The 140,188-nt window shown below is 44.3% G+C and overlaps 10 protein-coding genes across 26 annotated transcripts; 6 read left to right on the top strand and 4 right to left on the bottom strand.

Annotated features, from left to right (window-relative positions):
* Positions 1-3,851: 3,851 nt before the first annotated feature.
* On the bottom strand, positions 3,852-14,191 carry slain1a (SLAIN motif family, member 1a). 3 transcript variants are annotated; one of them, XM_047047234.1, is made up of 9 exons: positions 13,538-14,191; positions 11,898-12,034; positions 9,486-9,620; positions 8,401-8,511; positions 8,149-8,307; positions 7,109-7,453; positions 6,784-6,966; positions 6,080-6,422; positions 3,852-4,720 (listed from the first exon to the last, which is right to left on the bottom strand). In XM_047047234.1, exons 1-9 carry the CDS (start codon positions 13,999-14,001, stop codon positions 4,645-4,647), a joined length of 1,953 nt encoding a protein of 650 aa, XP_046903190.1. In that variant the 5' UTR covers positions 14,002-14,191; the 3' UTR covers positions 3,852-4,644. The 3 variants fall into 3 exon arrangements, with proteins under 3 accessions (XP_046903190.1, XP_046903192.1, XP_046903191.1); XM_047047236.1 differs by lacking the exon at positions 6,784-6,966; XM_047047235.1 differs by lacking the exon at positions 9,486-9,620.
* A 142-nt stretch (positions 14,192-14,333) lies between these two features.
* Positions 14,334-21,345, bottom strand: scel (sciellin). The gene is made up of 22 exons (XM_047047238.1): positions 20,998-21,345; positions 19,922-19,983; positions 19,497-19,605; positions 19,230-19,292; positions 18,959-19,033; positions 18,760-18,795; positions 18,473-18,508; positions 18,304-18,348; positions 18,055-18,192; positions 17,847-17,915; positions 17,650-17,715; positions 17,434-17,496; positions 17,310-17,351; positions 17,116-17,184; positions 16,826-16,888; positions 16,682-16,735; positions 16,461-16,535; positions 16,195-16,251; positions 15,876-16,013; positions 15,387-15,495; positions 15,185-15,287; positions 14,334-15,062 (listed from the first exon to the last, which is right to left on the bottom strand). The coding sequence occupies exons 2-22, from the start codon at positions 19,962-19,964 to the stop codon at positions 15,046-15,048; spliced, it is 1,470 nt and encodes a 489-aa protein (XP_046903194.1). The 5' UTR covers positions 19,965-19,983; positions 20,998-21,345; the 3' UTR covers positions 14,334-15,045.
* A 6,539-nt stretch (positions 21,346-27,884) lies between these two features.
* mycbp2 (MYC binding protein 2) lies at positions 27,885-102,779 on the top strand. Of its 15 annotated transcripts, none has more exons than XM_047046628.1 (85): positions 27,885-28,597; positions 31,263-31,338; positions 34,703-34,918; positions 38,427-38,580; positions 39,414-39,610; positions 42,832-43,074; positions 43,510-43,581; positions 43,949-44,045; positions 44,376-44,449; positions 47,275-47,413; positions 47,537-47,613; positions 49,051-49,255; positions 49,754-49,918; positions 50,867-51,025; positions 51,270-51,474; positions 53,035-53,180; positions 53,725-53,811; positions 54,518-54,622; positions 57,990-58,109; positions 58,523-58,604; positions 58,695-58,812; positions 59,050-59,254; positions 59,514-59,667; positions 59,980-60,152; positions 60,613-60,738; positions 61,238-61,365; positions 61,501-61,592; positions 61,906-62,040; positions 62,224-62,307; positions 62,432-62,528; positions 62,751-62,943; positions 63,670-63,944; positions 64,310-64,531; positions 64,972-65,163; positions 68,268-68,474; positions 68,607-68,744; positions 68,849-69,027; positions 69,189-69,331; positions 69,882-69,982; positions 70,253-70,471; positions 70,655-70,877; positions 71,866-71,984; positions 72,080-72,167; positions 72,257-72,479; positions 72,614-72,758; positions 73,242-73,460; positions 74,448-74,503; positions 74,618-74,733; positions 76,626-76,723; positions 77,758-77,874; positions 78,655-78,795; positions 80,255-80,332; positions 81,605-81,829; positions 82,738-82,870; positions 82,971-83,096; positions 85,097-85,318; positions 86,594-86,701; positions 87,308-88,984; positions 89,113-89,282; positions 89,443-89,687; positions 89,900-90,067; positions 90,307-90,464; positions 90,990-91,189; positions 91,375-91,524; positions 91,703-91,863; positions 92,476-92,632; positions 92,877-93,101; positions 93,243-93,308; positions 93,804-94,043; positions 94,385-94,474; positions 94,661-94,741; positions 95,369-95,635; positions 95,788-96,071; positions 96,989-97,085; positions 97,193-97,312; positions 97,493-97,594; positions 97,716-97,844; positions 97,921-98,053; positions 98,772-98,875; positions 99,107-99,295; positions 99,589-99,696; positions 100,047-100,256; positions 100,377-100,484; positions 100,770-100,935; positions 101,436-102,779. In XM_047046628.1, the coding sequence occupies exons 1-85, from the start codon at positions 28,329-28,331 to the stop codon at positions 101,549-101,551; spliced, it is 14,427 nt and encodes a 4,808-aa protein (XP_046902584.1). In that variant the 5' UTR covers positions 27,885-28,328; the 3' UTR covers positions 101,552-102,779. The 15 variants fall into 15 exon arrangements, with proteins under 15 accessions (XP_046902584.1, XP_046902588.1, XP_046902583.1 ...); XM_047046632.1 differs by having other exon boundaries at positions 53,701-53,811; positions 81,605-81,721; XM_047046627.1 differs by having other exon boundaries at positions 53,701-53,811; positions 90,993-91,189.
* Positions 102,780-103,069: 290 nt separating this feature from the next.
* Positions 103,070-110,401, top strand: fbxl3a (F-box and leucine-rich repeat protein 3a). Its single transcript, XM_047046455.1, has 5 exons — positions 103,070-103,432; positions 105,074-105,437; positions 105,590-105,712; positions 106,082-106,253; positions 107,085-110,401. The coding sequence occupies exons 2-5, from the start codon at positions 105,075-105,077 to the stop codon at positions 107,723-107,725; spliced, it is 1,299 nt and encodes a 432-aa protein (XP_046902411.1). The 5' UTR covers positions 103,070-103,432; position 105,074; the 3' UTR covers positions 107,726-110,401.
* Positions 110,402-110,685: 284 nt separating this feature from the next.
* On the bottom strand, positions 110,686-112,614 carry cln5 (CLN5 intracellular trafficking protein). The gene is made up of 4 exons (XM_047046456.1): positions 112,164-112,614; positions 111,831-112,005; positions 111,486-111,711; positions 110,686-111,271 (listed from the first exon to the last, which is right to left on the bottom strand). Exons 1-4 carry the CDS (start codon positions 112,268-112,270, stop codon positions 110,784-110,786), a joined length of 996 nt encoding a protein of 331 aa, XP_046902412.1. The 5' UTR covers positions 112,271-112,614; the 3' UTR covers positions 110,686-110,783.
* Positions 112,615-112,762: 148 nt separating this feature from the next.
* On the top strand, positions 112,763-113,951 carry LOC124485113 (ASNSD1 upstream open reading frame protein-like). Its single transcript, XM_047046457.1, has 4 exons — positions 112,763-112,848; positions 113,183-113,236; positions 113,324-113,399; positions 113,495-113,951. Exons 1-4 carry the CDS (start codon positions 112,768-112,770, stop codon positions 113,533-113,535), a joined length of 252 nt encoding a protein of 83 aa, XP_046902413.1. The 5' UTR covers positions 112,763-112,767; the 3' UTR covers positions 113,536-113,951.
* On the top strand, positions 113,567-115,906 carry asnsd1 (asparagine synthetase domain containing 1). The gene is made up of 3 exons (XM_047046454.1): positions 113,567-114,964; positions 115,146-115,327; positions 115,452-115,906. The coding sequence occupies exons 1-3, from the start codon at positions 113,567-113,569 to the stop codon at positions 115,696-115,698; spliced, it is 1,827 nt and encodes a 608-aa protein (XP_046902410.1). The 3' UTR covers positions 115,699-115,906.
* Positions 115,907-117,465: 1,559 nt separating this feature from the next.
* Positions 117,466-120,824, top strand: zgc:162944 (uncharacterized protein LOC569993 homolog). Its single transcript, XM_047047795.1, has 4 exons — positions 117,466-117,682; positions 117,926-118,097; positions 118,702-118,900; positions 120,526-120,824. The coding sequence occupies exons 1-4, from the start codon at positions 117,575-117,577 to the stop codon at positions 120,719-120,721; spliced, it is 675 nt and encodes a 224-aa protein (XP_046903751.1). The 5' UTR covers positions 117,466-117,574; the 3' UTR covers positions 120,722-120,824.
* Positions 120,825-120,848: 24 nt separating this feature from the next.
* On the bottom strand, positions 120,849-124,675 carry acod1 (aconitate decarboxylase 1). The gene is made up of 5 exons (XM_047047794.1): positions 124,615-124,675; positions 123,880-124,041; positions 123,358-123,447; positions 123,063-123,262; positions 120,849-122,895 (listed from the first exon to the last, which is right to left on the bottom strand). The coding sequence occupies exons 1-5, from the start codon at positions 124,654-124,656 to the stop codon at positions 121,890-121,892; spliced, it is 1,500 nt and encodes a 499-aa protein (XP_046903750.1). The 5' UTR covers positions 124,657-124,675; the 3' UTR covers positions 120,849-121,889.
* A 4,746-nt stretch (positions 124,676-129,421) lies between these two features.
* On the top strand, positions 129,422-131,192 carry kctd12.1 (potassium channel tetramerisation domain containing 12.1). The gene has a single exon (XM_047047048.1). It carries the CDS (start codon positions 129,458-129,460, stop codon positions 130,334-130,336), a length of 879 nt encoding a protein of 292 aa, XP_046903004.1. The 5' UTR covers positions 129,422-129,457; the 3' UTR covers positions 130,337-131,192.
* Positions 131,193-140,188: the final 8,996 nt, after the last annotated feature.

Below are 140,188 nucleotides of genomic sequence, written 5' to 3'. Positions count from 1 at the left end.
AGTACTGAATCACAGTTGTTTAAACTTGGGCCAAATCTGACAGTTGATATAAGCAGTTGAAAAACTAAATCCAACCAAAGCCAACGAGCCTGCCATCTCACTGGTTTTCTGTTTATCGAGACAGTAAGCCACTGCAAAGGAAGCCAGGTACAACGCAGTCGCTAACTACATGTAATCTTGCTGGATATAGTCAAAGCAATCCTCACACAAATTATCAAAGTCATTTTAGATTTTCAAAACCATTTATCAGGTACAGCCAAAAAAACTTGTGAACGAAGCTGCCATAAAAGTGAGGTAATATCTCATGTTTGCTGCGTTGACATCAAACTTGGTACAGGGACTCAGGACCCTGTTCTAATCTTATTATTATTATTATACATCTTCTTCTGCCATGGGAGTCTATGGCAGCCCCTAGAACCAAATGGTCAGAAGTTGTGAATTTTGGCACACTATTTGGGACCAGTCCCCTCATCAATTTCACCAAGTTTCATGTCTCCCATTCCAGCCATCTAGCGCCACCAATGGGTCAAAGTTGAAGGTGTGTTTACACATGTTACTTTTGAACCATATGCCCCATTGTCCAAAATGAGGTATCGTTGGATTCCCTGGATCAAGACGAGTTCAACGCACTCTATGACATCATACCCAGCTCTATAGATTCTCCGCCATTTTGAATGTAAAGGAAAAGCGTTTTTTCGCTACTCCTCCTACAATTCTTGTCGAATCTTCTTCATAATTGCCACATATGATCTTCAGACCAAGCCTCACAGAAATCATCCCCTGGAGCTTTAATTTTCGCAACCGTTGCCGTTGTTAGTTACAGCCACATCAAATTTATGTGGCTGAATTGATGTGGCCGCCATTTTGAATATAACGTTTTTTCGCTACCTCTCCTGTAAGGTTTGTCCAATCTTCACCAAATTTGGCACAGATCATCTTCAGACCAAGCCACACAAAAGAAATCACATGTTTTTTAGACTTTCTACACTCGACTGGAACAGCCAATCAAAGTCATCAGCCAATCAAAATCGTCAACCAAGCCACCATAAAAGAAGTGAGGTCATATCTCAGCACCTCTTTACTGCATTGACAACAAATTTGGTATAGGGACGAGGGACCCTGTTCTAAAGAAGTCCAAAATAGGTCATGCCATTTCACCTCTAGGTGGCGCTGCAATAGGCAAACATTTTCAGACCAAGCCTCACAAAAGACATCACATGGCGTTTTGATTTCTGCAACCGTTTGTTAGTTACAGCCAATCAAATTGAGCAACTGATCCGGAAAAAGGAAGTGAGGTAATATCTTAGCCAAGCTTTGATGCATTGACTCCAAACTTGGTGTATGGACTCAAGGCCCTCTTATTAAGAGGTTTGAGACAGGTAGTGTCATTTGACCTCTAGGGGGCATTACAATAGGTAGGATTGTGTTTTGACCAATAACTGTTGATTTGTTTGGCGTATTTAAGCAATTCCTATGTCTCGTGATATCTTAGGAGATCCCGCGTCTGATGCATGTTAACGCGTGATACCAGACGAATTGATGAGGCCGCCATTTTGAATGAATGAATAAAACTTTTTTCCTTACTCCTACACAATGTATCCAATATTCACCAGATTTGGCACAGATTATCTTTAGACCACAATCACCTTGCCATGTAAAAATATGACTGAATTACAGCTGTTTAAACTCGGGCCAAATCTGACCATGCGTGCCACAGGAGAAACGGCTTCCTTTTTGTATTCAGTAACTGTACACAGTAATTCCCAGTGCTGATAATGGCTCACTGGGATAGACTGGCTCTGTTGAAGTGCAAGGTCGTAGGTTCGAATCCAGGCAAAGTCTCAGGCATGTCATGATACTGGTTTATCTGTTTAGTGAAGTCAGGTATGTGACAGTAGCTGTCGAGCAGTATAATCATAATGGCCACGATAATGTTTCATTCTCAGGGGATTTGTACTCATGAAGAATCCGATTTATTGTGCTTTGTAGATATAGTGAATCTACATCTAGCCAGTGCATCGGATTTCTTGCATCATAACTTCTGAACAGATTTGTCATAAATCACAAGATTGGTCTCTTCTGATTCTACGTGGCATACCAAGTCGAAATATATCACATTGTCCCGTGTCCACCATTTTGGGCGTCGGCCATTTGGAATTTTCATAAAAACATACTTTTTTGAACTCCTCGTTTGCCGTCGCTCCTATTTTCATGGACATGTAATCAAATCATTTTCAGACTACAATCACCTCAATTTGTCAAAATATGACTGAATTACAACTTTTTATACTTGGTTCAAATCTGACAACGCTTCCCACAGGAAAAACGGCTTACTTTTTTTTACATAGTAACTGAACACAGTAATTCCTTGCACTGAGAATAGCTCACTGGGATAAGACGGGTTCCTCTGAAGTGTAAGGTCATAGGTTCGAATCCAGCCAAAGTCATCACGCATGTCATGATACTTGTTTATCTGTTTAGTGAAGCCAGGTATGCCACAGTAGCTGTCTAACAGTATAATCATAATGGTAATGATATTGTTTCAATCTCAGGGGATCTATACTCAAGAAGAGTCAGATTTATTGTGCTTTACAGATATGTGTCCTCTAACCTCTAGGGGGGCGATCCCGTGTCTGACACATGTTAACTTGTGATACCAGCCAAATTGATGCCGCCATTTTCATTAATTAATAAAACGTTTTTGTCCTACTCAAAATGTATCAAATATTCACCAACTTTTACACAGATTATCTTCAGACCACAATCACATTGACATATCAAAATAGGACTGAATTACAGCTGTTTAAACTTGGGACAAATCTGACAACCGCTTGCCACAGGAAAAATTCTTTATATTTTTACACAGTCACTGAAATCTGATTTCCAGCACTGAGAATAGCTCACTAGGATAAATTGGTGTCCTGGCAACGTCAGAGGTTCAAATCCAGCCAAAGCTGACAAGCTTGTCATGTCTCTGATTCACTGTTTAGCGAGACTATAAGCCACTGCAAAGAAAGCCAGGTAAACCGCAGTCACTAGATGTCGAAAGTTTCTTCTGGGTCATCTGACCTGCTTGGCCACCACATTGCTGCTTGCAGCTATATTTGTTGCTTGTTTTCCTACAGGTACAGGCTTGCACTTTTTAGATTAATGTTGTTTAATTTGTCATTTTGTTTAACTACATGCTCTTGTGTTTCTTCCCATTGGCACTTATTTGATTATCACAATGTATGCTCATGTTTTGGCTACCCACAATGTTTTTGGGGCTATCTCGTTGTTTGAGATCATTGACCTATGCACTTTTTCTAAAGCTCTCCCTGGGAAGTCGCTTTGGATAAAAGTGTCTGCTAAATGTACAAATGTAAATGTAGTGGAGTATAATGTTCACAAAAACACCAGTTTGTAAACTTGCAACATGGTCCTTAGGAGCATGGCATAATTTTGTTTCTTGCCTAAATATCATTGACAACATTGTGTTCATACTAAATCAGTTTTTCTCAATCAATTCGACACAATTACAAAATATGTAACCTTCATTGACTTATAACTTCAAGAGTGTTATGGATATCATGTAACTTTTTCCAAATGTAGCAAATGTGGCAATTTGTCAGTCCGTTGGGGGCCCCAGTAGCCTGCCTTGTCAAAAAAGATGCGTCCTTAGGTCCTGCCATACACCTGCCAAATTTAAACTTCATACAGTATCCGGTTCGCAAAATAATCGAGCCACAGACAGACACACACACACTGGCATCATAGTAAGATGATGATAGTCAAGATGGGCTCAATTTGTTTCACTAGACAAATACGGTGAAACAATAAATGACAAAAGAATGTTTAGAAATGTCAATTTGCACTGAAAATGTACCATCCCTTTATTACCTTATATCTTATGTGTGCAATATTGATATGAATTTACTTTATTATGAACACTTAAAATGTTAACAAGAATCCTAAGAAAGAAACGGAAGGTGCAGATTTCCCTTTTGAGAATTTACAAAAGAAGGTTTCGAAATATTAGATTAAACGTGTTAACAACAGTATTGGTAAAGGTGTCTTAAGTTCCAAAATAATAAATATAGTTTAACACAACACTTCTACAGCCATATAATAGCACAAAAAGTTTTCTTCATTCTCAACTTGGATTAGACAGTTTCACAGTTTTAAATGTTAAACAGAAACGAATGATGGTAAACCAGTTTAATACAAAAACATTAGAAGCATTATTATAATAGAAAATCTTAATAAGCTTGGATCTCTTGATGTTCATCTCTCAGCTGGGAGTGAAAACCATTCTGTGTAGATGAAAGCGCTGCAGAGCCTACAATCCACACTGCAAATACTAGACCAATCAATATCATGAATCATTCGCACAGTGTTGCGTTCATTCTTCTCCATTTAAAGAACAGTCTGTGCTTCGGGAGGAACAACCACAGAGGGTCCAGCCCGCTGGACCCAGGGTTATGTGTTTATTGGGTCGGTCAAACGCATAGCTTCCTGTCAGTCATGTAAGGATGTAGTCAATTAATGGACCTGAAACACTGTCTTTAGGTGGGTTTCACTTTGCAAACCCACTACCCTGGACAGATTCACATTAGAGCTGGTTCTAGCCTGGTGCTGGCCTTATCCTAACCCTAGTCCAAGTGGTCAGTAACACCCATCCTTCCAGCTTCCATCCCTCAGAGCACTTAGGGCAGCCAGGCTCTTAGGAGGGGTCAGTAAACTATGGGAGAAGGATAGAGAGGATGAGAAACAGACAGAGAAAGAGACAAAGACAGAGAGAAACCAAGAGAGATAAATAACTTGTGGTTAAAGTGTAGAAGTGTAACACTCTGAAATCAAGTGCTTGCAGAGGTGATTTGTTATTATGTTATAACTGATATTTGTTAAATTATGACATTATTGTTGTAGTTACAAAGGTTAGTGAAGAGATATGATAATTAACAATAATTAAAGACTACAACTAATTATTTCTTTATAGCTTCTATACTGTTTTGAATGTTCTGAATATAATAAACAATTTTTGAGCTATACCCTGCTATATTAGCTCATGAGATCATGACCCTTGGTCATGTCCAGGACAGAAATACGCTTATCCCCTATCCCTATAGCCCTATCTAAAGACTAAACAAAAGCTATCTAGCACCATGAATGCAGCGTCTTCTTTCTGTGCTTGCAAAGCTATGTTGATTGTCAGCCTTCCTTCCTGTATTCTTTGTCCAGTCCTCTGAGATGCTCAGCTTGAGTTTATCAGACACCTGAACTTTACATATATGTAATAAATACTTCGATTTTGTCTTTGACTTGTGGCAACTGACTTCATTGTCTTGGTACTTTCACAGCAACTGGGTACAATAAGAGACTTCTTTATTAGGAAGTATGGTTGTATTTTGATGGGTGCCAACACACATTGGAGTGGCTGGAAATGAGGTAGCAGATGGGTTGCCCAAAATAGTGTTAGAGTCATTTACTGTGGATGTGGAAGTGCTGCTGGGAAGGGGTGAGGTGAAAGTTCTTATCAGAGAGAAGCTTGTAGATGAGGTGGGACAATGAGGTGACAGGTTGACACTCTCATTTAGTGCAACCATGTGTTTGGGTAGAACGAGGCTGTGGTTGGATTAGGAGAGGGGAAGTGCTGGTGTGGCTTATGAGATTTGTGCATTATGGAGTGGTGTCACAGGGCAGCATGGTGATGGTTTGTGCGATTTGGGCGGACAGTTGAGACAGAAAACGGTGAGCCATGTCTTGATTGATTGTGAGTTTTATCGCGTAGAGCGAACTGTGCTTAGGAATAAGACTGAGACATCAGGGAGAATCTGGGTGTTTTTAGGACTTTTTGGGTGAAGGGACAGGGGGATAGGGATCTCTGATCCATCGTTCGGGAGACTGGAGTGGGGGTGAGGATTTAGGTGTTGATCTTATTATTTGTTTTTATGGTTTTCTTTGTTTTCTTTGAGATAGTGTAGGCCGCCGGCCTCATAAACAAAAACCGTAGGTGGCGTTGTTGCACCTCTTAATTGTTGGTTGCAATCTACCATAACATCGACAAAGAATAAGAAGCCAGCCTGATGACTGTGTTTACCTGCGTGTGGGCTGCGCAATCTTGCTGGGCCTGGGGGTCCCATTGGTTCCTATAAAAGAGGTGGGACGAGGTAGGCCACTGCGGGAAGCAACAGTCTGGGGGGCGATGGCCTTCAGAGCCTGGGGGATCGAGGGACTGCTTTTCAGGGGCTGGGGTAGGGCAACAGAGCTGGGAAAGGAATGGAGGCTGGTGGAGGAAGAGAGGGTGGAGGGGTGGTGGGCGGGCGGCCCCTGCTGGACGGTGGGGCTGACGTAGGCAGTGGCTTTGAGGGGGTGGCGGGGGGTGGAAGAGGGAAAGCTGCCCACGCTCTGGACACGTTGGCTGAGTTGGCCCGGGGAAGGAACTGGGGAGAGGGAGAGAGAGAGAGAGAGAGAGAGAGAGAGAGAGAGAGAGAGACAGAGACAGAGACAGAGAGAGAGAGAGAGAGAGAGAGAGAGAGAGAGAGAGAGAGAGAGAGAGAGAGAGAGAGAGAGAGAGAGAGAGAGAGAAGATGGATGAGAGAGGAAGTCAGTGAAAGCGAGGGAGAGGAAAAAAGGAATGAATGGATGAGTGAATAAAGGAGATTGAGCAAAGAGAATGACAACAACAAGCATTAGTGATATTGTGAAGCATTGCCTTTCCAAATAGGCTGAAGGTCAATCCCACAATTGTCTCTGGTCTTCCCAGAGTTTCTGCATGCATAGAGTGAAGGAGGCAGGTCTTACTGGAGGACTGGAGTCGTGCAAGTCCATTGGAGGAGTCAAAACTCTGGCTGTTCCGCAAAGAGTTCATTGGCAGGGAGGTGGGGCCTTGATAGTTATTGACAGGGGAAGCCAAGGTTGGAACACTGGGGACGCAAGGCATGCTGGGAGCTCGGATCAGGTTGGGCATGCTTCTCCGCAGTTTGTCTACATAACCATAGTAATAGAACACATTACTTAAACAATCAGATTGATATACCACCAAAAATCATGCTACATTATATTATGTTAGAAAGGGCATGCTAGGCTGGAAAAAGGCAATTCCTGCCTAATTCTGAGATGTGCTCACCAGAAGTGTGTCGGTAACCCATGTGTGTGTCTGTGGTGAGGCTGGAGGGACCAGAGGACAGGTGGTGCTGGGAAAGCCCAGAGAGGGAGTACTGGTGGGTGGACGGGCTCCGTCGGACAGACTCTCTTATACTGGAGAAGGTGTGAGAGTGGGGCAAGCTGCCCCTCTGCATGGACCCGCTCCGAAACAGTTGAGGCTGAGGAGGGGGGAGCTGGTCGTAGCCTTCCTCCTCGTCCTCCTCTTCCTCTTCCAGGTCCATCTCGCTGCGTCGGAGGGAGTGGAGGGAGAAGCTGGAGCTGCGGCGGCTGATGGTGGCTGAGGTAGAGGCATATTCCTGACGTAGACCTACACACACACACACACACGCATACGCATGTAGATGTATGTAGATACACTGTCTGATTTTTTCCTTTACAAGGCTTACCCATCGACAAACAATGATCAAACATTCTTAAGGTGGCGCCCCAGTAGCTTTTCCAAAAACAACACATTGTAGGTTGGTCTTTTTATAGCATTCATGGTATTCTGGCTAAAAGGATCAAAGTCGAAGTGGTTTATTTGTCACATGCACATGACAAGCAGATCATTCTGAACAAGGACATTCTTATGACAAGCGAACAGCTAAAAAATAAAAAATAACACTCTTGCAGAAAACAAGTTATACAAATGATCAATTATTTGAAATAATCAGTTGTTTTACATATAGCCACCACCTGTGGGCCACCACCTTATGAATGTTCATTGTTTTTCCATAGGACTTCTTGTGGACTGACCCTGGCATGGTATGTCTAAAAATAGTTGAAAGCATTTGTGTAAACCAGGAACTCTCATCTTGGCATATGTTGACGATTGCTATTGTAGAGGAAATAATTTCGCCAAAACACTTTTTATAACATCTTTTCTGCATAACAGTACAGTTCAGTTAAATCCAGGTCAGTAATTTCAGTTCACTTCATATCATTTAAGTAAATCTCAACTCATTCATTCAGTTAAATTTAATTAATTTCAAACGGATTAAAATAATAGTCGGAAAGACTCACTCTCCTCCTGCAAGCGAGCCATGACTTGGACATCTGTCATGTCTTGGAGTTTATAGCCCATAGAGATAGAGTCATCCTCCAGGTCTGGTACTCCCAACTCACTGTCGAGGGAAGACTGGGGGCTTACTGCAGCATGCCTGCGATTTCCAAACGCCACACCTACACACACACAGACACACACGGGTGAGACAGTCACACCGAGTGACGGACGGACAGACAGACAGACAGATAGGAGAGTTTGATAAGTCTTACTCTGGAGGGAGGAGTGAGAGAGGAAGGTGGGGGTTCTGTCTGCTTGGCTGCAGTTGCCAATCCCTGGAAGAGTCTGCTGGAGAAAAGTATGGCTGGATGGAGAAAATGAAGCTGGGGAAAAGGGGGAGAGGGGGGTGAGATTGAGTGTGGCAGGCTAGAAATCTAGTCACAATGACACACCACCACCAAGCAAAATAATAAACCACTAAGGAAGCTTCCATCTTGGATGTTTATGTGGATGTGGATCAGAGGAAGCGACCTGCTCTTGCCCAGGGGAAGAGCTCACCCATCTTTGTGGTGCTAGCAGCATGATAACCCTGTTCTACCATACATCTTTTAGACAGGACGTTATGCTAATGTATCTGTAGATTGAAACTCTGAAACATTTTACCTTGCCGCCATGGACACGGTTTTAGCTTGTAAGTTGTACACAAGGAACATGTTCGAGGCAAATAAGCAGATGTGTCTACAGCACATGTAAGATTTAGGTTTAGGATATACACATGCAGTAACATGCTGTAAGTACCTTACAGGCCGTTACAGTACAAGCTGTTGTGATTGGATAGTAACAGAAGCTATGGGGCCTTCCTTTCGTCCCTGCTTTGTGATGCATCATCCAGACAGAGATGCAAGCGGAGCACTTTTCTGCTTAGAGCATAATAATGCATGATAAGCAGTATTCTCTGTTGACTAATGACCTCATCGAGGCATTAGGAGTCTCAAATTACTGTAGCGGCTGAAAATAAGAAAGAAAACATCACTCTAAGAAATCTGAGACGGACACTGGCCCCAAGGTCATCTACACACCAGCGTGTGGGACGTGAGTGAGTGCGAGCGAAGGGAGGGAGCTGTGCATGATGGTGTGTAAGGAAGGATGGTGTGTAAGGAAGGATATATGAATGTGTGAGCCATGTCAGCGTAGTGTGCATAGCAGGTTGATGTACAATATGTGTGCGTGTGTGACCTGTGGCCTAGGCCACTGCAGCAAGTTTAGGGTCGCTAGGATAGTGTAAGTGTGTGTTTGTTTGTGTTAGGTTTAGTGTAGGGTGAGATAGCATGTGTGTGTTAGACTGTGTGTGAGTTACCTGTAGGGGGGGTTAGTGCAGGAGGTTTAGTGTAAGGCAGGATAGGACAAGAGCTGGGCCCGCTGACAAAGTTGAGCCCCTCTATACAACTGTAGGGGCGCACCGAAGCAGAGGACGCGCCCCGCCACCGCTTGACTGGGTAGAGCACAGTAGGGGGGTCAGGATGAACATAATGTTAGACAGGAAGATGACCCAGCACAGCCATTCATCACAGGTATGTATCAACAGCTACTGGATGTATATACAGTATGTGTCCTGTCTGTCAATCTCAATGTTTTTCTCTCTCTACCACTCTCACTTTCTTACACAAGCACACACAGACACACCCACACACACCCACACACACAACCTCTCTCTGTAAATCTCTGTACCTATCTTATACTGCTGTGTGATTTCAGTGTTGTTCTCTCTCTATCTCTCTCTCTCTTTGTCTGATACACACGAGCACACACAGCCATATGCACACGCACACAGAGATTCAGCATTCCAGCCAATTGCCAAAACACCAAGGCACACTCCCATATGGCAGATCAATATGAATATTACAGATTAAGAGAAACACTTGGCATGGTTTTGCAGCTTGTACAGATTTTTGGAGTGGTGTTTGGGGGGGGGGAGGGTATGGTATTGGGGATAAACAGGGATTTGCCATGTAGGGACAGTGTACAAACCCTCCTCCCAAATTTGGAATCTCATCCTTACAGTGCCGTAGTGAGCCATGAAGCAGATTCAGATCCATTCAGATAACATGCAATGACACAGAAAACTGTCAAATGTAGCTATAGCATAGTGATTAGTAGGCAGCAAGACACACAAGCAGCGATGAGTGCATTTGGCATTCCTTACACAATTAGTCGTACCACAGTTGGATAAAGCAAAACTTTCACAGCTGCGACACAAACATCCATTGACTGAGGCTGGGGAACAAGCCTGGATTCATGACCTAAGGGAGGACAGCCAACCTTTTACTGAATACAGCCTTTGAAAGTAGAGAGCGGACCTTGTACATTCGCGTACACACTGGCACACATATATAGTACACCAAGATGCACAAACACACACACACACATACACACCATCGATTGGAAACATTTCATTTATTATTCAGCACTCATACTGAAATCATTGATCTTGTTAAATCCCCTCGAATAACAATACTGGTCTTTGACAACACTCAATGTGCACACACACATACTCGGTTGAAGCAGCACTCGGTTTTAGAGACTGCTTAATGTAAGCATGGTTTCCATGGTTACCATCTTCACTACCATGGTTCCCATACTCAAGTGGAAGGTCTGAAACTGAGCCCTGAGTGAAAGATCAGAATAACACCACTTCAGACTTCACTCCTGAAGAACAATTCAACTGGTTGCTAGCTTTGGGATTCATGCCAGCCTTCAGAGTAAACTAGGTGCAGAGGGAGAGTGAGTGGGTTTTAAACCACCGTGGATAGCCCGTTTTGATCCTTGACTAAGTTTCAGCCATGATAAAAAAGAGGACATCATTCTACAAGAGAAGTGTGGGATGAGACTCTTTGTCATCCTCTCTACTCTGATCCTCTGCCAGTGCCATCTTAGTCACAGCCTAGCACGGTGTTCTCGCTGGGGGTAATTACTCTGCCTTCTCTCCAGAAAGGAACACACTGTAATTGCTCTTAATGGCAACTTTGTAAAAGCTTTGTAAAAACCTTAAATAACAGTGCTTAAAAGTGCATCATGTTGCAGAAAGGCATACTTCTCAGAGTTTGCCTAAAGGGTAAGAGTCTAACTGTGAATACTGAATGACTCTTTGAAGACACGGTTAATGGCAGACTGATAGAAGATAATCTAGACTCTGTACCTGATAGTAGAGAAGATAAGATGTCTAATTCTCAGATTGTCTCAGATCTCTCACTACAAATGTTACCTAGACATCCAGCTGACGCAGTGGTGCAAGTCTAGTACACAGTAGGGAGCTTACTTTTTATTTAGTAAGCCTCCCTCCCTTTCCAACTGCCCCCCGCCCCTACCACATATCAAAGCTGATTTTACAATGGGTCTACATCCTTGTAGCCATGTGACGTATGCTTGCATATCACGTAAACTACACCCCTGATCTGTTATCCTTAGTGCTCCTTAAAAATAAAGTGTCTCTGTCTGGTCCAGTTTACCAGACGCTTTTATCCAAAGTGATGTACAGAAAGTGCTAATAGTAAGTGCATAGTTCTAACAATATTACAGCACTAGTTAATGCCAAGGATCTGTCTTGTTACACAAGACACAGTGCAACAACAACACCCCAAAAACAAAATACACAACAAGATTAATTACACAGAACCACAAGAAAAACTGTACAGATGAGTCCTGCATAAGATGCCCTTAATGCCCCTTGAGATGCAAGCATAGTAAGTGTTTGGATTGCAGAGGACAGTACCTTGGTCCAGTCTGTGGAAAAGGTTCTTTTTGGCCTGCTCCACCTCAGGTCCAGGGTGATCAAGTACCAGCCGGCACCACTGGAGAGGACTGAGGACAGTCTGTCCCAACAACCGGGCCTTGGGTGACACATGCAGCCTGGGACACAGTACAGCACACATTTCAAACCTGGATAACTTTGTAATTGGGGTTAGAGCTTTTCAGTGTATCTTTTCATAGTAACAAACATATGTTTGTGTGTGTTCAGTGTGTGGTGGTGTAAAGACAGACAACTACTTAACACCTTAATCACTGTGTAAAGCTGGATACAGACACATTAACAACCATGCCTTCAGTCTAGGTTCAAGCCTAAGAATGACCCCTGTTTAGTAAAGGGGTAAGTAGTGTTCTAAAGCACCACTGTGTTGAACCAAAGATAAAGCTGAACATACTTTACAGGCTAAAATAAAACAGCCTACTTCATCTCTAATTCAATGTGGTGAAGTATTTTCTCTGTGTTTTTAATTTAAGTGGTTGTCTGAGAGCTTAAGATAGTATAGCATCGTCTTTTTTTCACCTTTCAATGTGTGAGATGTGTCCAGACCGGTCTAACCTAAATCCGTGTGCCATCAGCTGACACCACAGCCCTGTGTGCCGTGTTGAGTAAACGCTAGGGGAACACCTCCACTGAATGTTATAGCCCTACATTACAGGCTGCATTAGCAATGCTTGTTAACAGTCACAAACTGCTCCATAGAATGGTCAAGGAGTGATTGTCCTAGGAGACCCTGGATAGCTTGACTGTTTAACATGTAGGATCATCTGCCGTTGAAACTACAAAATAGGCTATAACTGTCAAATCCTTTAACCTCCAATTCTCAAAGGAAGGTTTATAAAAGCAGCACAGCTGTGAAGTGTATCTAAAGGATTTGTGTTTAGTGAGAATTTACTATCGGTCGCAACTGTTCCAAACTGGGACAGGGAAGAGAGTAGCTGACCAGAATAAGAGTATCATAGCATGACAGTACACAACTAGGTCACAGAGAATGACTCGGATGGTTACACTTGCTAAATGTGGGCGAAGGAGCATCATTGCAGCAGAGCCAAATGTTGAATTTGATTAATGCTGCGTTGAGCTGCATGAAAGTGTGCTTTATTTTCCACATCACTGCATGGAGCTAACAGTGTGATGTGGAGCTACTCCAGGCTACTGCCTGGTGCCATAAGCATACAACCCTGGATATCACTCCAGTAATGTTAGGCTAGTCATCGTTTCACATCCATCACTATGCTCTGTCAAACTAAAGCTATCATGCATTTTCATGTGTCTGAATAGTCTTATATATTGTGTAGGCAACTAGGCTATTGTGTTTTTAAGATTTTGTTGTTGTGACCACAGTTAAAACATTGTCGAACATAGAATCACGCTCTTGATAAACAGGTGTTGAGTAGGCTACATCGGTTACATTTCGCCACTGTACAATTACATTATAGTTACATATTTGCGCAACATTTTTTGGGCTATGTTTTACAATCTATGCCTGCAGGCTAATATTGACACTAACAAAGAACTGCCACCATTTTTTTACGTAGAATATCCTTAACACAATATGCAAAATACATGACGGGAACTGGGTCAATATAACGGAACAGCAGCAGTACCAGCTTTCAGACTCCAAGATAGGGAGGACTGTATTGAGGTCTAGCACATCCACCTCATCCAGAACGGTGGGTCCAGCCGGGCAGTCGTCGATGTCAACGTCAGCAGAATCAGATACTGAGCTCGGATGAAAATACTCGAACGGCTCCTCCGTCGCTTTGTGCGGTCCAAAGGCAGACGAATACGATGGTGTTGTTGGACTTGAACCTCCGTAATTCTCAAGAAAATTTGTACTACACCCTAAACATACTGTATTTCCCCCATGCAGACATGGTGGCAGCGAGTTCTGGTGATGCGCGTCGTTAGTACAATTGTTTACGTTTGCTCTTGTCCGCAACTGTTCGTTCTGCCTTTCCAATTTTCGGACTAGTTCCTGAAGCTTTTTTACCTCGAGCTCCGCGTCTGCAATCTTATTGTTGCCATTGACGTCTGCCATCATTTGGGGGTTCAATACCTCTGCTTCCATTGGTCATAATTATCCTTTAGATGTGCAAATAAAACGTCTAGATAGGTTTCTTTATGAAAGGGCACCCTTTAATTTCCTCTGCCGTTTTCTAGGCAACTGATACTCACTCACTGATTACAGCAATAGCCTCGGCTACGGGGTCCAAAGCGCTGCACCGTAGCCAACCAGAGATGCCCTGCCTCTGCGCAGACACACAAGGGATGACAAGGCAAACCAGCAGACAGCGACCCCCCCAGTCTAATTCTCCTCCGCGGTCTGTAGCCCACTCAGGTTATCTATGCAGATATGCACAATAGGCACATGAAAAGGAGAACAAAGGTAAAACAACCAACTCAGTTTTGACCAGATCTTTATTGTGGAAAATATAAGGTATTGAATGATGATCAACGTTTATTGCACACACTCAAAGCCTCCGGCCCCTATGTTTTGTACACTGAATTTCACAAACAATACAGACTTATAGATAGGTTGGTAACAAGAGCAAGTACGCTATGAGAAAAAAAAATCACACACAGAAATACACAAGTACGGAAGCCCTGAGATGCCATTCATTCAATACACTTTATTTGGGCTACTCCGTTTTCTCGTGATTTTCACTGTACCCAAACACTAGCGTAAACATCTTGCTACACTCGAGACAATGACCCCGTAATCTCGGGGAAACAACATTGGTTCATTCAAGATAAATACATAAATAACTCAAGAGCTCGTGAAAACAAGTGAAATTAACTTGTTTTCACGGGAAAACGGAGTCAATAAAATACAGGAATACATGGCCGCTTATGGCTTCCGTAGGAAATGGCCTATATAACAAAAACGTATTTTCCAGAAGAATAATTTAAGTTGTAACTTACGTAAAAGGAGCTCCCCTGCCATAAGTATTAGGCTACCTCAGACCATGTACATTTGTCAGCTTACATACACCCAATCATCAACTAAACAAAAACCATGTCCCTGCCATAATATGCATTAGCCTAGGTTGATTAATATTTTCTTCATTTTCTTTTGTTTTTCTTCCATCCAATTGAGTAGTGTAAATTTGGATCAACGACACCATTTCTCTGTAGAGATAAGACATATTAGGTCTGCAGCAGGTAACACAGTAACATCAGTAGTTCACACTATTAATGTTTGAATATAGTATAACACAGTTTAATACAGTATAGGACAGTATAATATTTACCTCTGGTGACGCCAAAACACTTCTCACAGTGGACTGTGCGTCGATAGATCCACATGCTATCACCTGCCTTCAGATGACCCAGGGTGCTGCTACACACCTCACACTGAAAAACACAAACACACACGCCAATATTACAAATAGAAGGAAGGAGCAGGCTGCCTAACTGTTTTAGATGGTCAATAGTGGTACATTTGTAGTGTACCTTGAAGCAGGTGGCATGGCAGTTGATGTTCATGTCCTCCAGGACCATCTTGGGGTCAGAACTCATACCCTTCCGGCAGTAGGAGCACAGGTCTTTCTCTAGCACAGCCCTAGACAGGAAAAGCAGGTAATTGAAATAGGTAGGAGATCATTAATGTATTGATTATAAAGATATTTCAGGCAAATATTGGTATATATGCAGGACACATGTGAAATTCATTGGTATTAATATCCACTGTAAAAACACAAACACACCGTGTTGGTCTTGTGACATGAAACTAAACTTAAATATAATAGAAAATGACATGGAAAAGTCATATTTATCTCATGTGAAATCCATAGAAAATGCCCAATGACGTTATCTAAGATGACTGATATCCTTACATGAACTGTAAAATCATAAAATCCTAATTGTGTTTAGTTTACAGTTTGTTTGGTATACAGTCGGCTTACATAAAAGGCACTGAACGTTTTGTGGTAATAGTTTTACCTTTCGGGAGTTGAGTAGGAGGACTTGATAGACTTGGAGGTGAAGGAATCAGACGTTAGATTGTCAAGCCTGCTACTGTTGTCCTTGTAGGATGTTGTGGTGTAGGCAGAGGGGCTGGTAACACTGGTGTACTCATAACTAGACCAAGTTGGCGACAAGAGTCAGAAATGTATTATTTCAGTGCAACTTGCTTTGACCCATGGCCTTTGCTGACTGGAAGTGACACGTCTCTATGCCTACTTCTTATGAGCAAAGATTGGAATCCTGTAACTAGTTTAGATCAATTCAAACACAATGAGATATCTAGTTGTAGTCCTACCTGCTGTCTGGTTGGCTAGAGTAGCTTTTTATGGAGCTGGTTTTGGTGTATTCCTCTCTGTATGTTGTGGGAAGCATGCAATATGAATGTTATAGGTTATCAGACGTGGTTTACATCTCACACTTCGACCCAGACTTAACCAGATTTATAACCAGGACCAGGACAATGCACTGGAAATGTGTTATTTATTCATCTAGAGTTATCATTTTGGATATAAACGCCTGATCAATGGCATATTACAGACTAGACTGTGTCTGGGAGATTACCTGGGCTTGGAGCTGATAGTGTAGGAGGTGGTTTTGCTGGAAGGGTGATCATCTATACTGCTATATGAGCTGTAGCTGTGAAGAAGGCAAAGATCATAGTCAACGATGCTGTGTAAAACATTGTTTACATGTCGGAATAGACTGATGAAATAAAATAGCAGTGCAAATGACTATATTCTCCTACAAAATTCACCGCACAGAGTAGTTAGTATTTTTTTTACCTGGATTTAGTTCTGGTGGGAGATTTTGGTGAAGTCACAGATTTGCATTCAACACTGTGTACAGAAAAATTCTGGTCAATATGATGTTGTTACCTCTTTTTTGTGTTTTTATTGCATGTTGTTCAAGTGAGTGTGCAAACTTACCCATTGGTGCCGTCCACAACAACAATGTCCTTCTTGGTGACGGTGGTGGTGGTGGTGTTGGTGCTGGGAGAGTGGACAAACAGACTGATTTAACCTTTTTTTGTAAATATTCTTGAATTAAGATATTGAGGAATAGCCATGTTTTGGGTTTATTAATCAATAACAAACAGCAGGCAGTTTGTAATGGCTTTTACTAGCCATCGTTTAATCCATCACAATAGTTTAAATTGCTAAGCACCTTGGCATACTCATGCAGGTGGATAAATCACCTGGGTAGCACACCACCCTACCTGTCAGGAGAATTGTAGCCAGACTGGAAGGATGTGGGCAGGAGGGTGTCAAACAGCTTATCTTCAGTGCTTTAGACATGACAGGAGAAAGTCATAAACAATATTCAGTATCAGTTATATGTCAGACCTGTCTTATAATGGTCATCATAAGCAAGTACAGTACAATATATGATGGGTTTACACAGCATTCTTACGTGGCGGATGTCTTTGTGGTTGTGGTTGTCTTGGTGCTCTCTCTGGAATGAAAGATTCTCAGATCAGTTTGGTTCCCTGACTAAGATCACTGCCCTTGTTTATGTGTGGTGTATGGTCACTCACCCATCAGAGCAGTCTTTACTGGATTTGACTGTCACAGTCTCAGTTTTGGACACAGTTGTTGCTCTACAATTGAAAACAACCAATAAATGTAGGTACTAATTAGGGTTGATTTGCATTTGAAGGGTGTGGACAATAGCGTGGTCTCACAACTTACAGTACATACCAATATAAACATGAATATCTCATTATGCAACTGATAATTTCTAAGCACATTACCCGTCCGGGGTTAGCTTTGTTTTAATGGATGTGGGGATGAGAGTATCATACAGCTGATCGTCCGCCCTGCCAAGAACATAGAAGAGACACATTTACACATTAGAATGTGTTAATGGATACAATATTATAAGAATTCTAAATTCGTTCATAATTATGCAATCACTACGTAGATTTTGCCTTGTCTAGGTTCGTCTTACGTCTTGATGGTGTTTTCTGTTGTTTTGCTCACTTTCGGTTTGGCTGGTGCAGGTGGTGTGTAGGCAATGCTGTGGTAGAAAAATGGAAAAAGTCAAGTCAGCCCTACTAAAGTGTAGATGTAACTACATTTACATTTAGTCATTTAGCAGTCATAAACCATGAATATGTTTTGGCCAAAGAATTTAGGTTCAGACTGGTTAGCATTACCTTTTGCTTGGGCTCTTGTTGTCAGAGAATACCTTCTCAGTGAAGGTTTCAGTCTTAGTGGGGGTCTTCACCACATTTTGGGTGGTGGTAGTGGTTTGTTCAGTGGTTTTGCCATTCTTGGTAATGGTAGTCGTAGTGCTAGAGAAACAATGATAATGTGAATTATAGTTAGGAGTGAACGCTTTGAATAGCAGTAATATTTCAAAAGAGGTATGTCACTCTTGTGTGGTTGTAAGGTTCATCGTCTACCTTGTTTTTGGCTCCTCTTTGACTATAGTTTTGGTGACAGTGGTTCTGTAGTGACACAAATGGATGCATATTAGAACACACAATTGTCCTCCATAGCCGTTAAATATTAGTTAAATTAGATTTGTCTAGTTTTTGAACTGAAACATGATTTCGTCAGGGGTTCACATACGTCCTTGGCTCCTCTGTGGACTTCAGGGAAGATATGCTACAACATAAGAAGACTGTGTTTAGAAATGGACTACAAGAAAACTGTAATATCTATGAATGTGTATCTTTCTGAATAAGACGTGATCCATCCATAGCTTGGGGGGGGGGGGGTGCTAAAGATATCAACAGGGAATTTTACATCATAGCCCTACTCCACATAACTCTCACCCAACTATCTACTAATTGGATGTTGAAATGCTTTTATTATTGTATAGGTAATTATGGAAGTAAAGAGTGAAGCCAACTGACCTGCCTTTATTCAGTTCATCCTGGCTGGCACTGAACCTGCAATAAGAAGGACCAGGGTTAAGAAGGAAGAATCTGGAGTAGAGTCAGTCTGCTGTATAAATTAGGAGTGACTGAACATGTTCATGTGCTCCCGCTTTTGTCCACTCCTGGTGGCAAAATGTAAAAGCACAGCCTGAAGGTTGTGTTAAAAGTACGGTACCTCTTAGTGAGAGACTGAACGGAAGTTGAACCTGACGTGGTTTGAGGAGGGCTCTTGGTATCCACTGACTTGGAACTACAGATAAGAAAGCACGTTAAAGGACCATTTAAAACAGTTTACTATGACATTGAGAAAACGTCACGTTAATCATTACGGTCTGTGGTTGAATGTATGACTGTCATCTCTCAGTTATGTGAAAAGTAGTCACCACTAAGAGGCAGAATATGTATGCAATATAACATTCATCAAAAAGTATCCCAGCAGTCTCTACCTGTCCAGTGTCTCATTCGTCCTGTAGCGGCTCAGAACAGCCTTTCCAAAATTGGGATCCCGTCTGGAGGGGGGAGGACACATGGCGGTTAGGGTTAGGAGATACCTAAACGAACAAGTCTCACTATTTGCATGGCAGGTATGGGAAGAATGTTTATCTGACAAGAAAATGCCACACCTAAGATTTCTGACACACCCTGGGTGTGTTTGAGTTTGATTGGGCCTTTGTGTGTGTTTTTGGGTGTGTATGGATGGCCCAGTGACTTACTCGACTGGTTCATCCTCCTCAGCATCCTTCCTGATCCAGCTGTTGTCCTTCAGCAGGGAGGTCTTCTTCTTGGCGTCCTCGATGGCCTGGCTGTGACTGGAGGTCTTGGCTGAAACACACACATCACAAATAACACCACACATTCGTTACGTATGTGGTTAAGACCAGGGTAAAAGAGCAGGTAACTCAAGGTTAATGTTAGAGGTATTATAGACAGGTCATTCCAATTACCTAATAATATGATATGTAAGTTTATGAATGAATACATTGTCACTGTCATGACATTAACAATCATCCAATATTTTTGGCTCAATTTATTACAATCGCTCAATACTAGGACAGGTATTTTGTCCTATTATTTTGTTAGTCAAAGACACTGACCAATTGTTCATTTCCTGTATTCTCACTACAGTATTGATACTTACTAGATTGGGTGGAATATGTCTTTTTGGTGAAAGAATACGACATCTTCACTTTGAATTAATAGCTGGAAAAGATAAGAAGATAAAAATAAATTCTCATTAACATGCACATTTTCTTTCCATCGGATGGCACCAACGAGCAGGTGAACTAACTGACGCTGAGTATGTGTAGGGTCAAAAAGAAGTTAAAGAAACGTATTTGACACAGTTGATGTATATCCCATTTCATGAAGTGTATAGTATTTAATTTAGTGTATAGTTAGAGTTATTCTTTCATTATGGACACCGCACAGATAGACATATTTACATGCCTGTAGAGAAGTGCATTTCTTGCATAGACTTGACATAGTGGGCCTATTTGGCTACTAAGCCCTCTATTATGCTACAGTGCCAGGCTTAACCCCTGACTCATCCTTTAAGAATAAAAACCAGTTTGGTTGGATCCTTCCCCACATGGAGGCACACCCTGCCCCCCTCTCACCCAGACACACCTTCCTTAAACACACCTTCAGCATTAGAACACAGATAAACGGCAGATCAGCCACATTCCACAGTCCACTCATGATAAAGCTTAGAAATTGCTTATGCACCAAAACCCCCACCTTCCCCCCGAACTGACCACTACCACCCCTACTGATGTTACATATATCCTTTCAATACAAGCACTGGGTCTACAAAACATTAGAATGGCATATTCACACACATACATATATTTGTATTGAGACTAGTTCTAGTTGCCACTAAGAGGGGTAATCCATTCAAATATTAAATCAAATGTTTAGGTTGACAGACACTGACTTGAGTTGACAGCCTGGTATATATTTCACGCAATTTGGCTTGTAGGATGATGGAGGAGTACAGAAAGTTTGCTCTTAGACACCAAATTAATGTGAGGTAACAACAGTTGGCTGTGTCATATTTGAAAGGTCTCAATCTCCAATAGCATACATAAATATAAATGTTATCCGACATTCAATTGCTTAATGTCAACAAGCTAAACATGAATACAAATACAAAAAGGGATAGAAGTGAATGACAGTGATATAATGTTTGAAAAGAGAGAGTTACGGGCTACGTACCTTTGCTGACGACACAGACTACTCCAATCAAGCGACCAGTGGTTCTCTCACGTCTATACCTCCCTTTTTGACCTAAAGGGAGGGAACCCCAAGGCCACCTGAGGGTGTGGTCTCATACCTTTCTCTCCACCTCTCTCTGTTTTCCTCTCCCCCTCCTTTCTCCTTCACACACCACCTCGCCTGCTCTCTTTACCTCACTACTATGGCCTTACACTCAATACTCTATATCATTATTCCTTTATAAATACACTTTTTTGTATATATATATATATACATACATACAATTTTTGTATAAGCACAGAAGCAGGTGGATAGCATTAGGCAAGACGGAGACAGCAGGAAGACTCGTCCTTCAACAGAAGTGTAAAAGAAAAACATTAGAACACACCCAAGCTTAAGGTGTGGATCCTGAGGCGTACTTTAACCATAATCATGGCAAGACAGGTATTTGAACTCTGGTAGTGATCTTAATCACCTGTCAGTAACAGCAACTGATCTGTAGTTGTCACTCACTGTAGTAGTAGATTACTGAAGGGTTTAGTTGAGAGACGAGTAAAGGAAAGCCCCCCCCCCCCCCCCCCCCCCCCCCCCCCCCCCCCCCGACAGTATAGTTTGTTTAGCAGGTCTGCAGGTATATAGATACGGTAAGTAATTTGTTCAATCTGAGTTGGCACTGACGTCAAATTCTTCTTTCACCTTATCTTGAACATTCTTGGTCATCTCCAGCAGCCTTTGCACTTAAGCAAAAGAGTGTTAGTTTGAGCGCTGCACTTTACAACTCTATTACTGTCTAAAAATCTAATATAATTTGAAAGTAAAGTTTAAAAATACATTTGAAATAACTAACTACAACTTAAATGCTCATGGAAAGTTTTGTTCCGTGTGATGAAAACACATTTTTGTGTCATGATGATGTTCAATGTAGTTTGACTTTGAATCTGCTAAAGTGGTTGCGGCAAGTGCAACGAAGGGTTGGGTGCAGAGCTATCAATTGTCACAAGCCTAGTTTCTAGGAGTGTCCTCTCTAACAGACAGAAGGTATGAAAGTACATAGCACAGGAAGGTGTGACAGGTGAAGGGACCTGATTTATGATGATGACTCCTCCTTTGTGGAGTCAGGGAGGCTGCCAAGGAAATATTCTCCTTACCAACAAATGCTAACTGTCCACAAATTGTCCATGTTGTTGCTGTTATACTGTTTACATAATGCAGTATGTATATAATTTGTCAACCTTTTCTAAGATCAATGTCATAAATGAGAGATCATGTAAGTTGCAATTGTTATGTATACATTATCTAATTTAGTCTCCCGAATACTAATTATTATATTACTATTATTTCAATGTCTCAGCTCAAAGCTAACTACAAGTCTCGTTGGGTTGTTCTCGGGGGAGTAAGACTTTCGGGAAGCAAACAGGGCAAGTAATTGAACGATTTTAAGGAAGACTATTCCAGAGAATGTTTAAAGGGGTGATTGACTGTTTTTTGGGGGGTATTTCAAACTGTTCCTTAAGGTGTCCAAATAGGGTATGTAACATTGGTTGGGCTGAAAATGGCCCGGGTGCTGTTCTATGAGCCATGATGCATTCTGTGAAATAGCCCCATAATGAAACTAGAGGTTTTCTCCCTTTTATGGTATGCTCATTGGTTGGTTTACAATGAGTGAAGCTTCAGAGCAAAGACGCAACATGGCCAACGGCACTCACTAAACATCAAAGGTGGAGACTTAAAAAAGACTTATAAAAACGTACAAATAAATATATTGTGTCTACACAACACTGTTTTCAACAGATTGACTAGATATCATTTGAAATGATAAGGTTAGTTGTTTCCACTTCTGTTGTCGAAGCAAACGGGATTGACTTAGGTGGGTAATGTTAGCACTACAGCTTAGCAAACAAACTATCGTGATTCAAGTCAGCTTCAGTCAGCTCTAGCTATCTTGCTGAATTATAGATCTGGACAAACATGCATCTGGAATTGTAGATTTACATGACAACATGGGTTATTTATTTTTATGAACCACAGTCAGGGACATGAAATAACGTTAGCCCTAAATAAACTAAATCATCACACATTCTACCGATGCTAAATACAGGCAAGATTTGTTAGCATCTGACATTTACATTTAGTCATTTAGCAGACGCCCTTATCCAGAGCGACTTACAGTAAGTACAAGGACATTCCCCCGAGGCAAGTAGGGTGAAGTGCCTTGCCCAAGGACACAACGTAATTTGGCTCGGCTGGGAATTGAACTGACGACCTTCAGATTACTAGCTCGATTCCCTAACCGCTCAGCCACCTGACTCCCACCTGATTGTTAATAACTGTTGGCGACAACATCATACTACAGATTGCGGTTGTGATGAACATACGGTCGGAACAGCACTTCTTTCAAGCAACAGCTTCATAGCAAATCATGCTTTACATTGTCCCAAGTTTTCAAAACTGACCTCTGTGAAATGGTTAGAGCAAATGTGTAATTGAGGGTCGAACTGCACAGGGATCTTCTCATAGACAAACATCACAGCCCGTCGATTGTTTGGTTCCTTAGGAAGACTCTGAAAAGTGTCAACATTGCCTATACAGCCTGGAACACTGCATTTACCGTAGTCCATTTTCAATATGCTAGAAAACATTTTTGGGGGTAATTCTGTGGAAGTACACGGAGCAGCAAATTTTGGGGCGTGACAAAGTTACAGACCAGAGCCAAAAAAGGTGGAGCCCTCTTTGTGATGTCACAACAGGGGATTTTTCAAAACTGACCATTTGACAGGTACATTTTATTGTGAGATTTGCATAGGAAAGAGGTGTCAATGGACTTTGAGGTTCACTGTATGTCAATTTTACCCACTGAACTGTCTTTATTCAATTGTAACAAGGTCAACTGGGTTTTGCAATCAATGACCCCTTTAACAGGGGAGAACTGCCACTCTCGGGAAACTTCTGGGTTCTGAACTGGTTGCAGTTCCACGCTAGTTCCATATGAAGGCGCTAACGGGCCAGTGCAGAATTAGTGGAGGTCTTTGAAGCTACACCCCTCAAAATCCACTTTTCTCAGGATATGATTTTTTGACTAGTAATTTGAATGTTGAATTCGAAAGGGGACGCAAAAAAAATGGTAGCGTGTTATGGGCAACAACGTCTCACCCTGTAAGAAATCTAAATGACATGATTACTCGTTCATTCAACTATCGACCAATAATCCATGTTGAACATGCACAAACTACAATCACATTTTAAATTTAGCTGCATATAGACTCCCATTCATTTTGCACTCGACTGTGATCACCCCCAGTGGAACTCTGGTGCAACTGCAACATAATTCGGTACAAATATGGAGTGGACAGGCTCTCCTTAGACAGGCTCTGACTAGTCCCACTTGTAGCATGCAGCTAACGAGGTGTTTTGTTTGTCTGCTTAACATAACATTTAATTACACATGCTGTGCATGCCATTGTTTAATGTTAAGCTAACATGGTCTACATTTTCTCACGTGTTTTTCAATAGTGTGTGTTTAGTTTTCACGGTGGATTTGAAAGGTGGGTGAGGAGAGAAGCCTTCAGATAAACCAGTAGCAAGAAATCAATTTCTGTCTGCCTGTGCTTCCATGGATTTATAGTAAAACTTAAATAATCATAAACTGTTGGTTCAGAACTAGGAAAGCATATTAAATGACCGCTAGAGGGAGCCAATAGTCCTCATAAAATACACCCTCACTTCACGTCTGTCTTCTGAAGCAACCCAGTCTCATCCCAACTCGTCAAATATTGATGCTTGGGCAGAGCCCTTTGGCGTCACTATACCGTCGCCGGAGGAGGACGCCTTTTCCGTCGTTTTTTGACGCCTAGGGAAGCACATTGACTTCCACGTTGACGAGTTGGGATGAGACTGTGTTGGTCAGGTCATCCAAATCTCCCTTGCCTTCTGAGATGTGAGGCAAAGAAAATTCATGACTTCACTTTACATACTGTAGCTAAAACTTGACCTTGTCAAGTCACTCACACAATAGGAAAACTAACCTGGCAACGCAAATGCATATTAGCCTGGAACCTCTCAATACATTTCCGATATTAGTCAAAACAGCAAAGCTTAGCATATAAAGAGTAAATGCCGCCTTTGACATGAGCAAAATACATGGGGTGCTGGTAATCCCTTTCTGATTGGTTAAAAACTGAGCAAAATACAGTAAAATAGCTATTATGAATTATTTTCATAACAGACAAAATAAACTATTCAGGAAGATAGTTTGGGATATTTTGATTTGGAATCTGTGTGTGTGTGTGTGCAAATGAGAAAGGGTTTAGTTTCCCATTCACATTAATACAAATAAAAATACTGATTTCATTTTGTGCGCGGTCTGAATAATCTAGTGCGCAGGTCCTTCACAAGCCCCCACCCCTCGCCCCTCGGCTTGAAGCAACGGCCCCGGTGGATGTAGGTGGTATTGCATGTACGGTTAGGTTTCCGACTCTTCCGGTCGTTTTTATTCTAATAACTCCATTCAACATTAACAAAACTATCTCCCCCAATAATTTTTGTTTGATTCTCGAACCTGGCTCATACTACTAGCTTTTTCATAAAATAATTTTTCCCGATTTTTGCTATGTTTGAAACCAATCCGAAATAGGTAAACTATGTATTTGCCTAGTCAATGAAAGTTGCCTGCAAATGTGCTGGCGGATACTAACAGGGCACGAGCACAAAAGTTCACTTTGGCTGATAGCCGATTTACATGAGCTCTCGGAGCTAGGGAAAAAAAAAGCCACTGTTTAAAGCTAGACAGGAAGACACGGAAGTGGAAAGATGGCCGCGTGCGGTCTCGCTATCTCGCTTGCCTCACTGCGCCACTGAGCACTTTTCATAGAAATGAATGGGGACGCCATCTTGGAAGACAAAGGTAGCTTACTCTAGTTATATTAACTCTATGGTCCTTCAACTGGTCTGCGCGGCCGTTTACCATGACAAACAGTTGCTACGTTACAAGAAACAAGAAACCAACCCAATTGGCCATCGCTGGAGTTTTCACGCTCATCATTTACATAAAGTTGAGAAAATCCAACATTCTCCGCCCTGCTCGCCTTCCCACAATGCCCTACGCGAGCGTCGACGCCCCGCTCACCTTCCCACAATGCCCTACGCGGGCATCAACGCCTGGTTTCATTGAAAATGAATTGGAAGCCGACGCCCGCTCTGCACGCCCCGTGGCAGTGTCAACGCACCATGATGGTCGAACTGTACAGGGATCTTCTCATAGACAAACATCACAGCCCGTCGAGTGTTTGGTTCTTTTGGAAGACTCTGAAAAGTGTCAGCATATCCTGTACAGCCTGGAACACTGTATTTGCGACCGTAGTCCATTTTCAATATCCTTGAAAAATGTTCTTCTTTGTAATTCTGTGGAAGTACACAGAGCAGCGTGCAGCAAATTTTGGGGCGTGACAAAGTTACAGACCAGAGCCAAAAAAGGAGGAGCCACCAAACTGATGTAAAGGTAAATAGGGTTTTGCAATCAATGACCCCTTTAATATGAGTTCCCTTAGCCTTCCTTTGGTCCCCCAGTGGCTAGAATTTTTGATAGGTGTAAACGAAGCCCTGGGTATTCTTCTCTGCCTTTGAGAAAATGAAAGCTCAAACGCTCTGAATTGAAAATGTTCCTCTTATGTCGTCATAAGAGGAAAGATAACCTCCCCTTTCTCTGCTTTGCCCGCCCAAAGAATTTGGCCCACCAATGAGATAATAAGCTACGCGATATTGTTTTTTTCTCGACAGACATCATGGCGTGCAAACGACTGAAGCATGGCAGTTAGCCCCACCTCTCTCCTCCTCATATCATTTAAAGCTACAGACACAGAAATGTCACGTCCTAAGGAAGGCTCATTGTGGGACTAGTCGTAGTGTCTGTAATTCTGCATCAAGGCTGAATTTCGGGAAAGAGACTTCAGACACAGTACATGGGGACCACTAAGGCCTATATAAAAGCATCCAAAAATAGCATGCCATGGGATCTTTAATGTAAATGTCCACCATTTAGTTTAAATAGCCTATGTAATTTCAAAACTTCACTTGCAGATTGCTAAAGACACTGTGATACTGTTGTTCCTGTGTGTGTGAGACGGTCCGTGTTGTTCAGCATATGAACCTGTTCTTGCATCTCTGGCTTGTTTCCTTGGTATCAGATGAGCATCCTGCTCCCCTCCCCAATCCTGCTACGTAGCGCACCCATTTTACCGCCTGACATCACCCCTACGCCCATCAATTTGGGTTTTAAGCTTCCTGATTGGATTGATGGACACGGAAGGCTCAATGTATAGATGGATGCGACATATGACTGAATGATTTAGGTTTGTTTATGTGTTCCTATGGGATCCATCTTGTATTCCTAAATAAAATATTCCTAAAAAAAGCATTTTTTGTCCTCCCCATAGATCATTATTGTTTTCAGGCCTGTTGACACAAACCAATAATTTTGTATCTGTGTTTAAATTAAGTAAACATCAACGGCGGGTGTGATAAATAGTCTATGTTAGGACTTTCCACTGGTGTTCGGTTGTCTTTGGATATAATTTCAAAGCATGTGTTCTATTGTAGGCCTACTCGAAACAGTGGTAATGCTACAAGGCTACTTAATTATGTGCTACGGGAAGTGGAGAATATTGTCCTTGAGTGATAATATTAATGGAATTGTCCCCCTGATCTTTATATATTTTGCAACGCAATTATACGGCAATTATTTGTGGTAGGCTAAATTTCACTCAAATAATTCACTATTAAAACACGAAATGAAAATATGTAAATGAACATTTGATTTTCAGTGGCTGGTACTGCGCCGTGCTTCCAAGTAATACCACTACTACGTTACTATGTCCATGGTATGGAAATATCCCGGCATGCTAAACAGTAAACGCACAGGGAGGGATGATGAAGCTAAGATGGCAGCACAACTGACGCTGCGGCTACCTATCCGGGGTCAAGAAACATTGAAACAACAGACAAATACAAAGCCCTTTAAAACACATTTTTGAACGCGATTCTTTAGTTGTATCTGAAGTGGAAAATAAGTATGGCTTGATATTCAAAATTCTCGGGATCTAAAGGACTGTTTTCACATTCGAGGATCGGAAGCCTAGCTGTCTTCACGCAGTTTCACCACATCGGCTTTTATGCCGTTTTAAATTGGAGAGAAGACTGGACACAATCTTCTTAGCTGTCTTTAATTCTTATCGGAATGACCAAATAACATGATATTTAGGATTTTTTTCCACTGACAGTCAGCTAGTTAGTTTGCTAGCTATTGTATTTTTGATGTATATGCATTGTTCTCCAAAACGATGATGTGTGCTGCTGCGGCAGCGGCAGCCGGTGGAGGGATTCTGCCCTCCTCATCATCGCAGTCGATGGGGCTGGGTGTCAGGGTGATTTCTGGAGCCGATTTCTCCACTATTGGTTCGGGTATGGGGTCGTGTCCAATCCCCGGGGCTCAGTCGGATTGCCGGAGTCGGTACCAGCTTTTACTCTCAGGACGAGCTTTGGCGGAAAGATATAGGAGGATTTACACCACAGCTATCAATGACAAAGAGCAAGGAATAAACCAAGGAAGGTAGGTTTGGTATTGTAGTCAGACGGGGAATTTGTTGAGTGTTATGAGGCTCACTTGACACTTAGCTTGCTAGCATTGTTAGCTATAGATGTTAGCTAGAAAGAAACGGAGCTAGCTCGCTAACGTTAGCTATCTGTCAAGCCAACAAGCAAGCCAGCTAATCTGATGGTTTCCACACAATGTTCTTTCACTCACATTGCTATACGCAATTGTGTGTGGCAATGTAACGTTAGCATCTTTTAGCTTCACAACTAGGCTATGTTGTTAGCTTTTTGACTTCCTGAGCATATTTTTTTGCTTGCTTGGTGGCAATACTAGTTCCTTATTCATTCAGTGTGCTTCCCCGCGGTGCACAGTTAGAAAGAAGGCGGATTGCATTGCGTTTCAAAGAAGTGACTGACAGTTCTCCGAAATTGCCTAATTTATTATTGTACAGTACTCATTGATAATATAAAGTCAAGAGTCATAAAACATTTTTATTTTCAATGGTAAGAAGGCAAGGTCAATAACGGCGTTAGGTCTCAGTCTATAACTGTTATTCACCATCCTTGGGCAAACCATTAGCGTAGTCAGTTTTATGGGATAGGTTCCATTCAAGAGAACAGTTAAATGGCTACGGTGTAACACCTCAATTAGTCAACATTCTAGAGATATGCAATGTGTAGCGTGTTAAAGATGCATCACAGTGCAACCTGCCCCGCCCCTACTGTCCCACATGATGTGCCTTCATTATTGTGTACCAAAACGAGGAGTCCTTATGACGGAGTAGAGACAAATGTATTTTGTGCACCTCCCTAGCTGGTTATCTAGGTACCACCTGTCTGCCGAATGTTACAATAACAATGTAATTAATAAATCATTTTAGTACTACATCAAAATGCAATATAAGTGTATTAGATATTCACTTTCAAAGGCGGGCAAGCTATGTGTTGCTATGTGGTTTGAGCAGAACGAGGGCCCAGTGCAGCGTCACTACCCTGTGAGGTTTGCCATCAGCCCTTCCCTGTCAAACGAAACGATGCAAGTGCCTTATCCACTTGAAAATGGTGGCTGTAATACCACGGAATTTTTACTGAATGGGCATTTATCCATTAACATATCTTCAATATATTTTGCTTAGTGCGTGTTCTGGGTAGACAGAGATAGAGATTGAGCTAGCTTGTTTATACCGAGCTCTAGTTGGCTAGCAATCCCTGGCTGTCCTGCTCCCTGGCGCAACCTCTAGGTTACACTTACGTCATCTAGATAATGACTGGATAAAATAACCCTTTTCCACCAAATTAGCACAGATTCTTGCACCAGTTCTGTTCAGTATTCTTGCAACCATAATGCTATTTAGCTAACTTGTCCGCGTTTTCACCACTTTTGAGCGTAACCATTAGGGTTCGTCATCAACAGTGGGCGTTTTTATTATTATTTATTATTTGTACTCGCTTTCAAGTGAACCCAGCCCTGGCCAACACTTCGACTACCTCTGTATAGAGCTTACTTTATTTCGTGCTACTTTTTTGTTGTTCCTGAAACTCAGGAGATTACCGAATTGTCACAGCATTGGGTGGTTTGTTTGACCGAAGTATTTATTTTTGACAGCTTTGGGTCTAACATCATATATTTTCCACAACACTGCAGATCAAAGCAATTATTTGTACGTTCTCGTAGCACGTTAAAATATAACAAACCAAATAGAATGACTAAAAAAGGTGTCTCACTAGTTAATTCTGTGTCGGCTCACAGAATTTCATAATATGTTCTTTGTATGTCACATACACTAATTATCCTTTCACCTATGAACTAGGACACACAGTCTGAAAATTCCTATCTGGGCACTGTGTTGACAAAGAACAAAGCTGCTTTGAGGATGTAACCTGGGCAGGTCAGGCATAATGGTGTCCCTCACATGTCAACCAGCATTCAGCCTTTCATCAAGATGCTGTTTTGAGGCGTTTGTTTACGTTAGGAGTCAATGGTGCAGCCATTCCTGTTGCTGTGACTTTGCACATCAATTAGGAGATTGATTTTGGCTTGGATGCTAGTGGGGACTATGCACACACTCCCTTTGAGGATGTCAGAAGTTGGCTCAGTGGATCTGAGAGAGAAACCCAAGACAGTGTTTTGGCTGATAAACTCTTGTAGGAATTCAAAAAGAGAGGTCTATAAGCAGTTTAAACCTGGGGAAACGACCTTCATAGGTTTACATTCAGGATGTCTACATTTGGTCTGTCTTCTCACCATCAACCTATGTCTATTTAGCATAATTTCCCTATGATGATGAGTCTGGTATTAAGGCTGTAGTTATGTGTGTCTTGTCATATCACAATTAATCTCTGAATAGCAGGTTCTGCCAGTCTTGTCAGACATCTTGCAGGAAGGGTTTGTTTTTAGACACTTTTGGAATACTGAAATATGTTTGAGATAGAGGCAGCATAGAATCTAAATGTGTCCATGTGTGCAATACTAAGAAGTGGGTGTTGGGATGTTGTGCTCAGAGTTCAGTCAGAGTTTATGTAAACTCTTGACATTATTCGCCCTACCAGCTCCAAAATGTCCTGACATAGGACTTGACCTTTTTTGATAAGATGTTACCAATTATTCATCATGTTGTTATCTTGTGTGTGGCTTATAGCATATGTCTAATACAAAAAATGCTGACCAATGTTTTTTTCAGGGGCAAGAAAGTTTTGAGTAAGAAGAAACTAAAGAGGCGACAAAAAGTGAAATCAAAAGTCAAGTCAAGAACAAAGGTAAGGAAAGACATTTTATTTTCCCTTATTGCATACACGCTTTCATCTTTACCAACGCAGGCAGGATATAAAAATGTTCATGGCATTAACATAACTATACAGCCTTGGCTCTAGGCATGCACAAGCAGGCTCAATGCTTGTTTCCCCTATATTAAGTAATCTCCACAGATTGATGATAACGATATGTTTTTAATGGATTAGATTCCACGGCACAATCTTTAAAGACTATGCCAAGAACATGGTTTTAATTAAACACGATTTGATCAGGAGCCAGCAGCCCTCACACAAGGTGATCTGGGGGGGGGGGGAGGAGGGGGCAGTTTTGGGAGTGGCGCCGTCTTGAGCTCAGTGCACTTCTGTTGCTGAGCGACCTGTGTTCCATGTTTGAACAACAACAGTCGCCCTGCCTCCAGCTCTGCTTGTGTCAGACAACATCTCTGCGTGCCCTTGTATCAAGGCTTATCTGCAACTGTTGAGAGAATGTACAGCTAACAAGATAGGCCCAAAACAAAGCACTTCCTCCTCCCCAGTCAAACTGTCTGCATATCCCCCATCTGTCTGTTGGTGTCTGTTTTATGGTGGTCTGTGAATCTTTTGACTTTCTTGAGCATTTTTCCCCTTGAGCATTGCGAGAGAGAAGTTCAGACGAAGACGGCTGGAGAGATTAATGTTTGAGAGTAGGGAAAACATAGCTAATCCTCCACTCGTTCATTCTCATCCTCCACCCCAATACCTTACCAGACTTCCAGGGAGAAAAAACATGGTCAGACTGAGGGACAGATGAGCAGGGAAAGGCAGGAAGGGAAGAGTGTGACAAAGAGACTGGAGGGTAGGAAAACAAACAAACATAAGGGGGGGTGGGGGACTGGGAGGCGGAGAAACAGACAGGCAGACAGAGGTAGATAAACTGTCAGTTGGGTTTAATCAGTTGTTTTGTGAATCATTCATACGTTGGGATGCATGGCAATGTCATTTATTGGGATTGAAATGGGCAAATGTTCTCATCAGAGTGCTGTGAAGCCTATAGTATGTGTACTAGTATGAGTATGTAGCTGAATTCTTATTTGGCACTCTGCTGTGTAGCTCAGGGTTGGGCTCTGGTATTTAAAATATGTTCTGATACGCTCACTGTCAGTGAAGAAAGGCACGCTTCCTTCGCAATTTCAAATGTTTCCTTTAAGGAGAGGCTTGCTGGTTCTGCAAGGTACCAAGTGAGAAAGCAGGAGAGCATGTGGCCAATCAGACCAGCCAGTGAGCAAGCGGGGACACCAGTCAGACGCTCTTACAACCTCTTTCTGACTCGATCGCAGTCTGCTAATACTGTCATCCCATTCTAATGTAGAGTGGAGATGTTTTGTTTTTTCCATCTTTATGAAGCTATTCTTTTGTCCCCTTTTGTATGATTCATATACTGAAAGAAGAACATTTCATTTATTTAGGCCCCATAGTAAGCAGGTGCCACTTCTCCCCACATTGACTGGAACGAATGGAGGTTTTGCATATTAGGTCATAAAGGGGGGAGGGGGGGGAACCACACCACACCACATAGGTTGAACTGCCAGTTTTGCCTTATATGGAAATGCCTTCACGTGCTTGGTTTTGGTATGACTAAGACAATGAAATTATTAATGAGCGCGACTGCCTTACTACAGGCACAGTCGCTCTACACGACATCATCTTGCGTAAGGCCCAATAGAAGAGCAGGGTCAGCGTTACTATGGTGATGTTGTACAACCTGACGCTTATACTGACTAGTACCACATTGAATGCTTTCAGCTCAGATCAAATATCAAATCCACATTAAATGACTGGGTGGACCAGAACGCTCCATTTCCTCCCCATTCCATTCTGTTTCTCATTGGCTATGCTTTTGGGGTTCATTCGTTGTACACCAGTCTCCCTCACTCAGTCTACACCCCACTGTTCCTTCTGTGGCTAGCGTTTTCCTCTCTGACAGGAAGGTTTCAAAGATCAGACTAGAAAAAAGGACCTGTTTACAGTTTGACTGCTATTATTTTAGCAGTTTTTGGAAATATTTATAAATATTTTTTTACTATTTTGAAATAGTTTTTGGTATTTTTTTGTTAACAGTTAAGACATCCCAAAATAACTAATGGTTAAACATTTTTTTTAACATATATTTCAGGCCCCATTTAAATGAGATCCAGCCTTCTGCCCCAGGAACCGTTTGATGATAAATGCTAAATGCTTTTTTTGCAGGCATACTGTATCCCTATACAGACTGCTGTAGTGGCATTAGGAGAGATGGGGCAGGGGGGCCGGAAGAGAGTGGAATGAATGAACAGGAGGGAAGGATGGAAAGGGGTGGGGAAAGAATGAATGACCTTTCATCCTAAATGGACGACCTGTCGTCCTAAAAGGATGACATCACCCTCTGTCATTTCTTTGCCAAGAATGCAATTCTGCGGGTGGGGCAAAGCAAGCAGTCAATCAATACCCATTTCTCCTGAGGTAGCCTGAGGACTGTGAGTTAGTCTGCGAGCCCTGTTTACTGTGCTCAGAGAAAGCAGATCCTGCCAAAGCTAAACTGCATTTTCCCTTAAATTGCATGATTGGCTCCACTTATGACATCAGAGCTGTTTCTGCTCATCAACTCCCCATCCCGCACACAAGACTTATTGACAAGATCCGTGTTTTAAAAACCCGGGTGTCTGAAAGACAGAAAGAAAGGGAGAAAGGCTGAAAGAACGTATGTCTTCACGATAATACGACAGGATCTGTCTCCTACAGTGCTTGGTAGGCCTGTGGGTAGATTGGTTTGCGTATTGAGCCAATGATGTGTGTCCTCACATTCGTGTCCTTGTCTGTATATGAGCGCCCTGCATATTGACCTACAAATGGCGTTGTCCATCCTGCCTCTATTATGAAATCCTTCAAATGTCCCTCACTCCTGTAAATGGGTATTGGATTGGCGCCTGCTTTCAGATCACTCTGTACTTTTTTTTGTCCCATCCTGTGTTCATGTACTTGAACTTCATCTACCAGTTTTCTACTTTTTTATTGTTAAGATTCTTATGTGTTTATCGTTTGCACCTTGCTGTCACAGTAAATTCCTTGTTGCCACAGTAAATTCCTTGTATGCTTAAACTCACTTGGAGAATGAATCTCATTCTGATAATCTGATCCCTCTTTTTCTTTCCGTATCTATTTCTTCTTTCTGTCCATGTTCTTGTTTCCCTTCCACCCCTTTGCGTTCTTCTTTTTCTCTTCTTTCTTTGACTTTTGAGCTATGTTGACCCAGCCCTCAGCCCACCGGCACACAACTTCAGTTCCAAATGTTTCTTTAGGTCTACAGGTTTCTGACACTGTTCCCCCCCCCCCCCCCCACACTCCTTGTCCCCAGACCGAGAGTCTCGATGGGGCCTTCTGTGTGCCGGACATCAAGTTGCACAGCAACCCATCGGCATTCAATGTGTACTGCAACGTGCGTCACTGTGTGCTGGACTGGCAGCAGCGGGAGGCGTCTCTGGCCCTGGCGTCCCGGAGCTCCGTCCAGAGCGGAGATTCGGACAGCGAAGAGGAGGAGGAGTACCGCGAGGCCACCGTCAAGCTGCCTAAGGTAGGCTGCGTGCGTCTGGATGCCTGGCTGACGGATGTTTCTGGGTCTGCCTGTCTTCATCGCTGGTGTTGATTTGTAATGTGCTTGGGTGAAATTGGGTGCAAGCATTTGGGTGTGCTTGCCTTTGACAAGGCCCAACATATATTCTCTTTCATAATATTATTATGTTCCCACCCTTAACTCAACAAATGAAATATTTGCAGTATTATTTTACATTATTTTACAGTAAATATTTACATAGACGATGTCAGTGTCAAAATGTTCATTTTGGTCCCGATTTCATTACTTTTATCTCCGCGAACGTTCCGTTTGACGGTTTAGGTGTAATTGTATGTTTTTTACCCCGTTCTTCAGACTGGGACGTTGTTACTGACACATGATCACTTCTACATCGCACATATTTTCGTCCTTTTTCCCTGAATGCAATAAGGTTAGGCTACTTAAAGACACCTTCCACTCATAAAGTATTTTCTAAATGGCATAAATGCTGCCAATTAATAAATGACGTAAAACTGTCAGTAGACTAGCCTATCGATTAAGGTAGGCCACTCGAAAGCATGTACACTGTCTGCTTCATTTGATCTTGATAAGCTAAGCATCCTGTAGCAAATAATAACAATAAACCCTCTATTTATTAAACAAAACTACTTCAGCACAACAATGCACCTAAAATACAAACATGAGCAAGGGCAGCAATCGCTATCGAATCAACAAACATGAACAATTTAGCTAGCTGGGGAAAAATACAAACAACGAAAATCACCAGTTAACTTAATAAAAATTTGCAAGAACTATAGACTAATACAATAACAGGCTTAAGTGCTTAAGTGAACTGACAACATAAGTTATACGATTTACAGTTCTCAAGGATGCACACACGCAATCTCAACTGTGGTGTGAAGCGCGTGTCCCTGCTATTCTCCGACATGCACACTAATAATCACGGCTGATAGACGGCCTTTTGTACAGGCCCATTTGTGGCGGCAGAAATGTCAACATCAACATAGAAGAAACACTGTTTATGTTAGCCATTTTTCCAGAAATACATTTCCATCTTATTTACGTTTTTATCAATCACCTTATACTGCTTGGTTTTTTCCACCATCCCCATCCTGAATCTGTGTGGTTGATGGTTGGTTGGCTAATGGGGCAACTTAGCTGTCTGTTTTTTTTCTTCCTATATGTGTTTTGTGTGTGTCTGAACGGTGGCAAGTGTGTCTGTCTGTCTATGGTCTTGTTTAGGTAGTGTTAGTTGTTGTAACCTGTTACCTGATCAGTGATGTGCGGGCAAGGGAGGCAGTGCCTCCCCTGTGTCATCATGAAATGTAAAAAACTAATAATATAAAATAATAATATTTGTCCACTGATCTGTGATAGAAATATAATTATTGGATGATTCCAATTATTTTTATAGCCAATATCGCTGAATTTGTGTATTTTCCTGTTCAAATACGGGGAAAGAAGCGGAAGGAGGCAGCGACTAGCTGTGCCTCCTCTAGGATTGCGCAATCCCACACAAACTGGGCTGAGCTGCTTTAAAAAAAAAAAAAAATTATATTATGTTATCTAACATTTTTACTATGTCCTCTACTTTCATAGTCTTGGTCATGCAATTTACGTTTTTGGTATATGAAACATAACCATTAGTCAATGTGCAAGGAGCCAGTTGAATGGTGAATTGATACTGCTCTGTTGAATTCATATATTTGTAAATCTGACTTTGAAAGAGTCAGTGCCTCCCCAGCCACGAACCTCACCGCACGTCACTGTACCTGATAGTAGTATAGAAGTCTTTCTTTTCCACCCACTGTCCCCAGACTGTGTGGGTGGGTGTTCACGTAGCTGCCATGATAATGAGAGCCAGGCTATCAGAGGCTTTAACCTCTGCCTAGAAGGATTTCTGACCTCTCCTGATCTCTTGCTCTTCCTGCCTCTATGTAACTCTCCCTTTCTCTACTGTTCTCTATCTATGTAACTCTCCCTTTCTCTGCTGTTCTCTATCTCTATGTAACTCTCCCTTTCTCTACTGTTCTCTATCTCTATGTAACTCCCTTTCTCTGCTGTATCTCTGTGACCATGTCTGTCTGTCTTCACTCGGCTGCTTACCATATTTTTCGGAAATAAAACCGCAGTTTATAACCCGATTTAAAAATGTTCTTGTGGTTGTGCGGTTTATATTTAGAAGCAAATGACTTCTACGAGTATTATGGTAGCTAATTTAGCCCGGAAGCTAACTAAAGCTAGCTAGCTACCGTTTCGGAAAAATAACTTACGCTTTGGGGACCGTTGGAAATATTTAGGACGCATCTAAAGGTAAATATTAGTTAATTCCCGGGCAATAAAAAACATACATTACGCACTTACTTACTTTAGTTTTCGAAGTGTGTTACACACCGGCATGCTGTACTGCCTATACTCCTGCATTGCTTGGTATCGTTCCCGTATCAAGTGCGGCATATATTCCAGTGCGGTTTATATTCAGATTTACAAACAGCTCCCATACTGGTGGGTCCTAGTAAATGCGTCTTATTTTCCGAAAAATACGTCACTCTGTAATTTGCTGGCTGCTTCTTTATCTCCATTGCTTTTTCTTCTGTTGCTCCTACTCTTATTTTATGTGTCTTTTTCTCTCTCTCTCTCTCTCTCTCTCTCTCTCTCTCTCTCTCTCTCTCTCTCTCTCTCTCTCTCTCTCGCCCTGTCACTCCTGCGCTCTCTCTCTCTCCCCCCCCACCCTTTTTATTGTCAATAGACACAGGGCATATGTGTGAGTGTACAGTACACACTACTCAAACCAAAAGTTCTGATTAACATGCCATTTTGTTGTCCCAAGTGTATATTCTGAAACACTCCCAGAGCACAGATGAGAGCTAATACAGCTACATACTAACCCCAGCTCACAAACCAAAACGGTGTACTGCAAAACAGCCAATAAGCAGGGATAAAACCAGGCCCCCGACTCTAATGGGGAAAGACAGAAAGGCGGCCCTTAGTTTTCTAGGCCAGACTCTTCTGTAATCTATGATCTCACCAAGCAGAGATAGAGGAAGGCTATTGTTAAAGAACATCCCACAATGATATTGGCCACTGTGTTAAACAGGTATCCAATGACAGACACAGTAGCTCTACTCTGAAGTGGAGGGGTGTGTTTAGGATATTGTAGGGTCTTACAAAGCACTGATTACACACATTAGGAAACCAACAAGAAGTTCTTCTAAACCTCCATTTAAACTTAATTTTGTATAGATTTTTTTACATGTAAGGTCACAAAGGGCTTCACAAATGGCCGACAACCCAGTAACCTGAAGCCTCAAAGAGAACAAACAAAAACCTTCAATTTATCATTGAGAGGAGCAATTCACTGATTGATCCCTTCCTCCCAAGTCAAGGGGTATAGAGGTGTACACTGGAAACCATTACTGTGTGCCGTGCAATGTGTGTGTGTCTCTCTCTCTGTAGATCATTTATATTCGACAATAACTGTATCATAACTCCTCGTCCTCCCCCCCAGATCATCGGCATCGGGCTGTGTGGCGTCTTCGAGCTGATCAAGGAGACTCGTTTCTCCCACCCCTCGCTGTGCCTGCGCAGCTTGCAGGCCCTGCTGGACATGCTGCAGGGCCAACAGCCTGAGGGCTTCCAGACAGAGCCCCCCGACGTACTGGGTGAGGGTCGCTTCCACCTTACACACGCACACTCACTCACACTGGGGCTGCAACTAACGATTACTTTGATAATCGACTAACGATTGCAGGGTTTCCCGCAGAAAATGTGTTAGTTAAGGTGGTACGGTGTGGTTTGCCGTCAGACCGGGGGGCGGGCTAGTTTGTGCAATAGACTAATGCTTTCTGCAGAGAAGGGAGACTGGCATTGGTCACGGTTTGGAATGGAAGGGAGAAAACAGGACAAAGGCGGATATCGCTATAAAAAAAAAAACAACAAAAAAAACAATGTAGTTAAGGCGGCAGGGGTGTGTTGCTTAGGCGGCCGTCTTAACTGAAAAGTGCTGCGGGAAACCCTGGATTAATTGACCAATCTTCGAGAGACATTCACCATTTAACTAACTGTATGTCCCGCGCTGGCGGGAGTCAGTCAAGCAGCCACTGCTGCACAAAAAGACGTTATTAAAAATGTGGTTCTCCTCCGCGTCCTCCGTATTACCTGCTCACACATTCGCTGGCCTCCAGAGACCATGACTTGAGGGATTTTTTTTGTTGAAAACTTACTTCACTGACCTCCATGTTGTTACAAGTGTGAGAGCGTCACACTGTGACAAGTAATGTCTGAAAAAAAAAAAAAATTGCTGATCATTTTTTGTTGTCGATAATGTAGACCAATTGTTCCAGCCCTAACTATCACTCACACACAAACACGGTCCAACACGTGCATACATACCTACCATCCTAGTCCTACACAAGCAAACACCGCAACATCTTTTCCTACTACTCTAACCGTTACACCTACCTTATCTCTAACTCTCCCTCTCCCTCTCCTCCAGAGTCTCTGTTCCAGCTGCTGCTGGAGAGCACAGTGCGCAGCACGGGCCCTAACGACCCCACGGGCCAGACCCTGACTGCCCTGGCCTGCGCCTGCCTCTTCAGCCTGGTGGTGTCCTGGGGAGACACAGGCAAAACGCTGCAGGCCGTCTCGGCCATCCTCACCAACAACGGCAGCCACGCCTGCCAGACCATCCAGGTAAGAGACAAGATATTACTAGTTAGATCTCCAAACATGATGCTTTATTGGCCTTACTTTGGCCTAATGCAGGCCCTGCCTAAAATAGGCCACCATACAGGACAAGACATTAGCTTGTGGATCATAACTTCACGATGGGGTCAGAGGGCTGAGCGGTTAGGGACTTGGGCTATTAATCAGAAGGTTGCCGGTTCAATTCCTGGCCGTGCAAAATGACATTGTGTCCTTGGGCAAGGCACTTCACCCTACTTGCCTCGGGAGAATGTCCCTGTAATTAGTGTAAGTCGCTCTGGATAAGAGCGTCTGCTAAATGACTAAAATGTAAAATGTAACTTTAAAGCCTCATACCAAATATTGGCCATATGTCACACAGGTCACAATTACAGAATGAAATTGGATTTCAGAATGGATGGAAGTTTGAGGGAAGTATAGGAGACTCCTGCACTCTTCGGCTAAGGTTGATGCTAATGCAGGCTAACAATGTGCTCTTCCATCCCTGCATCTATTCCTGCTCTCGCTGTCTTTTGCGCTGGCGCTCTCTCTCTCTCTCTCTCTCTCTCTCTCTCTCTCTCTCTCTCTCTCTCTCTCTCTCTCTCTCTCTCTCTCTCTCTCTGTGTATCTCTCTCTCTGTGTATCTCCCTCTCTGTGTATCTCCCTCTCTGTGTATCTCCCTCTCTGTATCTACCTCTCTCTCTCTCTGTCTCACGGCAGATTCAGGGTAACGTCTGGGAAGTACAAAATGTAGTTGGGGAAATGCCAAGCCTCAGTGATTCTCCTGATTGTATTACCCTGTCTGCATTATTCCGGCAATTAACCCAACCTTCTGTCTGTTGTGTTTTGAGTCAACTAGACATTTGAGAGTGTATTGCATATGCAGCATAAAAGTGTGTATTATTTTTGTTGTACATGCAGTGTGTGTATTGTGTATGTAGAACATGTATGCATGTATTTACATGTATTATTTAAAATAAGTGTATTTTAAATATGTAGGGATGAGTGTGTATTGTATTTGTCTTTTTGGATGCAGTGAACACTGTATTATTATTATTATTATTATTATCATTTGTGTTGTTAAGCCATATTGTCTGCATGAAACTGATATTCTCCTTTAAGTATTTAAAACAAATGTTCCCCAAGCGAAGAGACCCTAGCTGACAGTAACATCAGTGAGATACAGCTGTCAGACTGTACTGACCATGAATACACACACATGGATATGCACGTACATGCACATACACACATACCACTTAGGATAATTGTGTTCAGCCTGTAGCCCTGATGACTTGTTAATCCTGTACAGATTCACAGTCACACACACACACACACACACACACACACACACACACACACACACACACACACACACATGCACACATGCACACATGCACACACACACACACACAAACCCTGGTTTGATCCCAGAGAAGGGTATCTACAGGGGAATTAATGAGGCGGTAAGGAAGAGAGATACATGCCAGTAGTCTCTCCTTCGTATATGAGAAAAGAGAGCCCTATCTGTATCGTAAATATCCCAGTTTAGTTACATGGTCTGGCTGTGACGGCTCTGGGCTTGGACCCAGCCTTCAGTATGTATGCGTGCGTGCGCGTGTGTGCGTTCATCGTCGTCAGTGGTGGGTCTATGTGGTCCTTGAGCTTGTGTGTGTGTGTGTTCATATCTGTGTGTGTGTTTTTTGTGCTGTGGATGAGACTGTGTGCCAAGCTAGTTGATTAGAGGGGCCAAGGAAGGCGAGCCTCTGTGTTGTTTTAGATCGTCAGCGGTCAGACACTGAAGGGTGAGTCGTCATTCTGGCAGTTTGGTAGGCAGTGAAGCTGATGAAAAGTGTGTGTCAGATGTGTGAGGGAGAGAGGCAGAGGCAGAGGCAGGAGAGGGATAAAGATAAAGAAAGAGAGAGGGTAGGGGAAATAACGAGTCTGTTTTGTGAGATCAGCAGAGTGTGTAATAGCCCCTGCCAGTGAGTGATGGATTGTTTGAGAAATACTTTTGTCACAAAAAACGGTTCTTCGCTACCAAGTCGGTACTCAAAAAAAAAAGAGAAAAAGAACCGGGTCTACCCGGTACCCAGCAGAGTAGGATGCTGACAAGCACAGTGTTGTTGCCAAAACATCACACCAGAAGTCACCAGTGGCTCTCTGAAAAGTCGCTAAAAGTCAATAGATTTGTCACTAGATTAGATTTCTGGTCTCTGGGGAAGGTTGAAATGTCGCTAAGTCTAGCGACACTGAATTGGCTACACTGGACAAGCAGCTCATGCTGCAGGGGCTCCACTAAAAGTTGTCGACAAGAAAAATGGAAGAACCACATATGGAAATACTTTGGGTGTGAGGCAAATGACAGTAAGAACATCAATCACCAGAAAACAATTTGCAAACCTTGCCATTCATGTCCTTAATGGTTTGCAGCATACTGCAGATTCAATAGCTTAACACGGGGGCATACGAAAGGAGAGGGCACAACAGGATGAAAACACATTTCAGAGGCTTTTAGATGACATCGTTTGCCGAAGTTTGTGTTTTGGAGTTTGGAACATTTACGTTTTGTGCTTATAGCACCACAAACAATGTAAGAGCCCCTTGAAGCGTGTTGAATCCACTCTTTCTACTTCTTATAAATGATGTTCAAGTCAGGATATATATTTTGGAACTCTACAAATGATCTCTGAGTCATCTGCTGAGTTTGCTTTATGTCTACACTCAGTTCACGCAAATGTTTTGCCTTTTGGCCGACGTGCATTGTGATTGTATGTTCTGTTGTAGGTGTAGTAGGTTACAGCTTTAGATATTGTAAGTTACTGTCAACAAATGAGTTGTTCAGTAACCTGTTTTTGGTATCGAAAATGGTATAGAGTACTGTGAAATTTCCCTGGTATTGGTACCGACTGCTGAAATGTTGTTACCGCGACAACACTAGTGAGAATGTAGTCAATAAGAGGCCAGCGGTTTAACCAACCCAGTCTCTGCTGCAGACCGAGCTCTACTCTGTGAAAACTCACTCAACTCTTACCTGACACTAACGTGTGTGTGTGTCAGGTGGCTGAGCGGTTAGGGAATCGGGCACCTCACCCTACTTGCCTCGGGCGAATGTCCCTGTACTTTCGATAAGAGCGTCTGCGAAATGACTAAATGTGTGTGTGTGCGGCCTTGCGCCTTCATTGACTGTTCCAATTTGGTCCCCCGATTTCCCCCCTCCCACCCATCCCCAGGTGCCCACCATCCTCAACGCCCTCCAGAGAAGTGTGCAGGCAGTGCTGGTGGGGAAGGTCCAGATCCAGGACTGGTTCGGGAACGGCATCAAGCGGGCGGCGCTGATGAACAAGTGGGTCTTGAAGGAGGTGTCCATGGAGGAGGACGAGCGCTGCCTGCTGCAGACGGACGGCTCCTTCCTCTACGTGCTCTGCAAGGACGGCCTCTACAAAGTGGGGTCCGGATACAGCGGCACCGTTAGGGTACGGGGGCATGGGCGGAGAGGGTGGTGTGGGCGTGCGTGTGTTAGGGAGAGTGTAGTGTGTGTGTGCGTGTTAGGGAGAGTGTAGTGTGTGTGTGTGTGTTAGGGAGAGTGTAGTGTGTGTGTGTGTGCGTGTTAGGGAGAGTGTAGTGTGTGTGTGTGTGTTAGGGAGAGTGTAGTGTGTGTGTGTGTGCGTGTTAGGGAGAGTGTAGTGTGTGTGTGTGTGTTAGGGAGAGTGTAGTGTGTGTGTGCGTGCGTGTGTGTGAGAGAGAGGTGTGTGTGATTGAGAGAGAGCTGTGTGTTTATGTTTGTGTGTGCATGCTTGTTTGTGAAAATATCACATGGTAGAGAATGCATCTGTGAGGTACCAACGTGTGCATCTGAGAGGCATGCGTTGCTTTTCTGCGTGCTCTAATATTGTACCCACACCATACAGGGCCATGTGTATAATTCCACGTCGCGCATCAGAAATCGGAAGGAGAAGAGATCCTGGTTGGGCTTCGCTCAGGTAAACGGATTATAATCTATAATTTGGATAATTTAATATGATTTCATGTGTGGCTATGCTGAAGGCTGATATGTCTACAGTGGATGGTTTTGTTGGTCAGCGTGATGCTGGGCTAAAATCATATAGGTTTTAGCCCAGGTACAGTATAGGATTTAAAATCAAGTTTATTTACAATCATTTATTTCTGGTGCAGTACTTTATTTTGTGCGGCCATTTGCCTGTATGTGATCAATTAATCTGTTGTTAATATAATATATTAATGACATGATCAAAAGCGTCTTGACCTAAATTAAATGTGTTTTCTAGGAAATGTATGTTCAAATAATTAATTGACGAACACTGTATGTTTGTGTGTGTGCTTGTGCAGGGCTTCCTATTGTACAGAGACATGAGCAACCACAGTACGACAGCCCTCAAGATCAACCCAGAAACCCTGGAACACGAGGGGACCATTACAATGCCAGGTAAATGTGTGTGTGTGTGTGTGTGTAAATGCGGGCATGCCTTTCTGTGTTAGTGTCTTGAGACACCAAACCAATAAAGAAGTCAGACTACACAGGGTCAGACTGTCACAAAATAGCGCTCTCTTCGGTACACTTTAGAAACAAGCGGCTCCCAGACACAAACAAAATACAAAGTGTATCCCTATACACTGTAGTAAACACCAGCTACGAGCTATTCAACGCTTTTCTCCAAAGCGACTTCCAAGAGAGCGCTTTACAAAAGTGCATAGGTTACTGATCATAACAACGAGATGGCCCGTAAACATGTTGCTCTTTCCTCATCTTCCACAGGTCAGCAGACTGACGTTCAGAACATCGTCTTCACCGACGGAGAGTACATCAACCAGATTGCTGCCTGCAAAGATGTAAGCCGCCTCTTAATCACTGTTGTCGTCATCTTCGGAATCATCCGCACTATCGTCCTCTTCAGCATACTCAAGAGTTCTCATCGTTATTGCGTGTTTTATTATCGCAAAAGTTCTCTTTTCCTGTTTATCGTCCAAAATGGCTCGGTTTAAAGCCTGACACAAACACCTGACTTTTCTATTTTGTTGTTGAACGACTTCAATGTGGCTAAATCTAGAAAGTTGTCACATCTGTCTTATTGTGAACAAGCAAGTTTTATATTTATTTATGGATATGGCAAAATTCATACATATAATCAATTAAATGTGCCTTGCATAGATGAGAGCAAATTAATGTACATACAATTAAATATATAAAAAGAAACTGACTTAAAAGAAAGGAATGTGGACTATGAGCTCCTCTTATCTAAACAGAACAGCCCTGTGTGGAATCACTCCTCTTTGTAAGGCTGCAGGACAACGCCTAAAGCTCTCACCCAGTTGTGTGTGTGTGAGAGAGAGTAAGTGTGTGTGTTTGGGGGTGGGTCATTTTGCTAGGCCATGTGCTTGGTTATCTGGCTAATCTGATCAGCTCGAAAGACACTCCCTCAGCCACAAGCTCTCTCTTTCACTTTTTCTGAACACGCTTTCCCTCTGTTTCGGTCTCTCTCTATTTCTGTCTCTCTTTAGATTTTTGTGCTGCTATATCACTATTATAATTATTGTCATTGTTTTCAATCCCTGAAGGACCTCTCGGAAACACTAAGTTAGGGGAAGTCTGTCATTTGCTGAGCTTTTGATGTCTTGTTGATGAGAGAGGGAGAGTCAGAAGGTGCTGTTACACAGGTTTTAGGCTGTGAGGATTCACTTTGAGCCACTCGCAAGCCCCATAAATCATACGTACACAAACACGAACACCGGCTCTAGATCATCAACCGACCAATGAATTGCAAGTCCTTTGTTGAAGGAAATTTAATGAGTGGTTCCCCTCCAGTTGTCTGCTGATGAATGTGTCTGTCTCAGTCTGCTATGCCATGCACTTGGTTGTCTGGGAGGGGGGTTATAGAAAAAAAAAAAAGGCACCTGGTCTTTGTCCGGAGGGTTCCTCTCCCAAGTAGTGTGTGTGCTAGGCCGAGGGAAGAGGGCCTCTAAAAGAGCCTCTTCTGCTGTCCACATGGGCACCAGCCCCTGGGTCGGGGGTGGGTTGAAGGGAAATGATTGAGGGAGAAGAAAAGGGGATGGAGGAGATGGTAGTGTCCTCACTACCACTGCTGACAAGCATTTGCTGACCTCTCACAACAGACCCCCTGCTGTGGATGGGGGGGGGGGGGGGGAAGTGTGGTGGGTTGGAGAGACAATTGAGAGACTGGGGGGATGGAGAGGTGGAGTGAGGAGGTAAGAGGAGGGGAGCGTGTGCTCAGCGGGATTCAGAGAGCCCATCATCGCACAGCAGCTGCAGCCTCCCTCCCTTTCTGTCTCTCGCCTCCGATCTTGTATTCTCTCTTGTCTTCTTCACTACATTATTCCTTATTACTAGGGGTGTAACTATACACTCAGCTCACGATTCGATACGTATCATAATACTGGGTGTACAATACAATACGCATCTCGATATTTTGACCAACATTTTAGATGAAACTGATATTCATAGGTGTGGGAATCTTTTGGTACCTCACAATTCGATTCAAACCGATTCTTGGGGTCACGAATAGATAAAAAATCGAAAGCGATTTTTTAATCGAAATAAATGTTTTAATAAAAAATAAGCTGATTTTTTTTACATTTGTGAATCGCTAGAAGACTGAATCGCGATTCAAATGTGAATTGATTTTTTCCCCCACCCCTAGAAATCCAATTAACAGATTTGTTACACAAACATTACGCATTTTCAATAATTGTATTTGTTGTACATACAATTTAGTTAACTGAGTTCTGTGTTCTTTAGTTAAGATTTCTTTGAATGCAGTGAATGCATGCATGATGCAGGTGCAGAGTAGGTCGTGTGCTGGTCGCTCAACCAATAGGATCAAACGGACGTCATATTGTAAAAATATTGCCATAACTCTACGATACATATTGTAAACATTGTGTATTGCGATATATTGCATTGTGTATTGCGATATATTGTTCCACGATATATTGTTCCACGATATATTGTTACACCCCTACTTATTACTATTGTTTGATACTCACTGCGTCAAGTAATGACACACTTTCACACTTTTCCCAGACCCATTACCAGGTATAGCACCAGACCAGTCCCATTACCAGGTATAACACCAGACCAGTCCCATTACCAGGTATAACACCAGACCAGACCCACGACCAGGTAGAACACCAGACCAGACCCAGTATGAGCCAGACTCTCTCCCCTGCCTCCTCCTACCCGTACCGTGCCTTTAATCATTCAAGCACTGCCTAGGCCTGGCTTGTGTGGGTCTGTGCATGGGCGTGCTAGGGAAAGAACAGACTGGGGGAGTGAAAAAGAGAGGCAGTTTGGTATGCTCTGGCTTGTTGCCACAGCTAGGGGTGTGCCCCCAGCTACACACACACAACCAGTTCAGCATGGGGCTGCTTGTTCAAATGCTACAGTCTAGTCTAGACTAGACTCTGCTGTAGGGTGGTAGTGTGATCTTTAGTCAGATGTGTAAGACTCCACACTGTTGGCCTGGCTCCTTTGGAGAAACCAAAGAGGATGTTTGTCAACGCCCCCAGCCCAATTAGAACTGCCATTCCACAATATCCCTCAAGCACCTGTCAACAGAAAAACACATCTGCAGACACGAGCATTTCATAAAAAGGTGAAATATTAATTTCAAAGACGCGCGTTCCCATGTGTCCGGCAGGATGGCTTTGTCGTGCGCATCTATGCTACCAGCAGTGACCCGGCGCTGCAGCAGGAACTGCAGCTCAAGCTGGCCAGGAAGTGTCTACACGCCTGCGGCATCTCACTCTTCGACCTGGAGAAGGACCTGCACATCATCAGTGAGTCACTACACTGGGCCAGCAGGGGATGTGGATTTGTGGGGATATAGGTGTGTGTTGGAGGGGGATTCTTGGTAGCAATAGTGTAATAACTGTGTCTCTGTGTGTGTGTGTGGTCCTCAGGCACAGGGTTTGATGAAGAGGCTGCGTTACTGGGAGCAGGCAGGGAGTTTGCTCTGATGAAGACGGCCTCAGGAAAGGTAAGGGTTTGCACATTCGGAAACTTTGCCCACCCACGCCACTGTCCTTTAATTCTCCTCCTTTTTCGGAATGTGTCCGACAGCTGAACTGCCCTTTAACAATGCCCTAACTGTAGTCTTAGCTCCAGCTCTGCACTGGCACCAGGTTAGGCTAGGCAAGGCTGCTAATCCACCGCTTCTGTGACTCAGGTGGTAGTGGTCAGGTTTGATCGATGTTGTGTCATTTTTGTAATATGATTTTGTGTCACAGATCGAACAATTTTTTAAGAAAAATGTTTACTTTAACTTTTTTACGTTAAGAAACGAGATTGAGATGGACATAATTCACGAGGCTCATATGGATATTCACTGACAAGTAGCGTCTGGTGACTTTGGGGCCAGGGGACAAACCAATGGAAGAGTGTGTGTGTGTACTATTGTATCTATACTGTGCAGTGGTATGAAGTACCTCTGTGGGTGGAGTAGGTCTGATAGTGTAAACAGTTTGTGTGAGAGTGAGAATCTTAGGAGATCATTGATGGGTGAACAGGCCAGTACTGGTGGTGTGGTATCAGGGAGTGCAGCTTAATCTGAGCACAAATCTTACCTCCAGATTAGCCCCACCTCCCGCTGTCTCCGCCCCGGGCGGCATAAATAGGATCAGATGGCCCATGACTCGGCACAGTTCACCACCAACCACCTGCGAGTCGAAGCCCTGTCCAGCACCTGTGTCATGTGACCATCCTTAACCTGTCAGTTAAGGATCCTGTCAGTACAGCCCCGTAACGCTCGTCCCATGGGTTATGTCACTATAGCGAAGAAAAAAAACGCAAACAAGGAATTATCTATTGTTGCTAGGCTACTGTTCCCTTAACACACAGATTAATTGTTGTATAGTAACTATTTTGAACAGATAGTTCAGGCCTGGCCTGAGTTTCTGTAACCCGGCCTGTAGCTGTGTTCCAGTCAAACAGAGGTCTAGTGGATGTGGTTAGGGTTAGTGATTGGGGTTAGTTGCTTAGTCGCAGCACTTTATCCTCCCAGTGAAGCTGTCCGTCTGTTATTGGGCTCGTTCCAGCATGCTGGCAAAGGTGACCCGTGTTGCAGTTGGACAGCTAGGATATACAGCGTTTACGCAAGCTCTGATGCCATTATGAATGTACATAATAGCACTTCAGTTTTTCAATGAGCAATGGCCTCATTGGTCTTTTGTTCAGTCTGTTTGTCGAACACACCAAACATTTCTCACCAACACAGTTTGGGCTCCCCTTCATTGGCCTTCTAGGGCCTGCCAACAGTGCGCCAGCGCCTGACTGGTGCGTGTAAACAGACGTCTACGTTTTTGACCTGGTTGGCAAAACTTAAATAAGTTACCACAGCAAGCGCAGACATCAGAAATGATCTCTTAAATCGTATTCTCTTTCTCTCACTCTCTCTCTCTTATTGTCACCTCCCCAGATCTACTACACTGGGAAGTACCAAAGTCTTGGAATCAAGCAGGGCGGACCCTCGGCAGGAAAGTGGGTGGAGCTGCCGGTCACCAAGTCCCCCAAGATGGTCCAGTTCTCCGTGGGCCATGACGGCTCGCACGCTCTCCTGGTGGCCGAAGATGGCAGCGTGTTTTTCACGGGCTCTGCCAGCAAGGGCGAGGACGGCGAGTCCAGTAAGAGAGGCGTCATGCTCCCATAACCAAACATGCATGCATGAACACACACTACAAAGACAGGCACACACATTCCCAATCTTCGGAGAGGCAGGGGGTGGCAATTTATTTTCCACATGGGCTCCACCAGCTAAGAGGAAGGAGCGATAATAATTTGAGGGAGACCTACATAGACATGGGAAAGCACACACAGTAGTCACCTCTCCCCTTGCCCAAGCAGATGGACAGACGCACGTCATTTACACACAAGGCTGTGTGAGACACAGAGGCGCACAAACACCTGGAAATAAACTCCTCCATCCAAGTGCGTAGCCTTTAACAAAGCAGAGGATGACATCCTACACTGTCTCCGATGGCGTCATCCACGCTTCAGTCGCTGTCGTCCCTGCCGTCATGTCACCCCCCCACTGTGTAACCCCGACCTTCACCCCCCCACTGTGTAACCCTGACCCTCACCCCCCACTGTGTAACCCCCAACCCTCACTCCCTCCTCTGCAGCCAAAAGTCGCAGACAGCCAAAGCCGTACAAGCCGAAGAAGATGCTGAAGCTGGAGAGCAAGACTGCCGTCCACACCGCCTGCAACAACGGCAGCAGCAGCATCGTCACCAAGGACGGCGAGCTGTACATGTTCGGCAAAGACGCTATTTACAGCGATAGCACCTGTGAGTGAGGGAGGGAGGCCACACACACACACACCCCTGACTGTCTCATATTATCCACCTCTTCTATGTATTGTAGGAGTTTACCACCCACCATAGAATGCTTTTAACACTAGAAATGCAAAGCACCAGTCATTTGACTGCAGTAAATTGCAAAATCACACTGAGACAAGATGGTTTAAAACCATTTTGCTCCTTTTTCTGTGAAATTGTTTCCAGCCTTGCGTGGGTCATGTTGTTTTCTAGCTGTGTTTTCATTCTTATCAGTAGATTATGGATCCCCTTCGTAAAAGTTTTCTCAGTCAGACGTGAATAGATGTATATTTCTTGTAAAAAATATATAGTTTTAATAAGAAACTCATAAAAGACAAAAAAAACTGTGGTCTGGGTTTTTATTAATCCCAGTTGGAAACATGTTTACCACAAAAAAATATAATCAAAACTTTTTGCTGAAGGATTGAAGGGCTAGACGTCAAACGTAATTAAATAATCACATACTATCAACACGGAAATTAATGACGAATAAGCCTTGCACAAATTATTTTATGATCAAACCATTGGCTCCTTATAAGAAGCGTAATCTAGCGATGATTAAACAGCATCCTTGTCTGATGACTATGGTAATTATGACCCTCTAGCCTTGCTAGATGTATATAAAAGCAGCACAGCACTTCCAGTGTTATGATTTGATTATATCCATTATAATGGATTGGATCCATTATATAATGTTGTTGAAGTAAGAGTTAGACTCATGTAATTTGAGGGAGCTTTTTTTATGACAGTGCCTTGCACACTTGTGTGCGAACCAGTGAGAACCACTGGCCTAACAGCATATCGTATGTTTTGTTTGGGGTGGGGAGCTATAAAAGGCATAATTTTTTCTCAACATTTATTAAGCAGGTTCGAAAGCAGTTTGCTAAAGCTTACACATCTCTCCTCTGGTTCCTGTAGGTCAGGTGACCGACTTAAAGGGTCACTTTGTGACCCAAGTTGCTATGGGGAAGGCCCACACATGTGTGCTGACCAAAACCGGTGAGGTGTGGACATTTGGGGTCAACAACAAGGGCCAGTGCGGCCGAGACACTGGGGCCATGAGCCAGGCGGGGAAAGGTGAGGATATGCAGAGACGCACACCACCCAATGCAGCCCATGCACTCACTGGTGCACACAAGGAGACATGCTGGCATCCACACACAAACACCCCCCTCAAACCCCCCCCCCCCTCTTCATAGCGATACATTCTGCTATCCCATCCTCACTCGTGCACCCACACACTACCGAACAATGACACGCGCGCAAACGCACACACTCTGGTGTCCCGCACACTCAGCCCCCGGCTTGTCCCCTCCTGTAGCATTTGGTGCGGAGAGCATGGCGACGGCCATGGACGAGGACCTGGAGGACGACCTGGAGGAGAAGGAGGAGAAGAGCATGATGTGCCAGCCCGGCATGCACAAGTGGAAGCTGGACCAGTGCATGGTGTGCACCGTCTGCGGGGACTGTACCGGCTACGGAGCCAGCTGTGTGAGCAGCGGACGGCCCGACAGGGTGCCGGGAGGGTAAGGGCACATGCACGCAAACACACACGTATACACGGGGGGTGGGTTTGACACACACTCCCTGAACAACACCCAAAACACACTTAACTAGGGTTAGGTTGCTCCGTTGGTGTATTTCCCGTATCGAGTGGTTGAAGCTCTCTATTAATTCCGGGAATCTGTGCGTGTGTGTGTCTGCGTTTAGTTTCTAACGATTATCTGGAGAACTGGGCATACTGCTAAATTCAAACATTGCAAGCACCAAAATTAGGTCTACAAATATGCATGTCATTTCTTCTGTTATGAACTAAATGTCTAGATGTTTGTGGTGGTAAGACAATTTAACAGAGAACCCATATAGTACATTTTGATACATAAAATACAAATACATACCGTATTTTTCGGAAAATAAGCCACATTTTCTATAAACTGCACCCCACCAGAATGGGAGCTTTGTGTTTGTAAATCTGAGTATAAACTGCACTGGAATATGTGCCGCACGTGATACAGGAACAATGATACCAAGCAATGCACAAGTATAGCCGATCTTACAGCATACCGTTGTGTTACACACTTTGAAAACGAAAGTAAGTGCATAATGTATGTTTTCTATAGCATTCACGAACAGTGTTTCTACAGTTGTTTTGTTATAAAAACGTGCTATAAGCCGCTTCTAAATATAAACCGCATCACCACAAGAAAAATGTTAAATCGGGGTATAAACCGTGGTTTTATTTCCGAAATATACGGTAAGCTATTTTTTCTGTAGGATACATCAGACGAATAACAGCTACATAATCATTTGCATGAATATAGGCTACCACAGCATTGGCAATTTGACTAGAATAGATGTGGAGGTTGAACAAGTACTTCAGAGATGACAGAGAATTTCAATTGTGATCTGAGAGATATAGGTACCAAAACCACTGAAAAGAACTTTCATCACCAGCTGCATCACAGGCACTGCACTATCTATAATTCTTGAAATCTGTGTGTGTGCACACCACCAATTTTCTACTATATACACTATATATACCATCTATAGATCAAGTCATCTGTATTTGTTTGTTTCACTGACATCTTAATCACTGACTGCATCATGGGGACTGTGCACTAGTTTTCCAAAATCAAACACTCATTATGTATTTCCCTGTGTGGTGCGTGCTTGTTTGCGTGTGTGGTGTGTGCTTGTTTGCGTGTGTGGTGTGTGCTTGTTTGCGTGTGTGGTGTGTGCTTGTTTGCCTGTGTGGCGTGTGCTTGTTTCCCTGTGTGGTGCGTGCTTGTTTCCCTGTGTGGTGCGTGCTTGTTTCCCTGTGTGGCGCGTGCTTGTTTCCCTGTGTGGCGTGTGCTTGTTTCCCTGTGTGGTGCGTGCTTGTTTGCCTGTGTGGTGCGTGCTTGTTTCCCTGTGTGGTGCGTGCTTGTTTCCCTGTGTGGTGCGTGCTTGTTTCCCTGTGTGGCGCGTGCTTGTTTCCCTGTGTGGCGCGTGCTTGTTTCCCTGTGTGGTGCGTGCTTGTTTGCCTGTGTGGTGCGTGCTTGTTTGCCTGTGTGGTGTGTGCTTGTTTGCGTGCGCCCGTGTCCCAGGATCTGTGGCTGTGGCTCTGGCGAGTCGGGCTGCTCTGCGTGCGGCTGCTGCAAGGCGTGCGCCCGGGAGCTGGACGGCCAGGAGGCCCGTCAGAGAGGCATCTTTGACGCCGTCAAGGAGATGATCCCGCTGGACCTGCTGTTAGGTAAACATACACCCCTCCTCAGTCGCTTGCTCCTTCACACACTCCCTCCCTCCCTCACACACACTCTCGCACGCACCGTTTCACTGTCGCTTTGCCGTTTTAAACCGTCACGCCGTTTTGTCATTCGCACATTTTCCCACGCCGATTAACGCCTGGTCCAACCGTGCCAAACTCTTCCGGTGTGACATCTTTTTAACAAGGCTTGGTCTCTGGTGAGGAATCTGGAGTGGATCCGGCTATATGTGCGTCTGGCTTTTGGCGCTGTTGTGACCCGTCAGCCCGCTGTCTAATCGAGCTGCTGGCTGCTTGCTGGTCGTTCTAGTCGCGGCATGTCTGTTCATCATCAATATCAAAAACAGACACGGCATCGCTTCTCCATCATCCACCCCACTCCCAATCATTCATGCTTGTCTGTCTTGTTGTGTCTCTCTTCCTTCTCCTGCTCCTTCTCCTCCCTCCTCTTCCTCCACCCGTCTGGGCTGCGTTCTCCTGCGGTTGGGGGGCCGTGTGTGTGTTTCAGCTGTGCCTGTCCCTCCCCCTCCAGGAGTGAACATTGAGGAGCACATCCAGATCCGCCAGGAGGAGAAACGGCAGAGGATCAACCGCCGCCACCGGCTGGAGGAGGGACGAGGTATGGACCGGGGGAGAGAGAGAGAGGGGAGAGAGAGAGGGGAGAGAGAGAGGAGAGAGAGAGGAGAGAGAGAGAGAGAGAGAGAGAGAGAGAGAGGGAGGAGAGAGAGGGAGAGCGGGGGGAGAGAGAGAGAAAGAGAGGGGGGAGAGAGAGAGAGAGTGGGGGGAGAGAGAGGGAGGAGAGAGAGGGAGAGTGAGAGCAAAGACGAGGGAGAGCTATACGTTTCAGAGCATCAAGACACAGGAAAGAGAGGGTGGTGGTCTGGGAGAGCAGTACAGGAGGGAGACAGGAGTGGCACGGGGAAGACATGGCGTAGTCTAAAGGAACGACAATCTGTTACTCCCATCTCTAGGTGCCTAGCCTGCACTGCCTGTCTCCGGTCCTTACTGTAAATAATGTAGACCCCTGATCTAAGTGTAGAGATTTGGAGACCACAAATCTCACGCATCCAGACTGCGTTCTTCGTATACCATGGGGTTTTACTCTGGAACATAATGTTAGGTTTCTGTCACAGTTAGGAGCGTGGGTGTAATGCCTTGATGCCCTCCTCCTCCTACCCTTTATTATTTTGCAGTGTGGTGTGTGTATATTTTTATACCTGTATATGTGTGTGACTTGTTGTTGTTTCAGTGTTTTTTTACCATGTGTTTTCTCCCACATGTGCGCCTGTGTCCATGCATGGTAAAGTTTCTTTCTCCCCCCCCAGGCCCCCTTGTTTTTCCCGGTCCCATATTTATGAGCCAGAGAGAGCAGGCCCTAGCCAGAGTAAGACCCCTTCAGGCCCTCAGACATAAACGGGACAAGCACAAAGGTACTACGGTCTTGCCTACCTTACCTCCACGGGTGTGGCGACACCCCCATACCCCCCAATCTCCTTGACACCCCCTACCCCTCCAAACCAAATGGTTTGCCCCTTTTCTCACACTATCTGAACTCCAGACTCCCCCATGTCTCACCCAGGGAGGGGGAGGGGGTGACGTGATCCGTGTCCCATACAGGATGTGCGACTGACGATATCATGTTTTAGCGAGTGACGGGTTTTTGCCGAGATGATTCCGGGTTTTTGCTGATTGATGCTCCCTTCCTTAAAATATCTCGTTGGGGTTTCGTTGCTAAGGGGAAAAGAAAACCGTGTTTTACACAGTCACAGAGAAAGAGATTCCCAGCTCCCTGGCCATGACCAATCAGGGCAGAGGGAGATCATAGGTACAGCTCTCCCCGTCGTCATCACATAGGACGTTTACACAGTACTTTCTCCTGACCTCGAACATCTATTCAACCTGACAAATAGACCTGACAAATATCTAGTCTTATCAATAGCAAACTCGAATGAGACACACTAACTAGATGCTCTTTTTTACTCATAACGAGGACCAAACATTAGACCACTGCACCTGCAATTGTCCTTACCAACTTTATTACAAAGGAAAGAAAAAGGTGCAGTGGTCTCTTATTTTTTGTGGATCCTATTGATACATCGAATATAGGTAGACATACTTAACAATCCAACAAATTCTAAACCAACGTGTTCAACATGAACAGTATCGTAGTCCTCAGCTGTAGCTCCGGGGGTAGAGAGGGTTGCCCATTAATCGCATGGTCAGTGGTTCGATCCCTGACTCCTCCAGGCCATGAGTGTCCTTGAGCAAGACTAATAACCCTTGCATGGCAGCTCCGCTGCTGTTGGTGTGTGAGTGTGAGTGGGTGAATGAGGCAAAAAAGTGGAAAGCGCGTTAAGTGCGGCCAAGGTAGAAAAGCACTATATAAATGCAGTCCCTTTACCAGAACTAGTATCCAAGGATGAGTTCTGTTGATTAGTGAATAAAACAGTGAATCCCATTTTCCCTCCACGCAACGCTTAAAAAAAGCAACCCCTACTGACCCAATTCATTCTCTTGGAAAATTGCATCATCGTTTCTAGAAGATTCTGTAAACCTCTGTGTGCAAATAGTGAGAGGGTCTCATAGGAAGGCAAAACCTTTTAGAGACCGCAAAAACCCTTTGGCTGTCCCTGACGAATCTGTGTATACCATCCTTATACCATATCATCCTAAAACAGAGACTGATTAAAGCACTAAAGCCTTGTACCTGTTGACCTGACAATATTTTCAGGTAAGACTACTTACTGGTTAGAATTAATATTTGTTCTTTATTTGCTCCCAATACTGTTTAACACTGATGGGGTTGCTGCTGAAAGAATAAAGCAATAATGTTCTTTCACGCCATAACAATACATCTAAGCAACACAGTAATTTAGTTGAAGACAGTATTGTAATTATAGTCAGATCTAGTCATTCCTTAATTATGATGCAGTGATATTGATAAACCTATTAACTTCCGCGTTCACACAGTCTGCAGTTTTTTGGCCAGCTATCCTTTCTGCCCTTGGCAGCAGCAACTGTTGGTTTTGGCCCATATTATATTTGTTATTCTTCATATTTGTTTAGTGCTATAGTTTGCTCATCTAGTGTAAAATATTTGGCTCTGGTAGACTTACCCATGTTTGTTATTGTCATATGATGCAAACGTTGCCCCATTGACATGAACCCACTCATAGCTAGATTGGTGAAACCTGGGTTGACCCAACGAGTTGTGACATCGCTAATGTGTGATTACAGTTGTTTGGCTTAGTGAAGCTGGCTAACAAAATGATGTCCTGGGGATGCTGAACTTGCTTCATATTAGGCCTCCGTTTCCGTTCCGTTCTCTAATCACAATGATCCCGTTTTGTCCACAGTGCTTTGGCTTGGCAGAAATCTTGTAGCTAAGTCGAACTGGATAGAGCAGCACTCCGTAAACACCCTGCTTTGCACAGCAGAATTAGAAACAGATCAAACCACAGGCAGGCGCTGGGATGAGGTTGGGGGGGTGACAGGCGGAGTCTATTATTGGACTGATCAGTGAGTAGAGAACCAGAGATACATCTTAAGGGCCTAATATTTTTAGAAATGTATTGATGTTATATATTTTACCAGAGCGGGGCTCATTTTGAACAGCCCACTGTGTATAATTGTCAGAAATGGGTTGTATAAATAGTGTTCATTTGTGGTCTGTGGTTATATAAGGACATCAGGAAGAAGGATGATTTGAGACCTGGCAGACTCTGTTCGCTGCCATCGCTGGAATATTCTTCAACTTGGGCTTTACAGAAAATGGAGAGGGAGCGCTGAGGACAGGCAAGAGGGAAGGAGCTGACCCAGGTTCTAGACCTCAGCCTTTATGGGAGTTGATGTGTCTTTCACAGGCTGAGCTACAGTCTCACACTTCTCTTAGGAGTGATGCCAGGCTTGCTTCTCCAAATCTACAGGAGATTACAGATCTTGGGCGTATGAGAAACCAACGCCCTGTAGACCATCAATGACTGAGGGGGGGTTGAGGTCAATTGAGGGTCATATTGAGTTTTAGCAAGCTGTTTTACGTAGTTCTTTTCCCCCTGTCGAGGAGAGTTTCATTCACAACTTGTGTACAGCCATGACTGAACAACATCTATCTTTATTTATGTGGGTTAATCTTATTGAGATAACAACATTTACCTCCTAACCAGACAGAGAGTTAGCGTGTTGACTCGCAGCCATCAGTCTTTCCTTAAGGGGAACAGAACCATAGGTTTGCCCATCCCTGGTCCAAGATGGGGCCCCTGGAGGCACTGGTCTGTCATTGTGTTCACTGTTCTGCATGGGCCATCTTTTACCCAGCCACCCTCCCACCCCCACCTCCCCACTATGACCTCTGAAACAAGACAATTGGGCAATTTGGGATTCCATTTGAATCCCCTGACAGCATACGGAATTTCGGTTTACTGAAGACTTGAATCCTTCTACTTGGCCTTTAAGACGCTTGAGTGGGTTAAAATCTTGAGATTGAAAGTCACAAAGTGACAGGAGTCCCATAAACGTGTCAAAGTAAACTAACCCTGTTTCAGATGTTGCAATACCGTACATAGATGTGTATGTATGCATATGTGGCTGAGCCATTCTGCCTCCCTTGATTTCTCTTCTCATCCTTGGTGTTCTCTGGCTCCTCGTTTTCTAGGATTGTCCCGACTCTTGACTCAAAGCTCTAAAGCTGCCGCTAACCTCTTTACCTCCTACCACCCTCTTTTTCTCCTGTCTCTGCCTGTCTCTGTCCCTGTCTCTCTGTCTCTTGATCTCCTGTCTCATGTTCCCTGTGCTTTGCAGATGGCAGTAGCGAGCGAGGGGAAAAGGATGCCAGTAAGATCACCACCTACCCTCCAGGGGCGGTGCGCTTCGACTGCGAGATGCGAGCCGCGCAGGTCAGCTGCGGCTTCCATCACTCCGGTATGTCTGCCCAACCCCCCGTGCTCCCCCCCGCGGACACTTCCTGTCACTCACCACCTGCGTCCTTTCAATCGCTTCTTCTGTGGTGTTTGATCTCCGGAAAGGCTTTTATTTGTCGATGAACCGCCTCTTCTACTTGTCAAACGAGGAGTGTGTGATGTGTGAACAGTACTGCTCCCATTTGCAGTTCCACCTAGGTGCCTACATTTACATGATTGCTTTCGGCCTTGAACCTTAGTTTTAATCAAATCCAATCTGTCGATGGATTCTGTATCTGGAGAGGTCACAGATCTGAGGACCATGCCTTGACTGAATGAAAATGAATTATACATGACCCTTCCATGTGCTGGCACACCGTCGTTGCTAAAGCAACATTGATGCAATCTAAAGAGTGGTCCTTTCTGCTCCCACAGTGGTTCTCATGGAGAACGGCGATGTTTACACTTTTGGCTACGGCCAGCATGGCCAACTTGGACACGGAGACGTCAACTCAAGGTAGCTAAATATTGACGTATATTATTAATGTTCGTCAATGGTGCCAGTCACAGCCCTGCTGTAGCAAATGCCTCCCTTCTCTGTCTCTAGGGGCTCCCCCACACTCGTGCAGGCTCTGCCATGTCCCAGTGTCCAGGTGACAGCGGGCAGCAACCACACGGCCGTGCTGCTGGTGGACGGACAGGTCTTCACCTTCGGAAGCTTCTCGGTACGAAATGGAACGTTTGTCTTGGAACGAGCGATGTTCTTTCCGAACCTCGAATTGTGTAATGGTAGCTTGATTTCGAGAGCTGCTCTCTTCGCCAATATTACGCACGCAATACTCAGTTTTCCCTCCCATGGTTTCCCCTTTTTAGAATTTCTGTCAGCGTCATATAAGACATGTGGTCAACAACCAAGTGCAGTGCAGAACAGTGGATATTTCTGATTCCTTCCTCCGTTTTAGAAAGGGCAGCTGGGTCGGCCAATCCTTGACATGCCCTACTGGAATGCAAAGCCTTCCCCCATGCCCAACATCGGCGCCAAATACGGACGCAAGGCCACCTGGATCGGCGCCAGTGGCGACCAGACCTTCCTGCGCATCGACGAGGCGCTCATCAACTCCCACGTCCTCGCCACCTCCGAGATCTTCGCCAGCAAGCACATCATCGGTGCGTAAAGACGGCTCGAGTCACGGAACAACGTCGAGGACGTTACGGTAGCTTCGAGAGATGACGTTGGAAGAAGGGTTGTTGTCACGGAGAGCCCTTCCTTTTTGAGTTTCCCTGAGAGTTTTTCCCCTTGTCTTCCTCGAGGGTTTAGGTGCAGTTCTGTGGGTGTATGTGAAGCCCCACTGACATTGCTGGTAAAAAGGGCTGTACAAATGCGTTGAATTGATTTAGTCAAGCCTGTTCCTGTGTGCTCCTCCAGGCCTGGTCCCCAGCTCCGTGTCGGAGCCCCCTCCCTTCAAATGTCTGCTCATCAACAAGTTGGACGGCAGCTGCCGCACCTTCAACGACTCGGAACAGGAAGACCTGCAGGGCTTCGGCCTCTGCCTGGACCCTGTCTACGACGTCATCTGGAGGTCTGTACACAGACCCCCCTAGGGGAGGGGCAGAACGGGGGGGGGGGGGAGGGAGACGTGGGGGGGAGAGAGAGACCGCTGACCTGATGTTCTCAGAACATCTTCATGTTTATTGTAGTTTATGAGCATCTAAGGGAAGTTTTCAGATGACTGTTCACAGGTAGTTTTGCGCTGCGACACAACCACGGCAACGTTAAGAGGAACTTGACCCGAGACTAAAAAAATGATGTTCAATCAGACACCAATACAGAAGGGGACCCTCATACCTACGACCCCTCAGTATAACTCTTCCCCCCCCACCCCACCCTCCAGGTTCCTGCCAGCCTCCAGGGAGATGTGGTGCTACAATGCCGTGGTAGCGGACGCCCGCGTGCCCTCGGCCTCTGACCTCCAGGCCCGCTGCTCCATCCTGAGCCCAGAGCTGGCGCTGCCCTCGGGCTCCCATGCCAACACCACACGCTCCCACGGGGCGCTACACATCCTGGGTAACCACGGCAACCATCTCCTTAGCAGGCTGGTTAACATTAAGTAGGCTCCTTCAGTTATGGGTGTGCGCACGGTGGATTTTTCACACACCGCGTCGGATCTGTGTGTGTAGTGACACCTTTGCCGTTGGTCTAGTGGAGTTGACTTGGTCTGACATAAATGCAGGGTTTTCCTTTGTTGTCTAAACCACTGTACCTAGAACTGGGAGTCAGGGGTCCCTGACTTGTCACCCTGCTGTCAATCCCCCTGCATTTAACTCAAACACCCTTCCCTCACATTTGTTCAACATTTACCCTACTCAGCTTTGCCCTCGGTTTCCCTCACTGACCCTGAAACGCCATCCCATCACAGCCTCAGAGAGATTTCAAGAGTGCTGGTTTTCTGTGCAAAGCTACTCGTCACAGACGTCCCATCACAAGAACGTGCATAACCGTACTCTGCGTCTGTGTTCCCGATAAGGTTGCCTGGACACGCTGGCGGCCATGCAGGAGCTGAAGATGGGTGTGGCCAGTACGGAGGAGGAGACCCAAGCCGTGATGAAGGTCTACTCTAAAGAGGACTACAGCGTTGTCAACCGCTTTGAGAGTGAGAGGACATTCCCGTAGTGTACGCTATAGATTGATACAGGTTTAGTACTGACCTGTATGAAGACTGCAGGCTTAGTACACACTCGCACACGTGAAAATGAAGTAGGTCGATGCCTCGTGTATCCAACTGTAGTGACAAACAAGCAGTTATAATTAGTGTCAGAACTGTTTATCAGGGCCAGACTCTAAGCTCCTGTAAGATACTAATCATCTGCATGGTCATTGAATTTAATTGAAATACTTAGTCATTGTATAGCTCTGCATACAACGAAATTACGAGCGCTATTATAGTTGGTGCTTTATGCAAAAAAATGACTTAAAACTAAAACCAAGGTCCTACTTAATAATAAATGATGTTCAACACACAAGACAGTGTCAATACAAACAGATAAATAGACATCTAAAAGTAAGTCATCACACACAGTGAGCCACATGTAAGAAATCAGACAAAGGGGGAAAAAAAACAGAAACTGAACTCCTCCCTTGTGATGTCACAGGTCACGGTGGCGGCTGGGGTTACTCCGCCCACTCGGTGGAGGCCATTCGGTTCTGTGCCGACGCTGACATCCTCCTAGGGGGCCTGGGCCTGTTTGGGGGGCGCGGGGAGTACACCGCCAAGATCAAGGTGGGTGTGGGCAAGTGAGCGGGGCTTGAGGAAACGAACAAATGTGACGTCGTTGCTTTCTTGCTCATCACAAAGCATGTGTATTTACACGTCGGCTGGTTTAACAACTTTCTGACTTGTGTGCTGGCATGCAAGCTGTTTGAGCTAGGTCCTGACGGGGGCGACCATGAGACAGATGGAGACCTGCTGGCTGAGACTGATGTGTTGGCCTACGACTGTGCTGCCAGGTAGGCCTTTTTACTAAATCACCCTGCATACCTTGGTGCGTGGCAGAGCAATAGGCTTCGTAGGATCAACAGCAGGAATTACAGTACCACCTAGATCCTTCTGTCTCCCCTCGGTTTAACGGCTAATTTTACCGTGTGGCCTCTCGCAAGGAGGTTGATGTGGTCTGGTCTCTCCCGAGTCGAAAGATCGACCTTCAGACCGTAACTAGCATAACGATCATACCATTGACCATCATACAGTAACTAGCATCATTGAAATCAAACAGGGTTTACAGTCCTTAACTGTGTCTCCTGTGCTTCCCCTTCTTCGCAGGGAGAAGTATGCCATGATGTTTGACGAGCCGGTGCTGCTGCAGCTGGGCTGGTGGTATGTGGCCTGGGCCAGGGTGTCGGGGCCCAGCTCTGACTGTGGCTCCCACGGCCAGGCCACCATCACCACCGACGACAGGTAACCCTGGAGCTCGCGTACAAGGGTGTGACTGGACCTAGCTAGCCTTAGTGGAACAAGCTCGAAGAGAGAGCTAAAGCTAAATTTCCCTATTGGGATCATTTAAGAAGCTACTACTACCTAACACCTTAAGCAGCAATGACGCGGGCGCTGTTATGTGACGTGGCGGTCTTGTGTTTCAAGTGTGGTGTTTCAGTTCAAGAGCTCCAAGAAGTCCAACAACGGCACCGATGTCAACGCTGGTCAGATCCCCCAGCTCTTATACAGGCAAGTGTCCCAGCCTGTCACGCCAAACAACCCTCAAATACCACTGCTGTACTCACCCCATAAGATCTGCCACCACACGCCTTTTCAAAAGAAAAGCCCAAAACGTCCTCCTTCTGCTCGACAGGCTTCCGTCTAACGACGGCAACGCGGCCAAGGGCAAGCAGCAGACCAGCGAGCCGGTCCACATCCTTAAACGCTCCTTCGCGCGCACCGTCTCCGTGGTGAGTACAGGAAGCGGGGCGGCGCTGTTGCCGTTCACGGCGACGGTCTCTCAGTCTGTGAGATCGCTTGCGGTCTGGAGGGTCAGGGTTGTTTGTAAAGGGGTCCTTTTTCCCCCCTGTTGAAGAAGGGATGACTGCTGGGACCCATCATCACCTATCACCTATGGTTTTCATCTTGTCTTCTCGCTCGGCTAAAACAGACACCTCTTTTTCCTCTTGCAGGAGTGTTTTGAGTCTCTGCTGAGTATCCTGCACTGGAGCTGGACCACGCTGGTTCTGGGGGTGGAGGAGCTGAGGGGCCTAAAGGGGTTCCAGTTCACCGCCACCCTGCTGGACCTGGAGAGGCTGCGCTTCGTAGGGACCTGCTGTCTGAGGCTGCTGCGGGTCTACATCTGTGAAATCTTCCCCATCTCCGGTAGGCTTCACGCACGCAGCACCTGCGTTTATTACCGTTCGCATACAGCGCAGGGCTTGGCGATATATATAAAAAAAAATCGATCTCCATATTGTACAAGAATAAATACGATATTCTATATATTTCTTGATGTGTTTGCATTTGCATTTAAATAATATAAAAATAGGATTTTTTGGCCCCCATTAGAAAACAACTAAAACAAAAAAAGTTAATAGAACAGCTATTGTTACAAAGTATAACACGTGTAGTGCAAATTTATGGCAGTTGCCATAACATGGTACTTGCAACTTGACAAAATGGACAAAACATGAAACAATTCATGCAGAGTTCCTTGTGACAGGACAAACATGTGCCTGTGTGCATTACATTTTCAGTTTGTGACACGGTGTCTGTTTGTGTGTGTCTGTGTCTGTGAACACAGAGAACCCAGACGGTGATCTTAAAACACAAGCAACACAAGGACCAGCAAAAAAACCAAAATTGAAATATTCAATATCGACAATATTTTCTAATCTTACATTGACGTCAAAATGATTGCGATATTATCGCTAATATTCGATATATCGCCCAGCCCTTGGGTGCACGTATTTAACCCTGCAGCAAGGCTTTACCCTGCAGCAAGGCTTTACTCTGGTGCGATAAATCCAATGGACCCTGTCACAACCACTTGAACACACTTGAGTTTGTTTCAGGTCAATTCTAACCCTTCCCCCATCTGATGTCTAGCCAGCACCAAGGCGGTGGTGGAGGAGTCCAGCAAGCTGGCGGAGTGTGTGGGCAAGACCCGCAGCCTGCTGAAGAAGGTCCTGTCGGAGGGCATGGACAACTGTGCCACTCGGCTGGACAACGACCCCCAGGGCTACCTGTCCCAGCCCCTCACCCTGCTGGAGGCTGTGCTGCAGGAGTGCCACAACACCTTCACCGCCTGCTTCCACTCCTTCTACCCCACACCGGCCCTGCAGTGGGCCTGCCTCTGCGACCTGCTCAACTGCCTGGACCAGGTGAGGGGGGATGGGGGGAAAGGGAGGGAGAGGGAGAGAGGGAGTTACAATTGGTGTTTGTTCCTTTCTCCCCTGCTTCTGCCTGATCTGGATGTGAGAGGGGAAGGGAGGGAGGGGGTAGAGGGACATGGAGGGAGAGAGAGAGTATTATTATTCCGCACCTTGAGCTTTACCCCTGCCTCAGTACCTGCTCAGCTCTCTGGATGAGGTCAGGGACAGACAGGGACAGGTTGGGGGGGAGAGAGGATCAGAGAGATGGGGAGGTCAGGAAGAAAGGAGGGAGGGGAAATTATGTATGCATTATAAAACATTCTCATTGTGCTCTAGCAACAACTCTTTTCTCTCTCCTTCTCTCCTCCCCGAAGGACATAGCGGAGGCCAACTTCCGCACGTCCAGCAGCCGTCTGCTGGCGGCCGTCATGTCGGCGCTGTGCAACACCTCAGTCAAGCTCACCTCCATCCTGCCCATCGCCTACGACGGCGAGGTGTTGCTGCGCTCGCTGGTCAAACAGGTCAGCACCGAGAACGACTCTGCCCTCGCTCACCGCTTCCCCCTGCTGGTGGCTCACATGGAGAAGCTCAGCCATGTGAGTAAAGAAAACGCCAGCTTCATCACACAGCTTTAGATACAGATACACACACATGCAGATATATACACACGTCTGTAAATGCATACAGTACTGTGCAAAAGTCTTAGGCACGAATACAACATTCTAAGAGTGAAGCAGAAATGCATTAGGAATTTATGACATAAGAGGACTTAACAATTTTTTTTTCAAAACATTGCACTTTCTTTAATAAGAACACATCAACTGCTTGGATTTGATCAAATTCAGGCTTGGCAGTTATGTTTAAGCTCAAGTTAGTTTAATTTCAAAGTAACTGGAATAAATATATACACAGAACAATTCAATTATTCAAAACTTTACTGACCAAGTTAGTCAAATGCTGTATAAACAAACAAACAACAACAACAACAAAAAATCTTTACGGTACTAACATAACTACCGTGAATGTCCTGCTCCAGACTGAGGAGAACCTTATGGGGATGACCAGTTTCCGGGAGGTTCTGGAGAAGATGTTGGTGATCGTGGTTCTGCCGGTGAGGAAGAGTCTGAGGAAGGAAGTGGAGCTCTTCTCTCCCCACCTGGTGTCCAACACCTGCGGCCTACTGGCCTCCATCGTGTCCGAGCTCACTGCCTCCGCACTGGGCTCTGAGGTATGGGACGCACACACAGCATGTATTACAACTCTCTTCATCTTTGTACCACTAACTCTCTCTCTCTCTCCCTATGTCTTCTCTTTGCTCTTCCTCTCATATGGCTGTCGAAGCCGTTCCAAGATCAAGAATACTTTGGCCCATCCAGTTCCTAGTTACTCTATGTGATGTGGAATTTACATTTATTCATTTAGCAGACGCTTTTATCCAAAGCGACTTCCAAGAGAGAGCTTTACAAAGTGCATAGGTCACTGATGATAACAACAAGATAGCCCCAAAAACATTACGGGTAGCCAAAACATGAAGCACATATTGTGAACAACCAAAAATAAGTGCCAAAGGGAAGAACCATAAGAGCATGTAGTTAAGCAAGTTACAAATAAACAACATGAATCGCTATAAGTGCAAGTGTACCTGTAGAATTACAAGCAACAGTAAAAAATAAATACATAATTCACAGCGATTACAACAATTTCTTCAAAGTGGTCTTTATTGATCCTTGTAAATGTTTATTTTAGCCTGCCAGTGGCTCGATGACCTTCCTTCAGCTGGGAGTATGGGATCTGTCTGGGAGACGTGTTGGATATGAGACAGTGGCCTATCCATCGGCTGCATTATTGTGGTGGTGATGCAGCAGGGGCTGTAGACCAGGGGCTGTAGACCAGGGGCTGTAGACCAGGGGCTGTAGACCAGGGGCTGTAGACCAGGGGCTGTAGACCAGGGGCTGTAGACCAGGGGCTGTAGACCAGGGGCTGTAGACCAGGGGCTGTAGACCAGGGGCTGTAGACCAGGGGCTTCAGTCATTTACATTCAGTCATTTAGCAAACGCTCTTATCCAGAGCGACTTTGTGAGTACAGGGACATTCCCCCGAGGCAAGTAGGGTGAAGTGCCTTGCCCAAGGACACAACGTCATTTTGCATGGCCGGGAATCAAACCGGCAAACTTCTGATTAATAGCCCGATTCCATAACCGCTCAGCCAGTCATAAATGTTGCGCAGGCACAAAAAAAGGCGTACGCCACTTTTGAAGCAGACTTGGCATTCGTTCACGGACAGTCAGATCCATACATACGCACATAAACTTCAGAAATGAGAAACTGCAGAAGGATGAAACTAGACCCTTTTTGAAATTGATAGCCTAGGCCCTAGGCTTACAGATGTGTAACATTAATTGAGGATATTATAATCTGAATGAGGAGTTCCCTTATTCAGTGGCTGTGAGAGTGCACACACAAAAAAAAAACATTTAGCATAGTAAATAGAAATGGAGATATTTGTTTTTTTTTAAATATTTCATATGCACATTTACTTTACATTTACATTTAGTCATTTAGCAGACTAAATGTAGCTTTTGAAGAAAGATGTGTGCTGAGGTATGGGAAGTAGTCAATGTTCTCCATAGTGGTGTTGTTCACTTTGATGGTGGACTGAGTAGATGATGGGTGATGTAGAACCTGTGTCCTCTTGATGTTAAGGTTGAAGATGCTAGCGTCAGCTCTGCGGAGGATAGGGATGTTGAGGTGGGGTGTGACAGCAATGAAGATGGCAAATAAGGGGGATGCGATGATAGATGCGTGTTTGAACTCTGTTTCCACAATACAGGTGGAGCAGAGCTCCTGTATCCCCACGACCTACTCCTCAATTTCTGGAAACAAGACAAACCTCCCTCTAATAGTGACCGTATTCATAAAGGGGGACAACTTGGTCTCTTCCCCCTCTCTTGTCTTACTTCTCTTTGTTCTTTCTCTCTCTCACTCTTTCACACACACACATGTACACACACATTACCCATGGACGTTTACACTGTAAGCAAATTCTCAATCAAATCTGGTTCTATTCCTGGAATAATGGAAGTTAAAATTGAATCAAACCCTCCAATCATATGGGAATGCAGTCAGGTATTATCCAGATCTATGATGAGGGCTGTGTGGTAAAATTACATAATAGGGGATACATCTCAGTCTAAAGTCATCTTTTTACATTACATTTAGTCATTTAGCAGACGCTCTTATCCAGGACAGGAAGTACAGGAACATTCTCCCCGAGGCAAGTAGGGTGAAGTGCCTTGCCCAAGGACACAACGTTTTACAAAAGTCAGACTTGACATCTACCTTCTTTCCCCAAGTTCACGCCCTGAATTAGTATTTTTCACATTATATTTTTGTCTGTTGCCTTGACATCTGCCAACAGATCACCATGGCAACGGGCCCCGGCCCTCCACACTTTTTTTTTGTCCCCCATTTTACTTGTCACACACATCGTCAAGGAAGCGTTTGTTCCTTTCTGAAGGATCTGGATAGCCTGCCCTGTAGCGGTCACTTGGCTCTATCTGCTGGCTAGCTCTATATGGCAGATGTGCTCCACACATCCTGGTGAAACACACACACACACACGTGCACACACACACACCTACTGAGCAATGCCCTCCCTGGGCTGTTCTTGTCTTGATGTGGTGAGTAAGGTGCATGATAGATGCTCTCATCCGTTGTCTGGATATAATGATGATAGAAGACTGGCCAGCTGATGTTGATCATTATGTTCAACTTGTGGTGTTGGCGTTATCTAACTATGAAGGCAGGGATATGTGTGGGTCTGTAGCTTACAAAAAAAACTCAAGACGCAAGGATGTGCAGTTTCACTTGATGTTGTTTTGATGAGCGGTTTGAGACTGATAAATATAAAAAATTGTTTATACCTTGTTGAGCTGCACTAAGCGATGGAGCTTTGGTTCTCATGAGAAATGAATATATACGTGTTTGCCGCTAATGGGCCCTGCGCTAGTCTCTTTAGTTCCAAGATGTCCACTGCGGTCACACATCCATCCAGTTTCTCCTAACAGGCTTTTGGCCTGGATCATATTTCTCATGTATCACCTCTTCTACTATTCAAAATCCCTCAGCTAGGAGCATGACGTTAGCTGATTCAAGCTACTTTGTACTGTATGTCCCCCCCCTCCCTCAGGTAGATGGGATGACCTCGCTCCTCACGGTCGAGGAAAAAAAAGAAAAATGTCTGCGTACAAGACTGAATCCAAGCTCACCTATTCACAAATGTTTATTTGTACACTGCTCCCCCACATGACAATCTCTCCATTACTTCCCCAGGTGGATGGTCTGAACTCACTCCACTCGGTCAAGTCCACCCCCAACCGCTTCACCAAAACAAGCCAGGGGCGGAGCTGGAACACGGGCAACGGCTCGCCGGACGCCATCTGCATGACGGTGGACAAGCCCGGCGTGGTGCTGGTGGGCTTCTGCGTCTACGGGGGCGGGGGCATCCACGAGTACGAGCTGGAGGTGCTCGCCGATGACGTAAGGGCCATCAGAGTCGGGCTGGTTTTGTGGTGGGGTTGTTGCGCCGAGTATCTCGCGGAATTGTTTTATGGCTAAATTGTTTGTTTTTCCCCCATCTTAACCCTCCACATATCTGTCTCTGCTCCCCAGGCGCAGACAGAGCACCCAGGGGACTCGACCCACTCCCACAGGTGGACCTCTCTGGAGCTGGTGAAGGGCACCTACAGCACAGACGATTCCCCCAGCGACATCGCCGAGATCCGCCTGGACAAGGCTGTGCCTCTCAAGGTGCCCGCCGCGACCGCACCTGTCACCTTACTCTCTCATCTTACATCTCCACGCAATTCGGTCCGGTTTTGTGGTGTCTGACTGTTGCGTTCACTGCCTTGCAGGAGGGCGTGAAGTATGCCGTCCGTCTGCGTAACTACGGCAGCCGCACAGCCAATGGGGACGGAGGGATTAGCACGGTGCTGTGTTCCGACGGGGTGTCCATCACCTTCAGCACCTGCAGCCTGAGCAGCAACGGAACCAACCAGACCAGGGGACAGATACCACAGATACTCTACTATAGGTACACACACACACCCGAACACAGTAACACACACACAAACACCTTAAGTAGTCCTCTAAAGCCAGTTGGCACACACTCCCTCTTCAACACACAAATGCAAAAAGGTGGAGGCAGTTTGTATCTCTGTCCGTCCATCTTACTGACTGACTGTGTGTCTTTAGGAGTGAGTACGATGGGGATCTCCAGTCCCAACTGCTCAGCAAGGCTAACGAGGAAGACAAGAACTGCAGCCGCTCCTTGTCAGTGGTCAGTGCCGTCGTCAGGGCAGCCAAGGACCTCCTGCACCGCGCCTTCGCTGTGGACGGTAACCACCACAACACAGACAGTGTGTTTGTGTGTGTGGATTTGTTTTGCTGTTCTTGTGGGGACCAGAAGTCAACTCAAGAAAAGGGGGAAACATTTTTTTCAAGTATTTCCAACTAGTATTTTCTTGGTCTTTATTTAGTTATTATAATTGCTATTTCTAGTTTTAATTTTTTTTAAGGGGGTCTATGTTTACAATTAAATAAAGTATTGGGGTGAGGAGTTAAGGATAGGTTTAGTATTTGTTGCGGTTTTAGGCTTGTTAGGTAAACAGTCCCCACAAGAATAGCAATTCAAACTAGTGCAGGTGCCTCCAACCCTGTTCCTGGAGAGTTACCTTCTTGCAGGCTTTTGCTCCAACACTAAACTAGCACAGCTAATTTGAATAATCAGCTGGTTGATCGGGTACCTAGTAGCTCTCCAAGGACAGGTTGGGAGACCCTAATGTGTGAGCGAGAGAGTGAGAGAGCGAGAGAGCGAGAGAGATTGGAACACTGAGAGGATCCATATTCAATATGTGTGTGGTTTTGTATGAATGTGTGTGTCTCCAGCCGAGGACATCCCAGAGTTGCTTAGCTCCTCCAGCCTGTTCTCCATGCTACTGCCCCTGATCCTGGCCTACATCGGCCCCGTGGCTGCCTCAGTCCCCAAGGTGAGAGACCCCCATGTAACCTCTGACTAGCTCAGCCTGCGCGGCCTCTGCACTGTTACAGGGTGTTAGTCTAACAGACTAAGCCCTTCACCTGAGTGATGTCATTTTTAAGTTTACCTTTCTAAGATTTGGTTCTTGTAAAACCAGCCTTTAGGGGTCATGTGGCCTTGATTTGTATATTTTAGGACTGTAAATAACATTTAGTTGCTTCTAATTAAGTAGGACTTTCAACTGCAATATGAAAGATTCTGAATTTTCCGTCTTCATCAGGCTGCAGTGGAAGTGTTTGGTTTGGTCCAGGAGTTGCTTCCGGCTGTCTCCGCCCTCAACCAGAAATATGCCCCGCCCGCTTTCAACCCCAACCAATCTACGGACAGCACCACCGGCAACCAGCCAGAGCAGGGCCTATCCGCTTGCACTACCTCCAGCCACTATTCCTTGATAGAGAGCGACCACCCATACAAGCAGGCTGGAGTCACTCAGTACAGGGTAAGGCATCCACACACTGTCTGGTGCACCTTGTATGTCTGTGGGGTAGGTCTGTTCAGGCAGGCTGATACCATTTCTGGTTTTCATGAGTTTTTTCTGGTTTTCCCTATCCCTCTTCCTCTCACTTCCCTCCATTTTCCCCACATATCCTCCCCCCCCCCCCCCCCCCCCCCCCCCTCCCAGGTGTGCTTCCCAGACTGCGTGCGCTGGACCACCATCGAGTTCGACGCCCAGTGCGGCACCGCCCAGCCCGAGGATGTCCTCCGCCTCCTCATCCCCAGTCGCTCGCTGCAACTGTCCAGCCTGAGTTCCAAGCCCCTGGTCCACGACACCATCAACACCTGGACCGAGCTCAAGAAGTTCTCTGGGGCGACCGGCTGGCCTACCAGCGTCCTGGTACTGCCTGGTGAGTGTTGATATATAGTTTGGTCTGTTGATGCCTTTACTCGTGCAGTGCCCGTTTGAATTAAATACTTTTGTGATCCGGCAAACTGAGTGAGTCTGACAGAGTATCCTACCGAGCAGAAAGAGGCCGTTTTGGAGTGAATGATTGCTCCATCGCTTAGTGCAGCTCGACATGGTGTCAAACGGGTTCTTATTCATATCTCAAGAAAAGCTTCTCCAAACAACTTCACTTCCTCTGTGTCCCGAGCAAAACACCTGCCGAGCTTCATACGACGCTCTGTGACGATGACACTTGTGGAAGAAACTCCTGTTTGTCAACCAGAACGGTGTGACAGTCAGTTTGGTTCCTGGGTTCATAAGTATTAGACAACGCGCTGATTGGAGAGAGAGTTTAACAAACACCTCAACATGGTGAACAGTTCAGGCACAGCGGTACGAGCAAAGTCTCTCTGAGGCATGAAAGTCTGTCAGTTGTTTGTAGAAAGGAAAAACTAAGAAAACATGCAGTCAACACTTGTCTGTGTTTCAATCAGGCGGATTCTACATCATAGGCCCCTGACTGTCATCAGAACACAATAGGTTAAAGTAAAAACACATATATGAGTAATAAGACATGAACAAATTGTAAGGCAACAGCTGGTTAACTGATTGTGATGAACATAATCACATAAGAAATCCCAGAATTCCTCCACAACTGGATGTTGAGATAAAAGACCCACAGACACACACTGACACACAAAGATTCCTGCCTTTATACATATCAACATCAGAACATGTTTGGGTATATAGACAACATGTGACCCAAATCTACTGAAGTTTGTTACACTCCAGTAATACTCTTGAAGAATGAGATTTTAAACCCCAGAGACATTTATTATTCATAGAAGAAGCCAGACTGGGGTCTCCCATAATGACTGGCTGTTGTTTCTCTGTCGATCCTTTCTCCTGTTAATATCACCGGCTCCCATGTTTCCTCTTTGTGTCTCTAGGCAACGAGGCTCTGTTCTCCTTGGAAACCGCCTCTGATTACGTGAAAGACGAAAAAGCCTGTTTCTACGGCTTTAAGTGCGTCGCCGTGGGATACGAGTTCAATCCAGGACAAGATGAGGTAAAGGAAGAATAGGCTTAAAGTCTAACCTTGTGCACATTTTTGATTTTATATCAATAAAGCGTTATTCAATATTCACTAATGGCGTGTTTCAGGGTATAATTCAGCTGGAGAAGGAGCTGGCCTACCTGGGCAGTGTGTGTGCTGCTGCTCTAATGAAGAAAGACCTGGCTCTGCCCATAGGTAAGAAGGGTCTCCGGAGAAGAACCTAGGTCTTCCACCGAAACAACATTCCTTCACGTTAATGCATCTGATTTGCGGGTTTTCTACAGGAAATGAACTGGAGGAGGACCTTGAGATCCTGGAGGAGGCTTCCCTGCAGGTGTGCAAGTCCCACTCGGGGATTCTTGGGAAGGGTCTGGCCCTGTCCCATTCCCCCACCATCCTAGAGGCCCTGGAGGGGAATCTGCCCCTGCACCTGCAGACTAACGAGCACTCCTTCCTCGAGGACTTCATCACCTGTGTTCAGAACTCCAGCGGGGGGCGCCTCGCCAGGTAGGGGGACACACAAACACACCTACACAAACACACACACAGGAAAACACACACTCACAAACAACTGCTTGGGTATGTCGGGGCCCATAAATGTATCCACCACAGTCAATACAGCTTGGCTCTTCTCCCATCAGGTGGCTCCAGCCAGACTCGTACGCCGACCCCCAGAAAACGTCGTTGATACTGAACAAGGATGACATCCGCTGTGGCTGGCCCGCCACTGTGGCTGTCCAGACCAAGGACCAGTACGGAGATGTGGTCCACGTACCCAACATGAAGGTCAGTCAGAGGTCACACAGCTCTGCCAGCTGGCGATCTTTCATTGTGACTGGATTGATAAGCATGTGGTCCTCCACAGCCAATCCACTATCATCTTATGGATGGACATCTCATCAGCCTTATAGTATGTCTTGAGACATACAGTACTGTGCAAACGTCTTAGGCACAATGAAGCATTCTAAAAAAAAAACCCCAAAAAAAAAAAAAAACTTAAATAAAAATAATAATACAAAAAAATGCTATATTTTACTTTTAGAATGCCGCACAAATACAGTACAATAGTAATACAAAAATAATGATAATATATATATATATATATATATATATAAGATTATTCATGGTAAAAATTGTGAGTGCCTAAGACTTCTGCACAGTACTGTAGTTGTATGTTTCGGGGCCAATATCACAAATCTATGGATAGGACTTTGTTTCAAATCTCGGGTTAAGACCATACTCTCATAACAATGTTCTATCCAATCTAAGGTGGAGGTGAAGGCGGTGCCAGTGTCCCAGAAGAAGTCCCTGCAGCAGGACAACATGAGGAAGCTGCAGCGGTTCCCAGGAGGCCCCTCCTCTTCCTCCACCTCCTCTTCCTCAGGAACGGACTTGACGTTTGGTGGCCTGCCCATGCCCAAGCTAGAGGCCACCTATGAGCCCATGATCGTCAAGGAGGCCCGCTACATTGCCATTACCATGATGAAGGTGACTGGCACACTTTATGTATATATAATTAGGGGTGTAACAGTACATGTATTTGAGGTGCATGCAGCCAGACAAAGAATACATCTTCAGTCAGTCAAGGGATCATGAGTTAAATCGGATGAAATGAGCAAAAACGTAGCACAATTTTCCCTCATCTTTCCGCATTTTAGTGCCTCGGCAAGCTAGATAGAACAAAAACATATATTCCCCCTTAAAATATTTTAAACTGGTTAGCTATCTGATTCAGTTTATTTTCCCACTGCACAAACAGCATTTAAACAGCCTAGTTCTGAAAGATGGCATTGTTGTATCGGACCACCTGGACACCGAAATGTGTTGTGGATTGTCAAGAGATTGAATGTAAGCATGTTAATTCATTAACATGTAGATCAAATTCACTGCATCTTTGCTGAAGTACCACTTTATATTGTGTTGCTGCTAGTTAGCTAGCCAGCATTTTATCCATAAGTAAACCTGCAAGCAGATTCAACTACTGTGTCAGCGTTATCACTCAACATTGCTCAAATTGGCCGTATCGGCGTTGGAATAGTTATTGTAATAATGTAAATGAGCTGAAGTGAAACTATTTAAAACCAAATGTGTCATGTAGATGAGACTTTCATGAACAGATTGACAGTTTAGACTGTCGCATTGAAGTAATATGAAAGGAAACCTAGCATTTTAGATTTGTTGCTTATTCCTGTTCCAAACTTGTATCAAACTATATATATGTGGAAGTAGTTTTTCTACAAATGTGTTGTTGAGATGAAAAGAGAGCATAATTCCTAATAAATTAGGAATTGGGAAAGAATTTAAGTCTGGAAACATTCTTTAGTCAAATGGAGGTGTGCATTTGCAGTGGTTGTGTTATGATTGCGTAACAATTATTGACTATTTGTCATATGCAATATGTCACCATATCGTAATCAAGAGTCATCTGTTCCTGTCTGAAGGATGTTTTTAACCATGTGCTTCCTCTCTCATTAGGCCTATGAAAACTACTCCTTTGAGGAGCTCCGCTTTGCTTCTCCCACACCAAAGAGGTACGAACACGTGTTTCACACCCCTTGAAACAGTTTAGCAAGGAAAGAATCCATGGATAGATAGCAGAGCAGTGATAGAGTCATAATTGCTGGTTACCCCTGCCTCTTCCCCAGGCCCAGTGAGAACATGCTGATCCGGGCTAACACAGATGGGACTTACAGTGCCAACTGGACCCCTGGGGCCGTGGGCCTCTACACTATCCACGTCACCATAGACGGCATTGAGATAGGTAACTGCTCATAAGGAACGGGGTAATGAAACACGAGCAACACCCGTAACGAGCCAATAGGACACTGCGAATGTTACTTCTGTCTCTGAACGGACTGGTTGTGGGTTCAACTGAGAATATACAGTGCCCTCCAAAAGTATTGGAACAGTGAGGCGAATTCCTTTATTTTTGCTGTAGACTGAAAACATTTGGGCTTGACATCAAATAATGAACGTGAGACCAGAGATCAACGTTTCAGCTTTTATTTCCAGGTATTTACATCAGGATCTGATGCACAACTAAGAAAATATCACATTTTGTTTGAATCCACCCATTTGTCATGTGATCAAAAGTATTGGAACAGATATACTTAAAACATATTTAAGTGAATAAGACTTAATATTTAGTTGCAAATCCTTTGCTTTCAATAACTGCAGCAAGTCTGTGACCCATTGACGTCACCAAACTTTTGCATTCTTCCTTTTTGATGCTTTCCCAGGCTTTCACTGCAGCCTCTTTCAGTTGTTGTTTGTTTTGTGGGGTTCCTCCCTTCAGTCTCCTCTTAAGCAGGTAAAATGCATGCTCTATAGGGTTTAAGTCTGGAGATTGACTTGGCCAGTCTAATACCTTCCATTTCTTGCCCCTGATGAACTCCTTTGTTGTTTTGGCAGTGTGTTTTGGGTCGTTATCTTGCTGCATGATGAAGGCTCTGCCAATCAGTTTGGTTGCATCTTTCCTTAAATTGGCAGACAAAATGTTTCTGTAGACTTCCGAGTTCATTTTGCTGCTGCCATCATGTGTTACATCCTCAATGAAGATTAATGAGCCCGTCCCAGAAGAAGCCATGCAAGCCCAAGCCATGACATTACCTCCACCGTGTTTCACAGATGAGCTTGTGTGTTTGGGATCATGAGCAGTTCCTTTCTTTCTCCAAACTTTAGCCTTTCCATCACTTTGGTAAAAGTTAATCTTTGTCTCATCAGTCCATAAAACTTTGTCCCAGAATTTTTGAGGTTCATCTCTGTACTTTTTGGCAAATTCCAGCCTGGCCTTCCTATTCTTCTTGCTAATGAGTGGTTTGCATCTTCTGGTGTAGCCCTTGTACTTTTGTTCATGAAGTCTTCTGCGAACAGTAGATAGTGATACCTTCACTCCTGCCATCTGGAGGTTGTTGCTGATCTCACTAACAGTTGTTTTAGGGTCTTTCTTTACAGCTCTCACAATGTTTCTGTCATCAACTGCTGATGTTTTCCTTGGTCTACCTGTTCGACGTCTGTTACTTAGTACACCAGTAGTTTTCTTCTTCTTCAGGACATTCCAAATGGTTGTACTGGCTATGGCCAATGTTTCTGCAATGGCTCTGATTGATTTTCCATCTTCTCTAAGACTCACAATTGCTTGTTTTTCACCCAAAGACAGCGCTCTGGTTTTCATGTTGTTTTCACCTCTGAATACAGTCTGCATAGACAAAACCTATCTTACCCAATCTGAACCTGAGTGTAGACATTCAGTGGTATTTATTGATTGAATAATGTATGTAATAGGACACACCTGGGCAACAAAACACACCTGTCAGTCACATGTTCCAATACTTTTGCTCACGTGACAAATGGGTGGGTTCGAACAAAAAGGTGATATTTTCTAATTTGTGCATCAGATCCTGATGTAAATACCTGGAAATAAAAGCTGAAACGTTGATCTCTGGTTTCACATTCATCGTTTGATGTCAAGCCCAAATGTTTTCAGTCTACAGCAAAAATAAAGGAATTGGCCTCACTGTTCCAATACTTTTGGAGGGCACTGTATATAAGGCAGTTCCCTATGATCCATTGCTAATTTAGATTACGTGTTGACCACGTTTGGAAATATGCAGATCTGTTTGCTTTATTTGCTAATCTTTTGTTAACTTCTAGATGCTGGTCTGGAAGTTGAGGTGAAAGACCCTCCCAAAGGCATGATACCCCCTGGGACTCAGATGGTCAAACCTAAGGCAGAACCCCAACCAAACAAGGTGTCTTTGTTCATCCTATCTCTCTCTCCCTCTCTCACCACACACACACACACACAACATGGGAAAATATCTGAGATACTGTTGTACTAACCCAACACAAGCTGTTAAAAACACACACACAAAATATTGGGCTAACTAAATGATTTACAAGGTCATTTTCTTAGAAACAATCTCAGGAATGTCCGAAACACTGTACACATTCTCATGCTAACCCTTCATGCTTTGCAAAAACTGAATATAGATAAAGTGAGTGCCAGAAGTCCTTGGACAGTAATACCATAGTACTCTATCAACACCACCTATCGTATCCTCATTGGTGTGTGTGTGAATATTGTAACTGTTGGTACTGTACCTTGTCTTCTGTCATGAATGTCCACCACATACCCGAGCCGGTCTTGAATATTTGACGTGTAATGTCCAAGCATTTTATTTTCTGAGATTACATTTTTCAGAAGGAACAGAGTAGCGTAAGGAGTGTTGTGTATTTAATGCAGCCAATGCTTCACGCTGACATTAAATAACTTCTGCAGTGTAGCCGTTGTGTTTTGGTGATTTCTCTGTTTGTTAGTTTTTTTGGAGTGACTGAAACTGACCGTGGGGAAACAAGCAACAAAGTGCGCTCATGGAATCAGCAGGCTTGTGTGTCTTCTTTTTGAGCGTGTGTCTCTGTATATCCATCCTCATTACAGTCTGGCATGGGAGAGACAAGAGTGGGAGACTGGATATGCACCTGTTCAGACACTGTTCAAAATGAAGCACCCCTGCACTTTCTTTGAATTATTTGCTGTATGTATACGTTTGCTTGTGAGTCCCTTGTATGAGTGGGTAGGCGAGTGAGTTTTTGTCCACGTGTGATGGTGTGGTGTGTGTGTGTGTGTTGCGCTTTGCCACTAGGGGTATGTATACAAATGAACGCGTGAGTGCGTGTGTGTGTCCCGCAACTCCCTCATTGCTTATCTTTCTCTTTTTTCATTTCTCCCTTCCTCCCGGCTCCTGCGGCTCACTGTCTCCCTGTCTCCCTCTGCTTCTCGTAGGTACGCAAATTTGTGTCCAAGGACAGCGCAGGTCTGCGAGTGCGTACGCACCCCTCCCTGCAGAGCGAACAGATAGGCATAGTGCAAGTCAATGGCACCATCATTTTCATTGATGAGGTAAACGATCACCCTAGAATAGCCCGTGTAAAGCACATTTTCGTTGTTGTTTTGGTAGACATTTAGTAAAAACCCCACTCTGTCTTCTTTTTCCTCATTTTCTTTTTCATTCGCGACCACAAACAACTGAGACCCATCTAACTTTAAATCCGTGCATGTGCAACTCTTATTATGTACAACTTGTTTGTTGCCATTGGTGAGATCAGGGCAGTTACACAGCTTCTTACTGTACATCCACGGATCTAAAGCGGATCTAGAATTGATATCAATCTACACAGCACTGTCTGTATAATTCTCTGGATACCAACCCTGTTACCTATCTAGACTCATTCTGGAGTGATTTTGCTGCTTCTACTTCTTAACCCTCTTGTAGTTTTCTTTGCCTGTCGTCGTTTGCAAGACACTCCGAGGCTGCAGAGAGCACGTGCTTAAAAACACACGGATGCATGTGGGAGATTGTCTACCACTTTTGATCCTGTTACGAGTCTAATCCATTTATAAATGGCAACATGCCACTGTGCTCCTATTAGCCCCCCTCTCTTATGTCAACCCAGTTTTCTCCTAACTGGCACAAGTCACATGTCCTCTCTCCCAGATGTGTAACATCGGCCACACACACACACACACACACACACACTAGATTCCCTCCCTGCAGCCTCGAGACGTGCTCTCATGCCAGTTTTTTTTGTTTTTGTTTTTTTTACCCTCCTCTTTGCCTTGGTTTCCATAGTGACGGGAGGGCGTGGCTGTGCTCTCGCCCTGTTGCTTGTTTTCCCATAGATCCACAATGATGATGGTGTGTGGCTCAGGCTGAATGATGAGACTGTTAAGAAGTACGTGCCCAGCATGAACGGGTACACTGAAGCCTGGTGCCTGTCTTTTAACCAGCACCTGGGCCGGAGCCTGCTTGTCCCAGCCGACGTAAGTAGCACCAGGTCCCGACCCTGGTCTGGGAAGGTTATTATGGGCTGTCTGGAAAGAGGAGCGAACGGCTCCTCTGCTGCTCGTGTGGGGGAAATGGGACTGAACGGAACACCAGACCTGGGGGTCAAATATGATTTTGCTTCACAGCCCTGCGGACAGAGGCCCTCCTGTTTTTGCTGCGTTTGATTTGTGTTACCCAGAGCGATGTGTTTGACTCTAGTCAGGCAGGACACCACCTTGTTTCATTCCCAGTGAGACGTGTTTTCAGGAACGAGGCGTATCTCACTGCATGAAGTGTGTACACGTCCAGCACGGCTACGTTGGAAGCCTTCGCTAACAGACTGTTCCACTAAAAGGCACCAGAACACTTATTCACGGCATGCCACCATGTCTGAGAGGGGCGGAAAAAACAGTACAGAACAACACCACCACATGAGCCTAGGAACCCCACCTTGACTTGTAATTACACGTTGAAAGTCATTGAAGTCAACAACCACAAATGCAAGAGATTGACGTACAGCGGTTGAATGTTTTGGGTCTGGGTCAGTGGAGGCAGTAGTTGTACGTCTCCCCTCATTGCTGGTCATGGCTTCTCACTCATGGCTACACTAACACACAGACACCGAAAGCATGACACAGACTAAAGTCTCTTTCCACTCTATTCACATTTGCTCCATGGCATTTAAACCTCTGTTCAGTCATCTGATACAGCAGACTGACAAACAAGAAGCTAGTGCAGACTTGGGAGATGTGAACGTTAATTTCAAAGTGGAGTAAAAAAAAAAATGAATTGAGCGAACAGTCAGCATATGGACAGTCAGTCAGTCTACAGTCACTCAAGGGTGGATGTTTTTCTGTCATGAAGCAACAGTGGGTCCTTCTGACACTATTTCATCTGGACATTGTGCTTGTGACGCTTCACGATTCCTGTGCATGGAGATGCTCTCAGGTTCTCAGAGGCTTCTGTGTGTGACGGTCCTGGTCAGAACAGCATGACACACCACATCCCTCGAGGAACATTTTTTTGGGAAGGTTTCCCCCCCTTTGAGGTCCCCCCCTCCCCCCAAATGGTAAAATTGTTGTTGTTTATTTTTTCTTTTTCTCTCAAACGTCTTCCTTTATATATGGTTAAAGTTTTCCGTTTACAGCTACTTCAGAGTAATTCAAATAAAATTAATCAAGATTTGCTAGCTTTGTTCAATTCTCTAAAATCAAACGCACTTTTCAAATGCCCTCACTGCAACTCGACACAACCTGTCTGACAGCCGGCAAATTCCCTCACCTCGGTCTCTGCTCAGCAAGTAATATCTTACTTTAAGGTAAACGAAGACACAAAGCAAACCAGGAAAATAAAACCTTCCAAAAAAATACATCAACGCTTCCTCCCCCCTCCCCGTTTTTCTCTGTTCAAATGAACACCGGCTTTCTTGACTTGTCTTCCGATTCTGTCGTTCAGAGTGTCTTTAACGCTAGCCAAGGAGTCAGGGACATGGGCTTTTTATCGTGGACCCCCTTATCTATATTCCCAACACAGGTGAGTGTGTCTGCTGCAGAGCTGTGTACCACTTGGCTGCTCCATCCGTCTGTAACTTCCCAGTTCTTGTATGAAAGTCTGCGATCTTGACATGTACTAGTCAGAGGCCGGGAGTTTACGTGAAACCACTGCTGCATGATTGTTTGTGTTTTCGTTTGTCTCTCCTTTGAAGTTTGGACAGAGTTGAAAACTAACCAACTACCATGTATTTGAGCTTAACTAGATGTCTAGATCTGTGGTTCTCAACCCTGGTTCTCAAGTACCCCCTGTCCTGCACGTTTGAGATGTTTCCCTGCTCCAACACACCTGATTCAAATGAATGTCTCGTTATCCAGCTTTGCAGAAGCCTGCTTATGACCATTCATTTGAATCAGGTGTGTTGGAGCAGAGAAACATCTCAAACGTGCAGGACAGGGGGGTACTTGTGGACCAGGGTTGAGAACCCCTGATCTAGATGATCCCAGATGGCCGCCCGTGTTGCCTCCAGTCTGTCTTCTAATGATATTGCTCGCCTGAGGAGCCTTGTGCCAAGAAGATGGAACCTAGGCAGAGTTTATGTGTTGCATGGGGTCTATATGTTGAAGCAGTCAGTTGCTTGAGGTATTGTACGATAAGGTAGACATGGCCCCTCGTGTGTCGTACTGCAGTAACAGCATGCCTCCCTGTCGACCCGCTAGCCGTCCCACTTGCTCCTCTGCATCAATGTCACTTCCCCATTCTCCATTCTCTACTGGGTACTCACCGGTCAAGATGTGTTGTAGCATGATGTATGGGCGACCATAAACCCTCAGGATCGTTTCCCAGATACAGATAAAGCATTGTCTAGAAACAGTGTGCAGCTAATATGGAATGTAGTCTAGGACTAAGCTTCATCTTTGTCTAGGAAACGTGGTAAAATGTGTGTTTCAGTGTAAGTTTCATAGAAAGAGTAATTATTTGGCTGTGCTACTGCACTTACATCACTTTGTGCAAAACATATACAATGAAGGTTACAGTACACCATTAACAAATGGGAGTGGTATCTGTAGTCTAAATATGTTAGGATATTTGAGAAATGGCAATTCGCAGCACTAAAGATGTGCTCATTGGTAGATGACGACTTTCCAACCAATCTGTCCTTTCATCATTTTCGACCAATCCCTACTTGCACAAAATGACCATTCATGGCTGACCCAAAACACAAGATCTGCCTTTACCTCAGTGCTGCTTGATTTAGTTGAAGTGTATGCTTTCTTGCTCCCTCACCTAACCTGATGTGATTTCCTGTTGCAGGAGGCCAGGGGCCAATCGGAAGTGAGCGCTAAGGAGGTGAGCAGCGGCCTCTCCCACGAGTCTCCTGTGCGGGAGCAGAGCAGGGCGAGGCAGGGTGGGGGCCCTGGCCTTTATAAGGTAGTGAAGACCGGCCCGTCAGGCCACAACATCAGAAGCTGCCCAAACCTTAGGGGTATCCCCATTGGAATGTTAGTACTTGGCAACAAGGTCAAGGCCATAGGCGAGGTACGCACTTCACCCCAAAACTGCCTGACAATACTGTTCGTTCTATCTATGTGGCTGTTGCAAACTTCTTGAATAAACCTAAGCTTTTCTAGATCACTTTGAACAGTGCTGTAGTTCTTGTTTGGCAGATTTTCCCGCCTTTTTTTTAATCTTGGGGAACAGACTGGGGCAAAATGATGTTTCCCTGACCTATCTTGCTGTTTAAAGTGATTGAGTTGTGTTTGATGATTTAACTTCCCTTGGAGGGGGGGGAGGGGATTTTGGTTGTGGTCGTGTGTCCTCTATCTTTGCCTGCTGACAACCTCTTTTTAACAAACTCCAATGGCTACAGCATTTGCTGTCTTGAGGTATATCACGTCAATTTTAGCTTCCATCTGTTTTTATCGATTATTCGTTTGTTGCAAGGAAATAAATACTGACGTTTGGATTGATGAAGTGCTGAAGCCATGATACTGTAAATAACACAATCTTTTCACCTTTATTTCTGGGATCTGCCTTGTCTCTGAGCCTATTTTCAATCCTCTAAACTCTCAAATCTCTGATTGGTGCCGCCTCCTCTGGACCTGGCCTTCTATTGGGTGATGTGGTGTGTCATGCTATTCTAGAACCTTCTCTGAACCTTCTCTGAAATGTCCTGTCTGACTCTGAGCTGTCCAACCTCCCTTATCCACTAACATACCTTCTCCTATGTCTGCCCTTCCTCTCCAAACTTATAACTCGACAAAGCTCGAGAAACAAAACCGACCCATGTGTGTATATATATATATATATATGAAATAAGGTACATTTGAGATTTTCTTTTTCTTTCCAATGAGCGTGACGGGATGTTTGCGTGTGCGTGGATTTGTGTCGGACTGCTTGTGAAGATAAATGTTGTCTACTTTGTCGTGTGTCGTCGTTTACTCCAGGTGGTGAATTCTGAGGGCACCTGGGTCCAGCTGGACAAGAACAGTGTAGTTGAGTTCTGTGAGAGTGATGAAGGGGAGGCCTGGTCTCTGGCCCGAGACCGAGGAGGGAATCAGTACCTGCGCCATGACGACGGTAAAAACAAGCACATACAATTTCAAAATTAAAAATGTCAAAATACAAAAGTTTTATTTTATTTGTACAGAATCCACTAACATGATCTGTCTCCTTCCAGAACAAGCCCTGCTGGATCCAGGGTCTCAGACCCCCCCTCCCAGCCCTTTCTCTGTGCAGGCCTTTAACAGGGCCACGGGGGCCAATGGGGCCCAGGGCTTTGACTATGGCCTCTCTAACAACAAAGGTAATGCCAGCGAGGAAAGGAACATGGGCTGGTGTAGCCTGATGTTCCTAAACTTGAGGGAGGAACATGCAGTATGTATGAGGATAGAGTGGAGTATTGAGAGTTGATAGATGACCTTTGCAAACAAATCCAAGGTTTCAGCCATTTTGTTTTCACTTGTTCATCAGTTTCAGGAGACCGTAATGGGCTGGAACTGGTGTCTTTCTTTTTCCATCTTCTATTAATGAGAGGCTGAGTCAAGTAGTGGTTGTTAATTCATCACTAACTAGTTGCATGACCAGTTGTCCTATGACTATTATTATTATTAGATAATAATAATTAATTAATAAAAATCAAATAATTAATATTTGATTCAAATATTAATGATGGAAGCATCCTGAATCCTGATTAAATCATCATCAGCACTTTATTTAATACACACGCTTGTACTTGCTTTGTCAGAATGATTTGAACGGGACATCATCTGGACACGACTGTCTTTTGATGGAACCTCCATGTTTTGTGCTCCTGTTTCTCCCTCCCTCTGCATCCATCACTTTTGTGTTTCTGACTTACCTGACTGCGTAATGTGGTTTGGTCGGACAGGCTCCTTCTTGTGTGCAGTCTATCCAGTGGGAATGCCTGCCTCAAATATTTTTATGTTGGTATACTTACAAAACAAAACGTTTGCACTGTATTGTGGATGGTACTGTTAACGTAGAGGTCCATTCACATAATAGTTGGATCTTCAGCTATCTTAAACATGGTAAGAGACTTCTGCTCCAAGGATTCTAGAAGACAATGGCATCCTCTTCCACTGATGGCGGTTGCTTAAGTGGAACATATTTTTCTGCATGAGCTCTGTAGCTGCATGTCTGAAGGCCATGATCCACTGGCACCTAGTTTTTCCCATAGTGAGTGTGGAGGTAGACGCAGCACATTTGTCCTTGTTATGCTAGCTGTGTTATGCTAGCTGTGTTATGCTAGCTGTGTTATGCTAGCTGTGTAATGCTAGTTGTGTTATGCTAGCTGTGTTATGCTAGCTGTGTTATGTTAACTGTGTTATGCTAGCTAGTTTAGTTTGACCAGCCCATACTGATGTTGCTTATCCACTGATGCCCCTAGTAAACGGAGTGACAAATTTGTGCTTTGTTGGTGAATTGTTTTAGTTTTGGAACTGGGAATGTCATGCTGTCATTATACAAACATAGCAATAGTTATTTAACTAGCTAGCTATGCAGCTTTGATAGCTAGTATGGGTGGTGACACATGAATATAGATGCCAGTTGGTTGTCGCTCAATGACACAGTGGCGAAACGCAACATTTGCATAGAATTGGATTTGCTTCCAGCTATTTCACAATGCCACAAAGGGGTCTGTCAAGTGATTCCCATTGAAAATGAGTGATGGTAAAATTTCACCAGGCAAATTTTGCCTCTGAACGCTGCCAGTGGATCAGGCCATTTATCACCCTGGAGTGGACTGCCACACCAACAAAGTTGCAGCGCGAGGGTTCTAGCCTAACCCTCCAGAAGCCTCAGGCGGGGTCAGGTGGTCAGTCACTAACTTCTCCTCTGTTTCAAGTTCTGCATGCGTCTTCTCGTCACTGTCATTTACCGCTCCATGCCTTCAAATCACTGCTGTTTGTGTGCATGGGGCCAGCCATTGATGCGTCTGCCAGTCTACATCTGGACTGGGGGAGGGAGGGGGGGATCTGCACCTTGTCCATGTGACACAACTTGGCCAGCCAATCACAGACAACCCCCACCCACCCTGTGACATCACCCATAACCCCATGTCTCTATAGTTTGCCCTCTTTCTTCCCCACCAATCCCCTCCTAACCTTTCCACACTCCTCAACCCCCTCCCTCCCTCTCGGACATTGCCTGTGTGGGAGATGATTGATTGATTGACTGATTGATCAATAGACGGTCTTAATGGTTAATGCTTACTGTTCTGTTCTCCCCGCCCTCAGACCATAGTTTAAGCTCGAGCCTCTCCCTTGTCTTCCGTATTCGCAGGTGACCGGTTGAGCGCCATACTGAATACCATTCAGCCCGGGCCCTTCCTCCCGGCTGTTCCCTCCTCCTCCTCCTCTTCCTCCTCCTCCTCCGTACATGAGCAAGCCACCCAACCTCCCTCCTCCTCCTCCTCCTCCTCCTCCTCCTCCTCCCTTGTCCACAGCCCATTTGTGTTTGGGCAGTCCCCCTCCCAACTGTGTCAGCCGCAACCACAGCTTCCGAGTAAGTCTGTCCGTCGGTCTGACAGTGTCGGCACAAGCTTGCACACTTACTTGGTGCTGGTCCTCTGCCTCCCCACAGCTTATCTAACCTCCTTGTCATTTGGTTTGCCTTTGCTCTCGAGCAGTTTTCTTTCTTTTGGGGGCAGGGGGCTGATGATGACGCATAACATTGCTGTTATGTTTTGTTTACGTTTTCCGGCTTTTGTGCCTTGCTACCGCTGCTTTACATCACTGTATCTCACTCTCTCTCTCCCTCTCACTCACTCTCTCTGTCTCTCTCTCTTTCCTTTTCCTCCCTCTGCTCTCTGTTGATGTCCCAATTCTTCTCCACAGCACATCCTGCTTACTTAAAATACATAATGCTTACTCCATGCTGTTTTGCATGTGCTATTTAGTAAGTGTGGATGGTTTATAAGAATTCACTCTACTGTTTACCCTCTTTCCTCTTCATTTCTTTTGATTGGCTATTTAAAACGGTGCCTCGCGGTTCCGTCTTCTCCGATCCATGTTTCTCAGTGGTCAAAACACAACATCATGAATTGTGGGAATGAAGCCGCCTTATAGTCAACAAGCCAACAAAAATCTTAAGCAAATTGTGTGTACATGCTATAAAACGTTCCAAATGTAAGTGCCAGCTACTCGGGTTGCGATAAAAAGGGCCTTGACACCACCAGAGAAAATGCTTTCTCTGTCTTTCTCAACTAACCCTCTTAAAATATAGATAGTTTGATAGCTAAGGAGTAAACTTTAAACCATGATTTCATTTCAAAAGGGAATAGGTCTAAAATATAAGTATGGAGTTTTAGTGTATTCTAACCAGACAGCTAGCTCTCTAGAACACCAGACCCTGTCTCCCTTTCCAGTTCATGCATCAGCTTATCGACTGCCTTCTTTCTCTGTTCCACTACAGTTGTCACCTCTCTGTCTCTATGTTCCTCTCTCTCTCCGCTCTCTCCTGGACCTCTCAACCCTTCTGACCGTCTGTCCTCGGTCTTCAGTCGGTCTCCTTTCCTTTCTGCTTCCTCTGTCTTTCTGTGGCTTGTGTATTCTTTCCCTGCTGTTTTTACCTACTCCATTTCATCCTCCTCTACTCCCCTCGTCCTGATCTCTCTCATCCCCTTTTCACAATCTTCCTCCACTCCCTTCATCCCTCTCTTCTTTCGGGCTCTCTCCTCTCCCACCTCCCTCGCCTCCTCCGTCATCCCACTCTGACCCCCCCCCCCCCCCGTGTGACGGTGTGCCTGTCTGCTCACCCTGCCACTGTTTTCCGCTGTAGACGCTTCACCACGCAGCCTCGCTTCTCGTGAGCGCGTGCTCAAAGGCGGTGCGCCCGCCACGGCCGGCCACAGCTTGGCTCTCTCGTCTCTGGCCGTCAGGCACAAGGGTGGGTAAACGCTCCACGTACTCCTCCTTCAGACTCAACACGGCCTGGCTTTGGAACAGCTCTCTTGAGCAAATCCATAAAACCCTATTAAAAGAAGAAACGTTTCCTTCTCATGTCTGACAGCGCATCTGTTATATCATGGCGATATCATGAATAGGCTGTAGAGTTAAATAAACCGTTTTAAAAACGAAAGGAAATGGCTTGTACCAAAATAAGGTTAAGAGTTGGGTTAGGCCTGGCTTATCCATGATGGTTCATGCCAGCAGGATGGCTGTCATGACACAGGAGTTAAGGAGCATCTGTCTATAATCATAAACTACTAAATGACTAACTAAGCAACTAACGTTGAAACGGGCAATGTTTTTGTGACTATTTAAAAATTGTCATTCCAAACACATTTTCCATTGTTTTTCATGTTTTAACATCGGTTTCTGTGGTGTCATTTTTTTCCGCATTTTATTTATTATAATTTTCTCCATTAAACCTTTTCTTTTCTCCCTCAGAAATTGTGTTGTGACTAAGCTGACTGACTAAGCCGTCTGGGCTACTGCTGTCTGTTGCACCTGGGTGGTTGGGACTAACTGTCTAACTATGTCAACCCTCTAGGCGACAGAGGGAACCTGGTGTCAGGGGCGTACCCCATGTCCCCTGCCTCCAAACACCGCCAGGAGAGCCACTCCCCGAAGCAGGAGGGCCGCGGCGGGCGCTCCTCGGACCAGACCCGGAGCAAGACCAGCGACGGGGGCCGCTCGGCCAGCGAAGCCCTGATCCTGAGGTCCGACACGGCCAAGCTGAGGTCGGACTCCCACAGCCGCTCCCACTCCCCCAACCACAACACCCTTCAGGCCCTGAAAGCCGACAGCCACGGACGGACTTCCGGCCTCCGTGCCGAGTCCCCCAACCCTGGTTCCCGCTCCACGTCTCCCAAGCAGAAGGGTCTGTCCTCCTCGCCAGGAAGATCCAGCCCCTCCAGCACCTCCCAGAATTCGTCCACGGCGCACGCAGACAAGAACCTCCCCCCTAAGGTCAGCCCGTCTTCCAAGGCCCGGCTGGACCCGCCAAGGGAGAGGTCCAAGTCGGATTCGTACACCCTGGATCCAGACACCTTGAGAAAGAAGAAGGTTCCGCTCACCGAGCCCCTTAGGGGCAGGTCCACCTCCCCCAAGCCCAAGCTTTCCCCTAAAGACGTCTCCCCTAGAGGGGAGAGCAGCAACACGGAGATCAGCAACACGGAGAGCAGCAACGCGGAGAACCGCGCCCCGTCTCCCCACGTGACCCAGGAGGATCTCCATAGCGAAGTGGTGGAGGTGTGCTCGTCCTCCGCGCTCCTCTCCAACGACGAGAGCAACGAGGAGAACCTGGAGGGGCGCAGCGCCGACGAGGGCTCCTCGAAGGTCCACTTCAGCATCGGGAAGGCCCCCGTCAAGGAGGAGCAGGAGAGTCGCTCCTCCCCTAAGGTCAGCCGCAAGACCTCTAGCCGCCACGTCCGGCCCAAGAAGGACAAGTCGGGTCCCCTGTTCAAAGGTGAGAGCTCCACACGCCTGGTGGAGCCGGCCAAGCAGGCCATGTCGCCCTCGGTGGCGGAGTGCGCCCGGGCCGTTTTCGCCGCGTTCCTGTGGCACGAGGGCATCGTGCACGACGCCATGGCCTGCTCCTCCTTCCTGAAGTTCAACCCGGAGCTGACCAAGGAGCACGCGCCCATCCGGAGCTCGCTGGGGGGCCAGGGCGCAGAGGAGAAGGAGAACAAGCTGAAGAACAGGCACTCCCTGGAGATCTCCTCCGCCCTCAACATGTTCAACATCGCCCCCCACGGGCCCGACATCTCCAAGATGGGCAGCATCAACAAGAACAAGGTCCTTTCCATGCTGAAGGAGCCGCCGTTGCCCGAGAAGTGCGAGGACGGCAAAGGCGAGGCCGCGCCCTACGAGATGACCTCCCACCCCACCATGCGGGCCAAGTCCATCCTCCCGCTCACCCTCCAGCACCTGGTGGCCTTCTGGGAAGACATCTCCATGGCCACCATCAAAGCCGCCACCCAGAACATGATCTTCCCCAGCCCGGGCTCCAGCGCCATCTTGAAAAAGAAGGAGCACGAAAAGGACGGCAAGAAGTCGAAGAAGGAGAAGAAGAAGCGGGAGAAGGCGGAGGTGCGTCCCCGCGGGAACCTGTTTGGGGAGATGGCTCAGCTGGCTATGGGCGGGCCTGAGAAGGACACCATATGCGAGCTCTGTGGGGAGTCTCACCCTTACCCCGTCACCTACCACATGAGACAAGCTCACCCAGGTTAAGACCCTGCTCATACATTTTGCGGTTCCGGGGGGACGTTCATATCACAATTGGGCTTTTGAGAGTGTAGTCTACCTGGCCATAACCTCTTCCCTCCTTTGTGCGTTTGTGTGTGTGTGCATCAGGCTGTGGGCGCTATGCCGGGGGCCAGGGTTACAACAGTATCGGCCACTTCTGTGGAGGTTGGGCGGGGAACTGTGGAGATGGGGGCATCGGAGGCAGCACCTGGTACCTGGTGTGTGACCGCTGCAGGGAGAAGTACCTGAGGGAGAAGCAGACAGCTGCCAGAGAGAAGGTCCGACTGCAGTCCCCGCACCTGTTATGCAACTATCAATCTCTCTCTTTGTTTGTTTCGTTCCATGTATCTCTCTTTGTCTCCTTGTATGCTAAGTATTGGCGTTTTCCTCTCACCCCCTTGCCACAACCTGTTCTTGCCACCTCCTCTTCCCCTCCAGGTGAAGCAGTCGAGGAGGAAGCCCCTGCAGGTGAAGACCCCGCGGGCTCTGCCCACCATGGAGGCCCACCAGGTCATCCGGGCCAACGCCCTGTTCCTGCTGTCCCTGAGCAGCGCGGCCCAGCCCAGCCTGCTGTGCCACCACCCGACCAGGCCCCTGCACTCTCAGCTGCCCTGCCTCAAGGAGGGCGTCTCCGACGAGCTGCCCAACAAGATTGGCTGCCTCTACCTCCAGACGCTGGCCAGGTAACAGAGATGAAGTTTCACACAGCATTAGTTTACAGAAAGACAAGGAGAAGGCTGAGTTTTAGCAAAAGAGGTGAACTACTGTATAAAGTTGAGGATTATTATTTAAAAATGTCAAATTTAATAGGTATCACAATACATTTGATTGAATTTAAGAAACAGTCGAATGTTCGTTCCTCACCGAGTCACCGTCCTCCCCGTGGTTTCCCCAGGCAACACACGGAGAACTTCGGGAGCTACCAGGACGATAATCTGTTCCAGGACGAGATGAGGTACCTGCGCTCCACCTCCGTCCCCGCCCCCTACATCTCTGTCACGCCGGACGCCTGCCCCAACGTGTTTGAGGAGCCAGAGAGCAACATGAAATCCATGCCCCCCAGGTGCTTCCTGGTTTCTTTGCGAATGTCTTCCCAATGTCCCGAATCCATATTGACGAGCCAAACAGCTAATGTGCTGGTTGACAATGCCATACCTGACTCGTCAAACGTGCTCAAAATCGAGTCCTTTTTCACAATCAGTGTCACAAAAGGCCACACAATCAATCTGAATCTCAGAGAAAACAATAACAATGTGCCATGTCTGTACTAACTTATCATTTGGGGGATGTGTATCTCCCCAGTCTGGAGACCAGTCCCATCACAGACAGCGACACGGCCAAGCGTACCGTGTTCCAGAGGTCGTACTCTGTGGTGGCCTCAGAGTACGACAAGCAGCACTCGGCCTCCCCGGCCAGGGTGAAGGCCGTGCCCCGGCGCAGAGTCCACAGTGGGGACGCAGGTAGGATTAGGGTTATCCTCTCGCACGGTACATCTTACAACCTATTGTCATGGCATTTTGCTGGCTGAATTTCCACCTCATTTCACACCACTAATGCAGCATAAATGACGTACGCAGTCAAATGAAAGTTCATATTTTGAACAGATTCCGTTTTTGGGGGGAGGAGGTTGAATCCATTGATACAACAAAGAACATAGTTAGTCTGTGTGTGACTGTGCCCCCTCTGGCTTCTCTTGCTCTGAAAAATATTTCTGTAGTGTATATCTCCTAGTCAGCTTTCCCTTACCACAATTACCTGCCTCAAATATACTACCTGAGTGAGGTGTGCCCCTTGTGCCCAAAAACCATATAACAAAACCCCAAAACAACTGATAATAACAATCAAATTGTAAAATGCCTACCTATAGCACCCGGGTGTCCCACTGGTTTACAAGGTGACATTGTAAGCTGAAGTACGTAATGTTGTCCCCCTCGTCTCTCGTCCGTTACTCCTCCCCCCCCCCCCCCCCCCCCCCCCCCCCCCAGAAGTGGGCTCCTCTCTGCTGCGTCACCCGTCCCCCGAGCTGTCCCGTCTCATCTCGGCCCACGGCTCGCTCAGCAAGGGGGAGAGGAACTTCCAGTGGCCCGTCCTCGCCTTCGTCATCCAGCACCACGACCTGGAGGGCCTGGAAGTGGCCATGAGGCATGCCCTCAGGAAATCAGCTTGCCGGGTATTTGCCATGGAGGTGAGTCCCTTTTGCCTCTCTCTGACTTCCCCTGGTCTACAGTTATAGACAGTCCACTTTCCTTTCAGTGTCTCCTGTTTTACTCATCGTAGGTTTTGTTTTCCCGGTCAACCATGCGACTATAATGTCAAGTTGTTGAACCCAAGACATTGTGTTTAAATGGGAACTTTTTTCTTCCCGTTCAGGCGTTCAACTGGCTTCTGTGCAACGTGATCCAGACAACCTCCCTACACGACATCCTGTGGCACTTTGTGGCTTCGCTCACACCCTCGCCCTTTGAGCCGGAGGAAGAGGAGGAGGAGGAGAACAAAGGGAATAAGGAGAATGTGGAACAGGTGAGGAACGAGTTCACTTGGTTCGACACTCGAGACACCCGAAGTCTTTCTTAGTGGGGGCACAGGTCCCGATTAAGGATTTTGTTTTTTATACAGTCTGTCATTGATGATTAACTCTTTGAGGCCTCATAGCTTGAATTTTTTTTTAAATGTAACACCCCCTCTTCCCCCCCCCCAGGAGAGAGACCTGGGTGTGTGCGAGCACCCTTTGTCAGATATCGTGATCGCTGGGGAGGCCGCCCACCCCCTCCCCCACACCTTCCACCGCCTCCTCCAGACCATCTCTGACCTCATGATGTCACTTCCTAGCGGCAGCTCCCTGCAGCAGATGGCCCTCAGGTACGGTCTTCCTGTCTCCCAAACTGGCTCCAGATCTTGTTCCTTTGAAAACCAGAAACCGAGCGTATGTGTTTAACACTCGGGCCGTTTTGTGTTTTCAAAAGCAAATTACTCATCGGCCCAGAGATTTACTTAATATGTGTCATCATTTTCCTGAGGTCTAGAAGGTACTAAAACAAGTTTTGCGAGCCATTATACCTTTCTATCTCCACCACTACATTTTAGAATTGTAAAGCGTTGCATGGTGGATGTTATGTGCCAGCGGTTAGCCTCATCTACCTCTGGCTGCCCCACCTGTGCCTTTTATATTTGAGGTATTTTGGTTATTTTTTATGCAAACAGTGCAGTTATATTCAGCGGTCTGGCAGTACCGGCAGGTACTCGATTCCTGCCGGTCTCAGTGTAAAGTATTGTTTGAACGTGATACAGTAGTATTATCGTTTGCTTATTGTACTGGGATTTCACCATGTTGAATATCTTAGGCATGTCAGGAATAAATGTGTTCATGTTAGAGGAAAAAGTGCATTGCCCAACGCCTGATACAGTTTTGCCTCTGGTTCCTCCTTTGGGAGATTGATTAACCCCTCACTACCCCCCTCCCCACTCTACCAGGTGCTGGAGTCTGAAATTTAAGCAGTCAGACCACCAGTTCCTGCACCAGAGCAACGTGTTCCACCACATCAACAACATCCTGTCCAAATCGGACGACGGAGACAGTGAGGAGAGCTTCAACATCAGCGTGCAGTCAGGTTACGAGGCCATGAGTCAGGTGGGGACCTGAAGGGAAACACGGGGTTTCACTAGACTTTAAAAACAGGATTTATCCGAATGACTAACATCCAATTACATAAACATAGCGTAGGCTTGCTACTTATTTTGTGGAAGCATGATGTCATAACTAATTATAGTTTGATGTTGTTGTCGACATAGCTGTTCTTTGTTTTTAGTGTTCTGTGGTTTCATCCTTACTGTAAAGTGTCTTTCCTGTCCTCTGTGTGTGTGTGTGTGAACAGGAGCTGTGCCTGGTAACCTGTCTGAAGGACCTGACCAGCGTGGCGGACATCAAGACGTCTAGCCGTCCAGCCATGATCGGCAGCCTGACAGACGGCTCCACCGAGACCTTCTGGGAGTCCGGAGACGAGGACAAGAACAAGACCAAGAGCATCACCATCAGCTGCGTGAAAGGCATCAATGCCTCCTACGTGTCTGTCCACGTGGACAACTCCAGAGACATCGGGGTGAGGGCTTCCTTCGTAATACCGATTCCTTAAAACCATGTTTGAACAGCCCCTTGACTTCCGTCGGTTATTTTATAGTTGTGCAGGAAAGCTATTCTCATGTTCTGGTTCTCATATGCCGCTCTCACGTTGAACCCACAGAACAAAGTGACGTCCATGACGTTCCTTTGTGGCAAAGCCGTGGAGGACCTCTGCAGAATCAAACAGGTTTGGCACCTCACTTTCTCGCTATCTCACTGAATATCTCTCTCTGTTTTACTAACACTCCAAGAGATCAGAATCCGTCTGGAGCCAGTCAGAAAAGAACCCAGCTGTTGAGGTTGAGCCAAAGCCAGTTGATCCAAGCTCATTTATTTATTTTAAAAAAAACTTGCATCACTATTTTTGGTGCCTTTTTAAACGTATTTTTTTGTTATGGAGACAGTTGGAGAGAGAGACAGGAAAGTAGGGAGAGAGAGCGAGGAGAAGCAAATGCAGCAAATGACCCCTGGCTGGAATCAAACCCCTGGGCCTCTGCTTTAAGGCGGTAAACACTCTTGCCTGGTGAGCCACCTGGGCACCCTGATCCAAGCTGCTTTCTGAGCAGGACAATGACCCATCTCTATCCCTCTCTGTCGCTCTCGTTCTCTCTTGGTTTGATCAACGTTTTGTTGGAATGACTTTGTCTCCCCCTCTCTCTCTCTCTCTCTCTCTCTGGCGCAGGTGGACCTCGACTCGCGTCACATGGGCTGGGTGACCAGCGAGCTTCCGGGCGGGGACCATCATGTGATCAAGGTGGAGCTGAAAGGCCCGGAGAACACCCTGCGTGTGCGCCAGGTGAAGCTCCTGGGCTGGAAGGAGGGCGAGAGCATAAAGATCGCCGGCCAGATCTCCGCCAGCATGGCCCAGCAGAAGAACTGCGAGGCCGAGACGCTCAGAGTGTTCCGCCTCATCACCTCACAGGTCAGTTGGCCTGTCAATCACGTTACCTCAATAGCTACGACGACAGCTTTTGGGGTTTCCGACTTGACTGAAACTTCCGCTCGACAGTAATAACGACAGCATCAATTTTGACTTACTTAGACAAAAAAAAAGTTTCAGACGTGCAGAGTAACATGGCACTTAAAAACTACAGTGATTTGACAGAAACCTCCTGTAAAGGCTATGTTGTATCTTAAATTGTACAGTGTAATCTATTGATTGGAAATATATATACACAATATTGGCATGTGACAGTTGGTGGCCATTTTGTTTTTAGAGCTGAACTTTTGTTTGTTTGTGTGTGTGTGTGTGTGTGTGTGCAGGTGTTTGGGAAGCTGATCTGTGGAGACGCTGAGCCCACGCCAGAACAGGAGGAGAAGAACCTGCTCTCTTCCCCAGAGGGAGAGGACAAGGTCAGCTCTCATCTTTCTTAACTTCCACCTTGACTTGAACTAAAACATATACCTTTAATGCTCCCTTTCACTGACTGGACTTTATACGGCACTTAGCCCTGCACCTCATGGTTTAACCCCAATCTAAGAGTGGTTTCCTAGTGATGTTGCCTTTTTTCTGCCGTTTACACATTTCTTTGTCCTCAGGCGCCGTCGGACGCAGACTTGAAGGAACACATGGTGGGGATCATCTTCAGCCGGAGCAAGCTCACCAACCTGCAGAAACAGGTGATTCAACTGATGCACAGGTTTATGCTCCAGGTGCTCTGTAATGTCTGCTGTTTGAAGCACTACGATAGACCATCATAGCTACAGTGCTGTAACAGGTTAATAGTGCTGTGTTTTTCTTGAATATCTTCCAAAAAACAGACCAACATCAATAGCCAAATCCTGTGATGTGATATTGTTAAATTCAGTGAATGACCATATTCCCACTGTTGCATATTTTTGCTGATGGTTCATTTCATTGTCATTCGTAAGCTCGAGTGCATTTCAAGTCAGTCGTTGGCTACCACTCGATTTTTTCATCAGTAATACTATTGTAACAATGCTTAAGAACAATCATCTTTTACTTCTCATGGACTGTAGCCTATAGTTCTGTTCTGAGCCAGATGTAAACATCAATTTTTAATTGTGGCGTGCCGCCACAAATAAATCAATGTATGGGAAACACTGGTCTTACACCATTACACTTATTAATGTTAAGTATCATGTGATTCATTCATATACACAGTGTACATAACCGTACATAACAGTGTAGTAACTGTACTCACTGTCATCTTTGTACATTGTTGAACTGACTGTGTCGGGTACAAAACCCTATCCCAATGTGACATATGCCACCTCCTTCCCAAGGTGTGTGCACACATCGTCCAGGCCATCCGCATGGAGGCCACGCGTGTCCGGGAGGAGTGGGAGCATGCCATCTCCAGCAAGGAGAACGCCAACTCCCAGCCCAGCGACGACGACGCCTCCTCGGACGCCTACTGCTTCGAGCTGCTGTCCATGGTCCTGGCGCTGAGCGGCTCCAACGTGGGCCGCCAGTACCTGGCCCAACAGCTCACCCTGATGCAGGATCTGTTCTCCTTGCTGCACACGGCCTCGCCACGTGTACAGAGACAGGTGGGGGTGGACACGTGCACGCACGTGTGTGTCCGTACATGTTACACAGTACAGAACTAGGGGGTCCTAAATGTGTCAGTCAAGTTAATAGCAGTGAAAAGGAGTCTTAACCTTCCAAACGGACCTTTGACCCCTTTATCTCCACCCCCTAGGTGACGTCTCTCCTCAGGCGCGTCCTCCCGGAGGTCACCCCTGTGCGCTTGGCCAGCATCATCGGCGTGAAGGCCCTGCCGCCGGCCGACATCAGCGACATCATCCACTCCACGGAGAAGGGAGACTGGAACAAGCTGTGCATCCTGGACATGTTCCTGGGCTGCATCGCCAAGGCGCTCACCGTGCAGCTGAAGGCCAAGGGCACCACCATCGCAGGCACGGCAGGCATGGCAGCAGGCAAGGGGGTCACCACCGTTACCCTGCCCATGATCTTTAACTCCAGGTGGGTTTAAAGAAGGATTCCCTCGACTTCAGCCATGCTGGACTGACTTATAAGGGAAACTACTGCGCTCACTGAAATATGATATATATATATATTTATATATATAAAATGGGTAATTTATTTCACAAATCACAGGGCCATCCATCATTCATGGGGCACTATGCCATGTAAATCGTAAGGACTGCTATTGCGTAAACGTTTAGGTTGTTCGTGAGAGATTGAGTCTTGGCCCAGCACAAGATTACCAAATCAAAGCTCTATAGAGGTTGCTGATAGAAGACTGTGATTACTCATTAAAGACCAGGGTCATTCCGACATACTGTGTAGTTCCCCTGTGAGACAGTACACCGTCAATCAATGCAGTCAGCGTCCAAGTTGTAATAGAAAGAATATTCGGCTACATGAAAATGCGATCGGGGATCTCAACATTGGCGAACTTCCATCTCAACCTCTACCATTTACTTACCATTCTCAACCATTTAGGTTGTCTTAAATCTCTGAGTAGTTTTGAGTAACCTTTTCAGGCAACCCCAAACCACGCCACTTTCTCTATTATGCTATTATTCGACCCCCTTGATGGAGCCGGACTCACTGATTTCCAGATTAATTGTGAAACCAAATTGTTGTAATTTTTATACGTTACACCAGTGCCTTAGCTGGTTCCTTGTTCGCGCCCTAAAAGTTTGTACAAGTGTCTTCTCCATAGGACAGAACCCTAAAGCAAGCAGAAATTGAATTTGTGTGCTTGCTACCAGCAAGGCATTCTACTGTTGTCTCACATATAGCCAGTGCTTCTCAAAATGTGTGTCTTCCCGTGAAGTCTTTAGAGCTGTCACCTCTGTTGTGAGGCAACAGTGCTGTGCTAAGAACCTATGAATGGATATCTAATAAGCTCATTCCTGTCCACTCATGTGCAGCTACATCCGGAGAGGGGAGAGCCATTGGTGGATGAAAGGCTCCACCCCTCCTCAGATCGCTGAGATCATCATCAAGCTGGTCAAGGACATGGCTGCTGTGAGTACTCTGGGGGATATGCTCTTTTGAGAAAAAGAACAAGAAGATAAAAAACGTTCTAGCCCTAAAAGAAACTTTGCTCACCGACGCGTGTGGTGCTTTTCCAGGGCCATCTGTCTGACGCATGGTCGAGAGTGACGAAGAACGCCATCGCAGAGACCATCATTGCCCTGACCAAGATGGAGGAGGAGCATCGCTCCCCCGTTCGCTGCATCGCCACCACGAGGGTACGTGCTTCCCTTGTCAGTGTCGTGTGTGTGTGTGTGTGTGTCAGTTCCAACTGTGCACACGGTGTGCGTACACGATGATATTGCTAAGCCGTCATTAGCAGTTGCTCTTCATCAAGGGGATGAGAACTCCCCAGACTCTGATCTCTACCCCTCTCTCCTCCTTCCTCCGTCCCTCAGCTGTGGCTTGCCCTGGCCTCCCTGTGTGTCCTGGACCAGGACCACGTAGACAGGCTGTCCTCTGGACGCTGGATGGGCAAAGACGGACAACAGAAACAGATGGTAAGGCCCTCCACTATCAAGTAAAGGTGGTACATTCCCCTACAGATTGCATGCGGGTCAACTCAAGGGGGCCGACCTTGTAAGCGAAAATCTGCGGTCTCGCTCGTTCTCTTCTCCGTAGCCCATGTGCGATAACCACGACGACGGCGAGACGGCCGCCATCATCCTGTGTAACATGTGCGGGAACCTGTGTACCGACTGCGACCGTTTCCTCCATCTGCACCGACGCACGCGTTCTCACCAAAGACAGGTGAGATATTAGCCCGGGGTGTGGTCTGAAGTTCCCATGAGCCGAGTCTCACTGTATGTTCCCTGCCCTGTCCCAGGTCTTCAAAGAGGAAGAGGAGGCCATCAAGGTTGACCTCCACGAGGGCTGCGGCAGGACCAAGTTGTTCTGGCTCATGGCTCTGGCTGACTCAAAGACCATGAAGGCCATGGTGGAGTTCAGAGAGCACACGGGTATAAACACCTGTGACACTGTCACACCAACACCGCACATGGAATGGCACTAGATTAACCGACTTTTTGCGTTGATTAAACAACATAAACCCCTGTGACACAACAGCATTTACAGAAATAAAACATTTAAGAATTATGGCATTACCAAAAAGATGTATTACATGTACAACACCGCAACATTAAGTGACAACACAAAAGCATTTATCCAACCCACCGTGTAAAAGGATTAACAGAAACAAACAGAAGAAAAATATTTGCCCAAAACGCATTAGAAGTTATTCACAGGGCTCACAACCACCAAGCAAATCTGTGTGAAATCTTTGAATTTTGTTTTAAACAAAGTCACAAGTGGACATTGAGCACCAATAATAAGAAATGGCAGTGTTCAGGTCTCAAAAGCAGCGTTCATGTTATAAGAATTTTACCTTTCCAAACATTTGTAGCTACGCCCGTCACGCATCACATTGCATCATCTCTCTCAAATGAGGACCTCCAAATGAAGTAGCTCACATCTGTAGGGAAATGTTCATTATCATTGGCAAACTGATTCTAACACTTGGAAAATTGTGGTTAAGTTGGAGAAATAACAACTGTTATCCAACTAACCCTTTGAACCCTCATAGTCTAGTCGTTTAGAGTTTCTGGCCTTCAGGTAGACCGCCCCTACCATTGGGTCGTAGCTGTCACCTGCTCTTTACACCTTTTGTCTCTGCTGTAGGTAAACCAGCCTCCAGTAGCTCTGATGCCTGCAGGTTCTGCGGCACCAGGAACGGAACCGAGCTCTCTGCTGTGGGCAGTGTCTGCTCAGACCCAGACTGCCAGGTACGGAACCACTTCTGTTCCTTCTCAACCACACTTCCTCAGCTGTTCCCGATCCGGTTCAACCACTCCACTCCCTGTTATATACCTTCAACCTCGTCAGTATATGACTGATGTCCAAGAAGGACCTAAGCTTGCTAAGTATATACAGATGTATACAACTGGCCTGTACACAACCTGCTTTAAAAGTCTGACTCACATTTTGCTGCGCTGTGGTATCCGCGGCACCCACAGGAGTATTCCAAGATGGCGTGCTGCAAGACGCACCCGTGTGGCCACCCGTGTGGCGGGGTGAAGAACGAGGAGTCGTGTCTCCCGTGTCTACACGGCTGTGACAAGAGCATGGGCTGTCTCAAGCAGGACGCGGACGACATGTGTATGATCTGCTTCACCGAGGCGGTCTCTGCTGCTCCCGCTGTCCAGGTAGGAGCGCTTCAGTTGGCTGGAAGGATTGGTCATTTGGTTGGTTGGCTGCGTAACGGAGAACAGCTCAAAGTTGTATTCCTGTCTTGACTGTAGTGACAGATGGTTGATTAGACGCAAAGAGACTAAACGAGAAGTTCTAAACGCGCGAATGGAACTCCAGTCTCTGGGGGTTTACATATTGCACACACCTATACCAGCTGCCCTTTGGTGCTGCTGGTATGTTTTTTGTTTTCAGTGTGGAGCTATTGATGTCTAAAGAAAGGGTTCTTCTTGCTTTGGTTTGTTCCCAGCTGGACTGCGGCCATGTGTTCCACCTCCAGTGTACCCGCCGGGTTCTGGAGAGCCGCTGGCTCGGGCCCAGGATCACCTTTGGCTTCATGTCCTGTCCCATCTGCAAGGTAGATGTGTAACCTGATACATAAAGGATGAGGATATTGACTACAGAACAAGGGCATGAAAACGATCCGATCCCTGCTTTCAAACCTTTTCCTTGACAGTGTGACTTTTCAGATGGTTGACTGTTCAGATTTGAATGGCCTCTCGCTACTTCGTTTTTTACATTTGAATTTGAATAAACAACTGTTCTAAAATAAACTCCAACCTTCTTTCTTATCCATGCTGTGCTGAAGTCCCCTTACATTTGGGACTAGGTCCCTACTTGGCTAGCCGGTTCCTCTTGCCTTTTACTGATGACCTACCACTAGGCTAACAAGGTTCCACACATCTCGTGTGTTGCGTTTTCGCACAGAACAAGATCAACCATGCTGTGATCAAAGACCTGCTAGACCCCATCAAGGAGCTTTTTGAGGACGTGAGGAGGAAGGCCCTGATGAGGCTGGAGTACGAGGGGCTCCACAAGAGCGAAGCCATCACCACTCCCGGAGCGCGCTTCCACAACGACCCTGCAGGCTTCGCCATCAACAGATATGCCTACTACGTCTGCTTCAAGTGCAAGAAGGTAGGCAGAAAATACAATGGAGATTATGTTGGATTGACCCCTAAGGGTAGACATAGGCTCATATAATGGTCTAAAGGGATTGGACTGGATATAATGCCTCCCATTGACACTTGTTGTCAGGCTTATTTCGGTGGCGAGGCCCGCTGTGATGCCGAAGCAGGGCAAGGAGATGACTACGACCCCAGCGAACTCATTTGTGGCGCGTGCTCGGATGTGTCCAGGGCTCAGGTGGGTGGAAGAGGCACAGCCTCAGGGAGAGCTGTTGAACACACTATCCACACCTGTGTACCACAAATACACAAGTTTTTTATTAATTCTGCCTAATGTGTTTTATAATAGTACAGTTGTTCAGACTTCCTGTCTTTATTGCTACTTCGCATTGTTAAAGGATCATACCCAATCATATTATGCACATGTTACACACCACTGGTATGGTTTTAGTCATGCTGCCAATACAGGAAAACAACAAAATGTTCACATCTGTGTGCTTGTGTGTGTGCCCGCGTGTCCCAGATGTGCTCCAAGCACGGGACAGACTTTCTGGAATACAAGTGTCGCTACTGCTGCTCAGTGGCTGTCTTCTTCTGCTTCGGCACCACCCACTTCTGTAACGCCTGTCACGATGACTTCCAGAGGATGACCAGTGTGCCCAAAGAGGAGCTGCCTCACTGTCCTGCAGGTACACAGTCATCCCAGCCACCACTTCACCTCACCCGGAGGGTCAGCCCGTGCTGTAGTCTACACACATGCACGTACATGCGCTACACATACCATGTGCCCACCAAATGCCACACAGGTATACTGAAAGCCCAGAAGATTTTCCTCAAAGGTCACTTTGAAATAGGCAGTGATACACGAGTAGGGTACAGCACAGGTAGAAGCGGAGCTTTGTATGTTGACAGTATATCCACGACTTCGTACTAGACTACACCACTGGGGTTAGCTGACTGTCTGGGCCGGTCGAAAATACCCTCAGATGTTTTTCACCACAGCACACACTCACTTTCTTGCAGACACACATACACAACACACAGCTCTTGGTTTCCACTTGGTTTTTCATGTAAAGAAATGGTCTTTGGCCGTCTTAAGGAGGTCTAGTGGAAAATCCAAGCTTTGTACTGACAATGTGGGAGGCAGATAACGTCAAGCCACAGTCCTCATTTTTTCTCCCTTCCTCAGGTCCCAAAGGCAAGCAGTTAGAGGGCACAGAGTGTCCCTTGCACGTGGTGCATCCACCCACCGGTGAGGAGTTTGCCTTGGGCTGTGGCGTGTGCCGGAATGCCCATACCTTCTAAACTACCAGGGACCGGGACCGGTACCAGAACACCAGCCTACTGTGACCGCAGGCTGATTGCTGATCGTTGAAAGCTTAGTCTTCAGCCTTCTCAGTTCTCGTTGTGTTGTCAGATTGCCCTTGGACCAGGCTTCATAGCAAAGTACCCCTGCTCTGCTATACCGAGGATGCCCTGTCTGCCACAGATATACTAAAGAGCCTAAGGCTTTAGTGGACTCAAAGCAAAGTCCTCCTCGACGAAAAAAGAAAACGATTTAAAAAGAATTTTAACTTGTGACGTGTTTGCATGCGGCCGTTGTATCTTCTCGGCTTCCATAGACACACCTGATCACTGAAGTGTAACAATGTATTGAAGATAAAAAAAAAATATTGAATATGAAATGAATTTGCTTAAAGGCAACTGTGGATGACCTTGGATATAATAGAAAAAAAAATGACAGGCCGTATTTCCAGCTTCCTAACTATGAATTCAAAAATATTGTTGTACGTAAAATGACTTTTTTTCGTAATCCTGTACAGTATTCTCAACTGTCAAGTGCATCATGGGTTGACGGACAAAAATAGAGATAAGAATGTCATGTTGGGAGGAAAATAGTGTACGATTTATCTAATCTTGTATATAATGATAGTATCCAAAATAGCTGTATTCCGAAGTTGCTACTCAACACTTCAGTCTCGTTTGATATTCTGGGTTATGTTTTGAGCCAGAACTTTTAATGAAGTGCAATACTGGGTGTGCCTCCTATTTTGCAGCTGTTTAACCTATGGAATGTATGTCAATAAAAGCCACTGTACATTTTTATACAGTAATAGACAGCCCCCCCAAAATCTGAAAACTAAGGGTAGCGTTGGCTGTGTATGAAGGTCGATGTGAACCCCACTTTTTCCAATTCGTCAATCAGAAGTAAATGTGGAACATAGAATACCCTTTTCTGTCATTTATAAAAACAACTTGATGGTTGAGTAGGTACAGAGGCAAGCATTGAATGGAGTGATAACTGAACGTTTTAGAAGGGCCAGCCTTCACACCAAATATTAAAAGAATTGTGAATCTGTAAGGCTATTCCATGTGTAGGAGGCAAACGGGTGGGTGGGGTTTGAGAATGGGAGTGTGATATAAAAAAAACAGCTGCTGTTATAAAAAGCTTAATACTTGTGAATCTGCTGTGTAATATCTGTGGTGGATGGAGTTGAATGGTAATAAACCAGGTTCTCTGTTTCGCAAGGTACATAAGAGTGTTGTTTTTATTTCACGGGCCATTTGTTCATTATAATACACGTTTTTACGTAATTCCATGCGTTTGAGAATGCGTTTCGATAACGTTTTTGGAGTTGTGCGAGCAGTTGTGCACAGCCCATAGTCAGTGTTGCCCAAAATATTCTCACCAGAAGTTGATAGACTCTGAACAGTGAAGGGCGGGGCGCAACCTTCAATGACAACACGGAAGTACAAATACATTTTTGCCCCTGCTCAACACCCAAAACAGTTTTTTTTCCAAAATAGCAAAGAGTCAAGATTTGTTGCTAGTCGCAAAAGGTCAAGAGTTGCTCAATTGGCAACACTGCCCATAGTTGGGCACAGCCATTTCACTCAGATGTTAGTACCCACAATGCACCGGGTCTGTTACAACAACAATACGCCATTTCAGGAACCAAAGACGCAGAGATTTTCTTGGAATTAGGTCAATTTAGAAACAGTAACAGAAGACTTGACATCCACATTTGTGGATTTTATGAGTGGGTCTTTTTGCGTAGTCCCCAATGCGTGTAATTGGACGTGCGTGAATACAATTTTCTGCTGAAGTGTCAGCAATCATATTTTCACTGGGAACAGCGAGTTTTTTAGCCCTACTGTACTGTAGCAGTTCAAGCAGTGTAAAAGGTAGGAGGGGTGGGTCTGGTAGGCTACTGTGCAGAACCTAGCAAACTGCTAATCTGGTTAGATGTTATGTTTATTTTGTGTAGCGGAATTCCGTGTTTGATTGGTTAATATGACGCAAAACATCAAACGAAGATTTTGGTTGAACGTCCAGAAGCTCTCCAAGACGCTAGTATCTTAATACTTTCAACGAATTAGAAAGTTTGTAGTCTGTAAATTAGCTTGCTATATTAGCGGTTATGTACGTATTTGGATAGACTGACCCTACTGTGTTTTGTAGTCTTAAATAGTTCTCATTAGTTAATATAAATAAATAGATGCAACTGTCTGAGATTTACACCTGTAAATATTACAGACAACAAATTACTGCAGTGATGGTGACAGCCACAGGACACATTTCTAAGGTGCAAAGATTGGTACTTCTTATCAGACACAAGACAGGTGTCAACATCTTCAACATAGTGCTGGAAGCTTTTGGTTACTGTACTAATAGGCTGTGTAAAAGAGATTGCTTAAAGAAAAAATATAACTTGAATCAATCAAAGTGAAGCGTGACTGGGAAGCAGGGAGGTTGATTTAATTTAGGCTCAGTACAGAGCCATTAATCTGCCTGACATAAGAGTAGCCGAGTTGATAATTTATAGTGCAGTAAGACAAATATAATTGTTTTATTGTCACTGTGGGATATCAGTGCTGTTTACATACAGGGACACCACCATTTCATGGTTTTCAGATGAACCGTTGAGAGTTCATGTATTTGAACAGTTTGCCTCAGCAAGATGAATGTCAACAGTGCATGCCACTTTTAGCAGGCAGCAGACTGGAGGGTTTGATGTTTTATAAGCAGGACCAGTCATGTTTATGGCCATCAAAACTAGATACTCATTGGAAAGCTTAGGTAGTCTTCTAGCCATAGCTAGAGCACATTTGTGGCAGAGACATTTGTCATTGCCTCCTATTTAACTCAACCTAATTAATGAACATGGTCATCAAGTTCTGATCTGGGAATCCAGCTTCCAGTCATCAGCTTCCACTAACCTTTGCAATGAGTCTGGATCTCTAGTATTCATACTTATGACAATGGACGTATAGACATTTTCCCATGGAGAGGGAGCATTGACTTTTTCACAGTTTTGAAGAATTTCACGTTAATTACCTCGCACATCAAACAAATGGAATAAGCATTCAGCTTCTCTTAGACTTAGCTCAAAAATATCTGGCAAAATTCGATGTGATGCAAGGAAGAAAATATATTTTTCCTCTGAAATAATAGAGGACACAAGTGACACAAAAACGAACTAGCAACCTTGTCAGCTGAACTTTAATATAGGTCCTATTATTAATTAAAAAAAAACTTGATTAAAATTAAATTCGCCTAGTAAATCCAAATAAATTCAAGTGTTCAGCTCCTTGTGCACAGTTACACAATATGTAAAAGTAAAAAAAGAAATACTAAAAGAAAGTGGCATAGTAATGGAATATGATAATTGAAATGCTTTGGCAGCAGCCAGTTGGCTTGCATTCACAGACTTCCAGATATTGTCTGCTTAGCCACCTTAGTTGTCACGCTTGCTGTTCCAGCTTGACAAGGAATAACATTATTAATTTTAAGCTTACACAATTATTTTGCTCTTCCCGTGATAGAATGAAGAGGGTGAAGGTCGAAGAGAATGACAGTGGTGGCCCCTCCAGCAATGGCCCAGCGAAGACACGCAAAAAGGCATGGCAGCAGCTGAGAGAGGAAGAGGATGTCTTCATCTGTGACTGGACACGTCTTCCTCAGGAGATGTTACTCCACATCTTTCAGTATCTGCCCCTCTTGGACCGGGCATTCGCCTCGCAGGTGTGCCGTGACTGGAACCATGCATTTCACATGCCAGAACTGTGGAGGTGCTTCGAGTTTGAGCTCAACCAACCGGCCAGCTCATATCTGAAGGCCACGCATCCAGACCTCATCAAACAGATCATGAAGAGGCACTCCAACCATCTTCAGTATGTCAGTTTCAAGGTAAGAGAAATGGGGAATTATACACACACACACACACACACGTATGGAGGATTAAAGATTTAAATAAAAATAAGGCGTTATGGAACCATTGAGGGAAATGTATTAAAACCATTGATCATCTCAATTGTTGTCCATTATGTGTCTGGTTTCAGGTGGACAGCAGTACAGAGTCAGCAGAGGCAGCCTGTGACATCCTGTCCCAGCTTGTGAACTGTTCTTTGAAGACTCTGGGTCTCATCTCCACAGCCAGACCTAGCTTCATGGAACTGCCTAAGGTACACTCCATTATCTGTTACACACAATGTTTCTGTGACTGGCTGGCCAATGGTGGTGTTGGAAAAACAAACACATCTTTGACAAATGACAAATCTTATTCTGGTAACCAGGGCTAGCCAAGTGGCGGTGGCGGGGCACTGGTTTCCCAATTGATTTCACAAATGGATATTTATTTCTACGGTCTTGCACTGGCATGTGTTGATTATGTCTCTCAGTGCCACTTATCTACCAAAAGTGTAATTTTAAGGTATAATACATTTTGTCATATATGAATACTGTTAAAGTACTATTCATATGAGGCAAAGCATTTATATGGTAGTGTTCAATGTTTAACTCTAAATATTAACCTGTTTCTTTCCCTTCCCCAGTCTCATTTCATCTCAGCTCTGACTGTGGTGTTTGTCAACTCCAAGTCCCTGTCCTCCCTGAAGATTGATGACACGCCAGTGGATGACCCGTCTCTGAAGGTGCTGGTGGCCAATAACAGTGACACTCTGAAGCTGCTGAAGATGAGCAGCTGTCCCCATGTCTCACCTGCAGGTACGGCTTTTCAAAAAACATTTAAGATTGATGGCTGGGTAACTTGGCCTCTTGCAATTGAGTTGGTTGCTGCAAAATAGGTTTTCTGAATAATACATTTTATTTAAAGGTGCCTTTCTCTGCACTCAAGGACACCATACAGAGGTACAAAAAACATTGAAAGCAGCAGAAAAATAAAGAATACAACAACATTAAAAACAACAGAAGGAGGCAGGGCAATTCACACTGAGTGGAATAAGCAGTTTTAAACAGATGTGTTTTGAGTTGTGATTTGAGATGGGGAAATGAATTGATATTTCTAAATTGGGGTGGTAATGAATTCCAGAGACGGGGAGCAGAGCGGCTGAATGCTCTACTCCCCATGGTGGTGAGACGGGTAGAGGGGACAGACAGGTGTATGGAGAAATTAATGAATGTTAAATTACAGACATTTGCCATTACCTCATGCTGGCATTCCTCAAATTCAAGAGTTATTTGAAAGTTGGTTGGTCTTGACTAAAACGTATGCATAGTAATAAACAGGATTATGACTTTTAATGATTATTGATGACAGATTTGAGTCATCCATATCCTTCAAATTGTTATGTTGTTATTTTTTGCCTGAAACCTAGAGTGTTATCTAAAAAGCTAAATGTCTTAGATTTTGGGCACCCAACTGTTTCCTACTTTTTTTAAACATTCCTTGTCTTCGCTGTGAAAAAAATACTGCCTTTGCGGCTGAGAAAAAAAATGGTGTGACTCCGTCTTACACTACTTAAAACGTATGTTGTGTTTCAAGTCTAATAAAGAACCTGAGACCCAGTCCCATGTTGATTTGTGTGTGTCTTCCAGGGATCCTGTGTGTGGCCGACCAGTGCCACGGCCTGAGAGAGCTTGCGCTCAACTACCACCTGCTGAGTGACGAGCTGCTACTGGCCCTGTCTTCAGAGAAGCACGTGCACCTGGAGCACCTGCGCATCGACGTGGTGAGTGAGAACCCGGGACAGCAATTCCACACCATCAAGAAGAGCAGCTGGGACGCCCTGGTGCGCCACTCGCCCAAGGTCAACCTGGTCATGTACTTCTTCCTCTACGAGGATGAGTTCGGACCCTTCTTCTGCAATGAGACCCCCGTAACCCACCTCTACTTCGGCCGTTCCGTCAGCAAGGACGTCCTGGGCCGGGTGGGGCTGCACTGCCCCCGCCTGGTGGAGCTGGTGGTGTGCGCCAACGGGCTGCGGCCCCTGGACGAGGAGTTGATCCGCATCGCCAAGCGCTGCACCCAGCTATCGGCCATCGGGCTGGGCGAGTGCGAGGTAACCTGCAGTGCCTTTGTGGAGTTTGTAAAGATGTGTGGCCGGAGGCTGTTGCAGTTGTCCATCATGGAGGAGGTCCTTATCCCGGATCACAAGTACAACCTGGACGATATCCACTGGGAGGTTTCCAAGCACCTGGGACGCGTCTGGTTCCCCGACATGATGCCCACCTGGTAGAGGCCTGGCAGCCATTGAACACACAAATGAGGCCACAGCCATCATGTTGGTACCAGACATTAGAAGGGCTGTCACTGTTTACTAAGGCTTCTCCCTAGTTGGAATGTTAAAAAGTATGGAAAGTGCCAACAAGGAAAGCGTTTTGCTCATTTCCTGAACTCTGCGTATGGCTCTGTGTTAGAGCTAAAGCATCCTCCTTCAAAGATGAACTGGGCAAATAGCCTATGTAATGCAGGTCGTCAAATTTTACAGACAGATACTTTACTAGATGGTGAAACATTTTAAAACGGCATCCAGCAACCCTGCCTTGGAGGGCAACATAACTACAAGTACAACATCAACTTGACATGGCATTGCACTTTTCTGAGAAAATCACCAGCTGGCTCCATCCACAATCAGTCACTACTACAGGAGGCAACTGGGGCCTTCAGCAGTGGGGTTTTTCATTACTGTGTTGAATATTTACGGTTGTTAATGTTAATTCTTGATGTTTGTTTTTTGGTTGTTTTAAAAGTCTATGGTAGGGTTATGTACCAAAACCCGGTGCTAATATGACACCGGTACCTATATGACCGGTACTGGACCGAATCAGAACGGTGTTTTCGGTGCCTCATTTTGGTGCCACTTAGGATATATACTTGAGCTGTCAATTGAAATATTTGCCCTCTGGTGCTCCAAAACAGACATAAGAAGCATCATCACAGCACATGATCGCTGGTTGAATTATACTGCATCCATGTGGTGTCAGAAATCTTTTTTGTTGGCTGAGAACGGAAAGTCAAAGAACATGGCAGACAACAGTGATTCATTTTTTTTATATATAAAAAAGGCGCTCTTTAATGTAATTTACGTCGTTTTGTGGCATTTTTAACTATTGGTTCAGACACCGTTTAGGCAACAGAACCGGTTTGGCACCGGCATTGGCCGGGTTTCCCAGATTCGTTAAGAAGCTCTTAATGCCAAGAGCGTCTTAAGAACGTTCTAAGGGCGCTCTAGAACGCTCTTAGAACGTCCTTAAGAAGATCTTAGCGTTAAGAGCTTCTTAACGAATCTGGGAAACCCGGGCATTGTAAAAACCCAAACGATACCCAACCTTAACGGACACTGCCGCATAGTCCTGGACAATGGACAACCTGGAATGTAATGTGTATAGCTTCTGTAAAGGACATTTATCTATTATGTAAACTTAAACAAAAGTTTGATTAAGTTGGGATATTCTATCAATCAGGCTAAACTTGCCGAACAATGGTTTTCTATACACACATGCACACACAGTACAATGCAGTACAAAGTCTTTAGCACAAAAAATATACATTTTACAAAGAAATTAGGAAAAGAAGAAGGTAAACAAATATTTTTTCAACATTGCACTTTTATACTGCAGCACAAATACTAAAGTCAAGAAAATACATTTTTAAGAGAATATTCATGTAAACCAGGAATTTTTGCACAATACTGTTAATATCTATTTTTTTTTTACAAAATTTAAACTATATACAATACAGATACTTTTATTTTGCATTTATTTTGTTTCAAACGTAATACTAATGTTTTAATTACAAACTGTATCTGCTTGATAATTTGAGTAAAAAGTTGTCATTGAAAAATTCTATGTATTTGGTATGTCCCCCTTTTTTGCTTTAATGATAGCGTACATGGACTCCAAGTTTATGCCAAAAACTGATGACCCATGTTATCCTAGCATGATTCTCATGATTCTCATGTCATGTTGGCTCTCGCATACTTCAATTCCCCCATGAAATGTTCTATGTAATCTCTTGTACATAAAGTACTACTACTGTAGTAATGGTAAAAGTTAATGCTGTGATTTTATATGATGTCCTTGTTTTATGTTTATTTTATGTTTATTTTAACCATGTACAGCGACTTTGAGAACTTTGAAAAGCGCTATATGAACAAAATGTATTATTATTACTGTATATGTATGGTGAAACTGGTAGATTATTATGGTGTTTTATTTTTAACTATGGTTAATCAGTAGCCAGTGTTCTGAAGATTAGTAGAGGTGTCTCTTTCTGATTGCTTTGATGGCTTTTGTTTAGCTTGTTTGGTCCTCGACCTTGTTTCTACCCCTCATACTCCAGTGCCGTAGTAATTTGATAAAATACCATTACAAAATGAAAAATATATGTACATATGAAACTTGTATAAATAAACATGCCTTGTTAGACGTCATGAGTGATGCAATTTTAGATTGACCTTCCTTTGTTTCCTCAAGACTAGGAATTAATTGACCATGTAATCCATGATAAATTGCGATGAGATCTGCTTGTATAAATATCTTACCAATATCTTACCAATGGTATTATGTCTACCGTTAGCAGAGGTCTAGTGTAATGTTAATGTAGTTGCCTTTACCTCCTACAGTCAGACGGCTGTGATAACACAAGTTAAGATCTTTAATATTCCCTTATTTTGTAAGGACCAGAAGAAGCCCTTTGTAAGATTTCTGTTTGTATTCTAGATGCATTTCAAATCTGTCCATTGTCTGCATTGGTATAAATAGTCTGTAACACATAATATCCAAGAACAGGTATTATTTACTTTAAGTGTACTTAGAAAATTGAGAATAATCCAACTGAAACTTTACATGCATTGGACATTGGATCTTGTAATAAATATGGATGGATGTACCAGGATTCATCTTGGATATAGTTTATTGATTCTTATTTATAATTCTCATTTTCTTTTGCATATCAGTATAAGATTTATTTCCATTAAATTAATTACTAGTCATTTTAAAAAGCATGCTGGTTAAATGTTGGTATGTTGGTTAAAAAGTACAGTAGAGATAAAAGATGCCCACAAAAGGATGTTGTGTATATTTTTAAACACTTTCAATTGTACAAAAACAGTCATATGAGTAGATCAGAGAGGAACTGATACTGTGGGCACATCTGTTTAGTCAGAACTGGTATTTCAGTGCAGTTTTAGGCTCCACATTAAAACATGGCTCAGCCATAATTCTTTCACCAACAAAACAATGGAGGCCATGAAACACTGCTTCTACCCTAGTCATGCCTGTCCTATACCTCAGCTAGGGCAAAGGCACTTCTTCATAAGTTACTTGAATATAGGGATATTTCATGGGTAAGTGCCAGTACTCAAAGTTATAGTAAAGATAGAAACTCTTGTCAATCACAACTTTCTTATAGGCCTCCATGAGACTAAGGGTAAAGTCCACATAGGACTGATGCGGCCTGAACGGATGGTAGAACTGTCGGATATCAGCTGCAAGTTTCTTCATAGAGGCCTGTCCAAAGATGGTGCTGTCATTCCCCAGGTAGGTGGGCTCTCCACTGTAAAGGTAGATCTTGGTGTAATTGGTTTGAGACCGGCTGGCCAGCTTGGCCCCCAGCTCATTTAATTTACGGTAGGTGCGGTGGACAAACTGGGAGCAGTCATAGGACTCGAACCACACTGTGCTGTTGGAGTCAGGACTGGAACGCACCGTCCACGTCTCGTAGTAAATCCCTGTCTGGTTGTCATCTTGGACCCACTGGGCCATTTCATTGAACTGGCTGCCTGTGGGAGTGTCCCAAAGATACACAGTAACACCCTTCTATTACACGTTTATATGGAGATATAGGCAATAAATCAAGTCAAACAAATAGTCTGTTGAAACCATAAATTGAATGATAGAATAGCTTTTTTGTTACATCTGTCTATATCACAGTGTGAGAATGTGAGTATCAACATGCCGTTCAGCCCATAAAGTTATAGTGTAGCTGAACTTTACCTGTTATCTCCCCTACTTTCTCCAAGGTGCCATTCTGTGACCAGTGGATGTCGTCAATTCCCTCAAAGAAGCATGCCGCCCCTTGGTTACACCAAAATGGGGCGGCTACATCTGGCAAAAGGTGAGGGAAGGTACAGTTGCCCAACTGGAAGAGCTCATACCACTCCATGGTGTAGTTCCTCTCAGTCTCTGCACTGCTGAAGCCAATGGCATCATGCATGATGTGCTGGGAATTTGAGAGATTAAAAAACAGAACTGTGTATTTGAGATTGTGCTTAAAAATGTGTTTTGACAGAGACAGGGATGCAGACAGAGTGAGACAATGTGTCTCTAAAAAATACAAACCATTTTCCCCAACACGTCTCCATATTTGAACTCCCACACTGGAGCTTGAAGTCTAAACACAGAGATCACATCCCAGTCCCTGAAGTAAGCTATGCGTCCATCTCTATCGCCAGTGGGACAGAAGGGGTACAGGGCCTCGCAATAAGAATCTGCTTCGGGGCGTTGATCGACCCGCCTGCCGAATCAAAAGACAAGCTGAACACTTCAAACGAGTATATGGCAATACGTCGACAAGATACGTAATTTTGTTTTCTGAGCAGACTATTAGCGGCAGTAAAGTCACATGATTTTCTGAACTTGGCTAAACAGAGTTAAATATATTGCACAATATACCTGTACGGAACCGGCCATTCTTGCTTTCTGTAAATATTCAGGGAATGTACGATGTCCTGGAAACATACAATAAGAATTGAGCACAAAATATTCACCGCGAGGCTCATATCAGGACACTTCTTGAACGCATTTGTACCGAACGGTCAGGCAACAGAACACTTCCTTGTTAAAGGCAGTGACGTACCTCACGTGGTTTTGTTGTTAAATGTAATCATCGGTTGTTACAGTGTTACCTAATCAGACTGGTAAGTAAGTACATCTAGCTCGGCAGAAGGCGCCCTTCAATTTTTTATTGCGTTCAGAAGACATCCGATTTGGTGGAACCAGACCCCCACCCATAGACTTATATAGAGTTGGACTTGGACCCTTCTCCCTTATTTTCGAGGTGCAAGAGTTGGGTGAATCGTTTGAGCTGTAGGCCACCAGTCTCACACTCCCGAACAGTAGGTGGCGGTGATACATCATCATACACATCGGTGCAATATGCCATAACCTAAACAGAAAGAAGGAGAACACCACGCCAGACAAGACGACACGAGAATGGTTATTTGCATGGCCACGCCAGTTTTTCTCTGACCACCTAACCCTCATTGACACGTCCAAAATGTCTTCTAAATGTCAATTTGATTCAGAAAACATTTTTGCAGGGCGAGAGTCCATGGTAAAAGAAGTACTAAACAAAAAGGTAAATCCGCGGGGCTGTCAACAGCTACTACTGTATAGAATCAAAGTAGCTTGCATATGCTATTATTTCGTACCTAGTTCTAGTTATGATAGGCCTACAGCCTACTTGAAACAAGTATTTGAAGAGTCAAGACCATTGGATGGCGTGTTAAAATTAGACTTTAATAATAATTTAATAATATGATATCAATAAGACCTCTGCTTGTAAACTACACTTGTAAACTACACTTTTCTAAAAAGGGCAATTATGGAGGGATGAATGGTTGGTATCATGATTGGTCATGAAACATAAAAATTCTCCATACGTGACTGAACAATGTTTTGTATTTTTCTAGATTAACGAACAGAAAATTGTTGTTGATGAGCTGTACAATCTAAAGAAAAACAGGGTAAATCCTATTTAATACTTGATATCCATGAGAGTAAACTAATGTATTTGAATGTATAATAAATGTCTGTCAACGTGTTTCTTATAGAAGGTATACAGTCAACAACCTAATAGCAACATATTCTTCTTGGCGGACAGACGGCAATGTCTTTGTTCATGCAAACGTAAGTATTGAATGTAACTCTTGGTCCATATGTACTTTCAAGGTTTCCTAGCCATTATGATAAACTTGCTCATGTTGAAAATTCTCCTCCCTCAGATGAACTGGACAACATGAAGAAGGAACTATTGGATATATAGTCAACTCTAGGAAGGAATTTCACAGGACATCATGTGTGGAATTTGTTGTGTGGTTAGCTTGTCCCCTACCCAGATTATTCTTGAGAAGGATATTGATGAAAAATTAAGGAGACGAGGCCCAAACTCAAATTGTGAGGTTACTAAAACCTCAACAAATCCAAACTTTAATTGTTTGTTCTCTGCTCATGTTCTTCACATGAGGGGTAGACTCACACCTCAGCCTGCACAAGACGGTAAAGGGAATATTCTACTATGGAATGGGGAAGTTTTTGGAGGACTTCCAGTGAAACCACAAGAAAATGATACAGATGTTTTATGTCATCATCTTTCAACTTGCAACAGTGCCAATGAAATTCTGTCTGTTATATGCAATGTTCAAGGACCATGGGCTTTTGTATATTACCAACAAGCTGGAGACTATCTTTGGTTTGGGAGAGACTTCTTTGGCAGACGAAGCTTGCTTTGGCAATTTGATGCAGCCAAAAGCCACTTTACCTTAACATCTGTTGGCTCTTATCCTACTAATTTTGAGAGGCCACAATGGCAGGAAGTTCCAGCTGCTGGTTTGTATAGGATTGATGTGAAGGCATTTGCTGAGTCTGGCTCATTGATTTTTGAGGTTTATCCATGGGTTCCCCAAGGAATGCATCTATTGTCTGCTAGTCAAGAACTTAAGGAGGGGTTTCCTAGCCATACTGCTGTAGTGATAAGCCAATCAGGTCACATGATCAAATCACCAGTAGTTCCACTTAATGTGTCAATACCTCAGTGCTCGGATGTAGTGGAATCTAGTTCCTTTTCCCAGGCATCTGTTAAGGATTTGGAAGTGATGTTAGCCTGTGAAGGGAAGAGGTTGCATGTGAACAGTCTTATTGATGTGCTAAGTGAAGCAGTCCGAAAAAGGGTGCAGTGTCTGCCCTCTGAACATCAATTGAGTGCATCACCCGATAGTGACCAAGCAGCAATTGCTGTCCTTTTTTCTGGGGGGATTGATTCAATGATTCTGGCAACCCTGGCTCACCGCCATATTCCAGCTCAACAACCAATTGATCTCCTTAATGTAGCATTCAAAATGCAGAAGCCAAACATGTTGGAATCTACCAAGAAAACCAATACACATCATTTGAAGCCTAGAGATGGAACTGCTTCCTGTACCCAAGATGAATTTGATGTCCCAGACAGGATCACTGGAAGATTAGGCCTAATAGAGCTTCAGGAACTTGCCCCAGATAGAAAATGGAATTTTGTTGAAATCAACGTAACTCAAGAGGAGCTGAAAAAAACCCGTCAGGAGCGCATTTGTCATTTGGTGCACCCACTTGATACAGTCCTTGATGACAGTATTGGATGTGCAGTGTGGTTTGCAGCCAGAGGAACAGGCTTGATAACCGAAGGCATCGATGAGAGGTGTTTTACGTCATCTGCAAAGGTTAACTAGAATCTTGTATATCTGAATAACACCCAAAACATTTTCAACCATAACTATATATCTCCAATAGGAAAAAAATTGATGACCCAACTCTGAGAGTGAACTGACGAAGGATATAAAAGGAATGTACAGACACTGTCCATAACTAATGATGTCCTTTTCCACTGCGTTGTGACTGTAGGTTGTTTTGACGGGTATTGGAGCAGATGAGCAGCTCGCTGGTTACTCCAGACACAGAGCGTGTTTTAAGAATAATGGCCATGCAGGTCTTATTCAGGAGCTTGCTATGGACCTGGACAGAATTTCGTCGAGGAATCTGGGACGTGATGACAGAATCATAGGTGACCATGGGAAAGAGGCTCGGTGAGTGCAGGGAATTTCATCGATTTACACATTTGGTTAATTATTGTGAACTATCTTCTTTCCCTTCCTGCTGCTTTCTGTTTTGAGCCTATTCTGTCTTGTAAATGTATGACTTGTATCCTAGGTTTCCCTACTTGGATGAGGATGTGGTGAGTTACTTGAATGCCTTGCCTGTATGGGAGAAGGCTGATTTGTCCAAGCCTCGAGGTTTAGGAGAAAAATTGCTACTGAGATTGACTGGCAAAGTGCTGGGCCTTGGGGACTCTGCAGTACTGCCAAAGAGAGCCATGCAGTTTGGGTCCCGCATCGCAAAGATGGAGAACAAGCATGAGAAAGCTTCAGATAAGTGCAAGAGACTCCAGACATCATAAATCTGGAACTTGGAAATCTCATCCCGGACCAGGTTTCCATAAACTGGCAACATCCAGATGCCCACATATATTGTCCCAATACCTGCATTGCAAATATTCTAGTAATCTGATCAGTAGAATACTCCGTTTCAGATCACAAATGTTTGTTTTATTAGGATAATACCATTACATCTTTTTTTAAAGCAATAAATGCTATGTTTGCATGCTATTTCTTGGATATTTATTACTGTCGAACAAAATGCAAAACTTCATAAGTTTCCTCTTAAATGAAGATGACCAGATGTCTGATTGGCATACACAGCCAGTGCATCCAATAAGACCACAATCACACTAAGCAGTAGTTTTGTATAAGCATCTATTAATGTGCAACACCCATGGTAGTTTTTAAGTGGTTGTTTTGTCAGACAGACATGTATGAATTACAAAACACATTTTGGAATCAAATTTTTATCTCTAGAATGTACAAAGTTTTCAAAGTTTTTTCAAGGTAATACGACCAAAAGACCAATAGTCGGAATATAGGCAGGACATTAATCACATTTCTTGGAAATGTTGATTATAAAGCTATAGAAAAAAGTTATGTCGTACTGACCAAGTCGCAAGGTATCTTGCAGTTTACTATATAATGTCTGACTTAACATTAAGTTCTCAAGTACAGATCACGTTCAATATAGGATTGCAGGTTTCTGATATCAAAACGACCATATATCTCATAAGGTGTACACAGGTACAAAGGGACATTTAGTTTATTGGATCATGCATTGCAATAAGTTAGACATTTTAGCCATCATTAGATATTCAAAAGTTACCTTGGAATGAACCAAGACAAGAAATGTCTATGCGCGTCCTTCTCTTCAATGACAGATTCCTCTGCAGCTAGTTGCAAGCGTGCACGAGTCTCGGAGCTAGGAGCAATTCGAGCCACTGTCCAGCGCAAGACTCGACGAGCCGGCGCAATCCGTTTTGCTCTCTGTCTTGCCTCACTGCGCCACTGAGCACTCTCCATAGAAATGAATGGGGAGGCCATCTTTAAAGAGCAGGCTCGCTGTGTCTACGGTATATAAGTCTATGGGTGGGTGGAACTAACTCTATGGGTGGAACAGTGAAACCGGCATCGATAGCATGTCCAGCTTTGCCAATTCGTCTTTAGAACAAGAGCATGGTATGAGACGTGCTAAAAGATGTTCATTAAGTTATTTACGAGGCAACTAGTGATGGGCGTTTTGATTCCTTTCAGAGACTTGAATCTTTAGAAACCGTTCATCAAAAAGTTAAGGTCACTGGTTGGTTCACCGATTCGCGAACGAGATCCGTTATCAATCACAAGAGAATGTCAGACATCCCAACCTGCAAAAAACAAATTTCAAGGTTACTGCGCACTGCAGCTTTCTGATTAATCAAAATGTGGTTTGCACTCTGATTCGTTTTTTGAATGAAATATATACTGCATTTCATTTGATACAATTTAATATTTTTAATAATTAATGTGGCCCATTACATTGTTGGTGAAATGGATTCAGGTAGGTGAAAGCTATCAGAATATGTACGAATATTGGTACGAATGTAGGCCTACGTGGGTATGTGTTGCACACTTGAATAAATACGGACAAAGCAAAAGCTTTGAAAAAGCGATCGACATGCAGATTAACCACGTCTTTTTTGGACTTCTCCGTTGCACTACAGTTACTGTTTTATGTTGTGGAGTATATATTAAATATTTTAAAAATAAGTTCCTCTCTTGACTTTTATTTTGAATTTAGCCCCCGCCCCTCCCCCACGCCTCAACAGGAAATCACATTGCATTGACCCTCACCTGTGCAACGATATAAAAAGTAGGAAGGTTCTTTCTTGAGTCCTGGTCAAGCTAACAGAAAAGATGGGGAAACGCGTTGCTGTAGTGCTGGCCGGCTGCGGAGTTTATGACGGCACTGAAATACACGAAGCGTCTGCGGTTTTGGTCCACCTCAGTAGATTTGGTGCAAGTGTAAGTTCTACTTTCGCCTAAGCACCATATATTATACCCTATTATACGTTCCTGGTTGAAGCAAAAATGGTTTGATGTAATGTGAAATTATTTGGTAATTTCTATTAAGAGAGCATATTTCTTTTTAAATGTTATTATTTGGCCAATAACCGTAGGCTACTGTAGGACACTAAAGAATGACAATGTGTAAGGAAGTTGCTGTACCATTATTTTCTTTTGGAACTTATGTTTTTGTGACTTCAGGTGAAGATGTTCGCTCCAAATGTGGATCAGATGCACGTTGTGGACCACTTGAAGGGTGCGCCCACTGAGGAGAAACGAAATGTGTTGGTAGAGAGCGCGAGGCTGGCACGCGGAGAGATAAAAGACCTTTCGGAACTCGGTGTGAAGGAGCACGATGCCATCATATTCCCAGGTTCGTTCTTACACATCTCAGAGAGTACTCTTTTGCAGATCAGGTTTGTGAAATGTGTCAGCATTGACAGTTTTAGCTTTAGACTAATATAAACATTACATTAGACTTGTTATCATCACTGTAGGTGCCAAATCCGCTTATATCGTAGATCAACTGGCAATTTAAACACTTTTTATAAGCTATATTCTTAACTTAACTCCTGTTTTGGAAAAGTAAAAAAATACCCAATTGTTTTTGCCTACCTTCTGCCATTTCTCCACTAGTCTCTTCCCGCTGACTCACGCCACAAAAATACCTAACCATGGCTTAAATGTCTAACTGGGTTCACCTGCACTTCTCACCCTTCTCATCAAAAAACCTCTGCAACACAGAGGTTTATTCTAAAAACAATTGTTACAAGTAGGTCTTTGTTGGACTGTTTTTGTTGGGTTCCCATGCAGAAGGGCAGTAGACCAATGCCTACAACCCACCAACTGTTTGCTTTCACCCACCAACTGTTTGCTTTCACCCACCAACTGTTTGCTTTCCTACTTTTGTTGGGGTCTCCCCTGCACATCATTTATAACACTATGCATTAATCATAATGATGTACCCTTGTGTGCAGGTGGCTTTGGAGCAGCTAAGAACCTGTGCAGCTGGGCCGTGCAGGGGAAGGACTGCACTGTGAACGACCAGGTGAAGGCCACCATGCAGGCGTTCCATGCTGAGGGAAAACCCATCGGCCTGTGCTGTATCTCACCAGTGCTGGCCGCCAAGGTCTTCCCAGGCTGTGAGGTCACTGTCGGCCATGAGAAGGACGAGAGGTGTGTTATCACTACATAAACCGAGGATCGCTGTCCGTCATTCGTTGATGGCAAGGATATATATGCCGTAGTGTAGTATTAAGTAGTGGATGTCCAATTTATCAAATCAAACTTTATTTCTATAGTGTATTTCATACCATGAGGCAAGACGATGTGCTTCACAGTGGGAGAAAAGGGGTTGCCGGATACAAACACTTATGTTTGACACTAATACCAAGCACCCTCTCCCCCTGTGCTCATGTTACCGTGGACATACAGGAAGTCCTCGTGGGCGTCCAGCGCGTGGCTGTGTCTCACACAGACTAAACACCTGCATACAGACTCTTGATTAGAAAGTTCATAAGTACAATCTTGCTTATGCCTGGATTAAACAAATCTTGGAAATTGTCTGTACAGAGCAATATAGGCACATTTTATTTTGAATTGAATGGGAAAATGTGTCCAAACTTGACTGGTACTGTACATCCCTGTTAAATAGATAAACATATGGTTAGATAGAAGATATACTGTAGATCCAGACCCTGTTTATCAATGCACTACATGCATCGTACGATCATCATTGGTGCCATGTTAGCTTAAATATGCGGTTCCCGATAGCACCATTAATTACCTGGCACGGGAAAATCCATCGTAAAATAGCGACCGCTTCAGACCAGTCTTTAGTTCATCCTTACATGCTCGTTGCTGATTTTGCATTCTACCGCCCAAGCAGTTGAAAAAATAATGCAAACTTTACATTTTTTCTCAATTGGTTGGCTTTGGTTCATTTCTTGAAACAGTGATTCTCAAAGCTCTAGATGCATTTGTCAGAATAGCTGATATGGTACTGCTCAACACCATAGCTCACCTGCAAAAGTTCATAACTCACCCAAAACATTTGACTCATGCTTCAAAACAAAGTTATTGTCTCATGTGAATTCCCTGTGAACAATGGTGATCCACATGTTTAGATGTTTTATTAGTATGGTAGTTGACCATGGAAAGGTTTCTTATTTCCACATTTCAGTCTTATCCCATTTTTCATTGACATGTTTACCTTACTAGAATGTTATATTTGTCTAGCTAACTGAATGCTAATGTGAACCAAACTTCTTTGTGCTTTGTCTCCCATTTAATTTTATTCTCAATGTTCTTTTTGTACAAGACCTTGTAAACCTGGTTTGAAAGGCGCTAAGTAAAATGTACTTACTCACTCATTAGGACAGATGCACTAAAACATTAGCGATTTGTTTAAAATTAGATATTAAAATCTGTTGTGAGAGATGAAGGATTGTTTCTAGTTGATATCATATTAGCAAGCTTACTCTGATAGACAAACCTTCAGCTATGTATAACATATGCAAATACAGTACTATGGATGGTGGAATAACGTTCCACTAAGCACTTTGGACAGCACCTCTAACAATGGACTCATGATGCACTTTCTAGCAATGGCTGTATGCTCTGGTTTGGAAGACAGACATACCTCCAACGTGAAAAAGTAATGTGTGTGCATGCAGCCTTGCGTGCATTGTATGACCATCGTTATTGGGGAACCGGGCCCCTAAATGCATCGTTTCTCGTGTTCCTTGTGCGTTAAATTATGTCCGAAGTATTATTCACAATGTTGCATTTGCACTTCGCAGGTCCCCAGATGTCCCAGGCACTGCAGAGGCAATCACTCAGCTGGGCTGTAAGCATGTGAATAAGAGTGTCAGTGAGACCCACGTGGACGAGAAAAACAAGCTGGTCACCACCTCTGCCTTCATGTGCAAGGCCCCCCTCCATGAGATCTTTGATGGTATTGGAGCTATGGTGCAGGATGTGCTGAAGCTTGCCTGAGAGCCCTGACAGATGTCAGTATGACCTAATCATGAGTCCCCAAGCCTGTAGAAGATGTAACTTCTATGTGTGTGCCTATAACAATAAATGCTTTCTATTTATGGATGGTTGTCTTTGCTTCGTTCGTACCAAAGAATTGGAAAACCCCTGCTAACTTTGCCATGAATCAAATCCTCGTACACAGAAGTATGAGAAGTACTCTCTACAACCACAGACTTGTTGTTAAACGTTGTTTCACTGCACTGAGGACTTGAAATCAAAGTGATTTTATTAACATTTTTATTGCTGTGCATTGTCATATTTTTTATGATTAAATTATTTTACACAGAATACGCTTGAATTGCATGGGGGTGCGGTTTCCTTTCTAGATTATCCCTTTTTTAATTATTGGTATGAAGCACGTAAAATTAAATAAAAAATAATTGTCTTTGTGGTGAAGTGTTTATCATAAACACAAGAAAAAGAAACAAGTAGAATGACAATACATCTTTTGCTGTATAATAGCATGTGCATAGTCAGCAAGATGAAAGAAACCATACATTTGTAGAATAAAAGTCAAAATTGGTTCCCTAATTTCCATGTGTGGCATATAAACATTGTTTGCAGAGAAGACTGGATTTTGTTTTGTACATTACACTGTTTTGTATTATCCATTTGCCCCACCCTTAAAACCTTTGAGTTAAGGTTGTGAACCCTTACAGGATAGCAAGACCGGCAGGATGTGGGTTCAAGTATGGTGTAGAATGAGAAGTCACAGTCAAACAGATTTCTTCAAAGCTCTTCCTCTTTACTCATGCACATCCACCATCTCACAAACAAGTTTCCAACCACCAAACATATAGAAGGCTTGCAGCTAAGGCAATCTTGCAGGTACAGCCGATCCCAACAGCAGGGGTTTCAACCAACCTGACTCATTCTCCTTACCCCCCACCATTTAACATTAAATAGTCACACACACAGATTAACTAAATACAAAACGAAAGAAACTAACAACATAAAGAAAACCATTTTCCCACTCCCCTCTCTTTCTGGATCACTAGGTTCAACCAAATTAGAGTACTTTGGCCGAATGTTCACATGTGCACATCCGTGACAACGCTCCCAGGAAGCAGATCTCAAAGAGAGAGATTAGTAAGGTAATTCAAAATAAAAGCCTAAACAGTCAATATTATTGTCTGTGTCTGTTCACCTTAGTGAGGGGGATGCTCTCCAGCTCCCTCACAATACTGTTACTGCTGCTTACCTGCATGTAGGACCCCAGCACTGAGCAGTCAGGCTGGCTCTCTATATTCCCTATCAGATCCAGCACCCCCTCAACTCCTTCCTGAGGCAGCACAGATGAGGCATTGGCTCTGAATTTACTCTCCAAGTCCTTCTGATCGAGCGGCTTTCTCCAGTGGCCGTAAAAGGTATTGCACCTGGCGCCATAACTCTCCCTCTGCTCCGTCTCTATAACAACCTCACAGTACATCCTGTCAAAGCTGGGGTGGTTGTCCTGGGGGTTCTCTACCCTGACCCTGGCCAACAGCTCCTTGAGGAGGGGCCTCTCTATCTGGGCCGTGCTGAAAGAGTCCACCGTCACCTGATTGTCTAGCAGGGCTGAGCAAGCGTTGAACTGGAAGGAGTGCCTGGCCTGGTGTTCCGTGGTTGGGAAGGCCCGGTCCACGTACCTTGAGGGAGGCACTCTTAGAGTCACCCTCCTGATCTTGCTGGGCTCCAGTCCTTCTCCTCGTCCGCTTTGCCCACCAGCAGCATTCAGCTTAGCCAGGGCAGCCAGCGCGGCATCTACCACCCAGTGCATCCCCAGGTGAGCTGGGAATCGCTTGATGGCCACATCCTGGTCCTCTAGAAGCCATCTGAATCCACCTACGGTAGCCCCGACCAGCTCTTTGGGGCTGTAGTCTGCATAGAATACACCAAAACCGGACTCAAGGTCCAGGATGGCTGGGTTTCCCTCCAGCCCCAGCCGGGCCATCTGGGCAGCCTCCAGGCCTCTCCGGGCAGTGTTGCCAATGTGGAGGGGTTTGGTCTGTGTGGCTGCGTTGGCCATGGGGGCCCCAGCATAAGAGGCAGCTATAGCCAGGGCGTGAACACACTGGGCTGGGGACAGGCTCAGGAGCTTGGCAGCAGCTGCAGCACTGCCCAGTACACCCACCACAGCTGGAGGGTGGAACCTGTGTTGGGGGGGGATAGGGGCTCTTAAGTTATAAGTTCCAGTTTAGGTTTTATCTGTGTCCAATACAATAAAACAAGTGAAAATGTATTCATTAGAGAAAGATTGATAAGAGATAAAATATCACAGATGTTTCCATTGTAAATACATCCCAAATGAACCCTTCACCTGCTGGGGATGTCACTGGCTTCCCTGGAGAACCTCATCAAACGTCCCTGCACCTCAATGCCCACATTGAAGGCCAGGAGAAGGTCCAGGCCGGAGGGTGGGGTGGGCATGGTCTCCGCTAGGGCCAGGATGGCAGGGAGCACGGCCCCTGAGGGGTGGGTGGCAGGGTGCCATGTGTCATCAAAGTCCATAGAGTGCACCTGGGTGTAGAGAGAATTTTGAGGTCCAACCACAGTTGTGTTTGTTGGAAAACTAAGCCCACTTTTGCTAGCACTATTTGAGTCTCCCAACCTACCGCTATACCGTTGACAAAGGCAGCATACTGTGATGGGAGAGCCAAGCCCGATCTTCCCCAGACACTGCTTCTCTCCGTTGACTTGTACCACTACAGACAGATACCACAAAGAGCATTGAACAACAAACAAACAAACAATGTATGAGTAATTTGAGTGAGTGTATACAGTTACATAACAAACCTTGTTTGTAAAATGGTTTTAAATACGATAGGAACACATCACATAAACAATTTTAAATTGCCTGACACGCTAAATGTTGTCTTTTGTCAAGCGTCCCTCAGATTCCGAGTCAGAGATCCATGAAGCTGATTCATTGCAGCGGATAGGTGCGGCCGGGCACTCACACAGATAGCTACAAAACTCTTGCCCTCAATTTCTTCTAAAACTCAACATTGATGAACTTTTGGGACACATCGTCACGTACATTTATCGCTTGAGTTAAAAATTGTCAAAAGAACACGCGTTCATGGTGTGAACGCTTATACCACACAGCTGCTTAATGCATCAAGAACTTAACTTACCTGGCTGAACTGGAGGGCCTTGTTGAAGACATCTGTTCTTGTTCCCAACAGTCCTACCCCAAGAGTGTCCAGCATCATCCTCTTACTCCTCCTAACCACCCTGTCAGTCAGATGGGCCGCGCTCAGCCCAAAGATAGCCGCTCCAAAACTCTCTGTCACTTTCTAGAAGGGCAAGATAACATTCATTTATTTCCATTCGGATTTGCATTTATTCATCTCCAAGACTATTTTATATCAACAAAATGTAATTCACTTGTCTTAGGTTAGTATAGGTTTATAAGGTTAGTATAGGTATTATGTGTATTTAGAGGTTTAGTATACTGTGTCGAATATTGTATATTATTTGTGTATTCGGAGGTTTGCTATATTTTAGCTTATCGTAGATGTAATCTATGTTCTGTGTCCTTATGTTATGTTATGCCAGGTTGCTTTGCATTGTTTTGTCCTAAGAATTTCAGTGCCCAGTCTGACCCAGTGTTGTTCTGTGCAACTGACAATAATGAACTTGAACTAATTTAAGTAGATTTAAATAACCAAGTAAGACTAGAATTGCACAATTCTAGCAGTGGTACAGTGGTTGATCCCAAGGCCAACAATAGCATCCTGTCTCATTAGAGCATTACAAAAATTTACATTTTAAAGATACAAGAAGTAATTTACTTCATCAATTCATGTAGATCTAAAACATAAAATTGGCAATGTTTTTTTTCAGGATACTTAAAAAAAAAAACCTACCTTACAAAGCATGGTGCTGTAGCTCCTTTGCATGCAGTTCATTTAAGACTGTCATTTCCATCCCATTTATACCGGCAATAAGCCGGTTGGGGTGGTTTAACAACAAACCAGAATGATGAAACAAGGGCAAGATCTCTTTGGGAACTGGTGACTCTCACTTCCCAAATCAGGTAATTGTAAGGTTTCATTTTCCAGATGAGTCGGAAAACCTAAATAATCCATAAGTGTAGTATTGTGGAAGGTGACACCCAATAAATTAAACTGGCGTTTAGTTAGTTTAATTCTGGATATTTTGGGAAGCTGTATATTATTGGGGCCCTTTTGTGCTTTGTTTTGATAAGACATTTGGAGAGAGACATAAAAGCAGGGACAGAGGTGCAGGATATGCCATATTTGATCCCAATGTGTCAGCCTTATCAATATGTGCTCTTACCCAGTGAGCCACTGGGACACTGAGAAGATAGCCTTTTAAAAAATATTGACATTTTCATTTAAGATAGCCATTAAGATGTCCAGTTATGTGTATATGTTATGGATATACACATATGAAAGGACTGCCAAAATGTCCATCTTGGCAGGCAAAGTTAATCTATTCTTGTGAACTCTACAATTTGAATGAGGTCATGTCAAGTTTACAGCCTTAGGGAAGTAGTGCATCTACTACACTGTAGACTAGAGACTTCTTTGCTGTAAAACGTTAACACTTCCAAGGCTTTGAGACATCCGAATCAGCTGTGAGTCTGATGAACAGTCATGGGGATAATCCAACACATCAGTGTCTGACTTGCACAACTTTGCTCATAAGACTTCACACACCACAGAGCTTATGGCTCCTGAATAGGGAAACAACTAAATGTCACAACTCTGGTTTTCCTGCTTTGAATTGGATATCCATACAAAACGTATTTATTGGTCATTCTGAACGTATTTATTGGTCAGTCTGAACATGTTGACACTAGAACCAAGTGTGTACTCAGGATCAGCAACATACTACAGAGAAAATAAATACACAAAGAGAAAATAAATACACAAAACATACATTTACAGGCAACTAACCCAAAACCACCTTATAAATAACCACAAAAAAACAGGCTATTAAACTTAAACAGAAAGCAGGATGAAAGGAACACAGGACTTTACTTTCGTTGAACAAGAACACAGCAGAGATACTCACATAGGCCTACAGCCAGACCTAGAAACATAGAAACGATGACTGAGTGGACATGAAACAGGGACTTGAATACAGAACCAAACAAGACACAGGTGACAACCAATAACACTAATGAGAACTGAAGCCACTCAACAAGACACAGGTGAAGACAATTGACAGAACAGGGGTACACTGAAGATAAATCTGCCATGGCCACGGCATGACAACCAGAGCATATTATTTTTTATTTTTTTATTTATTTAAATAAAAATAAATATTAAACCAGCAGAATGAGATTAATGTAAATATTAATATATAACTATCAATATATATATGGGAGAGATCAGTCACTAAGGCAGGGGGTTCATGATTCTTACAGCCTCTTTTAGACGTGTGAAGCATCAGCTTAATTAATTTGATATCACAAAATACCATATAGTCATACATTTAAAGTAGGCTAAGTAGGTTTGTATCATTCTGAAATCATTGTTCATCATTGTGTAATGTTTATTTATATTTTTAAGTCGATTTTCTATAAATGTACATATTGAACTGATAGTGGTAAAAAAAAAGGCATCGTGCTAGAAAGTATGTGGTGAATCATCGTTTTCTCATAGGGTCAGTGTTACAGGAAGGTCTGCTCTAGCAACAACACGTGCTAAGCCTCACAGTGAACCTGCCCCAGACCAGGTTAGTTTTGCAGAATAAATTGCCATAGTTACTAAGTTCGAACTACATTGAGCTGGCTTTATGGAACCGAATAAACTTGAAATCAGTCTGAATAACTGACATAAGCCTAGCCAATTCGATAAACTCGCTTTATGGAACAGGGCCCATGGGTCAGTGTTCTAACAGCTTACTATAGGAAATGTTCAAGCCCTAATCCTTACCCCAACCCTAAACCTAACATTTTCTGAACAGTATGGCAAGCCGTTAGAACAGTGACCCCAAGTCACAGTTTTTGATAGGTCACCAGTGTTGGCACAAAACTGACTCCACCTTGTGGCTGGAATAATTGCAGAAGTAATTTGTCTGGTCCCTATAACCATCACCCATTGGACGCCTGCATGAGTTAGGCTACCCGCAGGAGCTTCGTTGCTCGCTCACTTTGACACTGCAGACATCCCAACCTGCAAAAACTCATTTCAGAGTTTATACAGAAGGGACATATACTGTCATAAAAACTTGAAGGCAACCAAAGGAGTCAGGTGGGTGAACGGTGAGGGAATCGGGCTAGTAATCTGAAGGTTGCCTGATCGATTCCTGGCCGGTGCACATGATGTTGTGTCTTTGCGCAAGGCACTTCACCCTACTTGCCTCGGGGAGAATGTCCTGTACTTACTGTAAGTCGCTGTGGATAAGAGTGTCTGCTAAATATGTAAATGTAACCAAATTGTAATAATTTTATTTAAAATGTAAAAGGTTATTTCGCTGCCAGTAAGTAATGTAGTGTCAATATTCTAATTGCAACTCGTTACTCTAATTGACCTTGTAATGATTTATTGGTGGCACTCTTTCTTTGTTGATGTTGCGTAAAAGGAGAAGATATACTAAAAGGCTTAGGTGCTACAAACAACACCCCTTCATCTAATAGGAAGTAGGAGCCAAGGATATGTATGTTACAAACAAAATGTGTTGTTTAGGGCTACCAACTTCCCAAAAGGCTAGAATAATTACACAGTAATTAATTGTAACATTGAACATTTTTGTAAAGTGAAGGAAGACTGCACCGCCCAATTTCTATGTAGTCAGATTATTTTGGGATTGAGATTTATTTGTAAACTCATCACACTATTCAGTGTGTAAAAAGTATTTTCCCGCCCTTCTTTCTCCCCAGGGCCCAGACCTTGACCCTGAACCTGTCAAAGGTCTTGCTCTGTTTCTATTTTTCCTCATCTCTAAAACTGGAACCACTGCATCTCTCTGCATCAACTTGGACCCTGCATCAAGGAACCAACCACAGCTGATTTGCATTGGCAATCTGAAGAGCACAACACGGCAGTACATCTTCATCGCGAGTGACAGAGTGTAGATGATGGCCTGACATGCACTGTGGAAAAGATGTTCAAGCTCTACTGGGTGTGCAACGTGGCTTATACACCACAGCTCAGCAGTGTGTTCACCTTCTTTGAGTACATCTATTATGTGACCATCTCAACCGATGGGGGACGGGGGACGGGACTCCTTCCATGACTCTGTCATTGATGCAGAGGGTTTGTATGGAATCAGATGGCTGAGCGGTTAGGGAATTGGGCTATTAATCAGAAGGTTGATGGTTCGATTCCTGGCTGTGCAAAATGATGCTGTGTCCTTAGGCAAGGCACTTCACCCTACTTGCCTCGGGGGAATGTCCACTGTACTTACTGTAAGTCGCTCTGGATAAGAGCGTCTGCTAAATGACTAACTGTAAATATATGTCTACAGTGGCTGTATTTCCATCATAATTCCGTTAGATGTCAGTGTTGGCCTACTTTCTGCCTTGGGACAGTCAATTGAAATTGATTAAGAGCAAGCAGTTATTTTTCCCTGGCAGCGCACCTCAGCACGACAGTATGTATGGGTGAACGGTCTGATGGAGGGGATCCCTCACTGAATTGCTCCTCCCAAGGTTTCTTCCATTTTTTCTCCTCTTGTGAGTTTTTCTGGGAGTTTTTCCTTGTCTTCCTTGAGGGTTTAGGTTGGTTGAGGGGCAATTCAATGAGCGTATGTGAAGCCCTCTGTGACATTGCTTGTAAAAAGGGCTATACCATTTTTTTTTCTGGATTTGTGATGATTCTTCCCTCGTTACAGAAGCCAGTGGCCAACTAAGGCTATATGAGAGGCAGGGGCGAAAAAAATAAAAAGGGCACCAGCTGCATATGGTGGGGAGAGTGGTGTTGCTAGATATAAAGCTCTACTGGGGCACAGGCCCCTCATTAGAGTTACTCATCACTTTTTTTTTCCTGCCAAGTTTGCACACAGGAAGTGTGTAATACAATACACTATACTCACCCTTGTAACCCTTGTATATAGTGTATACCCTTGCTTAACTCATTATATGTACAGTTCATTGACATAAGTTTGATATCATCTTAGGTAAATACGAGCGTGCACAAGCCATTTTTTTCCGCAATAATTTGTGCCTCCAGAAAAGCTTTATGGAATTGAATAAGTTGGACTCATGTTATTATGCTTGAGTCAAAATAAAATGCATCTTTTCTCCACTGGTAGGTTACCCAGAGGGCACTGCATCAAGGTTTCTTCCACAGGTAGGGCATCCTAGAAGGGACATTATGTTTTCTTGCACGCTAGGCCACTGTACAGGACCGTTTATCATGTTTAAACTACCATAAGGGCATCAAAGACGGCACTTGGGGGGGGGGGGGGGGGGGGGGGGGGGGGGGGGGGTGCAGATAGAAGAAAACATGCAGGCTTACAAAAGATTTTTCCAATATTTGTCTAAACTGTAATACCATTTAAATAGTGTACGCTACTGCCTATACAGATTTAAATGAACAGCAAGAATGAATGACATTAGGTCTACTTTAATAGCCTACTTTTTGGTTTGTCGGTAAAGAGTTAACCATGACCTCGGATCCCTGGATCAGCTGTCGAGTCGACCCCTCCTACCAGCGCAGGAGATAAATAAACAAACCGCCACGTTTACCCCTTCATCTCTCTAGTTTCACCTCAGTCATCCTCTGCTGCTCAAAAATGGCACTAGTGGACACGGAACGGGGAATATCAAACGGCGCCGAGAGTGGGTCCCCATTTTCTGAGATTATTGAACTCAATGTTGGCGGACAGGTGTATGTCACAAGGCACTCAACTTTAGTCGCCGTCCCAGACTCGCTTCTCTGGACAATGTTCAGCAAAAAGACCCCCAAAGAGCTCGCCAGGGACAGCAAAGGGCGTTATTTTTTGGACAGGGATGGGTTCTTGTTCCGTTACATTCTAGATTACCTACGGGATCTCAATCTGGTTCTGCCAGATTATTTCCCCGAGAAAAGCCGACTGCAAAGAGAAGCTGAGTTTTTCCAGTTGAAGGATCTTTCTAAGCGCCTAAGCCCCAAAATGAGTAAGGAGGACTCCCTCAGCGAGGAGATCTGTCAAAGTGACACGGAGGAGGGGACTCTTCAGTGCAGCGTTGGCTCATCCAGTGTTGGCATGGAGACTTTAAGGATGATGTCCGCAGTGAGTAGCAGTGCCCGCTCTCCATCTCTGGAGTCCCGAAAGTCTGGCTACATCACTATTGGATACCGAGGGTCGTACACTATCGGGAGAGATATCCAAACCGACGCCAAATTTAGGAGAGTTGCGCGCATCACCGTGTGTGGAAAGACATCCTTAGCCAAAGAAGTGTTCGGTGACACACTCAATGAGAGCAGGGACCCAGACCGACCACCAGAGAGATACACTTCACGGTACTATCTGAAGTTTAATTTTCTTGAGCAAGCTTTCGACAGGCTGAACGAGGTAGGCTTCCACATGGTGGCTTGTAGCTCCACCGGCACCTGCGCCTACACCAGCAATGACCCAAATGAGGATAAAATCTGGACCAGTTACACCGAATACGTGTTCTGTCGGGACTGACTGTGCAATCTGCGCACAGCAACTTCCGAAGACAACGTTGTCCTTGTACCGGTGTCGACAGAACTAACATAAACATTTTGGCCTTCTGCACATAGAGAGGAGAGTTTGTCTTTATTGACTCCCTTTTTCATTCTGGTTTGTCTATCTTGAGAATAAACATTTGTCACATGAAATGACAACAAATATTGTAGTTTTTAGAGGCATAATAGCCTACTAAGATAATGCAGTGTTGCGACAAATATTATTTGATCGATCCTGGTGACACAATACTAAACTATGTGCGCCACTATGAATAGTTGGGTAGGCTAACTAGTTTTGGGTGTCAAGAACGCCACTTGCATAGTTCTCTAAATACATCCCTCCTTATGTTGATTATGCAACAGATCATCATGAATGTTGAAGAAGAAAATTACAGGTAAATGTGTATCTTTACTTATGAATTTAAACATCTGTATTTTCAATGATATATAAATATATTCAAAAAATGAATTTAGACCTACACCTTTCTCTGGAGGACTGACAAATAGTAACAGTTAGTGTTGAAATTGAGTTGCATGGGTGAGAATACATTGCGTGAGAAAGAAAACAATTTTAGTATTTCTCTCATCACTGCCTTTACTTGCATGACAATGTTGCAGCCATACTCCTCTTTGTGCAATGTGAAGTAAATATTAAGACAGCAGTTTATCAATATCATGCCATGTTTTTACAGAATATTACTTGATTTATTTGAAAAGTATTAACATTCTTTGTTTAGACTTTTAACGTATTTGAAATTAGTCTGGTTGTAAGTTGTGCATTTTATTGGTTATGTTGTCTTTAAGCAGGTATTTAAAATAAAGTCTTCTATCTTCAAAACAATTGTTTACAGACCAATTAGAACTCCAATGTCTAGTTGTTTGCTCCATTAAACTATAATTCCAAAGACTAAAAGTCCAACTACTGAACTATAAAGTTTAATTTAATTTCTGCTCTGTGATATGAGCCGACCCAGTTCCTATATTCATGTCTTCAGTTTGTGTTGACTGTGGAGGTCTGGGATCTTCCAGTCTCGCAGGACATTACCAAGCCTAGGAAGTTCCAACCCGGTCCTCATTATTAGCCGTGACTTTCCATTTCCTTGGAAGAGAAATGTACACTTTTCGATGTGAACGTCACATCTGAAATTCAAGGAAGCATCCTTTTTTGTTGCCCACCTCATTTAAAAAAAACATAGTAAGGCTAAATTGTACATCCTCTCTCTGATGTGGGTAAAGTAATGGAGGCAAAAATTCTCCTCTCACTGCCCATGACTCACTAACCAGTCTGTTATTAGTTTGATAAACCACACATTCATCATGCTGTGCCATACATACTATCTGAATCCTGTTAATGTATTAATTTCACAACACTATCAGGTTCTTCCCTCTCTCTTTGTCACACAAATTTGGTCTGTGTGATGTCTATATGTAAATAGCGCAGCTGTGCTCAGATTATGATGTAATTATCATTTCAAGTGTAAATAATCAAAGGGATCAGCAGCTGCAAAGAATTGAGAGGGGAGGAAAGGAGGGGAGAGGAGAAAAGGGGAAGTAGAGGAGGGGAGAGGAGAGGTTGGTGTGCGGGGGGGAGAGAAGATGAGAAAATAGGAGACGAGGAGAGGAGGTGGCAGCAGATGAGGAGGAAAATAGAGTTTGTCACTCTCCTTGGCCTGAGAAGATGGAGTGAATAGAGAGAGAACCAAGAAGAGTACCAAACTAAAAAGAGGAGACATCAAATGAGCCCACATGTTGTCACCAATAATTCAGAGAATCAGTAAACTCATTCAATACTAGCTCCAGGTGCTTTAATTTCCCATTGGTTCACACTGTCACTTGAGAGATTATATTATTACAAGTTATCAATAACTTTGAATATAGTGGGTTGATCTATGGGTATCAAAAGCTTCTATTAAGGGTTTAGAGGGTTATGAAAAGCAACAAAGATGGAAGAGAATTCTGCCAGTCAATAAATCCTGGAGCCCTTCAACTCCTACAGTAATAACCTGCAGTCTCTCTTTCTCTCCACCTATTGTCCCCTTCCAACATATTCAGTTAAGCTTCCTGTCATGACTCTGCTTATTGTTTTGCCCCTATTTAACATTATTTGCAGTTTCCTGACTTTTCTACATCAAAGCATGACAATGGCTTGTTTTCATTAGCACATCAGAACAATGACTTAAAGATAAAAAGCCTTCATAAAAAAAAATAAAAAAATCTATTCAGATTCAAAAATATATTTCAATGTGACTTTCACTTTCCTTGGAAGAAAAAATGTGTTATGATGTGAACGTCACTTCTGAAATTCCCCCGGAAAACTGAATGCAGACTATATTCAACTCTATACTGTTCAAATAATGAAATTCACTAATATAATGCAGTCCTATATATTGTAAACAGATATTATTTCCAAATCTCTTCACAACTGTCGACCAAATCTAATATGACATGAGAAGAAAATTCCCTTTTCTCTACTTAAGATACAAAGAATCGAAAGAGAAAACAACCAAGAGTGACAGAGTAACAGAGGTAGAGAGATAAATAAGGAAATTGACCAATTCTGGAATAGACAAAGAGAGAGAGAGATTGACCAAGATACACAGTACACTTAATTCACAAAGCTTTACAGTATGTCGCCTGTACTGTGTTCTGTTCTTTTCGAATACTTATTCTTATTTTCGGATCATTCCATTCGCAGGGGATGATGTAAATCTGTGTTGCGTTCCTATTTTAGACCTTTCCTGCACCACATCAGAGGCATCCCCATCAGTAGCAATCAAGCAGCCAGCAGCGCCTTGGAGCAGCTGAGATGTTGCTGTCACTCTCCGCTCACCCCTATCGCATTCCTGCTGACTTTCTAATGAAGTAGGGAGCAGAGAGCGCTTCAGAAAATTACAGCCATCAAATACCAGCTGCCCTTTATGCAACCGGTACATGCATGTCCATACAACACAAAAATGGTTGGAGGTGTATGTGTGTGTGTGTGTGTTTGGATGTACGTTTGGTGGGTGAACTGTACAGCGACTGTTTATTGCTGTCCCTAGGAAGGCCTTTCATTTGAGCATGCTCTCTACATTCCCAGGGTCACTGCGATGTGACCAGACTTTTCAGCGAGGCCACCTCTGCCTTAAGCCATCCACCACCTGTAATTCTCATGTAGCTGTTTCTGGAGAGAGACAGGCCTCTCTAAGCAATGGAGCCACAACACAACACAGCACAAGAAAAACAGTGACCATGGTGTCGTTTTCAGGTCCTTCGATTCCCGCAGTTGCCTCCAGCGTGGAAAAGCAACGCCTGTTGATTCTGTTTTTAGATCGCTGTTGATCCAGACGTTTTTAATTTGTTGATGTTTCTAATACGGTTTTTCTTTTAGTCTTTTAAATTTAAGCCTGACTTGCACAGTAAAGGTTATTCTGTGGGAGGTTTTGGTTCAGAGAATCTGATTGCTACATTAGTCCTCCTGCATTGTTTTAATTTTATAATTTAATCACCCATCATAAACAGCTGTTTCCTTATTTTAGGGTCTCGCTGGTTTATCACAAGGTCCACAATGTTCCAAAATTCACAGCAAAAATTGCTTTACTTTGTTATGTCTTTGTACATGTCCATAGGCAGAGGAGAAATAGGTGGTGGAGTAATGGATTAGTTGTCTTTCATATTCTGTACACTAGACCTGCACCCCTTTCCACTGTCACAGGCAAAGAAGTAGCACAGCATTATCTGTTGCAAAGGTTACAGGAGAGCAATGGATTCATACTACTTTCAGACTACTGACTATCTCAAATCCACAGAATAAATGGTGGACAAAAAAGACTGAATATATCTGAAAACATAAGAACACAGCACACAATATCATTACCACACAATTGCCTCTGCTCTAAGAAAACCCTCCATCTAGACCTTCACCTCAGCCTCTGTCTCTGCCTGGTGTGGGACAAATGTGCAATGTCAATGTGCAACGTTTGAAAACAAAAAAAGCTACTTTAAAGTCTTAGTGGAACCAGGAATCAAATCACAACCTTTCAGATTAGTTCACCCTTTTCCTACGTGTTGAGCTATTGCCACACTTGTGTCTGTTGAAATGTTCTTTCTGGTCCCAATTTATTTTCAAACTGTGTATATAATTATTATTTAAAAAAGCAGATCTGATCAAACTGGAGATTCTATGATAGAAATATCCACAACAAAGAGAAAGTCTGAAAAAAATATAATACAAATGGGTTCATCACCTTCTTACACATAGCTGCGATGGAAAACAAAATGTGATGCCTTTGGAGGACAAAGGAACATGCATTCACTTTTGGTCTGTTACATCAGTAAAACCTTTAAAACGTAGATTAAACAATACTGAAAATATTCTCAAAACGTGACTAATAAAATAAGAAACCTAAAATGATGCCAAACATGTTGGTTGGATAGAACTGACAGAAGACAGTCACTGTCATGAGACCTCCATGAGCTATCACAGAGGACGGCTGTCTGCAACATCACAGGGAGCCAGAAAATAAACACTTCGGAACCTTCACTCCCACACACAGACATTGTATCAAGCGCTACACACATTCTACTGTCATGTAAATATACATGACATCAGCTTCAAAACAGCTCCCATGTGACTTCTTAGTAACATTTTTAGCCTGAGGTAATATCTGTTCCACATCTGTTTGGCTATTTCCTCCCTGATGGATGCTCATTTCTGGGCCTTGTTTACAGGTTAGAGCTTGAGTAGATAACTAGGACAAAGACGCACATGCTTGGCCACACACACAGCTGTCAGGGCCAATGAGATGTTAACATGTAGGCAGCATAGTGTATTTTAATGAGGGAGGTTTAGGCTTGGTCAATTTATGAAGGTTAGAAGAGAATTTTTCACTTTAAAAAGGGGTTGATAGTAAATCACAAGAAAAGAGCAGGGTATGCAGTGTAGTATACTTACTCTGCACTTTGTTAAACTGTTTTTGATTGACAACTAATCATATCCAGTCAGGTTTTTGGAAATAACAAAATGTTGCTTTTTTGTTGGAGTGTTGTTGGATTTGGTCAATTCAGAAGCAAGATTTTTACCCTTTAATCCAAAATAGAAATGCAATTCTGTTAGACTGTGATCAGCTTGGATTGCATATTTTGGACAAACAACAGAAGAATCATCATATCGATGTGAGGTTAAACAAGACAGAGAAATTGCATGTCGCTGGATATCTGGCCTTGAAGTGGCTCCATTCGCTTCCGAAGCCTGTCTGTCTACTAATGACATCTTTCCACATCCCACACTTGGCTGCCAGCTGAGAAATATTGGCATGCCTGAAATGTTCTTGTCTCTAGAGGGCTTCTTTCAAAAGCGTCACTGTACATTCAGTGTCTTGATCCAAAAGAAGACAAACATGATATACAATTTGTGGTTTCAACTGCTTCACAACTGTCGGTAATTTACAAGTCAACAATATTTATTCCAGAGGGCTTTCTGATACATATTATTTTGTACTATCAGACACATATGTACATTTCCACTCAAACTCTATCTAGCTACCTAAAACCATTTTAAGAGCTTTAGCTGTACTTTGTGATGAGGCAGAGAACATTAGGCCGATGCAGGGGGAAAGGTAAGCCCGCAAGGGCATTTATTAAGTTAAGAGTTTTTGGTCCAAGGTCGCTCCCGAGTCTTCAGGTGGAACCTGCGTGACTGGACAGGCCTGGCAGCCTCAGACTGGCTGGGCTTCTTGATGGGCTCACCGATCCTCCATGGATAGACCTTGCTGCCTGTGAGGATGTTTAACAACAGGGTTAGACATGTCTCTCTGGGTACTGGTTCCCCCGTCTTTTTATGTTGCTCTGATGAGCAGCCACTTCCAGGGTCCATCATAAGGGGCAGCCAGCTGTGAGCCCTTGAGCGGAATGCTGATGTCCTGGGTGCTGAACAACGGTCACTGTCCTGGGTGTTGAACAACGGTCACTGTCCTGGGTGTTGAACAACGGTCACTGTCCTGGGTGTTGAACAACGGTCACTGTCCTGGGTGCTGAACACCACTGGACTGTGAGATCAGTGCCGGTCTCATACGACCACAACTTGCAGGCAGAACCCTATCATCAAACCAAGGATCCAAAATTATCCTTCCTTTAAACCCCAAGGGTCTGAAAAACAGTGGCTAAGAGGGAAATGAATAACTGGTGAACCTTTGTGGAATGTTTGTGTCAAAACAAGTTTTTAGTTGTAATTAATGTAATTGTAAAAAAGGGCAGTCTAAAGGCTACTTGAAGGACAATTGGTTTTGCTGTTCCATGAGCAGAGGATTGTTTTTAAAAACAGGTCGGTGAAATATTTGTACAAGGAGAACCAGTAGCGTTAAATACAAGATGAGAAATGTGTTATCTAAATGGTAAAATAAACAATTCTTAATAAGAATTAAGCATAAATAAATAAAAAACATACCTTCAATGCAATGACATGAGTGCACATGAAGTGAACAGAGTCTGCTAAATAAATAGGCTTAGCACATGGCAACATCTCTTAAATCTACTTGCCTAGGGCATGAGTAAAGTCTCAACAAAGTTACAGTAGCCCTGCCTTTAATACAGATCATACCAAATTGAGGAACACTGAGATAAATACCCACAACAAAGAGGCAATCATAAGAAAAATATAATTCAAATCTGTTCATCATTTTCTACCAAGTGATAGAAGACTGAATGTGACACCTTTAGAGGAAATCTAAAAGAATAAGGAATAATATTCCCATGCTTTCAGATGGTCTTTTACATGCCAATTTAAGAAAAACCTGTAAAACCTAGAAAAACAATGTGTGACAAATAAAATAAAAACCATAATCATACCCATCATGGCATTTATCATCTTCATCAGGTTATTTATTGGCTCAACGCTACCAAAACATTACCTTAGGTGGATACTGTGTGTTATGTGTGGATACATAAACTGCACCAACTAACCAATTTATTCAACAGTTTCATCCTCTACCGTCCAGGAACGGCAGGAGATTAAAGTACCTTGAGAGAACCTTTTATGTCATTCAGCTTCATTGACTTCAACTTGCAAATGCAGATTAGTGTAGCGTGAAGGGATGCTGAGGGTGTTCCAGGACATCATCTTGTAAATAACCAAGCCTCACAGATGGACAGCACTTTAGAATCCCATAATTGACAGGCTAGAGTAACAGGTGGTCTGAACGATTACCTCCATGAATGCATCCCTTCTAGAAACAGGGATACCAGGAACAAACGAGGACAGATGATAATAAAATAACAGCAACAATTTTCTGCAAAGGAGAGTAATTTGGTTTGGTTCAGAAAGCTGATGATTGAATTGAGAAGAACGATAGAGGGCAGTAGGCACAATTTTACATGAAAGTGTATAGAATTGTACTTTATTATACTTTTTAATTTTTATTTTACTAGGCGTCTTAGTTCAGAATGTGTTTTTATTTGGAATGATAGCCTAGCAATAGGCCTCCTTGTTTGGACAGGGATTGGAATTACACACAACATCATGAACACAACACAGCAGCCATAAAACATGGCACTGACACAAAAAATGTACACATAAAGACATCAGCACAGACAAAAAAAGGATGGAGACAAGCATGCCAAGCGGACTAGAAGTGTCAGTCAGAGTGACGATGATTGAGTTCTTGAAACAGACAGGAATAAAACTCCCGTTTGGTGCAGTCAGAATCATGACCCAGGAATCTGGGGTTTTACTGTGGACAATTTAGCAAACTGAGCCTGGCAGAAAAAGTTTATTAAGATATGCGCAGGTTGAACCCTAATGTGCCTAAAGTCAACCATTATTATCCAATCTAACTATAAATATAGGCATCTTTCTCTCTGTGTGTTTACGGCTTATGGCAAACTGTTTTAACATTTAATAGACAGGCCTGACCAGTAGTAATTTCTTTTTCACTCATGGAAAGGTTTTAACAAGTAAACATTTTAATTTAAGTCATCTGTGAGACAGTTTTGACAAATACATTTTCACACATCTATACAGATATCTTTAATTTTATTATAGATCATTGTCAAAAGATTTTAACTAGAGAGAAAAGAATTGTAGATATCTTTGATTCGCAATTTCTACTTGTCAAAATAACATGATATATATCTTGGATTGGAATTAACAATCAAAAAGCAATATCTTGTAGCCTACCGCTAGCAGTGTTTCCGCTATGTTGATTTTTCCGTGGCGTCCCGCCACAGCTAAATCAGGGGCGATTGTAGGATCAGACCTTTAGGGGTGCTCAGCCCCCAATGAGAATGTGACATAAATACAGTGCCTTGCAAAAGTGTTAAACCCCCTTGCTAATAAATCCCTAATTTCACTGGATAACAATTAATACATTTATTTATTATTATGCCAAATATTGAATGAATGAAAAAACAAAGGACATCCCTTTCTTCATTAACTACCAGAATCAAATGATAATAAACAATAATATTTCAATTTTTTTAATTTTTAGGGTTGCTGAGATGTAATTTAGGGGTGCTTGAGCACCCCTAAAAAGGGTCTAAAATCACCACTGAGCAAAATTTCTGCCGCCATGGTATCAGAAATAGGGCTGTACAACATTTTTTTTAGGCGGTCTATCAGCAGTGATTGTTAGAAAGCGTATCGGAGGATAGCACGGACACGCGCAGTTGAGATTGGGTGTGTGCGTCCTTGAGAACTGTAGAGCTAAGTCGTATAACTAATGTTGTCAGTTAATTTAAGGCTGTTATTGTATTAGTCTATAGTTCTTGCTAATTTAAATTAAGTTAACTGGACAGACCTGCCCCCGCTGCAACAAAAAAAATCCTAGACGACACACTGACATTTTCAAACAATTGAGCTGCAGTAGGAGATGGACTCATGGGTCTTTGGAGAATGGGCATTTACTTTTGATCTGCAAAAGGGTTCACCACCAATGGGCATCACCAACCGGGACTGCACTTGTTTTCTTTTTAAAGATTTGAGTTTTTTTTAGATAAGCAGTATTTGATCTTTCCTCATCTACCGCTGTGTGGAGTTCTTAAGTGATGTTCCCTAGTCAATTGTGCCTTTCAGCGTCTGTTCTTTTCTAGCCTGTTGGGTCAATACCACACATAAGCCTACTTTGCCGTCTGTTCCATTTCAACACCATAATCAATGGTCATGTGAATGCAACTCCCTCATCATTTCCTGTAGAGTCCATCAATCAGCCAGGCAGGTAGGGAGACAGAGAGGGAGGGAAGGCAGTGTCTCTCCAGTCCCATTCTTTGCCGCAATCAAGTAATCCGTCCTCTTTCTCTCTCTCTCCATCCCTTTCGATCTGGGCATTTCTCAATGGATTCGTACAGCCGTCAGGTCTCAAACATTGGATCCCAAACAGACGAGGCGAACGGAGACATTGTTTGACCCTACGTCCTGGAGACCCATTTGAACTGACCCTGGAGGGGTAGAGCGCACCTCCACGCAGTAGCTATAAGAGAAGGGGCAACTTGGAATTAAAGTTCTCTGAATCGGAAAGTGTTTTCGGGCATGTGTGAGCATAGTTTGTTGTTGGCAAAATAAAAAGCCAGGAACTGTGTGTTATTTGTGTGTGTATATGTCTACAGCATGCATGTGAGTCTAAATAATGTGTGTGTTTCTGTTGTATATGTGAGCTGTTAAAAAAAAAAATATATATATATATATATATACAAATCAAGTAAGACTTCCTTTCTATTCAATCATCACATGATTCTCCTAAGGTGTGATGTGACTGTGTACTGTATGTTCATATCCAGCCTACAACTGTGTGTTTCCACAGATAAGATCATCCAAGATGTGCTAGATCATTTTGCGTCGATGTAGCTATGCTCCTTCTCTTCA

This window comes from Hypomesus transpacificus, chromosome 23 (genome assembly GCF_021917145.1).
Source record: "Hypomesus transpacificus isolate Combined female chromosome 23, fHypTra1, whole genome shotgun sequence".
Taxonomy (NCBI): domain Eukaryota; kingdom Metazoa; phylum Chordata; class Actinopteri; order Osmeriformes; family Osmeridae; genus Hypomesus; species Hypomesus transpacificus.
This window is presented reverse-complemented; position numbering and strand designations above follow the sequence as displayed.

What these genes read in the sequence shown, in the direction of transcription:
- scel (XM_047047238.1), bottom strand. Translation starts at nt 19,964, where the DNA reads ATGTCGTATTCTTTCACCAAAAAGACATATTCCACCCAATCTA. An exon ending in GACATATTCCACCCAATCTA is followed by an intron (nt 19,606 to 19,921) that starts GTAAGTATCAAT and finishes TGTGTGTTTCAG; the next exon opens with CCAAGACCTCCAGTCACAGC. An exon ending in GTTGTGGACGGCACCAATGG is followed by an intron (nt 16,736 to 16,825) that starts GTAAGTTTGCAC and finishes TTCTGTACACAG; the next exon opens with TGTTGAATGCAAATCTGTGA.
- slain1a (XM_047047234.1), bottom strand. Translation starts at nt 14,001, where the DNA reads ATGGAAGCAGAGGTATTGAACCCCCAAATGATGGCAGACGTCAATGGC. An exon ending in ATCTTGGAGTCTGAAAGCTG is followed by an intron (nt 12,035 to 13,537) that starts GTACTGCTGCTG and finishes ACTGTGTCCCAG; the next exon opens with GCTGCATGTGTCACCCAAGG. An exon ending in TGCACTAACCCCCCCTACAG is followed by an intron (nt 8,512 to 9,485) that starts GTAACTCACACA and finishes CCTTTTCCCCAG; the next exon opens with CTTCATTTTCTCCATCCAGC.
- mycbp2 (XM_047046626.1), top strand. Translation starts at nt 28,329, where the DNA reads ATGATGTGTGCTGCTGCGGCAGCGGCAGCCGGTGGAGGGATTCTGCCC. An exon ending in AGTCCACAGTGGGGACGCAG is followed by an intron (nt 90,465 to 90,989) that starts GTAGGATTAGGG and finishes CCCCCCCCCCAG; the next exon opens with AAGTGGGCTCCTCTCTGCTG. An exon ending in TGTCCTGTCCCATCTGCAAG is followed by an intron (nt 99,697 to 100,046) that starts GTAGATGTGTAA and finishes GTTTTCGCACAG; the next exon opens with AACAAGATCAACCATGCTGT.
- kctd12.1 (XM_047047048.1), top strand. Translation starts at nt 129,458, where the DNA reads ATGGCACTAGTGGACACGGAACGGGGAATATCAAACGGCGCCGAGAGT.
- asnsd1 (XM_047046454.1), top strand. Translation starts at nt 113,567, where the DNA reads ATGTGTGGAATTTGTTGTGTGGTTAGCTTGTCCCCTACCCAGATTATT. An exon ending in GTTTTACGTCATCTGCAAAG is followed by an intron (nt 114,965 to 115,145) that starts GTTAACTAGAAT and finishes TTGTGACTGTAG; the next exon opens with GTTGTTTTGACGGGTATTGG. An exon ending in GACCATGGGAAAGAGGCTCG is followed by an intron (nt 115,328 to 115,451) that starts GTGAGTGCAGGG and finishes CTTGTATCCTAG; the next exon opens with GTTTCCCTACTTGGATGAGG.
- acod1 (XM_047047794.1), bottom strand. Translation starts at nt 124,656, where the DNA reads ATGAACTGCATGCAAAGGAGCTACAGCACCATGCTTTGTAAG. An exon ending in AGGCCCTCCAGTTCAGCCAG is followed by an intron (nt 123,448 to 123,879) that starts GTAAGTTAAGTT and finishes ATCTGTCTGTAG; the next exon opens with TGGTACAAGTCAACGGAGAG. An exon ending in GCCAGTGACATCCCCAGCAG is followed by an intron (nt 122,896 to 123,062) that starts GTGAAGGGTTCA and finishes CCCCCAACACAG; the next exon opens with GTTCCACCCTCCAGCTGTGG.
- LOC124485113 (XM_047046457.1), top strand. Translation starts at nt 112,768, where the DNA reads ATGTCTTCTAAATGTCAATTTGATTCAGAAAACATTTTTGCAGGGCGA. An exon ending in AAGAAGTACTAAACAAAAAG is followed by an intron (nt 112,849 to 113,182) that starts GTAAATCCGCGG and finishes GTATTTTTCTAG; the next exon opens with ATTAACGAACAGAAAATTGT. An exon ending in ACAATCTAAAGAAAAACAGG is followed by an intron (nt 113,237 to 113,323) that starts GTAAATCCTATT and finishes TGTTTCTTATAG; the next exon opens with AAGGTATACAGTCAACAACC.
- zgc:162944 (XM_047047795.1), top strand. Translation starts at nt 117,575, where the DNA reads ATGGGGAAACGCGTTGCTGTAGTGCTGGCCGGCTGCGGAGTTTATGAC. An exon ending in TCAGTAGATTTGGTGCAAGT is followed by an intron (nt 117,683 to 117,925) that starts GTAAGTTCTACT and finishes TTGTGACTTCAG; the next exon opens with GTGAAGATGTTCGCTCCAAA. An exon ending in CGATGCCATCATATTCCCAG is followed by an intron (nt 118,098 to 118,701) that starts GTTCGTTCTTAC and finishes CCTTGTGTGCAG; the next exon opens with GTGGCTTTGGAGCAGCTAAG.
- cln5 (XM_047046456.1), bottom strand. Translation starts at nt 112,270, where the DNA reads ATGAGCCTCGCGGTGAATATTTTGTGCTCAATTCTTATTGTATGTTTC. An exon ending in GAGACGTGTTGGGGAAAATG is followed by an intron (nt 111,712 to 111,830) that starts GTTTGTATTTTT and finishes TCAAATTCCCAG; the next exon opens with CACATCATGCATGATGCCAT. An exon ending in GAAAGTAGGGGAGATAACAG is followed by an intron (nt 111,272 to 111,485) that starts GTAAAGTTCAGC and finishes ACACTCCCACAG; the next exon opens with GCAGCCAGTTCAATGAAATG.
- fbxl3a (XM_047046455.1), top strand. Translation starts at nt 105,075, where the DNA reads ATGAAGAGGGTGAAGGTCGAAGAGAATGACAGTGGTGGCCCCTCCAGC. An exon ending in TTCAGTATGTCAGTTTCAAG is followed by an intron (nt 105,438 to 105,589) that starts GTAAGAGAAATG and finishes GTCTGGTTTCAG; the next exon opens with GTGGACAGCAGTACAGAGTC. An exon ending in GCTTCATGGAACTGCCTAAG is followed by an intron (nt 105,713 to 106,081) that starts GTACACTCCATT and finishes TCCCTTCCCCAG; the next exon opens with TCTCATTTCATCTCAGCTCT.